Here is a 144,179-nt window from a genome sequence, read left to right on the forward strand (position 1 = left end):
TTCGGAATAGGGACCACAAAGCTAGCGCGATTGTATTTACGTACTTGTGAAGATGGCCAGACTGTTCAGTGGCAACAGTACATGAGATAAGTACGCCACTGCGCTAGGGTGTGAACAGGCTGTTCGCGAAATTAGGCCACTTAAGTATGTTCGGCTGTTTTCATTATTTGTTTGCAACGACAACGACCTTTTGTTTCGCAACAACAATAGCACTCTGGTCTTGTCGGCATTCGGGGAGATTTAAATGGACAGCGATTTGGAAAGGTGGTTGAACTGCTTTGTCAAAATTGGGGAAATAAAAGATCAGGGTTCATTTTGACTCAGTAATAGCCTGGCGAGTCAGGGGTGAAGAGCCTGCAATTACACGTGGTGCAGCGCTGTGTTGTTTTGTTTGTTTGACGTGCGGTCTCCGGGGCCCAGGATCCCGAAGTTCGTCAAACGAGGGTCGACACCAGTACCCTGCAGGTTCTTTCAGCGTTCCTCATGGCCAGCGAATTGAGTTCACCGGCCATTCCGAACTTCCGGGGCGAGGACGAGCTGTTAGATACGGGACCGTTTCCTGAGCCTACTTCGAGTTCACCAGACCACATCGAATCGCACCACAGCTAATTAAGGAGCGCAGAAGCACGGATACCACATTCCTGAGGCGCGGCACGTGCAAACAAGTTGGCGGCCCCCACTTCGTTTGCCGCATGTGGAGCTATTCACTGCTTGACTCTTCCCGAAAGTGAAGCGAGAGCCTGGCACTGTTGCGGGTAAAGTGGGTCCCGAAGCAAGACGGCTGTAATGCACCGTGAAAACAGGGCAGCATCGCCCCCCTCCACCTATTGTGACGGCGCATTGCGAGTCAGCAAGGCAAGACCGCAGGGAGAAATAAGCCCTCGGACAATTGAGGACCAAACAAAGACCCTCTCCGCCGGGTGTGACACCATCGCACGGGCTCCTACCATTGGCCGAAAATGACGACATACGAGCGGGCTCGCCGATTGGCCGAAAATGGCGTCACCTGAGCATGCTCTCCCATTGGCCGAACGTGACGTGTCTTCGAGACACCTAAGGGCTTAAAAGACGCAGACCGGGAGCAGCAGTAGAGCATTCCTAGAGCATTCCTTGATTCTTCTCTTTCGAGCTTCTTGCCGCGGGCCGCAGCGTCCGAGTTGCTGCCGGCCCGTAATGACTTTAAGACTATTAATTGACGCTCACTGTAAATAATGTAAATAAACCTCCCAAGCTTTTCATCCCGACGTCCTCCTCAACTCTTACAGCGGGGATCAGGATATTGATGGGTACGTGGAAGTGGGATGCTTCCTGCGAAGCCCCTTCGCTTAGAGGAAGAACATGAGTTTTAGCCCGAAACAAGCAGTGGTTGAGCTATATCTTCGACTGAGAGAAATGCGTAACGAGCTGCGTCAGGAGATAACGTTGAAACGCCAGTCGTTGCGAATATCTTCTGCTTGGAAATGAGAAGATGAGGACCGCTCTGCAGTAGGCGCTCTCACAAAAGGAAGGAATGCTCATACTTATTTCGACGTATTGCAGAGACAGACGTAAAAGCTTGCGCAATTCCGATTAATTCACCGGCCTAATTCGTGGGACATCCGCCGAAGAAGAAGAAGCTCCTTGGTGGCTGCGCGAGGACAGCGAGGTTCCTGCCGTGTCAGCCATGGACAACGCTCCTCAGGCGATCAGCCTGCTGGGCTGCCACATCTTCCGTAACCTGTTCACCCAGTGCCCCAACGACAACGTGCTAGTGTCGCCGCACGCCGCCATGATCGTGGTGTCGCTGCTCATGGCGGGAGCCCAGCGCACGACCGAGCGCGAGATGGCCGAGGCACTCAAGGTGAAGCTGCCGCAGTTCCACACGTCCATGCGGCGCATCCTGGTGTTCGCGCCGTTTGGCAACTCGCCGGCGCCGGAGGACGAGGACACCGCTTTCAGGATGGCCAACCGCATCCTCGTCAACAGCAACCTTCCGCTGAGCGACTCGTTCCGCAAGATCGGCCAGCGCGTCTATCGCACGCTGGTGTCGCCGGCCAACCTGGCGCGCCGCAGCGCCGAAGAACGCCGGCTAGTCAACACCTGGGCCGAGGCCATCACAGGCATCAAGCAGGTGAACGGGCTCTCTCGTTTCATTCTTCGTGGCGGCTACGAAGCGCGTGCGAGCGAGCCATTCGATCTACTTAGGCAACCAGGTTGTGTGGAAGCCGCGTGCCCTGTTGTGGGCAGCTGCTGGCAGCGTCAAGGAAATCAGCCGAGACCATAACAAAGCAGATATGATGGGTGCTGCAAGACAGTATACGTACTGTGCAAAAATGTCTGGGCTCATATTCAGAAAAACTTCCGAGGATAGAGTGGTTGGTTAGAAAAACTTGCTGCCTTAAATGGAATTCTGGAGTTTTGCATTCCAAAACAATCATTTGATTATGAGGCAGGCCGTAGTGGCGGCCTCCGGATAAATTTTGACTACCAGGAGATCTTTGACGTGTCCCCAACGGACAAGAGACGAGCGTTTTTTCGCTAATCGTACACATCGAAATTCGGCCGCCGCGGCCGGGATTAGATCTTTCGCTTAGCAGCGCAACACCATAGCCGCTAAGCCACCGCGGCGGGTAAACTTGCTCCGTATGCTGATGCTGGAGATACAGTGCAGGTGGCCTACCAATAGCATAAGAGTATTTACGAACGAAAAATTATTGCGAATAAAACCCCTTTTTCGCATGAGGCTGGTAACACAGAAGGATCACCTTGGAAGTGTTTTAAATATAGTAGGCCCCATAACTACCAGAGCGTCCGTATCGCGGGAGCGATGTGGACGCGATGATGGACGCGGTGGACGCAGTGCGGCGGCGAGCGAATCATGTGCGAGCCGATGACGAAGGGCGAAAAAAGAAGGAAAATTGATATAGTCGGCAAGTAAAGGTGTCCCTAAGAACCAGTTCACGGTTTTGTCGCGCTCGCTACTTAAAAGTACTGGCAGTGCGTTCCTGTTGCGTGCATTGTGCGAGCTCCTGGTAGCAGACGACATAGCGTTGCAAGCGTAATGTATTTACGCTTGCTATACCGCCTGTCGGCTCAGAGTGAAAAAGAATGACATTAATAAATTACTTCTGCATTGCGTAAACGCCAGGCACCACACGTTTGTACTTCAGAACTTGGCATATAATATTTAATTTATATTTTACATTTATTTAGCAAGCAGAAACATTCTGCAATTCCTCGATTAGAGCATCATATAATGACGTACACTTCATAGGTGGCACCCTCTCATCTATTGGTCGCGTCCTCCCCTTCCACCACCACCGGCTTGGGAGTGGCACATTTAGTGACGTAAGCGGCGAAGCGAACGGTTCGTATTCCGAACCGTTATAAGATTCGGCCCCTGAAATTTCAAACCGAACGGCATTTTTCCTTCTCGTCGCGGCCGCCGCGCTCCAAGCCGGACGGTGACGTGGTCGTGCCCTTGGGCCTACGTAATCATGTCCGCAGTGTGACGTCGCTCGTGGTGACACGTGACTTCGAGAATTATTCCAGACAACATCTGTTATTTGTGCGATCTGTTGCTTGAATTGACGAATTGAAGTTTAGAGAAATAATAAAACACCCAAACGGAATGTCTGCGCGTTTTTTGTTTTACTTCGCACCGAAGCAAGGGAGATGCACTTCCGCTTCGTATGCTTGTTCCCGCGGTCGTGCGGTGACGAGCGTAGTCATTGAAACTAAGCAATTTTTTACCGTGCTCCAGCGTGGGATCATGCTCTGCGATCCGCTTGTTCGGCCTCAGTATTAGTGCAGCACTTAATTATACCTGTAGTCATGTTTCCTTTTGCGCAGCGCGCAATATCGTGCGCTGCGCGAGAGAACAGCTCGCGCGCGACGCCGTCAGTTGAAATGCCTAGCGCCGGAAAAAAAAAAAACAAGAAGCGAGGAGAAAAAGAAATGAAGGCGGGGCCTGTGACGTATGCGTCACGCAATACTCGAGGTCTGGTATTGGAGAACGCAGGAAGGGAATTTCGCTTGCGAAGGCTAGACTGGGTAAGAGGAGAGACCACCTTGCTTGGCAGTGGAGCCCACCTGCTAAAATTATTGGTTCACGGCACTGAAATATTTCTATCTCATCTATTACTGAGCCGATCTGAAGAAGCTTTGCGGCAGAACGCTTCGTAGAGGAAACGTAACCACTTTAATTGTATAACCAAAATTTGCTATGGGGCCTGGTGTGGGGCCCTTTAAGTGTTCTCCAAATTTTTTTACTGCATCTAGAGTTATTTTCTGCCAGCCATACATTTATGCATTCGGGCTCATTACAGCCTAGTATTATAGCTCGGACAGTGCAATGGCTGACATCCTCTTCTCGCTGTGTGGCACAGGTGATCCCTCCAGACTGCCCCCTGGACGGCGACAGCCGCATCGTGCTCCTGAGCTCGGCCACGCTGGACACGCTGTGGAAGTTGCCCTTCCCCAAGATGCCGACGATGCGGCGTCCATTCGGCAGCTGGACGGCCGTGCCGACGATGGGACAGACGGCCGTGGTTGGCTACGCCTGCATCCAGGAGCTGGGCCTGCGCGCCGTCGAGCTGCCTTTCTCGAGCGACGCCTACTCGGCCACCATCATTCTGCCAACGGGAAAGTTCGACGAGCTCTGCGTCAATCTTACGCCCGAGGTCAGTGTGCTCAGAGTGTTTCACTGGCGATTACGATACTCCCTAATGAAAAATGTGAGCGGAACTCTATGCGTGTTTTCATTTCGCGATACATTGGCTGGCGCGGACAATGTGTCTCCTACGGCACGTTGCAAACGGAACTAGGTGTAGCGCGACTGCGTCGCTAATTGGGGGATCGCTAGACGCAGCGCGTAGGTGGCGCGTGGGCGCGATTCACAGCAGCTGCTACAACACACTTCGCATCACGCAGTGCTTTGTTTCCATATATGGTATCGGCGGACGCGCTCGCTGCATGCCTTATCGATAGCGCCATCGGTAAACAGACGACGCGCGCAACTCGGGCTTCATCTAGTAGAGATCGTAGCCCCAGAGCACGTCCTGCGCGGCGCTGTGCTTTTTTAAGCTTTTGCCAATCCCTCCTACTCCACTTTCTTCCTCATGGTTACGCTGCACCGTCCTCATCGCGCTCTCTTCGCTATCAGCGGTGAGAACATGGAGTGGCGCCCTCTCGCGAGTGACACTTCTTGCTAGAATCACGTGCTCTGCATTATTATACTATTATTATAGTATTATAGTATTCGCATTCAAAAAGCCGCGCAATACATGCCAAGAAAGTCGGGAAAGCGTCCAGTGTTCGTTGGGTCCCTCAAGGCAGATAAGGGACGGATGAGAATGTAGAGGGGATCGAGTCAAATGGCACACACTGTGATGTCGATGCTAGCCTGAAGAAAACGGAGGCTTTCCAGGGCGAGCTTGTCAAACAGGCCGAAGGGCTCAAAAATGAGCTAAATATGGAGCGTGATGGAGAGAAGGTAGTGGAAAAAAGACTTGAAGCAACCGAGGAAAAGCTGAACAGGGCCGCCACTGTGAACGAAAATGGTCGTTACAATGGAACGCAGTCTCCCGACGTGTCAGGAGAGGGAGTCTCAGCAAAGCACCCGGAATGCGTGCAACTTGAACAGGAGGTAGCTGGAAAGAGCGGCACCTACCTTGACGCCGCCACGCGCAAAAAGCAGGAGAGCAGGGGTGAATGCCCCCTGTCAAGTCCGAATCACGCGGAAAAGAACAAAGGGAAGCAGAGAAAGGAACGAGAGAGTGAAATGGTGATTATCGCCGGCGGCACAAACCTGGCTAGGTCCTCAGAAGCAATTCTGGAGAGGGTGAAAAGCGATATAAGGGTGGCGGTAGGGACATTTCCTAGTCGGACGCTGGGTTGTGTCATGGAGCGAGCAAAAGCAAAGCTCGTGAATATGCCCACGTGCGCAACCTTGTCATAGTAGCAGGCGGGCTAGATGACTAGCGCGACCAGTCCCCTCAGGTGCAGATAGTGGTGTGCACGGTGCCAGAGGTGCCCGTACGTGAAAGTCACGTACAAAGAGGCGTAGTGGCTGCTAATGAGGCGATATGGAAAATGAGCCCAGAGAAAGGTTTCGAGGTTGTTGAAGTAAACGGAAGTGAGAAGGTGCGGTGATTTTGAACGAGACGGGATACACTTTAATTAGAGGCTTGGACGAGAAGTTGGCTGGTGACTTGCTGGTCAAGCTGTTGCTTTTTTAGGGGGCCCACGGGCACCTAGGAGGCCAGAGTAGGTAGTAATGAAGAGGTCCCATAGGGGAACCTCAGAATAGCGTCGCCGTCAATAACAGAAGAAAGAGGTAAACAAGAAATGAGAAATGGAGCTCAACATGCAGTAGGCTACATAAACATGCAGGGCGGCAGAAGAAAGAAAAAGTGGGCAGAGATTGAGGAACAGTTGAATAGAAAACAAATAGGAGCGCTCGCAGTTACAGAAACACACCTTAGAGATTCGGAAGATCAGCCATGGTTTGAGAATTATCTTTGGGAAGGGTGCAACAGAACTAAGTCGGAAAGGAATGGAGGGGGGTCGGAATACTCATCCATCAGGGAGCCAAATGAAAGAGAGTAAATTCAAAATGTCAAGAGCATCTTTGGTTATCAGGTACAGTGGGAAAAAAACTTGGCTGGGAGTAACGCATTTGTGGACCGGAAATAATTGCACAGAGAAGGATCGAGAGTGAGTGGAATGAATAAGTGTCGGTAATCATGCCGAAATTATCCTATTATGTGACATGAATGCTCACATACAGGATCTAGATGGTTATACCGACAACTGCGGGAAGTCAATGTTAGATCTTTGTGGGCAACGTAACCTCGTTATCGTGAATACGCCCTTAGAAAAATTTCTAGCAACTTTGAATAAAATTTTTAGACAGTATTACTGGAACCTACCAACGGTTTATTGAATGTTTTCAAACCGTTTTTAAACTTCCTACAAACTTCGCACCAACTTCGTGTCGACTATTGGCCACCGATATTGAAAAAGAATTTATTTCCGAACTTTCTTTAAACCATGAATGAACATGCTTGAACCAATAAAAACAGGATTTACTAACCGTCTTCATACTTTTTAGAAACTATAGTAACATTCTATCAGAATTTTATTTCTCCACCTAGAAACTTCCTATTAACATTTTCCAACTTTCTGTTGCTCATCTAAGAAACATCCTTGCAAGTTACTTGTCCATTTCAGAAACACTCTCGTGACATTTCCCGCTTTCTCCAGAATTTTGTGAAGTATTCTGGTGTTGTTCTGATGTAACTTTGCACATGAGTGAGATATAAATGCATCTGTTAGCAAAACACAATCTTTCCAAACAGTGATATTTCTCTAGCAACCCTTTCATACATGTCCTTCGAAGCCACAAGCAAGCAGCGACGATAATGCACTCTTCATATCCGCCTCATGATAAGTTGCCTTGCTGTGAGCTAAGGAAGGAAAAATGCAAAAATTTTTAAAATAGCCTGATGTATTGTATCAGTATATGTGGGCGGGACAGCATCTAGCAGTCATGCACAAGAACTTTAAATGACCTACAATAAAAGCGCCGGTTTTAACTGACTGCCTTGCCACACATGCTTAGAATGGCATTCACACATCTGGGGCACAAAACTTTTTTTTCATTGGCGTCATTGTGGGCATTTGAACACCACCCAAAAAGCGAATGAAGCGGTACTGGTGCAAAGAATGTGCAGCTGCTACATGTAGGAATCATACAATTGTGTAAAGCAGTGATAAACCAGTTGCAGCAAGGATATTGAAACTTCTTAGAGCAGCTTCAGCCAGACATGCCTAAGTGTCAATAAATGCGATGACATCACTTAGGAAGTAATAACTTTACAAACTTGAAAGTCCTTCACACATTCCCTGTTACTAGACTTTTCTTGCATTTAGCAACAGTGAACTGATCATTAATAAACGCAGCTGCCTGGAATGCTCAGCTATAGAATGCACATAACCATAATGTCTTACAAATAGTATTCTACATTCTATATGACAGATTAATGCTGAACAAGTATTTAGAACAAACGCATACTGAATATAGTTATGAACAAACTTCAAACACTGTAATTGCCAAATTCTATATATTCTTGCTTGTAGAATGAAAAAATTAAATGCACAAAATACACCATGAAAGAAATCTATATGTAATTCTACAGCAAGGCTCCACAATTACATGCCCTATACTCAAAATTAAAATGTGCATGTAAATTTGTATTTCGCTCAGCTAGCTTGAACAATGGGAGACAAGCAGCTGAAAAGCACTTTGCTTGAAGCAAATGGCAACTCGTGGCGTCAGATGCTTTGGAAGAGCACGCAGCAATGATTAAGTACAACAGTGACTGGATGAACTCTAGTATAGCTGGCCAGGAAAAAATTTGAAATCCACGCATTTACCTTTGGGGTCACTAGAGATACAATCAACAGGACAGCGCTTATGGAAACGAAGGAACTCTCCCTGCCTTATGCGCCGTGCCTGCGTCACATGCTAAAACCTAGTTAAATAGGGTCTTCTAGCTTTTGCCCAATTGCGAATAGGGCTTTCGCATGGAAGCCAAAATGTCTAGCTTTAAAAGTTTTATTTTGTCAGTTTGTCTTTCTTTGTCATGTTTCACTCCGACCAGACAAGCTTAATTCCAACAAACTGTCGATGATAGAACTTTTGCGCGGAAGTATTAAGGTATTTTTTGCCCAAACCGTGTATTTAGGTGGTAGGCCTGGTAGGTGGTAGGCATGTATCTAGGCCCTCTAGAGTGCATTATTCACAGTACGAAACCTCAATTCGCTAAGAGTGCAAGAAATAATTACACTACAATAAAAAGTAAAGATTTCAAAAATTAAATCCAGGGCAGCTTGAGCTTGAAGCAAGGCTCCTTGTGACATCTTGGTAAATCCAAGGGAAAGTAAAATGAGTTCTTCGCATTACAGATAAAAAACTGCAAAGAACAAGCTTTATCCCACCCCAACTGAAAAAGAGCAATAATATTGAGCAAAAATATGGCGATGTAACAGTGAATTGTCAGTATTCAGCTGCGCTGTGATGGTATGGCTTACAACTACTGCACTGAGCTGGTTGTTATGATTCTGCAGTTTCCTATACCACGCTGCCAACTCAAAATTTTGTAATGTATAAAGGAGACCAGCTTCCAGCCTGAAGCGAACCTGCACTTGGGACTCGTAGTGAGAATCTAACATTAAAAGGTTAATGATTTGGTTTAAGCTTGAGGAATTGAACTCTCATAGTGTGACTAGGAATTCAGCATTTACCTAATAAAGCAATAAAATATATTGTTTTATGCAAATGCTTTAGGAGCTGAAGTATGGTATGCAACACATAAGTGTGACCAATTGGAGGGAAGAATATAGGCACACAGGCGATAGTGTGAGAATTTAAATGCACAAGACTTCGTAATGAAAAGACAACAACGATACACGTCTGAGCACCTTATGCATCTCAATGAGGTTCTTAGAAAGGCAATTTAGCTTGATAATTTTAAGCCTGTATGGAGTATATCTTGCATAATTACTCAAGCCCCCAATTATATGTAACTCAGAGGAGGCTACTTTGGTAACTTAATTAAACTGAGGGAACTCCAGATCACCAAAAGATAAAATTCAAGTGATCTGGTACCAGAAATCCTGACAATTTCACATACAGTAAGATGATTGCATATTACACAAACGTATCCTACTACTAACAAGCATGTGACAGTTTTGTACGCACCTTTGTGAAAGGAAGCAGATAAGGTGCTTTGTCGTTGTGCTGTCCAGCTTCCAGCAGTGCAGCAGGTTCCTGCGGGGTGTAGGGATGCATCCGAAAAACGCATAGCTTTCAACAGTAAGAAATGTTTATTTATTGCACTGTAAAGGTGGAAATTTGGGATTTAACAGGGTCATGTGTAATTGCAAAGAGTGCATTACACAACCAGTTGCATCAATCTGCGTCTGGTTGTACAAATGTCTCTTCGCTATATCTCACGAGGTTACACTGCTATTTTGTGACAAGTGAAATTTCAGGAAGGAACGACATCAGGAGCAACAACAGACTACCAGGACGATCATCCACAAAATTCAATATATAGTGCAACATAGAGCATTGGATTGAGAAAAAATTATTGAGCACATGAAAAGCATGCTGAAAGCTAGGCCGCGATCTTGTAGCGATGTTAGTCCTTTTCCGTATTCGTTAGTGGTCTGACTCACGCCTCGGCCCATGTTACATACTGGAATAGCCAGCCGTTAGCGGTGGGCCAAAAGAGTGGCATAGAAATCGAGCGGTAAGTATCGCTACCTACAAAATAGAAGTCCTTACTCTATTACGCACTGTCCTAACCGACGATTACAAGAGCTGACATCCTGTTCCTCATATATATATGTGTGTGTGTGTGGGTGCGTGTGTGTGTTCTTGAGTGTCTTCGCGTATTTGTCTATGCTCTAGAGCAGAAATGCGCCGATACTGCGAGGTATATTATTAAACCTCGTTATTGTAATATTGGGCTATTTCAATCAGACGCTGGCCTTTATATATATATATATATACATATATATATATATATATATATATATATATATATATATATATATATATATATATATATATATAGATATATATATATATAGTAAAGACCAGCGTCTGATTGACATGTCTCGACTAAAAAGAAACCTCGTTATTGTAACATCGGCCTGTATCTACTCTGCAACATAGAAGACAAATACGCGAAGACACTCAAGAACATAAACAATGCACACAGGTTCTCGCGACGCGGACCTTCACACCGAACTGCATACTTACAAAGAACTTCATAAAAGGCTATATCTGCTCAAGCGTCAAACTTAGCAATCGTGTGCCATGACACATCGACGTATACATTACACATGTACTGTACTTGCGGGAATGCCTATATAACGCAGCATTTCTTGCCAGGAAACTACCGAGCAAACAGCAACTTTCAGTGTTTTCATTATTGTGTGCCCATCCAGTCATAGAAATCAAGGCGGGTAGCATATACTTCACAGAATAATACTTGTACGCTGTAACATCAGATGAAGCTTTCGAGAAATTGCCTGCTAAATGAGCACAGCAACATGTGCAACCTACGTTCAGAAAGAGCTCTGCTCTAGCTAGCTACACGACGCTCATTACATGAACCATAAGCTTCAAGAATGCGCGCAAGCGCCAAACTTGCTTACATTTCAAGACGTAGTCAGCAAACGCTCCTTCGTCTCACAGGCACCGAGGCACCGACATTTTTTCTGGCGCAACCACTGTAGAACATCCGATGAACTCCAGCTACACAAAAGCTCAACCTTCAACAAACTCTTCCATGCACTATGATTAGAAGCCACAGTACCAGGCTTTTCACGAGAGTGCGTGCAGGCAGCTCGGCAGAACAAAGGAAGCTCGGACGGGCGCTGTAGTAGGACACTCACTCAGTGTACACTGGTGGATCGCACGAAACACACGGCAAACTAATGGCGTTACACGAGTCCGGAAGGTTTTGCGATGATTAATGCACACGACAAGGAACACATTTTGTATAGGCACTTCTAAAATGTAATTCAACTATACCGCCTTACTGCAGCAAGCACTTATTGCAACCAACGTAGTCTGAGGACCAAACAAATACTGCAGTAGCGCAACGCTGCGGTTTTTAGAAAAACGTATCTTGAATTAGAAAATTTCGTGTTTTTTTCCTAATAACAATCCGTAGGGACCCCTTAACGAATTCGGTGGGTCCAAGAAGTGTGTACTTTGACTTTGTGATACGATGCTTAAGGAAATGTATATAAGAAAAAAAACGCAGAGCATATTGCCTCTAAGATTCTCATCGCTTCAGGCGCATGCAGTTTGCAAACGCACGGCCTTCCAGATCAGATATTGTTAATCAAAGGAAGCCGTAGGTGGGAGGAGGGCAGGAATTTAGGCCCCAATTGTTCGGCTTAGAGTATCTGTGCAGGCTTCCTTATTTAGAAAGCATATACAGGGACTTAAACCAAACCATGAGCTAACATTAGTTGGCGAACACGAGCCAATCAATGCACTGTCCGTGCAGCTCCGTCTGCTTGCAATGGTGGACGGACTGCGAGCTTCCTTGATACGTACCGAGCAAAAATTCATGATTACCACCCATGTACAGGCTTCCTACGGCGTTAGGTGTCGTGTTTTTGAAAACATGTTCCCTCATCTTGAATTCGTGAGACCATATTTCCTCTTAGCGTCAGGGATAACGACGCCAAAACGTGGCGATGGCTGGCGTGCTACAGCAGCTGGAGCTTCGACCGAAGTGCAACAAGCGTACTGTTTGCACGCACGCATAAACAAATAGATACAGCCGTGCTAGCTGCACAAGTTTCACTACTCAGCCAACTGATCATCTTAAATTATTCAGTTGGGTGCCAAGCAAACAATTACGGGATTCGTGCTGCCGTACTTCTCTTCGACCGCCACTCTCAACACAGCGATCACCCGCAGTTATGAAAAGAAAGGCACTTCTAACATAGCAGTGTTCTAACATAACAGGGTTGGTACGACTGCCATAGCAGTCGTACCAACCCTCAAAACTCGACGTCCGTATCTGACAGTGGCGCCATACGCGCCCTTCTAGAGGATCTCAGAACCCGCTCAACAAACATTGAACAAGGGCAGGTCGAAATATTGAACTCGGTTTAGTCAAGAGGAACTAGACGTGAAGGTTACTGATATTTCAAACCGGCTTATATATGTTGAGGCCAAACTTGCGGGTCTTGAATCCGTCCGTCAGGACCTTAATGCTCTCAAGCCAACTGCTGAACGACTAGCCAAAGAAAATTGTTCATTAAGGGTCCGAATGAATGACCTGGAAGATAGATCCCGTCGAGATAACCTCTTATTATTCGGTATACATGAAAGCACCGAAAGCACCGAAACATGGTTGCAGTCAGAGGAAAAAAAAAATTGTGAACATAATACAGCAAAATATGTCAATTACCCTTTCTAGTACCGATATCGCCCGGGCCCACCGAATCGGCATTGCAGAGTCTGCGAAAACGCGGCCAATAATGGTGAAATTTTCTAACTACAAAACAAAGGAAATGCTAATAAATGCTCAGTCTAAACTCAAAGTTTCAGATGTTTCTATGTCTGAAGATTTTAGTCCATCTGCAAGACATGCTAGAAAAAAACTGGTGGATTTTGCGAAGGCAACGGCGCCTAACACGCGCTTCAAACTGAGGCACGTAAGGTTATTCTTAAACAAGAAATGCTATTCCTATTGTGATGCGGGATCGAATCCCGGCCACGGCGGCCGCATTTCGATGGGGGCGAAATGCGAAAACACCCGTGTGCTTAGATTTAGGTGCACGTTAAAGAACCCCAGGTGGTCAAAATTTCCGGAGTCCTCCACTACGGCGTGCCTCATAATCAGAAGGTGGTTTTGGCACGTAAAACCCCAAATATTATTATTCCTATTGTGATGAAAGTGATAGCGTTTGTGAACAAACTAGCGTGTATGCTACTACTTCACGTGTTGATCCCAGTGCCGCAGGTGGTTCTGATGATTCGAGATAGCTGGCTGGGCGCCTCCGTCAGCGTGCGCAGCCGATCCCTGGTATTTCAGTGCTGTTCACAAATATACGCAGTGTTGTTCGCAATCGCGATGACCTTTGTTGTGCCGCCGATACCACATCGGCCGACATTATTGTCCTAACGGAAACATGGCTGAATGATTCTGTTAGAAGCACGGAAATCCTCGCTACCCAAAAGTGGTATTTCATATTTCGCTGTGATCACGCAGTCGCACGTGGCGGCGGTGTTCTGGTCACTGTGTCTTATCATTTCGATAGCTTTTACATTGATATTCCTACGACTCTAGAGTTTTTATGTGTGCAGATCACGACTGAACATCAAAACCCCGCAGGGGCGTCTGCGCAAGCAGGCGTTTGGTGTGTTGCGACACCACGGACCCGAGCACACGAGGATTGGACCCTCCCGCGTGTAGCCGTGCGCGGCTTAGCCGTGTCTGGGGAAAGGGGGATCCTGGGGGTTGAGCCGATGCCGGGTGTTTGGACCTTTAAGGCCCCCCGGCGGAGGCAACACACCCCTTTGGCCTCTGCTTCACAAAGACGACACCCCCGGACTGACCCACCCGGGGTAAATCGGTAGTTGCCTTTTCCTGTCTCTCTCTCCCTACAACCTTCGTCTTTTTCTTACTTTCCACCTTTCCTGTCTCCTTCTCATTTCTTTATTACTTCCGACCTTCCTGGCAGCAAGGGTTAACCTTGTGTGAGTAGCCAAACTTGGTTATATCATATTGGGTTATAGCGGCAACGTACAGCTGGCGTTTGCAGGCCCTGTTTTTCAGGCCCTGCAGCGTCCCCTTGTTGGACTCCATGGTGGGTGGCTGGCGTTGCTTCCGAAAACTACACGTCCACACACGGCTACTTCCTTCCCTCCACTACCTGATCGCCCTCAGAAAAGAGGGCGCACCGATGAAGTCTTTCAATTTTTTTGCCGCCAAAAAGAATCGTTCCCGCGTTTCCATGCCATCCATTCTGCAAAAACAGATAAGCCAGTACGAACAATCTCACCCTTCCTTGTTTCCAAGTCATTGACTGAAGCCTTTGGTCCTGGATATAAGGCGTCGCGGATGGCAAGCGGTGATCTCCTCCTGGAGCTCCGCGATCAAAAACAATACGAAAAATTGTCAACACTAGTGTCATTTGGGGAAACCCAAATAATTATAACCCCGCACCGCACGATGAACACCACCCGTGGTGTTGTCTCTGATGATGACTTGATGGAGCTCACTGAGGCTGAACTCTTGGAGGGCTTCAGTGACCAGAATGTTATAAATGTTAGACGAATTAAGATGAGGCGAGATGGAAAAGAGATCAAGACGAAACACCTGATACTCACGTTCGGCTCAAGTGTCCTTCCCGAGTCCATCGACGCCGGTTATATCAAACTTCCTGTTCGACCATACGTTCCCAATCCTCTCAGATGCTTTAAGTGCCAACGTTTCGGCCACAGTTCACAGAACTGTCGAGGCCGGCTGACTTGTGCCAAGTGCGGTGACAAAGAACATTCCTCAGAAACGTGCCAGAACACTCCACATTGTGTTAACTGTGATGGCGAGCATGCCGCATACTCGCGCGCCTGCCCGTCCTGGAAAAAAGAAAAAGAAATTGTGACCATAAAAGTAAAAGAAAATATCACTTTCAAAGAGGCACGGAGGCGGGTGTCATACCTGTCCAAGAGCAGCTTTGCCGATGTGGCGCGTAAGGGGGCAGCGTCACAACGGCCTCCGGCGGCTGTCCGACCCAGAAGCAGTGAGTCGGCAGTTACGCCATCTGCCCCCGCGGCGGTTTCAACTAGCGCTGCTCCGTCAACACAGCAGGGGGGGACCATCGACCCCGAAGGTGGGCGCAGCTGAGGCTGCCCAAACCTCCTCGGCCCCTCCCAGAGCTGGCAACAGCCGGCGCAGCCAAATCCCGCAGGGTGCCCCATCGACCTCCGGGCTGGTGGGCGCAAGGGTCTTGCCTTCCGAGGCAGGACTCACTCGGAAATCTTCTCGCTCTCAAGAGCATGTGTCCGGCGCCTCGCTAGAGGCAATGGACACTACACCTGTCCTCAAGGCGCACCAAACGCCTAAGGAGCGGCGAGGCTCCCTCGAACGCTCCAGAAAGGGCAGAAGCCCCGTTACAGGGCCTCAAAAGAGCTCTGTAACCTAAGACATCACTTCCGTTTCCGTAAACACAGCACCAATTTTCTTGAAATATGGATACGCAAATCATACAAAGGAATGTCAGAGGTCTTCTAAAGAATCTTGATGACGTGCAAGAACTCATCCATAAACACAATCCAAAAGTGCTGTGTTTACAGGAAACACACTTAAAACCAAAACAAACAAATTTTCTTCGACAACACGTTACTATTCGCAAAGATCGCGACTCTCGCATCATCGGGCGGTGTTGCAATTATAATTCAAAACAGCATAGCCTGTCAACGTTTGCAGCTACGAACGGCCCTTGAGGCAGTGGCGCTTCGAGTCATTCTGCTAAACAAGCTTATCACTATTTGCTCACTTTATATACCCCCACATTATAAACTAAGCAAACATGAATTTCAGTCCTTTATTGATGAATTGCCAGAACCCTACGTTGTTCTTGGCGATTTCAATGCACATAACTACCTGTGGGGCGACCCTCGTATAGATGCGCGAGGACGTCTTCTCGAACAGTTCCTCTTTTCTTCTGGTGCTTGTCTGTTGAATAAAAAGGAACACACATATTGCTCTCTTGCAAATAGAACCTATTCTTCCATAGACCTTAGCATAGTCTCCCCGTCTGTACTGCCTGAACTTGAATGGGAAGTTACCGACAACCCTTACGGCAGCGACCACTTCCCTATACTGCTAAGATCACCGAAAGAAAATGAATATCCACCACACGCTCCTAGATGGAAGGTTGAGACAGCTGATTGGGAGAAATTTCGATCTCTGTCTAGTATCTCATGGGCTGACTTGTCTTCGTTAGGAATTGATGCTGCAGTCGAGTTCTTTACAGCATTCATAATAGATGTCACATCTAAATGCATATCCGAAGTGAGTGGTCTGGCATGCAGACGACGTGTGCCGTGGTGGAACAGCGAATGTAGGATCGCCCGTATGAATCAGAACAAGGCGTGGGGGTTGCTACGCGCTTCTCCCACTGCAGAGAATCTTATGAACTTTAAAAAAAATAAAGTCCCAAGGCAGGCGAACCCGCCGACAGGCCAGAAGAGAAAGCTGGCACAAGTTTTTATCAAGTATTAACTCGTTTAGAGATGAGGCCAAAGCCTGGAACAGAGTAAATAGGAGTAGAGGGCGGCAAACACATTCACTCCCCCTGGTAAACACACAGGGAGATACACTGCAAGACCAGGCCGACTCACTTGGGGAATATTTTGAGAGCGTGTCAAGTCCAACAAATTATACACAATCCTTTCTCAAACACAAAGAAACAGAAGAACGTAAGCCATTACCAAGAAAAGGTCGAGAGAATGAGCCTTACAACCGTCCCTTTAACATTGCCGAGCTAAGAGCTGCCTTGATCACGTGCAAGAGCTCTGCACCAGGACCTGACAAAATTATGTACGACATAATTAAGAACGTACACACTGATACACAATTGACTTTACTTGCACTTTTTAACACTATTTGGGCTGCTAGATATCTTCCACTTGCATGGTAAGAAGTGATTGTGATTCCCATTCTGAAGCAAGGCAAAGATCCTTCGTTGGCGTCAAGTTACCGCCCGATAGCCCTCACAAGTTGCATTTGTAAGCTGTTTGAGAGAATGATTAATCGGCGACTCATACCTTTCCTGGAATTAAACCAAATGCTTGATCCCTTTCAGTGTGGCTTCAGGGAAGGGCGGTCCACAATTGATCACCTTGTGCGCATTGAGGGAAACATTCGCGACGCCTTTCTACATAAGCAATATTTCCTATCCGTGTTCCTCGATATGGAGAAGGCGTACGACACAACGTGGCGCTACGGAATCTTGAGAGACTTGTCGGGAATGGGCATCCGTTTCAATATGCTCGCCCTAATAGAAAGCTATTTGTCCAACCGTACCTTCCGAGTAAAAGTCGGTAATGCACTGTCACGTCCTTTTACGCAGGAAACTGGTGTACCCCAGGGAGGTGTGCTCAGTTGCACTCTTTTTATTGTTAAGATGAACACACTACATGCTTCACTGCCACCAGCCATTTTTTATTCCGTGTACGTCGACGATATACAAATAGGCTTTAAATCGTGCAACCTCGCAGTATGCGAGAGACAGGTACAGCAGGGCCTGAACAAGGTTTCCAAGTGGGCTGACGAAAACGGATTTAAGATCAACCCCCACAAAAGCTCTTGTGTTCTTTTTACTAGAAAGAGAGGCCTGGCTCCAGATCCTTGTGTTCAACTGAATGGACATCAAATACCTATCAACAAAGAACACAAATATTTAGGTATTATACTTGACTCCAAGCTCACTTTTATACAGCACATTAAATATCTTAAAGAAAAATGTCTAAGGACAATGAACTTGCTTAAAGTTCTATCCCACTCAACATGGGGTAGCGACAGGAAGTGTCTGATGAATGTTTATAAGAGCCTAATACGATCACGATTGGACTATGGTGCCGTCGTATATAACTCTGCCGCTCCGAGCGCACTAAAGATCCTAGATCCTATCCACCATCTAGGTATCCGCTTAGCCACCGGTGCTTTCAGAACAAGCCCGATTGAAAGCTTATACGCGGAATCAAATGAATGGTCGCTCCATCTACAGAGAACTTACATCAGCCTTACATATTTCCTAAAAATACACTCCAATCATCAACATCCATGTTTTAACACTGTTAACGATATGACCTGCACTACACTATTCCATAATCGTCCTTCTGTAAGAAAGCCTTTCTCGCTTCGAGTGAGGGAGCTTAGTGATGAGATACATGTCCCACTCCCCGAGCTTCGCCTAATGCATCCAGCCAAGCTGCTACCTCCTTGGGAGTGGCAGCTCATACAATGCGACACATCTTTCATTCAAGTTACAAAGCACGCTCCTGAGGCCGAAATCAGAATGCATTTCCTAGAACTCCAGCACAAGCATTCCTGTGCAGAGTTCTACACAGACGCTTCGAAGTCAAATGCCGGGGTATCCTATGCAGCCGTCGGCCCATCCTTCTCGGAATCCGACGTACTGCATCCGGAAACAAGCATATTTACGGCTGAGGCCTACGCATTACTCTCTGCTGTGAAGCATATAAGAAAATCAAAACTTCCAAAAGCAGCGATGTATACAGACTCCCTAAGCGTCGTGAAGGCCTTGATGTCAGTCTATACACACAAATATCCTGTACTTAGTGAACTCTACACCGTCTTGTGTAAAGCGTACATATCTAACCAGCGTATCATTATATGTTGGGTGCCTGGCCACAGGAGCATTGAGGGTAACGTTCTGGCGGACGAGATGGCCACGTCAATCGCATCGCAAACTGTTAACCCTACCGCTGCGGTGCCTGTCACAGATCTGAGGCCTTTCTTGCGAAGGAGATTGCGGGACCACTGGCAACGCATGTGGGACGCGGAAACGAATAATAAGCTCCACCTGATAAAACCACAGTTAGGATTCTGGCCCTCTACTACAAAATCGCGCCGAACAGATGTCCTATTCTGTCGTCTCAGAATAGGACACACGTTTGGCACCCATAATTTTCTACTAACCGGAAGTGAGCCTCCAACTTGTGGTAGATGCGGGGAGAGGCTGACCGTACTCCATGTCCTCCTGGAGTGTCAGGAAGCCGAAACTGAGAGAAAGAGACATTTTTCATTAGCATACCGACAGCACATTCCTCTTCATCCTGCAATGCTTCTTGGTCCAGAACCGCTTTTTAATGCAGACACAGTCCTAGGTTTCATCAGAGATGTGGTCTTACACGTTATTAGTCCCATGCATTCGTAGCGCCTCCTCTCTCCAGAGGATGCCACTGCGATAATTGTTTTGCATAGCACAAGCCTCCAGGCCCTTGTGTTTCAAGGGCCCTAAGGAGGCAGTAGTTCTCTAGCATTTCTTATAATCTGCTATATTTTACCTATCGTATCACTCTTTTTAAATGCATCTAAATGTTCATAGTACAAGTCATACGTCATCGCCATAATTTTATTCTACAGATTTTACGCACTTCAGTGCGTATATTTTAAGGCCCCTTTACAGCCACATTGCACCAACTTCATAGTAATCATAAGTACACTGCAAGCTCATTAGCACAGACATGGCGCTCTTTGGCCATACCTGGCCCTTGCGCCAAAAAACCCCATACATCATCATGAACATCAAAAGCTTCTATTATGTGCATGCTACCGTTAGCCCTCTACTGAGATTGGTTTTTGCAGCGACCTTCATGACGCGCTGAGCGCTGTGTGTGCCAAATTTCCGAATATTCCTGTTTTTTTATTTGGTGATTGTAATTTCCCTAATATTAAATGGTCTAGCACTACGTATACCACTATCAACTCTTCGACAGAATCGTCTAATTTTGTAGATCTCTGTTCCGACTTTTGTATAGCTCAAGTAATAACGCAGCCTACGAGTGTCATATCTTCAACATCCAATGTATTAGACTTGTTGCTAACAACGGCCCCTGATGCTGTTTCCAATATTTTCTATTTATCAGGTATAAGCGATAATTCTTTATTACATGTCACGTTGAACTTCCCTGCTCGAGCGTCGCATAGCAACATAAAAGTAATATATGATTATGGTAAAGGAAATTACACTGCAATTAATAAAACACTTGAAAACTTCCTTGACGAATTTCTGGCTAACTTCAACGAAAGATCCGTAAATACCAATTGGTAACTTTTCAGAAACAAGCTTTGTGAGTTGGTCGACTTGTATATTCCTCAAAAAAAGCTTTTACCTAACTGCCACTATCCATGGTACAACCGCTCATTAAAACGTCTGGCAAAAAAAAAAGAGGCTTTTCCGCAAAGCTAAGTCTTCTGGAAAGTGTGAGCACTGGTCAGCACTGAAAAAAACTGTTACCAGCTACAAGAAGTCTTTGAAGGAATCGAAGCACTACTACTTCAATGTGACGTTGCCAACGTTTTTAACAAGCAATCCAAAAAAATTTTGGAGTAGTGTCAATAAACGAGAGCAGTCACTTATATCTCTCGTTGACCCTCAGTCAAACCCTATTTCAAGCACTGATGTCGCCGAGATCCTTAACGAGACCTTTAGTGCAGCTTTTTCAAGTACCGTAACTGACATTACTAATGTTAGAGACTATGCATGTAACATCAGCTTTCCAATGGACCCTGTCAGGTTTAGTTATGACGGAATTATCAACATAATTAACAATTTGAAAATCTCCTCTTCTTGCGGGCCTGATAACATTAACACCAAAGTCCTGAAAAATACTAAAGTGTACTCCGCAATTTTTTTACTAAAGATATGTGAGCAATCGCTTGAAACAGGAGATATACCGCACGAATGGAAAGTGGCTAAAGTGATTCCACTCCATAAATCTGGCGACAGGCATTCACCCTTCAATTACCGTCCCATATCATTAACTTCCATTTCATGTAAAATTATGGAGCATATAATCTTTTCTCAATTATCTGGTTTTCTTGAATCATTTTCGTTTTTTACGCCTACTCAACATGGTTTCAGGAGGCAGTTTTCCTGTGAAACACAGTTATTATCTTTCAGCAACGAGATTTATTCCATTCTTGATGAAGGTTCAGAGGTCGACGTCATCTTCTTAGATTTTTGCAGGGCTTTCGGTAAAGTATCCCATAGTCTGCTGTTGTATAAGCTTGCTCATCTTCGCATCGACCCGAATGTTCCAGCATGGATTCGTTGTTTTTTATTTAACCGCTCGCAGTTTGTCCACGTTAATGGTCTTCAATCATCTTCAATGCCGGTTAGGTGTGGGGTACCACAAGGATCGGTACTCGGACCCTTGTTGTTCCTTGTGTACATTAATGATCTGCCTAACAATATAAAATCTTCCATCAAATTCTTTGCAGATGATTGTATACTATATCGTGAAATTAAAAACACTAATGATGTACACTTATTGCAAGCAGATCTTAACTACGTTACTGACTGGTGTACGAAATGGAAAATGGTTTTTAAACACATGAAAATGCAAATCCATGCGCTTTTCACGTCAAGACGTCTCGCCACCAGCCTCTTACAGCATCAACAATACTTCGTTAGCCCCGGTTCTGAGCACGAGGTCGCGGGATTGAATCCCGGCCACGGCGGCCGCATTTCGATGGGGGCGAAATGCGAAAACACCCGTGTGCTTAGATTTAGGTGCACGTTAAAGAACCCCAGGTGGTCAAAATTTCCGGAGTCCTCCACTACGGCGTGCCTCAATCAGAAAGTGGTTTTGGCACGTAAAACCCCAAATATTATTATTATCGTTAGCCCCGGTTACCTCGTATAAATACCTCGGTGTACATCTGACATCAAATTTATCCTGGAATCAGCATATCACCTACATTGCTGGAAACGCGAACCGCATGCTCGTTTACATAAAAAGAAACTTTTCTAAAGCGCCCATTTCCGTCAAACTCCTTCTTTATAAAACACTGGTTCGTTCAAAGCTTGAATACGCCGCGTCGATATGGGACCCTCAAGTTAAGTCACTTATATCTGTGTTAGAAGCTGTTCAGAACCGTGCCGCTCGTTTTATCCTTCACAACTATGACCGCACATGAAGTGTCACACTAATGAAAAACACTTTGTCACTACCATTACTTTCATTGCGCAGGAAAGTTTCACGACTCTGTCTTTTTTTTAAGATCTACAATCTGAATCCCATTTTGAAAAACGCTTTGCTCCTTTCACCCGCCTATGTTTCATCGCGCATTGACCATCCACGCAAAGAGGGCGTTCCACTTTGTCACAGTACAGCTCGCTTAACTTCTTTCATTCGAACTACGTCATCCGAGTGGAACCACTTGCCAGCAGATGTGGCACTCGCCGACGATCTCGAGCATTTTAAGAATAAGTGTCTACATTTCTTCTTCATGACATGCGTGGCTTTCGTTTCGTGGTCCCTCTCCGAACTCCGTGTTGCTGATTTTCTAGTTTGCGTTGTTAGTTGTTTTCTTTTCTCGTTTTTTTAGCCTTCCATGAATGTGCACAATTGCTGAAATCTGTGAAATCTGTAAAACTCAGTGCAGTGAGCTATGTAATGTTATGTATGCAATGCTATGCTATAATGCAATGATATGTAATGCTGTGACCCTTGAATGTATTTACATTTCTTGTTATCTGTATTATTGTATGTCTTGTTCCATTCCCCTCAATAATGCCCGCAGGGCCATGAGGGTACTTGAAATAAATAAATAAAATAAATAAAAAGAAAGGCACTTCTAACAGCGGCCGCAGGTACTGCATTTGTGAGACAGGCATGTTCTGTGTATAATTTCTATAGAACAGTAGAGAAAGGGTTTGTTAACAAGCCGAGGTCAAAAAAGAAAAAAAAGGAGAAAAGAGTCGCGAACAGAAGTAAACAGCCTTACAATGCGTCACGAAGTCCAATAGTACCACTATTTTCGGGGGTGCAGAGGTAGCGTCCCTGCCTCACATGGAGACGTAAAGGTACTCTAAATGTACGAAAAAAATTTTGGAGCAGAAGGGACGTCATAAACAGACAATTTCACCGGGTAAGGCAAATATATATTATCCCTGCTTCTGCTGATTATGCGTCCATACGCAGTAACAAATTATTCGCTCTCCTATCATAGCTTCCTTTTAAAATGCAGGAAGGAATTATCACTATGTCACTCTGGTATTCGTACTGATCAATGTGTAACAATTTTGCATATTGTGCTTCTTTATCATGAATGAATGAATGAAGCACAGACAATTGGTAAAATATTCTTTAAACGAAAGTAAAAACAGAGCTTGCCAGCCTTTCTAAATCTTTCTTGTAACAAACTTTATTCAAATGAAAGTAAAAACACAGCCTACCAACTTTTCTACAACTTTCTTGTAATAAGCTTTCTTCAAGCAAAGGTAAAAATAGAGCCTACCATCTTTTTAAAACTTTCTTTTAACAAACTTTCTTCAAACGAAAGTAGGAACAGAGCCTACAAGCCTTAAACTTTCTTCTAACAAATTTTCTTCAAACTTAACTAAATATAAACCTACCAACTTTCTTGTATAATACGTTAATAGGAAGTAAAAGTACATAGGATGTTAATAAAGTTCATAGAAAGTTGGAAAGAAGTCTAAAGAAAGTAGGGATGCATTTTCATATGGACAGGGCCTAAGGGTGAAGGGCAGACCACGTGGGAAGTGGGAAACCGGCGCTAACCCATTGATTACTGTCTGATGACAGAAAGAATTGATGATAAGTTGAGAGAAATGGTCATTGATGAGGAAGGGTATAGCAGCACAGGGAGTGACCATAAACTCAATATTTTTGATAATGGGATATGTAGTTTGGAAAGAAGCAAGGAGCGCCAAATGGCCAGTCCAAGTTCGAACCCTGAACAAATAACAAATATAGTCGCAAGAGTCGAGGAAGAACTTTGCAAATGGCCAAGTAATGAGAGGGAGATATAGTGAGCCTCTAAGTGTAATAACGACAGCAACACAGAAAGAGAAACAACATGTTCGTTGGAAAGGAAAAAAAAGAAACCGCAAAGCTGCTGGAACAAGGAGATACGAGAAGCGATCGCCGAACGACAAAACGCATCCCGCGAGCACAGGCAGGCAAAGAAGGCGCAGTTGCCGCAGGATGAAGTAGCCAGTACATGGGAAATGTACCGGGAGAGAAAGTCTACGGTTCAATATAGGTGCAAGCAAAAATAAAAGGTGAAAGTCAGCGTTGGTTGTGAGAAATACGTGAGAAAAAGGCCGCACCTAGAATATATTGGAACTACATCAAATTATTAGACAGGAAGTCAACAATGCAACATTATGTCCTAGACCAAGATGGAAATAGACCGGATAGAGAAGCGGCATTAAATTACACCCCAAAAATACCAGCCGAATCTTTCCAAGGCAAAGACGAGGTTGTATTTGAAGAAAAAAAGAGCATGAAAGAGACCCCAGTGGACAAAGAGCTGGTGCCTGGCAGAAAGCCGAAGAGAAAATTCCTAAGCGCACAGCCACAGGGCTAGACAAGGTTCCCGTTAGGCTGATTAATGAACTAGGACCAAAAAGTAAGGAAGCTCTGGGGAAAGCAGTGGAAAAAACTTTAAGAGATAGACAAATACCGGACAGATGGCGACAAAGTAGAGTGAATTTAATTTATAAAGGTGAAGGGGAGAAAGATATAATTCACTCTTAAAGACCGTTGACCATTACATCGGTAATATACAGGTTAGAAATGCAGGCAATCAAAACAAAGGTGCAAGCATGGCCAGAGAATGTCATTTTGATAGAACTTCAGAATGGCTTCTGAATAAGTAGGCGTTTTGATAACTTATTTGTTCTTACTCATTGTATTGAAATATCAAGAGTAACAAGCAGACCGTTATGTGTGGCCTTTTTAGACATTACAAGAGCGTATGACAACGTAGACCGCATTATTTTGTGGGGTATTCTGGAAGTGGAAGGCGTAAGCGGCGATTGTCTACAGCTTATGAAAGAGATTTACCTAGAAAATACCGTTTGCGTTGCATTGGAAGCGATGAGGAGTTAGGGGAAAGTCGATATCAACAAGGGACTGAGGCAGGGGTGCCCTTTATTCCCGCTGCTGTTTATGACGTACAAGGTGAGGATCGAGAGGGCGTTAGAAGGAAGTAATATTGGGTTTAATCTCTCATACAAACAGGTACACTCTAAAAACTAGGGAGGGTATCGCACGAGTGAAAGGGCCGATTTACTCTTCAAAGCATTGTTTTACTCTCGCAAAATGTCGAGTGCAGCGAAATGCATTGTTCACTCCGCCAGCAAAGAGAGAGTGAAATGTGATTTTCACTCTGTCCTTCTGAAGGAGAGTAGAATGCCCGTTCTACTCTTGCAGCAATAAAGAATAAAACATAGCGTAACTTTCTGCTTCAACTGTAGAAAGCTGGCCCCGAACATGGCGATGTATCCCTCACGCACGCTGAGCAAAGAACACACTGTATTGCTTCTAAGAGAGCGGGCAGCAACAGTTCAAGGGAACGCGGGGCCAGCGTTCTGCTTTTTCACTCGGTGTTGCCCCACCACACGTGCGCACAACATCGCGGAGCAGTACAGCGTCGGAGAAAGGTGATCCGTCCGGGAGCAGCAACGAAGGCCATCCAAGGGAGATCATGCATCAGCCATCTCGCGTCGCCGCGAAAACACGACAGTCGTTCGTCTTCATTCGTTGGATACAACAACAAATCCTCGACGGTAAGTGAATTCTAACTTAGGTGCACATTCTACGTATGTGACATGCTATCGCCGAGAAGTCGTCGCGGCGCTCAGCCGACTGACAACGAACTAGGCAAGCGCGCTGAGTCTTTCGATGTAAATCGAAAACGCCAGTCGTCACGATAACTGCATGTGATTTTATCACTTGCCGCTATCCGTAAGAGCTTTTAAAATCGCAAACGCTGCCAGAACCATGGTATCTTCAATAAGACGTAAGGCGAGAGGACGCTTAAAAATTGGCAGTGGCTTAGCTCGGCTATGCCAAGATATACGTAGCGAAAGCTAAGGCATAGCATGGTTAGCCTTGGTTAATCTTGTTTGCAAGTCCAGGTTAGTCTGGTTGTCTAGCTATGTTGCGGCGTTTAGCCAGTCATTCGGCGCGGTGTTCGTCTGTTTCCTGGGCGTTTTGTTTCCTCTTCATCTCATTCCGATGTCGATTCCAGGCCTCCTCCTGCTTATCGTAATTGTCGCCGTCCATACTGCCGCCTCAACTGCGGTTGCGGCGCACGCAAGCTCTCCTTTTCAATCCTCCGACGTGTTATCAGGCATGCGATGCAGCTGGCGAAGCGAGCGGAGGCAAGCTCAACGACGAGGAGCGCGGTGTGACGTCATACCAAACGGCGGCAGCGGAAAGGCGCGGCGCTGCGCAGCGGCGGAACACCTGTGGATCCGTGTCACTAGTGGCGCATGCGCAGTAGTGACTAGGGAGAGAGAGAGAGAGAGAGAAAAATATCCACGGAGAGGCGCGCGTTGTGACGTCATGTGCCTCCTTGGAGCACCGCCATGGTGAAATCGTAAGTTCGCGGCCAGTAGAGCTTTCGCTTTAAAAAATAGTTTGTTCCCAGCCCATGATTCCGAGCCTATGCGGAGCGTGCTTAGCGCGCATTTTGTGTTTCATTTTATTCAGTCTGGCAGTCTACTGCGTACGGAACGCTGTTGAAATGAGGAGTCACGTAACAGAAGACGTCATTTTGCTGGCGGCATGCTTTCGTTATATATAAACTGAGCACTTGACCGTGTTTTTCGTCCATGCGTAATCTGCGACCACTGAAATCATGTGGTGGTGGTGGTGGTGAAAAAGTTTTATTGCTCTCAGAAGAGAAGCACATGGAGGTACGCATATGGGCCGGTCTTTAAGGGCCCGGCCCTTAAAATACTAGGTGAAATCCCTAGTACGGCACCCCAGTGCCGTCGGCCGCTGCCCGGGTGCGCTCGACCAAGGCCCTTTGGGCCTGCAGGTCATAGCAGCCGAGCAGGGTTGCCTCCCAATCCTCCCTAGTGGGGTTGGGGTGAGGGGCAATAGCTGGGTTAGATGGGCAGGCCCACGCCATGTGGTAGATGTCCGAAGCACTTCTCCGCACAGTGCGGACAACTGCCCGTGAAAGAACGATCAAAATCTTTGAGCGCTGCCGGCACAGCAGTGTGTTCGTATAGAGACAGAGTAGAAGCAGCTCCTCTGTCTTAGATAGTCCTTTACTCGGGCGAGGGTAAAGGCTATGGCCCGATTGATAATGCAGGACAATGTCTTTAATAGAATACGCGGGATTGAATTCAAGATCCTGATCTAGGGGGTCGAGAAAGGAAGCCCGGAGAGAGAGCGAGCGGGCGGCGGCATCGGCTGCCTCATTCCCCTCGAGACCCATATGAGCAGGAGCCCATACTATGTTCCAGTGAGTGGGGTCCCCGGTGTAGGTGCAACTTTGAAGTAGTCGGTAGGCTAAGTATGGAACCCAGCCTTGCTCGACGTTCCGACAGGCCTCTCGCGAGTCGGAGATAATTGTTTTGGAATCAGAGTGGCTAACAGCCAGTGAAATCGCGACCTCCTCCGCATGAGTTATGTCGCGGGCGCTAAATGTAAGCCCGTTAACTGTTTTGGACTGGTGGACGACTGCGGCCGTGTACCATCCCCCATGGTGGGGGCCGGAGGCGTCCACGTAATAAGTGTCGGGTTTCGACCCATAATGGCGGCCCAGGGCTTCCGCCTGCGCCAGGCGCCGATGGTTATGGTCCTCACGTGTCATGTTGTTAGGAAGAGGGCGTACGTGGAGGGTGCATCCCCACTCGAAAGGGAGTCGTACTCGCTCTTCCATAAGGGTGGTGTGTTGGATGTGTAGTCCGGCAAGGAGCTGGCGACCCGACAGTGTCTTAGAGAGGCGTGTGTATTGATTAGTTAAGTGAGCCTCTCGGAGCTCCCGGAACGTGTTCATCATGCCTAGACCCAGGAGAGGCTGGGTGGAGGTGTTCACGGGGAGATCGAGGGCTCTCTTAATAATTTTGCGGAGGATGACTTCGAGTGCATCCTCGTCTTGTTTCCGAAGGTGGAGGTAAGGAGGCGAATATAAGATTCGACTGGTCACGGATGCACGCGCCAGCCGCAAAGCGTCTTTTCACCGCAACCCCCCGCGTTTGTTGGAAACCCGGCGGACCATGCGGCCCCCCTGGTCCCCCACCTTACGGAGCTTGGCCAGGGTAGCGTTCGATCGCCTATGTTGATTATTGAAAAGCCGTAGTACCCGGACTTCTGTGTGTTCAGGAATTGGTCCTATCGCTAGAAAGAGCTCAATTTTGGCTGTACGCTTTGGTGAGGGGCGTATGTGTACAAATTCAGACTTTTGAGGGGAGCATTGCAGGCCACAGTGGCGAGCATAACGGTCCACTATGGTCGCCGCTTGTTGCAGGTTGGTCTCAATGTCTGCGGGTGATCCCTGCGTGGCCCACAGGGTGATGTCGTCGGCATACAGTGCATGCTGCACACCCGCGACCGCACCTAATTGGGCCGGCAGGTGCATCATAGCCAGATTGAATAGGAGAGGAGACAGCACTGCACCCTGTTGTGTTCCCCTGGTTCCATGTCGGAAGGGGCCGTGTTCGGTGTCCTGGATTTTAATGTAGGAGTCACGATCTGTCAAAAATTGCCGAATGTATCTGAAAGTGTTGCGTCCGCAGCCGGTTTGCGAAAGGTGGGGGAGTATTACCTAGTGAGTTACGTTGTCGAAAGCCCCCTTCAAGTCTAAGGCTTATCGTTGTGGGGGGATTGGACCAGGTCAAGAATGCCAAGATTGAGTTGTAGCAGAACATCCTGTGCGGACCTGTGCGGGCGAAATCCGAACATGGAGTCTGCGAAGATGTGTTGATTTTCTTTGAACTAGGACAACCTGTCACGCACCATCGTCTCCAATACTTTTGCCACACACGAGGTGAGAGAGATGGGGCGAAGGTTGTCCGTGTTGATGGCCTTGCCAGCTTTGGGAATGAAAGTGACCAGAGCGGTTTTCCAATCGTTGGGGAGTGGCGCGTCCCCGAGCCAGATTGAATTGATGTAATCCAATAAGGACTGGTAGGCCGGGTCGGGTAAGTTAGCGAGTAATTTGACTGTAATTTTGTCCCGACCCGGGGCTGTGCCAAGTTTCATTTACGCCAGGGCTGCCCGCAGATCGTGGAGCTGGAACGGCTGATCCAGCTCAGCGTTCTCCGAACCTGCATAAGTGTACGCCGGTCCGCAGGGGTCCTGGGTAGTGCAAAAGTATTGGTCCTGTAACTTGTGCGCTAGCTGAGTTTTGTTGCCATGAAAACTGTGTATGGCACGTTCTAGATGTTTATGAGTTTCTGCGCGTGTCTGCGTTGGGTCGATAAGGGTGCGGAAGAGCCGCCAGGTATTCCTGCTGGACATCTGCCGCCCCGCCTTGTTGCAACGATCCACCCAGTTGGCGTCTGCGAGCTGGGCCACATACTCGGCCGCCTGCTGGGTGAGCTCGGCCATTCGAGCGTTAAGGTTGCGGTTATGCTTTTGTCGGCGCCACCGGCGAACGAGGCAATGCCGCGCTTCCCAGAGGTGGAGGGGGTGGTTATCCACGTCCGATGCCACCTTGTAAAGCTGAATTTCGGCTTCGGTAGAGCGAAGGCTAGAAACCAATTGTTGGGACCATGACTGGTAGCCTTGCACTAGTATAGTTGTCGCTGTGTTGTAATTTTGCCTAAACTTGGACCAATCTGGGAGTCGGGCCTGTGTTGTGGGTTTTTCTAGTGGCTTGGTCCGAATTGTAGTGTTTAGGATGCAGTGGTCGCTACCGAGGCTTTCCTCGGTGTTGACCCAGTCTGCATACTGAATGTTTCGGATAAAGGTCAAACCCGGACACGTATCCCGTGTCACGGAATTGCCTGTACGGGTTGGGTGGATGGGGTACGTGCGAAGAGTGAGGCCCAACGTTGACGCAAGCTCCGCCAACTTGCGTCCCCGTTTATCTTCACGCCGGTACCCCCAGATTCGACTGCGGGCGTTCAAATCACCAACGATCAAGAGGGGGTCCCGACCCGCAACTCTTCGCGCGCGGCTAAAAAGGTCGGAGAATGATACATTCGGCAATTTGGGTGCGCGGTAGGCATTTAGAACGTGCAATGATGAGTGCTGTTTGCGGAGGGGGAGGAGAGTCACCATTACATGGGAAAAGTCAAGGTGGAGGTCTAAGTCGACCATATTTGCAGTGTAACTTTTATGAACGCATAGACAAGACGAGGGGTCCTGCTGAAACGTCGTATAGTTTGTTAAGGTGGCGCCCCTTCCTGGCTCTTGAAGGGCCACCACGGCGGGCATATGCTCAAAAGTTGAAAGGAAAAGCCGAAGGTCGGCCCGCTTAGTACGAGACCGTAGTCCTCGGCAGTTCCATTGAGTTACAGTGACAGGATAGGCCAATTTAGATAAGGGGGAAGGCCTACACCGAGGTTGTCCCGCCATGTTCAGACTTAGAGGTTAGAGGACGGAAGGTAGGTGTCCCGGAGCCAGCAACAAGGGGCTGAAATTCAGCTCCTGATAGGGGGCAGCTGTCATCATCTTCCAGATCAATTGTACGACGCGAAGATTTGGGGGGCCGGCCGGATACTTCTTTAAGAGGACCGGCCCGGCGAGACGTGCGGGGGAGATTCGCGACATGTTGGACAATCATGGTAGGAAGGGCCTCCATGAACTTGGCAATGATGCGTTTCATTGCCGTCCCGATAAGGGTCTAGAATTTCGCGTTAAGACGGGTTTCAAGATTGGCCAAAAAGGCGTCCGATGTCACCGGCGCCGCCGCGTCGCTCTCCATGGCTTCTGTTAGGAGTGCAGATTGGGGGGGGGGGGAGCAGCGGTTTTAGCTTCTAAGGCATCAATTTTGGCAAGTAGCATCTCGTTTTGGATCCGGAGAGATGCTACCAAGTCGCCGAGCTAGGGAAAGAACATGGTTGGGAGGAGGAGGCAACCCTACCCGAGCCGCTCACCTGTTTTCCCTTTTTGACCGCACTTGCCCAGGCACCGGTCTCGCCTTGGTAGTGGGCTTGCTTCCCCGATCCGCCGTGTGGGGGCGGTGGTGGCGCTTGGTCGCCCTTAACGTCACGCCCGCTCCGGACCGCTTGCTTCGGAGTTTGTGACGTCACCACGGGGAGCTGAGTCACCGCCGGTGGCGCGATGCTGCTGACGCGGCTTCTTCCTCGTCGCGCCAGGTTTTCCGCCCTTTTGGGCGGCCATCTTGGTGTTGAGGCGGTACTCGGCGGTACAGTCTCTGGAGTTCGTGGCATGGCCGCCACCACAAACAGCACATTTCGGATTGCACTCATGAGGGGCCCGCAACACTTCCACGAAAGGAGCCTGCAGTCCACACAGGCTGTACTTTTCTTGCATTGGATTTGGGCATGAGTCAGCTCTATGGCCCACGGTGCTACTCACACCACAGGCAGAGATAGTGCGTAGGTAGGGCTGCACTTGGACAATCTCCGAGTTGTAGTTAACTGCCCGCGTCCTCACTTTTACGGCAAAAGCCAGGCGAGCCTTATTGGAGGTGTGACAAAGAAGATCGGCAAGCTGAAAAGCCCCGTTGCCATCGCGTGGCACGTACGCAGTTCGTTCGATGGCTGCGCCCTACATGCTGGTGCTGAGTTTGTCGCTACTGCTCTACGAGCCGAATAAACCCCCTTTACAATTGGTGGAACTGCTGGGTACAACCAGAATACTGTAGGACACTGCAGCCCGTCTTCATAATGCCGGAAGAAGGACCACCACAACCACAGCCCGCTGCCCCGGTGACTACCGTGGTCTGCCCCGGCCCGTTGCGGCAACGCGACCCATCCATCTTCAGTGGTACCGAAGACCATGACGTCGAAGACTGGCTCGCTGACTACGACCGGGTGAGCATCCACAACCACTGGAACGACACCAAAAACCTTAATTACTTGTCGTTTTATTTGAGCGGTGTCGCCAGCGTTGTGGCACCGCAACCACGAACGTGATCTGACGACGTGGACGGCCTTCAAGACTAACGTGACAAAGGTATTCAAGCGCCCCGCGGTTCGCAAGCTTCGCGCCGAGCAACGTTTGCGTGGCCGTGCGGAACAGTGCGGGGAGACATTTACCAGCTATATAGAATATGTTGTCGACCTCTGCAATCGCGTAGATGTCGCAATGCCTGATGCCGAGAAGATCCGCCATATCTTAAAAGGCATTGAAGACGACGCCTTCCAGACGCTGTTGGCGAAAAATCCCTCGACAGCCTCTGAATTCGTCAGTCTGTGTCAAAGCTTTGACGAACTGTGCAAATAACGCGTAGCCACCCGCCAATCTACACCTCAGGCCACTTCAATGTCGAGCTTGGCTGCTGCCCCGGATAACACTTCGGTGCTGCTACAGATCAAAGAGTTCGTCCGTGAAGAGGTGGCTCGTCAGCTTTCCTTGATTCCACTTGCAGACGGCCAGCAGAGTACTCCATTGGCGCCCGCTCTCCAATCTGTCATCAAGGAGCAGGTAGCCGACCACATTTCGCCTCCTCTTCAACAGGCTCCGACGGCCGCTCCCCTAACGTACGCCGAAGTCGCGATGAGGCCTGCGCCACAGACCTACGGCCCCCTTCGCCCACCTTTGCGCCCACCCGTATCCCCTCCACTCCGTCCACTGGTGAACTATGCACGACTTCAAGACCATTGGCGCACGAAAGACAACCGTCCGATTTGTTTTTATTGTGGCCGTGCTGGACACGTCGCACGTCACTGTCGCCTGCTTACACCGAACGTCCCAAACAATGTGCGTCCGTATGCGCCACATTTCCAACAACGCCGCAACTATTCGGACGCCTTTGCATCTCCTTCTGCCGTCGACACCGCATTCTCCGCCGCTCGCCGTTCACCTTCTCCTCGCCGTCGCTCGCTTTCCCCCGTGCACCGGCGGCGGAGCCCTTTGCGCCAGGAAAACTAAATATCGCAGTTCAGGAGGCGAGAACTGCGGTGTCAGCGAAATGTATAAGGCCTCACAATTCTCCGAAGAATATTAGTGAAGTCGCAATCGAAGGAACATTGACGCCAGCACCTGTCGACAACGGCGCTGCACTTTCAGCGATAGATGCCGTATTTGCCGCTAGATCGGAAAAGTGACGACGCCGCTTTGTGGAATGTCTCTTCGAACTGCCAACGCGCAGCCCCTCGAGCCATCCGGCGCCTGCACTGCTCGTGTCGTAATTCAGGAGGTCCTCTATATTATAGAATTCATCGCGTTGCCATCATGTTCACACGGCGTCCCCCCCCCCATATTAGGTTCTCCACACATCATGCGATCATGGACTGCACCCGGACCGAAATCGAGCTCTTTCAGTTTTCCACCAATATTATCACTCACCACAAGGACCTTTGTGTCGCAAAATCGCAGTCTCAGAATACACCGTTATACCTGCCTGGTCTTCCACTCTTGTCAGTATCTCTTGCGAATCTGTAGATGACGGCACAGTACTCTTCGCTCCGTCTGAACTCTTAGCACGCCGCCGTTCACTACCACGGCTGTTCGCCGTCCTCGAGTTCAAAGCTGGCACCTCTCTCATGTGTGTCTCCAACCCATCGGCTGAACCAATTACTTTACGCCGCCGTGAAAGCCATGGCAGAGCAGAGCCACTGACCTCATCTTCAATATTTGACACGATGGACGACTCCACTTTCTTGCTGCTCTCGAGGCATCGCCTCCTCAGTCACTGCCGCGTTCTTTTACGCCAGCTATTGCCAGTGACCTTACGACGATGCAGCGCGACGAACTTCTTCGCTTGCTCCAAGGCTTCTCTTCGTCTTTTGACTGCCAAGCAACATCACTCGGCCGCACAACGACTGTTTCGCACACTATCGACACTGGGAACCATGCACCAATTCGACAGCGTCGCTACCGAGTATCGGCGACTGAAATACGCGTTATCAATGACCAGGTGAACGATATGCTCAATCGCGGTGTCATCCAACCTTCTAGTAGTCCTTGGGCATCACCAATCGTCCTAGTTTAAAATAAAGACGGCACCATACGATTTTGCGTCGATTATCGAAGGCTTAACAAGGTTACCCGAAAGGATGTATACCCGTTGCCACGTATTGACGACGCACTTGACTGTTTGCAAGGAGCGGAGTTTTTTTCCTCCTTAGATCTCCGTTCTGGCTACTGGCAGGTGCCCATGGCTGACGCTGACTGTTCGAAAACCGCGTTTGTAACACCAGACGGCTCGTATGAATTTACTGTAATGCCGTTCGGTCTGTGCAATGTGCCCGCCACCTTTGAACGCATGATGGACGGCATCCTACGCGGCCTGAAGTGGCATACTTGCCTCCGCTACCTCGACGACGTTGTCCTCTTTTCTCCTGATTTTCCGACCCATCTTCGGCATTTACATCAAATTTTGATCTGTCACCGGAATGCTGGTCTCCAGCTTAACTTAAAAAGTGCCGATTTGCAGCTCGAAAACTGACTATATTAGGCCACGTTGTCTCCAAAGAAGGCATTCTTCCTGATCCTGGTAAACTTCGCGCGTATCCGAATTTCCAAAGCCCACTAACTTGAAAGCACTACGCAGCTTCATTGGTTTATGCTCTTATTTTCGACGTTTCGTTCGCAATTTCGCTACTGCGATCGCACCACTAAACCAACTTCTCCAAGGCGACAATGAACTTTCTGCTTGGTCGGAAGCCTCTGATGATGCCTTTACCACTCTTCCTCACCTACTCACGTCTCCGCCAATCTTGCGTCATTTTGATCCCAGCGCACCTACAGAGCTTCACACTGACGCCAGTGGTGTCGGCCTTGGTGCCGTGCTCGCACAACGCAAGAACACTAATGCCGAATACGTAGTCGCCTATGCCAGTCGTGCCCTCACGAAACCTGAGGCCAATTACTCAGCAACAGAAAAAGAGTGCCTGGGTATCGTACGGGCTCTTCAAAAATTTCGTCATATCTCTACGGTCGACGCTTTGACGTGGTGACGGATCATCACGCTCTTTGCGGGTTGTCCTACCTAAAAGACCCGTCGGGCCGCCTCGCTCGGTGGGCCCCCGAATCCAGGAATGTGATATCCGTGTCGTCTATCGCTCTGGACGCAAACACGCCGACGCTGAGGCGCTCTCGCGCTCCCCAGTTACTTTAGACAGCAGCACTTCTACCGACAGACATGACATCTCACCACTTGACATCCTGGACATGGCATCGGAGCAACGAAAAGACCCATGGATCATCATGATGTTCGACTTTTTGTCAAATCCTCCGGCAACTTCGGCACCTCGAGCGCTACGTCAACAGGCGCAGCATTTCACAATCCGGGTCGGAGTTTTATACCGCCGCAACTACCACAATGACGGCCGCAAATAGCTCTTAGTAATGCCTCGCCACCTACGACAAGAGTTCTGCTCCGCTTTTCATTCTGACCCGCAGTGTGTTCACGGCGGAGTGTCAAAAACTTACACACGGCTTCGCCTACAATATTATTGGCGAGGGATGTACACCTTCGTCCACAAATACGTACGCTCCTGCATTGCCTGCCAGCCACGCAAATGTGTCCATCTCTCCACCGCACCTCTCGAACCACTTCCCTGCCCAGCTCAGCCATTTGACCGTGTCGGCATTGATATATATGGGCCTCTTCCATCTAGAGGCGCTGGCAACCGATGTATTGTTGTCGCCGTAGATGATTTGACACGGTATGCTGAAACCGCCGCCTTGCCTGCCGCATCAGCAAAAGACATCGCCTCGTTCATTCTAAACAACTTCGTTCTCCGCCATGGCGCACCGCGTGAACTGTTGAGCGATCGGGGCCGCGTATTACTCTCAGATGTCCTGCAGTCACTCTTATCTGAATGCCAAATTATTCACCGCACTACTACTGCTTATCATCCACAGACCAATGGCTTAACAGAACGATTCAACAGAACTCTTGGTGACATGCTATCAATGTATGTTGCATCTGACCACTCCAACTGGGACCTTGTACTTCCGTTCGTCACTTACGCATATAACACTGCCTCTCAAGCCACTACCGGATTCTCACCATTTTTTCTGCTTTACCCTCCAGCACCATTGATACGGTTCTCCCGTACCGGCCAGACCCTGCTGAATGCTCACCTGTTTCTACGGTTGCTCAGCAAGCCGATAAATGCCGCCAACTGGCCCGTTCTTTGACGTCTGCTCAACAGTGCCGCCAAAAAGAACGCCATGACCTCAATCCTCCCCCTCACCCCTTCCCCGTCGACTCACTCGTGTGGCTTTGGGTCCCGCCTGTTGCTGCTCCTGGCCTTTCGTCCAAGCTCCTCCCGAAGTACCACCAGCCCTACCGCGTGGTTGCACAAACATCACCAGTGAACTACGTGGTCGAACCCGTATCACCATCTTCCCATCTGCGTCGTCGGGGGCGAGACTGTGCACATTGACCAGCTGAAGCAGTATTACGACCCGCCCACCTCTTCCTAGGTCACCAGGATGGCTACTCTTCAATTCCGGGGGTGATTGTGGCGAAGAAGATCGGCAGGCTGAAAAGCCCCGTTGCCATCGCGTGGCACGTACCCAGTTCATTCGCTGGCTGCGCCCTACCTGCTGGTGCTGAGTTTGTCGCTGCTGCTCTACGAGCCGAATAAACCCCGTTTACAGCGGTTCCAAATTTACGAATTTCTAAGATGGTACCATGCCTCCACTAGATACCGTCTTTCAGAGTTTCCACTGTTTCTTGATTTGCCACAGTGATGACGCCGTAGCAAATTTCTTCGCCATTTCGCTTGAGATGGCCCAACAGTGGCACGTCTCCCTGAGCCGATTTGATCACGAAGTCACCAGGCAGGCGGGCGGCCACATAGGCGTTCTTGGTGGTCGCATTGAGTAGATTGTGCTCGCGGGAAGATACAAAGCTGAGTTCGACCGCCATTGGCGCGCCGAGGTATGCACGCAAGGCTAGGCCCAGCTCACCATGTTGGAAGGCACTCCCGATGATCACAGTGGCTCGGGGCTTGATGGTCAGGACGAAATCGTCGGGTTGGAACTTGGGGAGAGGTTTGGGCCTGCATGTTGATTTAAGTTGGCGGTCCTCGGCCACGCGCGAGACGGGGCCGTGCTGAGGTGAGGTCTACTTGCCGGTTGTCGATGTGGCTTCTGCCGTCATTTTGGCGTTCCGACGCTGAGAGCGGCTCTCAACGAGACGCTGGAGGTTTTCGTTCCGGAGCTGGTCCGATGTTGCTGAATTGGGTTCCTTGGCTTGAGGAATCGTCGACCAGGCCATGGCGTCCGGGTCGTAGCCACGTTGAGGTGGGGAGTTCGCCATGTTGGTGCTGTGAGCGGCTTCTTCGTCGCCGGGTGCCGGCGCAGCCGTTAGGCTTAGTGGTGGCGCCGCCAAGCACGAGTGAAAATCCACTCTAAATTGGCAAAAAATTTGGCCCACCTGGATGAAAGTGATGTCCCTGTGTGCCGTACAACTTGCTACGCCCGATGGATGCAAAATTGGCGGGGTTCTACGAATTGGTCCGTGGCTCCTGTCGAAAAATGACGGAGCCGAGGTGACATGCGTCCGATCGCTTCACTCGCCGGACGCGTCCCCCCCAAAATTATGAGCAGCGTCAGTGCTAATTAGAAACTTTGTAGCAGGCATTCAGCTGCATGCTGCAACAGGTAAGTTGGGCGCGTTATCTAGAACTTACTGAAAACGCATGAGGAATTCATGCTTTATGCTGAATAAAGTATAAACCCCATCTAAGCGACCTTGAGTATGACAGCGACAAGCGATGCGATGGAGAAGGCTGTCGCGTTCGCTCGTCGCCTGCAAGTCGTACTCCGTGCGAGCGACGATTTTCGGCGACGTCTCCCTTTCCGCTATGAGGGCATAAAATACAGGTCAAAACTAGCGTGACGCGTGCTTTATTAATTTAAGTGCGTGTATTTTACCGTGAAAAAGCAGCATAAAATATTTCTGAAGGTCTTGCAGTAGGTTCTTGTCCTTGCACGTATAAAAATTCAATCGTTTGCTCGTTCTGTGCGACAATCGGTAGTGTCTGACGTCCAGTTCAGGCTTCGCGCTATTGGTTAATTCGCTATTGACTTCCGGGCGATGAGCGACGAATTCTAGACTTTCAGAACCGAGCGAATTGTTCAAGCGACAACCCGTTTCGTCGATCGTCGCTGTCGCGCACAAAATCGCTGTCATGGAGTTAGCCCTAAGACTGAACTGTTTTTGCTCGTGTATTAAAATGGTGTGATTATACACCTGATTTTATGTCTCGTGTTGGTGTTTTCGAGCACGGTTTATGTGTTTTCTGAAAGGGTGCTTATGTGTACGAACTCGGTGAATTGTCAAGCAGCGAGTTATGCATCGTCATCGAAGATAACAGCTGCTGCGTGAAATTACCATGACAGGGGTGCTTTTCATACGCTTACAGTTTTGTACATGTCTGTGCATTTGCTAATATGAGTTGGCGCTTCAGAGTTATGTCATATGAACAGCTAAATTACCCTTCCTCTGGGGGTTACAAGCGTAACCCCCAGATTTTGCTACCGCATGACATGTCAAAATGTGTTGTTTCTGTTAATATTTTTAGTGGCGAAATAAAGTATCAAAACAAAAAGTTGCTTTGATTCCGATATCAGTCATCTGACGTACACAAAACAAAAAGTTGGTCTAATAAACGAGTAACTGCGGTTTAACTGCAACTTTTACGTGCCTTCAAGAATGTAAAATGCTAAATTTCAAACTGCAGCTGCAGTCGAGTCTGGCAAAAATGAACTCCATTGTGCACTTCATAAATGAAAATAAGTTCATGCCTTTTAGTAAGCTTACATGCAGGCCGCAGTCAACTGTTTCTTGTTAGTATTGAAATGTGGGTAAACTTGCTATAACAAGCCTTGTGGTTGCCCATTCTTATAGGCACATCCAGTGATATCCATAGAACTGGAGGACCATATTTTCGTCGCTATTGAGCATCATGTTTGCAGATATGATCTTCGAATTATGACTTGAGCAGGGGCACAACCAGAGATGGTACGGGGGGCACACTGGGCACGTGCTTAGGATGTGTCACAAGTGGTGTTTGGGACACACCAGACTAATGACTTACTTATGACATCTGACAATGATCAATTTTCCATTAATAATAGGAGTATTCTAACATTGATACTGAAGGACGATGATCTGTTGTTTATTCCTTTTGTGTCTAAATATAAAAATTGACGTTAGTTTAGCAATTGACTGTTGCAGTCATTTCATTTTTCGCATGCATTTCAGTAGGAAGACTGAGAGCCAAGATTTTCTTTAGTGCCGTGACCTTATTGCTTGACTGTCTTGATTTTGTTTTACACCATGTCCTCGTGTTGACTTTTGCACACGATTTTTTTCAGACACCCGCTTCATATAACGCAGGAAGGCAGCTACAAGCACACAACGATGTCAAACAGCCGGCCCAGCGCGACTCCACGTACTGCAGAGGAGTGCATGCCAAAGAATTGAAATACATTGCTATACAATTTTGACGAGAAAACTAGAATGTGGGTATAGTGGTTGTACCATTTGACTAAAGGTTAACAAAACTTTCAAAATACAGTATGTCACACCAAGATGAAAATTCTCACGTGCACTAGGCAGTCATCTTAACATGATGATGGGAAAGTCTCTGATGGGAAAGCCAAGATCAAGTATGTTTTCTGGAGGCAAACACATAGAAGCAAGTGTCATTGAAAAGTTAGAAATGTGTTTAAAAAAAGCTGATTAGTTTTGTGAGAAGTGACTGCTTTTTGTCTAGCCTCTCAACAGAATTATCCATGTGACGAAAAGAATACTGGCACAGTGAAAGTGCATATTTGCTCAGTGATATAATACATACTTGCAATGAGCAGGGTGCCTGTGTTCCATATAAAAAGTAAGAACTCATGCTTGGTTAGGTGCTTACATAATTTAGCAGCACGTGAATCCAAGGGTGCGAATACAAACCACTCTCATTCTGTATTTTAAATGCTGACATGAAGCAGACAAATTTCCATGTCTTCCCTTTTATAAAAATTTACACCTAAATTTGTAAGTATGGCTTCCTCTTAGGTTCCAGAAAGGGGAAGCATTGGGGGCAGAGTATCCCATGTTTAAGAAGTCATTATCGTTTACTTGCTGGCTCACAAAACCAGTTCATTACAACCGCTCGTGCCTCCAAAAGCGAAAGCAAGGAGCAATTAAGGCCTTTAACTGTGTACATCGTGGTGCGCACCTTACGTCTTAGAAGCCATAGAGTCACTTGGTAATGAAAATTATTTTTTAAATTTAAAATTGTGGTTCCTGCTTTGAAATAGTCATATGATAGCTTCTGGCAGGTATTTTATATTTTGATTAGGGTGACTCAATCTACTTGCCAACCAAGTATGCTATTGGAGGCAGAAATGTGTTCAATGCAATGAACTGAGAACATCTGAGTGGAAGACTTGTTCATCAATTGGCGAATGTGAACATATAGTGTTAACCAAGCAAAAGGGCCTTAGGTTGATGGCTTCTGCAGACAAAATTAAAGCATTTTACACTGAATTTCTGGACTTAAGATAGAGTGCACAGTGAGGCAATGTATTAATCTTCCTAACACATATGTACTTGTTTTGAGACGAGGATAAGATTTTGTGAAGCGCGATAATTTTTCTTCGGCGCATCCTAACCGCTTCATGATGGTAGTAAAAAAGCTTTGGTTTTAGGCAGTTGGTCTATTGTGCAAGTATGCATTGCCGCATGCAAAATCCACATGCATGAAAGGGATATGTGAAACAAAATGGTGCCTTTCTAATTGATGATTTGCTTCTTTGTTTGTCTTTTTTGTGCAGTTCCCTGCCTGTACTTATGCTTATGTCGCTTTTGATGCAACATATTCATCACATCTGATTTTGGTTCACCTCTGAAGCCATGCTATGCTTTAGTTAGATTCAATTTTCAACTAGTCACAGTAATTGATCATGTAGTTATGCAAGCTTCTCCTCATAAATATAGCATCCTTACCATAATTCGAATGAAAAGCTACCATATATAAAAAGAAAGTTGATGCGCAAGACTTTAATGTGAATGCTCCTTGCAGTTTTATACTCATTTGCTACACACTAGATAATATTGTAAATTTAATTTCTTTTGTGAGAAAGTGTAAAGGAACAATCCTAACAGCACCAGAAACTACTTTCGTGATCAGGCCAATTGAATGAATAGGAAATATGATACGCCTCTGTACTGCTTTGAGACAGGCAAAATATTGCTGCAGAACCACGGCAAGACACTCTTAGAAACAAAGGGGTGCAGGCTATACATGAATAACTATGCGAAATTTAAGCAGAGCCAGCAAGACCTGCGGCCTTACATGAGAATTAACAACATATTTCCAAGCTCACTGTACTCTCAGTCAGGAACATCCGCCAGGAACATACGCTGTACAGGACGTTATTAAATTAGCAGCTGTATTAGAATATGGCACAAAAATATTTCTTGCACAATTTGTCTACGTTACCAGCTACATGCTTTGCAGTTCATCTGGTAACATCTGCCATATAAGTGCATGCGTTTTGTGCCAGAAATGCGTTTGTTGGCCAGTAATGTGGCGCATGTTTCCCTTCGACCGTAGCGTCAGCACCTTGTGAGTTTGCACAAGTTTGCTCGATGTTTAACTTTCCGCTGTATACTTTATTTTCAAGAAGGTGGAATCAATTACAAATAAAGGATATTTCTACACTGTAATGCTGATCAAACTTTAGAGAATGTACTTATGTTTTATTACAAAATATGTTGTAAAGTTCATGGGCATAGAACGACAGAAAGCTGAGCTAGTTGGTAAGGATTCATTATGCAAAAAGAAGTGAGGCGTGCAGACAGGACACAAGAGTAGAGAAGTGGACAACACGAACGCCGACTATCAACTGAAGGGAGCACTGAGGCGAAAAAAGAACGCACATAACTCACCTGCGCATGCTCAGGAATGGTAACACCACGTGTCAGTGGGGTACACGTGCCGGTCTACGTGAGAGATAACTGTTAAGACACTTAATCTCTTCCTTATGTAAAGTAATCGAAGGCTGACTCACGCACGCACTTCCACCATTAAAGATATGCCATGCCTCTACCATAAGACGCGTATCTTCATTCTTATGCCTGTACAATATCGCGCATTCATCTAACTCTGGCGTGCAGTTACAATCTCGGCAATGTAGCGAAAGATTAGAAGGCGACCCACCGGTTAACGACCTTTTATGTTCCATTAGCCTCTGATTTATACATCGTCCCGTTTGCCCTATGTAGAACTGGCCACAGCTAAGGGGAATATTATACACCACACCCATACTACAGTCAATATAACTGTTGTTCTTATTGTGCTTCACTGGACAAATATCTGTTCGTTCTTTGCCTTTTATCCGCTCCTTTTTATTCTGCACGGCAGCACATATCTTACCTAGCTTATTGGGAGCAGTGAAAGCAACATTAACATCATATCTACTTGCAACTTCTTTAAGCCTGTGCGACACTGAATGAATATACGAAATAGCCACTACTCTTTTTTTGCTACTACTGCTTTCTGTAATCACGTCCGTCCCTCTCGAACCGACTTCTTTAGGCGCTCAGCCACAGTGGCCACCGCTACACTAGGATAACCTGCTTCTAATAGGCGCCGGACCTGCGCATTAAAACTGGCGCCCAGGGGCAACCTTTGAGCCAAAAAGGTTGCCCTATTCTTAGCAACATTTATTTGAGTAAGGTTGACAACTGCTTAGAGAAAGCCTTAGGTGATAGCGTTATCAAGATATTTCGGTACGTTGATTACCTGATTTTCTGCAATAGTGAAGAATTCGATTCCGCTGTTACCTCAGTAAGTGATCAATTTAAACTTGATGGGAGAGGATTAAAGTTTACCAAGGAATTTCTTCAGCGACGCGTAATTCAGTTTCTTGACGTTTCCTTGATCTTCGAACAAAACCATGTTCGTTGGCAGTACTCCCCAAGATCTTCGAAGCCGTTGCTAAACTTTCAATCCAAGCATTCTAAATTAGTAAAAAACGGAATTGCCATGTCGTGCCTTAAGTCTTCCCTCACCAGATCCTGCATGCACTAAATGAGCGCCAGTTTTAATGCGCAGGTCCGGCGCCTATTAGAAGCAGGTTATCCTAGTGTAGCGGTGGCCACTGTGGCTGAGCGCCTAAAGAAGTCGGTTTCGAGAGGGACGGACGTGATTACAGAAAGCAGTAGTAGCAAAAGGAGAGTAGTGGCTATTCCGTATATTCATTCAGTGTCGCACAGGCTTAAAAAAGTTGCAAGTAGATATGATGTTAATGTTGCTTTCACTGCTCCCAATAAGCTAGGTAAGATATGTGCTGCCGTACAGAATAAAAAGGAGCGGGTAAAAGGCGAAAAACGAACAGATATTTGTCCAGTGAAGCACAATAAGAACAATAGTTTTACTGACTGTCGTATTGGTGTGGTTTATAAAATTCCCCTTAGCTGTGGCCAGTTCTACGTAGGGCAAACGGGACGGCGTATAAATCAGAGGCTAATGGAACATAAAAGGTCGTTAACTGGTGGGTCGCCTTCTAATCTTTCGCTACATTGCCGAGATTGTAACTGCACGCCAGAGTTAGATGAATGCGCGATATTGTACAGGCATAAGAATGAAGATACGCGTCTTATGGTAGAGGCATGGCATATCTTTAATGGTGGAAGTGCGTGCGTGAGTCAGCCTTCGATTACTTTACATAAGGAAGAGATTAAGTGTCTTAACACTTATCTCTCACGTAGACCGGCACGTGTACCCGACTGACACGTGGTGTTACCATTCCTGAGCATGCGCAGATGAGTTTGTGTCTTCTTCTTTTTTCGCCTCAGTGCTCCCTTCAGTTGATAGTCGGCGTTCGTCTTGTCCACTTCTCTACTCTTGTGTCCTGTCTGCACGCCTCACTTGTTTTTTGCATTCATGGGCATCAATTGTAATCTAATTTTATGTATTTGTCAGTATGTTTCTCAAATTATTACTTTGTCTTGGGACTGATCAATAAAGATTTTGACTTTTAACAGAGAAAATGTCTCATCTGAGTAACTAGGCGACTACAGATTACATCCAATTCACCAAGAATAAGTGCAGGAGCCGCTTATGAAGGAATAAAATATTCCCCACATGTAAGTGTTGCGGATCCCTTCCAACGTGACCATGGCTCTACATCGTGCTTTCACACTATTGGGAAGAGTACTAGCACTCTCTTCTGAAGGAGTACAAGCACTCTGTTTGGGGGAGTAGAAATACTCGGCTTGGAGGAGTAGAAGTACTCGGTTTGGAGGACTGGAAGCACCCGATCTTGAGGAGCACTGTTATCCTTGTGGGGAGAGTATTAGCACTCTGCGGAATAGTACTAACACTCCCTTGCGGTAGAGTAATAAAACTCTGTCAGGAGGAGTGAATCTACTCTCTCAAAGGTGGTGGATGTCGATGATGTGTCGAGGGTACTCTCGAAAAGAGAGTGAAATATGGGACAAGCAGATACTCCCTCAAAGACAATGCCCGGAACTGTTTTTATAGTGTACGTACAGTAGTAGAGCAGCAGCTTCCAGGCTTTTTTTATGCGGATGACATTGTGTTGCTAGCTAACAAGCAAAGTGATTTGCAACGTCTGGCTAATATCTGGGGACAGGATGGCGAGAATTTAGGTTTGAAATGTAGCATTAGAAAATCAGGTGTTATAGCATTGAATGACAACAGTGAACAGACAGTAACAATACAGGGCCAGGAAATACCTAGGTTAAAGAATATAAATGTCTTGGTATATGTATAAATGACGGCAATAGATATTGGAAACACAGTAGCCATAACTGCCAGGCCTAGTTCACCGTGCGGCTAAATATGGACTCCGAACACAGAAGGAAAAAACAATAACACTAAAGGGGAAGATTAATGCAGCCATAGTGAAGCACAGAGCACTATGGGTATACAATAGGTACGAGGTGCTCAGGGGTATGTGTAAAGGTGTAACGGTTCCAGGACTTTTGAAAATACGGTTGTTTGCTTGAAGTCGAGGGTACAATCAGGACTCGATGGGAATCAAAGGTCAGTGGGACGCCTCGCATTGGGCGCTCATGGGAAGACTACAAATGAAGCTGTGCAGGGTGATTATGAGCTGGACAAATTTTGTAGCGAGAGAAGCTCACAGTAAAATTGATTACGAAGAACGACTGAGGAGTATGGAAGAAAGTTAATGAACTGGGAGAGTGTTCAGGTGTTTGTACAGAAAAAAAAACATTAATTCACAATGGAGGAAAAGAACTAGGAATTACCAGCAAATATGTGGCCTGTAGGGTGAGAAACAAAGCAAGAAAGAACGTAAAGCGGAAAGTCAGAGAGGCTGTAATAATGTCATGGGGGGCGGCAATGGAAAAGAAACCTGCAATGGTTAACTACTTAAGGGGAAAAAACGAAATCAGGAAAGAAACAATTTATAACTCAAAGGGAAAGTCTTTACTTTTCGAAGCGAGGTCAGGATGCCTTAGAACACGCACCTATAAAGCGAGATATAAGAAGGAAGAAGAAGCATGTGCTTGCTGTGGTAAAGCTAGGGAAATGATAGAGCATGTTTATTAGGATGTGAATATATCTGCCCCACGGTCAATTTAGGCACCACTGGCCTCCCTTGAATCCTATGGGTCCAGCGAGAGCAGGGGAAAGTAAACATGTCCGCAATAGAGATTAGTAAGAGGCGAGTAGAAGATTAGTGGAAGTAGGCAAACTACAAAAAACGGAGACGTACAAACACAAAGTTCACAATAGGGGTCAGGAAATTTGGTTATGGGAATTAATTATGCGCTTTTCTTCTTTTCTGTATGTTTTCTTTCTTTTTTACTTAGGCGGAATATGAGGCAGTATAACAGCAAGAGCTCGGTGGCGCAACCCACCGCCCCGTTCCGAAGGGGACGCTCATAGCATCCATCCATCCGTCCGTTATGGCCAGGACTTCTCTCTCTCCGGGTCGCTTGGCTTCCGCGTGTGCTCGTCCCTTTCGTGTATGTTTGGGGTATTGGTGGCTCGAGCCGTACATGTCGCAGGATATGTCGGCTTCTTTCTGTGCCATACCTTAACCACAGCACCGTCTTCAAAAGCGCGTGAGTCAAGAATATTTGATGCTTGGATATCGCGAGCTATGTAGAATTGAAAGGGTCTACTGGTTTTGCAATGCATATATGCGCCACATCCACAAATTTTGCGTAAAAAGAATATTTACAAATTCAACATGCGAAGTTCTGTATGGTGCTTTGCTAAACAACTAACATTCCCTTAGTACTTAGCCATGAGAGACATTGTATTTTACATGGACGAGAAATCTTGGTAGTCGGTGTTAACAGGTTATCCGTGTTAGAAAGACATTGCCCAGTGAAGCTGTCATTATGATTATTATTACTCTGGTGAGTTCTAGTCAAATCGGGCCACGTTTTTTATTCGTAAAGAAAGAGGCGTGCATTTCGTATTGACAAGGCTGTTGCTACTTTTCTGCTACTTTGCTGCTAACACGACGGGCCCTCATATGTAGAGTAATTACATAGTTAATTCAGAAATATCATAGTTGCAATCGCCTGAAAGAAAAGTTTCGTGGTTAAGATCGAGAGCCAATCAGTTGCAACTGATGAAATGTTTCATGGTGGCCCTCAGTAGCCTTCATCTAAAATATGGCAAGGCCCTGACGTAACGATAGCAACCTACTGTCGTTATGGCGAGGCACGCATTGTTCGCGAAACCCATGAGTACACTAAAACTTCGGATTGAAACCATGAAGCAGGTTTTACATTGCCGATTGCAAAGCCTAAAGTATACTCGAGGTGCTAGAGCGCAGCGTAGCGTGCCTAGAAAGGGAAAATTCGAGCAACTTCTGCCTCGCCATGTGTCGATCCAGCGTTGTTATACAAACGCATAACTATTCGCTTCGTCAGTACATAAAAGAGAACGTAGCAAACTTTCATAAGGAATTCACCACAAACCTTACGTATTTAACTTGGTTTTGGCACTCCACCCGGGAAATATGATATTTTCAATATGTCGCATACTACGAATGAAGTACGCTTCGGGTTCTTTCTGGCTGCTGCCATACCATACAAGAAGCATATTTCACTAAACATGTGGGCCGTGCAGTCTGTGTTAGTCCGTCAAACAGATTCGTCATGTCTCTTCCTCAATCGAAAATAACGTATAAATTGGTCGATTGAGTTGAACGCGTAGCACGGTAAAGCAAATAAATATTCTTACATTCTTCTTCGTATTCTGCAAACAGCTGTAAGCCTCAATTAGTTTTACTTAAAATTACCGCCAATTAAAATAAACACGTGAATTAACACCTATTCTTGAGAAGCAGTCATATCAGCAAGTGGTGCTGGTAGAATGTAAGCTACAGTGTTAGATGAGTCATCGTGTTACGGCCGACCGTTTCTGTGCTAAAGAATTGATATTATACCATGAACTACTCGCCGTGAGCAAACATGTTTTGGCAGATTAGAATAGAGGCAACTATTGTAGAGGTCATATATTGCCAGCGCTTGTGACATACTTGTTGCACCGCGGCACGTATGGTACCGTAACTGGATTCTTATATGCTGTGTTTTGGCGGTTGTCGACGCACGCATGAAAAACCTGCAATGGGCTGGTCTGTGCTCCTCGGCTGGCACTGTAGCGTTGCCTTTGAGAAATTTATTGTCGTTTAAGAAATATTGCGAACGAATACGTCGCAAAAATATATTTGAGGTGACGGCCATAAGTATACAAGCAGAGGGAACGAGAGCGAACAAACTAAAACACAGCAAAAGGCGCCCGGAAACCGCCCGAACTGCAGCAGACGACAGGCACGAGTCCGTGCCGTGACGTCACGCGAGCTGCGCTCGCAGCGCCCCTATAGTTCGTTCTCGGGACCAATCACCGTCTTTCATTCCCCGCTGCGTTTCGCGTTCGCTCTTTCATCCTCCGCTGTGCTCGTTCGCTCGGTTACGCCGAGGAACACCGACTCTCAACGCAAGAACGCGCGCCTAAAGTTCCAACCACTGGCATGCGTCGGCAAGCTTCGGCACGCGCCAATGCGTCAGTCAGGAACAGAGCGAAGCGTGACGACGAGCAGTGATTTTGTCGATTGCCGATGCTAGAAGTTCGCCGACGCGTGGCGACGCTTCGCCGGTGTGCACCAATCAGAGACTGCGATGCGTCGCCGGCGTCAACCAATCGGAGGCTGTGAGGCTTCCGGCTGCTATGCCTCTGATGGCGCCAATGCGAAGATGCCGGTCCCAACGAGCACTGGAGTTCTTGAAAGCACGGCGCGCGCCACAGTGTTCCTGAAAGACAGTGTTGTGATAGTAGGCCGACAACGACACGACCGTGCGTTAGGGCAGTGTGGCGTGAATCCGAGTCGACTTCGAACGAAGCCGACAAATCCAACTTGCCCATTGCGTTACACATGTCTCAGTGAGATCGTCCGCTGAAACGTCCAACCGAATCACGATTATGCCAAAGTCTGTGCATGGTGTATGTGAATTTTGTTGTGCTCGAAACGAAAAAAAAAAAACATGCTTCCGAACTCCGTAGTCTGGATAATCAGCACTCGCCTACCGCCGATGTTGTTTACGTTAGCGTAGGCCTAGCGCGTCCATCGAGTTCGTAACTGACGAGTGAACGAGCCAAGCTGAAAAGCTCTGTCGAAGGAAATGAATCTTCAGTTTCGTTTGGCGCTGCAGCGATTTGAAATATGGCACTCCTGACTTCGTGCGGTGTGTGATGTGGTGAATGAACAGTGTGGAACTTCGGTTGGTGAAGCGCGGCGTGTTTCGTGTGGTCTCAGGTGACTCAAGTTTAACGGGCGAACTCTACACGGTTTCCAGTGGCAAAGATAATTTTCGAAAGCGAAAGACACTAGCAGCAAAACAATGGGAAGTATGTATATCATCAGCGATGCCGTCCGTTTCAGCTGACAGTGCGCTATTCTATTCCGCATGTGAATCCAGTTCAATACAAGTTCACAGCACTCCTCCACTCACTTTTTTAAAGTGCAAGGGCTAGTTGGGGATAAATCGCTTGTGCAGCACTCAAGAACGCTGACGCACTCAAGGAAACAGGACACAGCGCAGTGATGTTTGACTCAGTGTGTCCTTGTACTTGAGCACTGCAAAAAGAAATGTTTGCAATACGTACACCGTGTGCAATGCATAGGAGGACCTGCATCATCCAAGATCTATGCGTATAGCCGCGTATACCAGAATTGCTTCGATGCCTCCTTGAGAAGCAGCACATACTGAGTCAATGAAACTGTAACTGGCTTTTCATGTCTTCTTTTGTTTATTGAGAGAGCAGATGGCGCGAGTGAGTTGCGGGGAAGGTGATAAGGTGTCCTCAGGGCTTTGTGAAGTCGGTATGCTTAAACTGCCGAAATCTCTTCAGCGTTCACTAAAATATTTCTCACTGAGATACTATAAACTGTGGTCAGCAAAAAGGATAAACTCAAAACCAAGTTCCTAATGCATTTTCCCAGAATGCGTTCGATTAAAAAGATAACATTTCCACTGCCACATTATGCCAGTGTACAGCATACGCGCTTGAAGTAAATAGACTCCGTAAAGGTGAACGACTGGGTCTACAATAACAAACATTTTAGTAGCATTGCAAAAAAGTGCTGCCATGAGTATCAGTCACAAAGAAGCTGATGCATGTCGAAGCTACTTCGTCGGAGGCAGCCCTATAGAGACTGTTCGGGCCCTTGCCATTCTGGGTCTAAAATTCAGCCGTTCTCTCGACTTTGCTGCGTATGTCACCAGGACTGTACCTAAGGATAATCGCATTCTTGGGTTTGTATCCCGTGTCTCCCTTCCCTGTACGCTTTACGTCTTCCGAACACTCTACACTTCTATCATTCTGCAACGCCTTGAGTATTGCTCATCAGTATAGCCACTGTACCAAACTCACATCACTCACAAACTTGATTTTATTCAGTGCCGAGCCACACGCACCCTCTACTCCCAACATTTCGGTCATCGCAAACTCACGCCAGCCTACGACGATTGTTTCAAAGCACTCAAATGGCACACCCTTCAATACCAGCGCAACATTGCACTAGTCTGTCTATTCTGCAGGGTGCTTGACGGCTCTCTGGACAGCACTCATCTTTCCTCTTCAATTCGTCTGGACAAGCGGTCAGCACAGCCTGAGCCCCATCATGCCGGTGCGGCCCGACACCACAACTCCTTGCTTATAACTGGCATACAGAGCTTTCTCTACACACAACCCCCTCCCCCCTTCCGAACCGGCCATTTGGACTCCCCTTCCTTGCGACCGGACTGAATTGGAGTGTGCACCCGTCGACTGTGTGCGTGTGTGCAGCGCTCTGCGATTGAGCAAGTCTGTGTGTTTGTGTGTGTGCACGTAGGGGGTGGGGGGTGTCTTCTGCACCCTGCAAATTCCTGCTCTAGATGGCTGTCTTCCAGACGCTCTAGCGTACAGACATCAACCTTCTTTTTTAGTCTTGCGAGCTGTCTAGAGTGCCATGTTCCCATTGAGATTATTATTATTATTATTATCATTATCATTATCATTATTATTATTATTATTATTATTATTATTATTATTATTATTATTATTATTATTATTATTATTATTATTATTATTATTATTATTATTATTAGAATAATCACTACGACAACATAAAACATGTTGAAGCCAGCAGGACACGTAATTCCAAATATCTTGGGAGCTTCGCGCGCTCTCACTGTTCTAAAGAGAGCGCCACTAATGTATGCCTTTTTGATGAAAACGGTGATGTTTCTAACACTGCTGATGGCTTTGCAGAACATTTGTGTTCTGTATATGGTGTAAAACATGCTTCAAGTAACCTCCCTTCTCAGTCTGGCACGGTGTGTACGGTGTCAGTCAATGAAGACCCTGTTTCAAGTGTATGAAGCGCCTGAAACCTTCCTTTTCTTGTGGTGCTGATGTTATTCCTTCCGCAGTCAATCAATCAAACAATCAATCAATTTTTATTATTACATAAAAATAGTATACATATAGAAGTATACAGAAGGAGGTCCCATAGTTAAAACTGAATTGGCACCTCCTGTTCATGGTTAACATAAAGGTTCATTTGGCAAGCAACAAAAGCTCAATTGGTACAATTCCAGTAATAATAAATAACGAGATACAAATCTAAGTAGATGAAGTCATTAATACACAATATAACGGCAGTAAGCAATATTTCGAAACTAGATAAAACTGAAGTAAAAGACGAAGAACGAGAAAAAAAATTAATTACATGTTGGAGTACATAACAATGGCTGGTCTAAAACCAAAATGGGATTATACAGTGCATAGTGTCACTTACATATCACATATCAGAAAATTTTAAGTTCATCACAAAATCGATGGGGTTTCAGGAGTTTTATGATAAATGGTAATGTATTATTCCTTGATGATATGGCTGCCAAGTGAACTGTCTGTTTCCCATAGTTAGTGCGCACTTTGGGCAGAATGAAGCTATTATGCAGCGGAAAACGAGTTGAGTTAGTGTTTGTTAGAGATGATATAGGAATTAGCGATAATTATATTTTGTCATTTATTAGTTTGAAAAGAAAAGTGGCAAGGTTGTACTTGACAAGGGCTGCAACGTCTAGATGTTATTTGCTTGCAGTAACTGTTTAGCACTGGCGTTTGTGGATTCGACGTGATTATTCTAATTGCCTGGTTTGAGATGGTTTGTATCGGCTTTAAGTGAGTAGTGTACGAGTTACCCCAGGAGGTTGTGCAGTAGTTAATGTGATAGTGTACAAACGCGAAATAGAGCGCGCTTAACACTTTCAGACGCTGTCTACATAATTTTGTACAGCAAGATAGTGCATCAACAGCAAAATCACTGACGAAAGTGGTGATATTTAAAGTGCGTTGCATAAATCTTGAAACACTTATTATTAGAACTGCGCTGCGATAATGAATAACGTGCACAATGTCTTAGCAAAATGAGAGAGAATGTACATGGTTCGGTGTTCTTACGCTGCGTCAGTATGTTGTAAGTAACGGGTTCACTTCTTTCAATGGTTTTCACAATGTCATGCACCAGGTATAATTTTCTAGTGGCTGGATAAGTGCTTTTCAATGTTTTGAAAACACGAAATAATTGATGTTCTCATATTTGGTGTTATGGTGGCGAGTTTTCACATGGAGTCGAAATTCTGTAAACTTAACAAAACTCACTAAACAATTCAAAATTCTTAGTAGTTTCTGCCCTTGTACACTTTCTACGATTCTGAAGATGCAAGAGATGTGGTTAAAGCAAGTTTTCAATCAACGGGATAAAGTGCCGTTTGAACTGGTTAAGACGTATGGAAGCATACTTGTTCCCTGTGCTCACAAGCACCTTCAAGAGTTCGCTAAAGTCTCGTGCGTGTTCTAGCATTCGGAAGGTATAATGGGCATTGTTCACGCACAAATCGGGTGCTAGACATGCAGTTACTAACTGCTGGCCTATATCTATCCTCTGCAGTGCGTCAAAGGTATTTAAATCGGTATTGAATTCCTTTCTTTCCGTTAGTGCTAAGAACACTTTAAAAAATGAACAGCATGGCGTTGTGTGCCGACGACTTAAAGCTATTCGAGTCTGTCAACAGTGTTCACCACTGCATCAACTTTGAAAAATAATTTTTTTCAATATAAAACTCGTGCACAAGCAATAAGGTACTCTTAAATGCTTCCAATACTATGGCATTACGTTATAAGCGGAAAACGCACTATGTGCAATTTTCATACACTCTTCGGGATGCTCCACTCTCCAGGGTCGATAATCTTGGTGTGTACTTCGAAAAAACGCTAAGCTTCTTTTCACACAGATACTCACACAACGTGCCCTTCACGCTCTTGGAATTTTATGTCGTATATTGCATGATTTCCACTAACCCTGTTGCGTTTCGGAAATTGTATTCTGCTTTGTGCCTTCCACTACTATAGTATGGCTCTGTATAAGGGGGTGCAACGTGAAAACCTAATTCTGCCCTCACTCAAAGCGCCCAGAATAAATTGACATCTATCTTCAAGCGCCACTTTTGGCACCCTGGCGAACATAGTTCAACCTTCTCAACTATACCTCAACTTTCACCTCTAGACTCAAGCATTAATTAATCAGACATTTTGTTCCTGTATAAGGTGGTCCACGGAATTATGCATTCCCGAAAGCTTCTTGATCATACGCAATTGTTTGTGCCAGAACAGTATACCTGGTAGCATTCCACATTCTTTTCCTGGCCTTGGTGCATTAAAGACTGTGCTGTATATGAGTCGACACCAAAAAACATGTAATAAGAATTGTGCCTGTATTGACATACTTCAGAGTTCATTCCGTGTTTTGTGTATCCCCAGAAAATCATTTATGATTAACTCCCTTTTACCCATCCTCGTTTTCGTTTCCCTATTTGTCTCTCTGTCTCGAATGGTTTTGTCTACCACATTCACGTTTCTTGGTGCATTTTGTCTCATATATTGCTTTTTAAGTGTACCAGTACGAAGGCTCTCTAGCTGTTCCTGGGCACTGTCATGAACATCTGATTGATTGATTGATTGATTGATTATTATTGTAGTATAAAACCGTGCTTTTTAAGTATGTTCTAGTATAATATTTCAGTGGGGCAGATTTTGTGCAATTAAAGAAAGGCATGAACGAAGGAAGTCAAGAAAATGGTATGTGCCTGTTCATATGCATTGTGCTAATAATTTGTTCTGAGTGTCAATAACGCGTAGTTACTGTGTCCAGTGTTTTGCAATAAAATAATATGCCACAGCAAGTATTGCCTGCCTCACAGAACAAATTGAATGTATATATATATATATATATATATATATATGTGTGTGTGTTATGCAAATGAGTCGCCCCCATACATTCGAATAAGAGCTCCTACAGTGCAATTTCGCAAAACGCAACCAAAGACACCTATTAAATCTCTCTGATTCTCAAGCCTCTGTTATCTGACGGAATGTCATTTCACTAATGTCGAGAAAGACAGGCTTGACAGGTTGAAACCAGTTACAAGAGGACACGGCCTTTACAAGTGACATTTTTATTAGCAATACACTCATTGTGAAGGCCTCCCGATGTAGTGTTGATGCTTCAAAACAACCTAGACTAATAAATGAGGTGCTCCACGGGAAAGATTTAACAGAATCAAGAATCGGGAGGAGGCAAGCTGCGAATTACATAGATTTTAGCTATTCTAGATGTTTTTCGTGAGTGCTACAAGTGTTGCAATTCTTTTTGCAGATTTTCTCTCAACCCGCTTTCTCATGTTTTTGTTTTCATGCACTAACAATCACAAATATATAGACGCGGATACTTTTTTTTTATCGGTATCCGGTGACCGTATTACACCAGCAAACAAATGCTAAACGTTATCGCTCAGCGCAGGATGCGCTACACGCATCGGAAGTATCGCGAACTTCATCGATTTTTCTGTCCGTTGTCGACGAACCTTGTATAATCTGACTGCATACGCAACACGAATTGTGTCGTGTCGCCGCGGAGTTGATCAGAACCGTTCCGGACTCGGATGACAGGCACAACCATGTACCAATCAAGTGAATACAATATTTCCTACTTTTTGTCATCTTCCCGATGCGCGGCTTCGTCGTCGCTTCCTGATTCCTGCGATGAAGACCCACTTCACCCGGTCGAGATCATGTCACAAGTCTATGAAGACAATTAAGACACATACGTTGGTTCACTCAATGAATATTTTGTTGAGCACTTGATACGACGAGGGAAGCTACATGTGCTTATACGTTTGGCGCCTTCTGGTATCGAAGGCAAAATGAGAGGGACAAACACACAGCGCTAAGTTTAAAAAAAATTTATGGGGTTTAACGTGCCAAAACCACTTTCTCATTATGAGGCACACCTTAGTGGAGGAATCCGGGAATTTCGACCACCTATGGTTCTTTAACATGCACCTAAATTTAAGTATACGGGTGGTTTCGCCCCCATCGAAATACGGCCGCCGCCGCCGGTATTCGATCCCGCGACCTCGTGCTCAGAAGCCCAACACCATAGCCACTGAACAACCACGGCGGGTGGCTTTAACTTTCAACAACAGATTTATTTTCAGTTCCCACAGGCATACGTTACATTTCAAAACGTCCTGAGACACGTGTACACTGCTCGACAAATATTGAAAAGAATGCGGGAAAATCACATTTTGGTAATTTTGTGGCCCCGCTGATTACTTAGAACGGCGTCATTTTAATGCGAGCAGAGGTAATCAAGTACTTGTACTGATAAAGAAACTGATGGCTTACTGGCGCATGCCCTTGAATTTTGCTGACATAACGCAGGACGGTCGTCGGATTTTTCGACCTATAAGCCATCTAAAGCTTTCGCCTTAAGATATACATCTGTCTTTTGACTCTCTATAAGGGAGCCCTAAATGTTCACAATGACGACCAACGACAGAAAAACAGCGTGTTTAAATGCGCTTATTTGGTAATGCAGGCCGTGACTATGCAACGTCGGAACTGACGGTGAATCAACCTTTTTTTTTCTTCACCAATCAGTACGAGTTCAGGAAAGGTTTGTCATGTGAGACACAGCTTTTAGAACTCACAAATGACCCGCACTTTGACATTGATGGCGTCTTCCTCGGCTTTTCTAAGGCGTTTGATCGCGTAGCCCATTGGCGCCTGATTTCAAAGTTAAGCGGGCTAAGATTAGGTTCACTGATGTTAACTTGGCTCCGGAACTTTCTTTCTAATCGCCGACAGTTCATGATCGTTAACAATCTTTCTTCGCCCCTTTCCTATGCCTCTTCCGGCGTACCACAATGTAGAGTTCTTGGGCCACTGCTATTTTTAATATACAATGACGATCTTCCCAGTAGTTCAGCGCAAGGACTGGTAATTTTCGCAGACGAGAGCATTATTTACTGCCCTTAAACTTGCCCCCGATGACAACCTCCTCCTTGAAAACGGCCTTCAGCTTCTTTTGGATTGGTGTAATACTTGGTTAATCACTCTAAATTCACCTAAATACAATGTAATGTCTTTCACTCGAAAGCACTCAATCTCTAAGTTACCATATCACATAGATATTAACCAGATTTTTCCCGCTACATCATACAAGTATTTAAGCATTAATCTCGCACCAAGCTTATCCTGGACCCTTCACGTTACTAATTTGTGTGCTAATGGTTCAAAATCACTGATGTACTTACGGCGAAACCCACGTATTCACCCTCCAACATCCGCAATCTATCTTGTCAGAGTTTCGTTCGCCCCCAGCTCGAATTTGCCTCTCCAATCTGGTCACCCTATCATACGAACCTAATCAGCTTATTATAATCAGTTCAAAACAGGGCCGCTAGGTTTGTTCCACGTAACTATACCTATAATTCAAGCATCTCACAAATACAACGTGATATAACACTTCTGCCCTTAAGTACTCGACATGATTTTTAACTCTTATCATTAGTTCACAAATGCTTTTATGCGTCGAGAAAATATTATTTGCGGCTTGAAGTCGCACCTTACATATCACGCAGATTACATAATCTGCTCAGCTTCAAGCACTTCTGCGAGAACACTTACGCATTCAATTGGTCAGCGCTTCCTCGTGCCTTTCGGTTATGGAACGCTCTCCTTGATTTCATAGCCTCCGAAACAAATTCTGATAAATTCTGCCAGCTCATAAGTTAATATTCCGCTGCCTGACTTGAACAAAATGCGTGATGTCTTTTTTTTTCTCCGTACTCCGCTCCATAGATAGCAGTCAACGCTGTGGAAGCTACGCAAGAAGTTTGTTCAAGAAACGTCATCACTCCGCGCGTTCCGTTCATGCGTCCCTGCGCGCCAACAGCGGTCGTTCGCGCGACCATGCGCGCGAGGCAGACGGCTTGCAAACAAAGAACCCGCAAAGGACGACGGAGATGCAAATGATCTGAAACAAAGCAACCGTATACCGCAGTGTCCTTATTTCTAATGATTAAAACTTTCTTTTCTTTCAACACCGAGTCTATACAAACAACAGTTGTGCACAAGTGTGAGCTAATCCACTGCAAGGAGTCTTTCTAGCCTCCACAGTGTTAACGGCTATGTATGGAACGGAGTAGTTATATGTGTTCTCTGTGCTCCTTTGTTTATGAGTTCATTCTTTTGTTTATTACTCTTGTGTTTTTATCATGTGGCATTGAAGTGGCCGCCCTTCTACATTGTTTGCTGAAAGAACTGTATTTTTTGTCTTTCTTCTAATATGTACGTTACCGTTTCCTGTTATTTCTGTGCAATTCTCTAATGTTTGGATTAATTGTGTATACATTTTATACAGTCCATTATTCGTGTTAAGTATAATATGTTTTGTTATATACCCCTTAAATAAACTCTTTTATTCCTTCCATGACGCCCCCTTTCCTGATTGCCTCATAGGAGGCCTGTAAGAAAATTTTAAATAAATAAAATAAATAAATAAATAAATAATGTCTCCCGTCATTTATACTCAGTGTCTGTGCCATGGTCCGATATGTAGGGATTCTAGATGCAGACGTGATGCGAGCTTCTTATCCATCTCTAAAACACATGAGCGGTCATTATTGTGGCCTCCGCATGTTCACCAAGGGCACTCGAGGCTACGTGTCGTTTCCAGACGTCGTACTCGTGCATTCTTGGTCGTTTTTTCTTTTTTTTTTTTGAAATCACCTATCTCGCCGATATAGTTGTAATTACCGTACATTCACCGCTGCATATGATCTAGGCTGTTCTGGGGAAGTTCTCACGTACCAGCTTAGCTTTTACTTTAGCTACAAGTACAACGCTCTTAGCTTTCGTGTTCGCGGATGCGCAATTTTGATGTCATACGTGCGCATGATACGAGCGATGGTCTGCCTCACTTGTGTCTAGGGAATTTGGAATCGGAGACGATGCAGGACGCCGTCGTGCTCCGTCCGACAGTTTCTGCCGCACTGAGGAGAGATGAAGGATTGCCACAGGTTTTTAATCAACAACGTCCGCCGCATCACGTGTATAATTTTCCTCTCTTGTGCAAACGGTTCTTGTTCGACACAACAGCGTAGCAGCGGTAGACCTCCGCATTCGCACAAGGTAAAACGCGAGGGTACCGACCAGTGTGTGCCGACTTTCTGTAGGCGCTGAATGACAGGCTATTTTTACAACGCTTGGCAAGAACGCCGACAAGCGGTGCACGACAGTTGGCTTCTTGAACGACGGTGAACTGAATTGGCTCTTCACTATTAGCATAGCCCGTGAAAGCAGAGAGACCACTTTTCTGGATTATGCAGAAGCCAGTATCTACATACCTTAGACATACCTCTGCAGCTGGTGTCGGAGATGTGAACCCCCGAATTTCTACGTCCTCCGTGGCAAGACTGGCAGCAGAAACAGAAATGAAGACGGCCATAGCCGTACACCATGCCTCATCAGGTAAAATATAGGTTCTGTTGGGAGACAAAATATGGGCTCAACAAACAGAACCTAAGGATTCAGAGAAGCTTGAAGGTCAATTGGAGACCAGTCGGGCCATGATCCATCAGTTTCGTGAGCAGCAGTGCAAACCTTTGCATTCAGTTTTACTAGAACGCTTGTGAATAGCGACACATTCAGGTTGGTACACTGCAAATTAGCTCCGTACATCCGCGTTCGCACACAAGGTATGCTGGGAACGCCACTAAAGAAAATTCAACAATGAACTCGGATACGACATTCCACGAGCTTATTCGCATGGCAGCAACTCCAGAAATTATCGATAATATAATCTTTTAATACGACATATTCAAAACGCGAGCCAAAGCCAGAGTAGGTTCGTGGCTGATGCTCTGCGTCTCTCGTTACATCGCTGAAATCGAAGGTAAGAGAGAATAAGCTACTGACACACTTTTCAGTCATCGTGGTGCAGTGAAAGCAAGCACAGAAATGTGTCCTTCGACAGAGGGAAAGCTTGCTTCTCTGAAACGTTTGACCGAATGCGACGCAGCTTCACTTCGGTGAACCTGTTATCTTTCTGCAAGACAATCACGGTGAGATTGCGACCACTGCACCAACCCGAGTCTCACCGATTTCGCACGATTGCAAGCAGCAATGTTGGTAATGTGCATAGGATTTGATTGGTAGCCCGAAGGCGCGCTACACTTAGCGTGAGTTTGGAAAGAATGAACGAATTCTAGTTTTTTAAGCGCCAAATCCACGACTTGATTGAGGCATACCGCAGGGGGGTACTCCGGATTAATTTTGACCACCTGTGAATCGTATGTGTTCAGAGTCTGCCGCAAGGAGAGCTTGTATAATTCTTGATTTCTTGCATGTTGTATAAAGTAAGGCCTCATGCCACCGCTACAGAGTAAGACGATGAGCAAAACGAGAACAAGGTTAATGCAGGAGCCAACGTTTCGACAAGTGGACTTGTCTTCTTCAAGGCCTCGTCTGCTTCAAGGCCTTGAACAAGACAAGTCCACTTGTCGAAACGTTGGCTCCTGCATTCACCTTGTTCACGTTTTGCTCATCGTCTTGAATTTCCATCGCCCGCATTCCCCGTCTTTTCTCTGGATCGCTACAGAGTAAGTAGCTCTATAACAAATGAAGAAAGAAATCAAAAGAAAGAAAGAAAGAAAGAAAGAAAGAAAGAAAGAAAGAAAGAAAGAAAGAAAGATAGATAGATAGATAGAGATAGATAGATAGATAGATAGATAGATAGATAGATAGATAGATAGATAGATAGATAGATAGAAAGAAAGAAAGAACGAAAGAACAGGATTCGTAAATTTGGAGTCTGTTAAAGAAACAAAATGTTTTCGAAACCGAAAACTTTGATGTTCCTTAGAAGTTATTGTCCAATTTCGGAACAGTGAACCCTGCAAGTTTCTTTATTTCCACTAAGCAGTTTCATTGTGGCGCCAAATAAAATAACCGATAAAATGTCTATGGGCAGATATCCGCGGAAACCAGCGCATATACGTCAATGATGGATACGTGCGCACGCTGGACAGAAACATTTGCGTGCGCGTACCAAAAACCATTCCACACTCACTGATTTTTCTTTCACAGCCGAATTATTGGCGTCCACTGCGGTCGGAAACCCGGTCAGCACGCGTCGTCAGACGGCGGGCGCGCAAGCGGCCGAGTGAGAGACGGCTGGCGCGCGTGCGAGGAAAGTACGTAGCCACACCAAAGTAAATGGTGACCTGACAAAACAATGTAAGAAATACCACCGCAAAGTGTTCTTTTGTGGCTGCCGAACAGATTGGTATATGGGGTGCCCTGGGAAATATGAATTATGGCAGCCTTCTCATGTGCCGGTGTTCGATTCTTTCAGATGCGAAAAAAGAGGTGTTTCTTTCTACTTGTGTGCGCTGTATCTCTTAGCTATTGCGTGTGCGATGCCAACGATTTGATTTACGATTTACCATTTAGATTTTGCGATATCTCTCATCACCGCTGCAGTCACTGATTGCCTTTGACTTTCTGATTCTGCGACATTCCTTCTTCGGTTCGAGACACTGTATAGCGGTGTCCCCAGGGGGGTGAAATACAGAACGTTCGTTTTCCGAGGCTTTGCCGCTCGTTGTACAAGGTCAGGTGGGTGCTGATAAAGCGGAGTCCATCATCACGACATGTCACTGCTTTTTTTATTTATACTTTAAAGTTAATCAGTTAGTCGATTCATAACTTTTGTTCCTAGAAGCATCCATAGAAGGGCGATGGTGCGGCTTCAGTACTGTGCCAGCATGACCACATATGAAAGCCCCTGGCTGCCGGTGTAGTAGCTGCCTAAAAACTATTGTCTGCTTCTTCACCTGAATGAACGGGAAACATATTGCCGCGCCTAAGGACGAAAGGGAAAGTAACTTACTGGAACTTTTGTTTCTCTTCAAACGTTTGCTATAGACACCGATAGCACTGGGCATCTGCATCACGTGCAGGTGCTGAACCGCGTGTTCGAGGCGGTCAAGGAGCGCCAAAAGGTGAAGATTGAGTTGCCGCGTTTCTCAGCCACCTTCGAGGCCGAGCTCACTGACGTCTTGCAGAAGCTCGGCATCCGCGAGGCCTTTACGGACGAGGCCAACTTCAGGTACGGGTCACCAATGAAAAGCAAAAAGAACCAGATAGCGTTTCGGTTTTTCACCCTGCTTCGCTAGAGAAATGACACGGTAGTAAAAAATCAATTTAAATGAACCTGCAAGATAGGTTTGTGGCTCGAAAAGCTCCAAGTTGGTGTCCAAGTATGAAAACAACTATTTGCTAAGAGCGGCTGTAACACATTCAGCTCTACATACATATACTGACAGTGACTGCAACATATACAGCTCTTAAAACGCGCCATTTAATCACCAGTTTAATGCGTGACCACCCTTACCGTTCATCGCGTACTTACCGGGCTGATCTATGTTTGCATCTATGCATGTTTACCTCTAACATTTCTTCCCGCCTATCTGAGTCATTGGGTAGAGCGTGGTCGAATGTACAGCGCACATGGCTGCTGTGCTGAGGGACAGAAACCAACCGTCAGACCAACTTGGGTCACTGAACATGTGGTAATGCGTCACCAATACTTGCGCAGGCGCGTTGAGAACCCATGGCGCGTCGCCTGCTAGCCTGCCGGCGTGCCCGAAGGCTCGCCTGATGGCGGCACCGTAGATTTTGCTCGTATCGCAGTGCCCGAGCGCCCGTCTATGCTATAATCCTTCGTAAAGCGCCAAGTGCTTACGGCTGCCGCGTAGCAAACTTCTTTAAGTGGTTAACAAGTAGTCCGAGAATTCAGTAGCGCTATGTGCTGAATTGAGAAAAGCGATGCAGTCGAAGGATATTTTTCTGAGGCTAGTTGAATTGTGGGCTTTTACGTGCCAAAACCACGATTTCACTGTGTGGCACGCCTTATTAGGGGGCTTAGGAGTGCTTTTGTCTACCAGGGAACCTTTAACATGCGCCCACAATGCTCGGGACCACGGGCGTTTCTGCATTTCGCCCCCATCGAAATGCGGCCGCCGCGGCCGGATTTGATCCCGCGACGTCGCGCTTAGCAGCAAAATCGGCGGGTAGAGGCCCCTGAAGGAAGCGCCAGGCAGCGTGGTTATCTCTCGAGGCGACGCAAAACCCACGCCGCGGAATTCGCGGGCCGCTGGCGTTCAGCGCTGAGCGGCAACAGATCACAAGTGTATAGTGTTCTGTATATGCCTTTTCAACGTCGCTATTGGAAATCACAAATAAAACTTCAGCGTACTAGAAGTTACAGCTTGAGCGATATTGTGAACAAACATTATGAAGATCTCGGAAGCAATATATTTTGTAACTTGTTTGGGCAGTAACTAGCCTTTGTAACGCGGTCCTGTACGAAGACTTGGGGGCCCGAGAACGCATTTTATTAAGTAATGACTGGTTATCCGGATAATCTCCTTGTGTTCTCACAAATTTGCCCTAATGTTCTTGTTTGAGTGTCCAGATAAGAGCTCTGGCTTTTGGCTCAAGGTCACTTGAAGGTCGCTGACAAAGGGAGCTGAAAGCATGTCATGCTTAAAAACGCAAATGCTTGACAGCGCAATAGATGACCAACATCTGCATTCAGAAGGTGCTGTAGCGCGCTTCTGCAGGTTCGAGGCACATTGAGAAGCCTCCGGTCTGTGCCATCGTGCCGCTGCAGTACTGCAGCCACCGCCGTGGTCGACGCGTCTACCGTAAGGCGAGTTGCAACGTCGTTCAACGGATGAGTCAGCAACACTGCAATCGCCAGCCACGTTTTGGCTTTCTGGAAGGAGTGTTCGTGCTGCGAGGACCAGTGGAAGCTAGACATCTTTTTTTGTAGTCGCGACGCAGCAGGCCGGTAAGCGGCTGAGTAACTTGCGAATAAGATGGTATGATGTGACTGTAAAAGTTTATGAGCTTCAGAAACTGACGCAACTTTCCTAGGAGGTTGGAGAGGGGAAGTCCTCGATTGCCCGCACCTCTGATTTCAGTGTCTTGACGTCTCGGGGTGAAATACCATGGCCAAGAAAATCCGCGCTTCAAATCCGAAAGCGCAGTTTCGGGGCTTGAGGACCAGGCCGTGTACATCCAATCGCTCAAATAGAAGGCGAAGGTGCTCTTTGTGCTCTTCGTCTGTGCGACTTGCAACGGGAATGTCGTCAAGGTAGACGAAAATGAACGAGAGTCCGCGCTTTACCTCATCCATGAACCTTTCAGAAGTTTGCGCCGCATTGAAATCGTAAGTCGTACGAACAAACTGAAATAGGCCAAATGGAGTGGTGATTGCTGTCTTCTGAGTGTCGCTGGGTTCGATAGGAATTTGGTTGTACGCCCTCATCAAATTGATCTTGCTGTATGTTTTGCTTCCTGCGAGACGGGCACCGAAGTCATATATGTGAGGAAGCGGATATTGACACGGAGTAGTGACGGCATTCAAAGCTCGGCAATTACCATATAGTCGCCACCCTCCTGCTTTAGCACCCGATGAAGTGGTCAACACCAGTTGCTGGGGGAAGGACGAATAACGCCGAGCTGAAGCATATGCTCGAACGCACGGTGGGTGACCTCCAACCTCCGTCCAGTGAGCCTCCGTGGGCGCGCGGCGACAGGTGGACCAGCGGTGGGATAGGATGCGTCACGTTGTGTTTCACAGGCAGCGGATCGTTTTGGGGCTTCGTGAGTTGCGGGTACTCAGCAAGTATCTTGTCGTACGTTGAGACCGGCCGAAATGTACGGATGCCAGATGTGGTGAGGATGGACTGCAGGCCAAGTGCATCGAGGGATCGGACGTTATCCTTTAGGCGCCGATCTCGAAAACTCACATCTAGGTGGAAATGGCTGAGGAAGTCCACGTCCAGTATGGCAAAGCTGACGTCGGCGATCCCAAACACCTATCTGTGCAAGCGCCGGAGTCCGATATCTATCGTTATTGGCCGGAACCCGTACGACGCGTTAGCAGTATGGGCTCCGGCGAGTTGGAGCGTCGTTGAACAGATGAATCAGCAACACCGCAATCGCCAACCGTGTTTTAGCTTTCTGGAAGGATTGTTCATGCTCCAAGGATCAGTGGAAGGTAGACGTTATTTTTTTTTTGTAGTCGCGACGCAGCAGGTCGGTAAGCGGCTGAATAACTTGCGAATAAGACGGTATGAAGCGACTGTGAAAGTTTGTGAGCTTCAGAAACTGGCGCAACTTTCGGAGGAGGTTGGAGAGGGGAAATCCTCGACAGCCCGCACCTGTGATTCCAGTGTCTTGATGTCTCGGGGTGAAATGCGATGGCCGATAAAATCCGCCCTTCAAATCTGAAAGCGCATTCCTGGGGCTTGAGGACCAGGCCGTGTTCAGCCAATCGCTCAACTAGAAGGCGAAGGCGCTCTTTGTGCTCTTCGTCTGTGCGGCTTGCAAAGGGAATGTCGTCAAGGCAGACGAAAATGAACGGGAGTCCGCGCTTTACCTCATCCATGAACCTTTGAGAAGTTAGCGCCGCGTGGAGTTGTTCACCGCGTGGAGCGAGGGTGTGGACTTGCCGCGTTGGCGATCTCCTACCGTGACGGGAACCATAGGCGTAGAGCTTGTATTCTTCTTATGTGGGGGGGGGGGGGGCACCACCCTTCCGAACCCCTTATATATATATATATATATATATATATATATATATATATATATATATTATTTCGTGCACTTGAACAAACTTCGTGTGACTTCGAATGAGTGAGCGCTGAAGTGACGGCATTTAATTAGTATATACAAGACCTCATAGCAGGAGGCAGTGCAATTTCACAGCCTGACTCCTCCTGGTGGTGTATTCTTCCTTTGTGTAATTTCGCATACTTGGCTATCACTAATACTGCTTCGCCTTTCCAGCGAAACTGCAGCCTCCCCCCTCTCTCTTTTTTTGTGAGTCCGAGTATAAGTACTGCTGCGCATGACCTCTGTTGATTTTGATTTCGAGTGAATCCCGTTTGGTCTCTCTTTGGTTACTGAGATAATTATACAGTGTTGTCCATTTATTATGCACCAAGACTTAAAAAATGAGCAGTTGCGTTACCCGAAGAACACCCAATTCATATTGTTTCCAGTACAATGGAATAGCCACTAGCAATTATTTCGTTACTGATATTTAAATAAGTAATTGCAATTAACTATCTAACTCGAGCAGAGCTGTCCTAATATTCAAAGTGTCAGTGATGCATTTGTAGTCACCCGAAAATGACATCTAAATGCGGTGTCTCTCAAAGCCGACTGATCACATTGATAACAAAAGCACCTTGATAACGCAGCCGAAGCGCCACTCTGACCACGGACGGAATGTGAAAAGCAGTGTAATAGGCAGAGAATGTTTCAAAATCCCGGCATTGCTCCCGCTGCATCGAAAATGTGCGCGCGAAGCTATATTTCGCGCCAGAAACTTGCTGCGGACCAAAGCCAAATTAAATTGACCCTTTTATTTTTCATGAAAGTGCATACTTGCTGAAAAAATAGATTAGTTTCAAAAAATATAAGCTGAATAAGCAGACCCGGAAGCGACCAACGTGTAGAGACAAGGCAAAACCGATGCGTTCAAGAACGTAAATATACCTTCAAATATACTTCTAAATGGGCCGAATTGGCAATCATGATGACTGCACAAAAAAAAGAAAACATCAGATTTCAGTGTGCTCTTATTATATATGAATTCGTAAGCTCCGTTGAATATCAGCCTAGAGGACGTGTTCGAATAGCTCTCCTTTTGTTGCTGCGCAGTCCTACGTCCGTTTTATCACATCTTCTGCGGCTTTTTTGGTGACCGACGCTGGAATTTGACGGCAGACATCCGCTATCTTTACCTTGAACTAATCTGACGTCCGTCTCGATCATGTAAGCACGATCTTTCACAAAACCTTGAAGAAAGGAATCGAGTGGAGACAGGTCAGGTGACCTAGCCGGCCAATTTACAGGCCCGTGCATTCCATTCTATTGCGCATGAAAAGTCGCAGCCAGCCAGTTGCGTGCTCGGCTGCTGCTGTGTCCTGGCGCCCCATCTTTCTGATACCACATAAGTGGAGGACGTGACAGCGGGACTTCGCTGAGAAACTCATCCACCACTCCTTCAATGATTTCGTTCACGTAACGTTGTCCAGTTCAGTGTGTGATCGAAAAAGATGGGACCGATCATAGCACCGGCGTAAATTCCGAACCGTACATTGAGCGACCACTGGTACTGGCGCCTATTGCCCTTTACCCAGTGTATATTGGAGTCGCTCCAATGGCGTGCATTATGTAAATTTACCTATTCGTTTCTGCAAAAATTGGCTTCATCTTTGCACATGATCTTGCTCAAGAAGTCAGAAGACTCATCGGCTTTTGTGACAACCCAATTAGAGAATACTTGACGACTTTGCAGGACCATATTTTCTAAGCATTGGTGCTGGTTAAGGTGGTATGGGTGAAAGGGCGCCATTTGAAATCCCCCACCGATGACCTGGAAATTGGTACCTCGGCGGCCACGTCCCCCACGCTAGCATGAGGGTTGAGACCATAAATGCTAGAACATCCCTGCGTACTAGGACTCAAATATGGAGCCCTCATCCGCTCTTTCTTGAAGCCGCCGGTTTGTTAAGATTTTCATAATTTCTGATGATAGTCGATGCGTTTGGTCTATCTCCATGACTGATATACATATATACTTGCGGCCTTCCTCTTGTTGCCATTTGCAGATCCCAAGGCAAGCTCATTAGAGAAACGCATGGCGACGGGGACGAAACATAATGCACCTCCGAATCTTTGCACTGATGTTGGTAATTCGCTTTTGTGGTGGTAGGCTTCGTGAAAACAAAAAACTGCATTTTATCTAGGCCAGGGCAACAGCTATCACAGCTTGTTTCCAACTAACGTCAAACGCGATGTGTTACTGCGGCCGGCCGCGGCAGATAAGGGATTAGCTCGATCATGATATTTTCCTTTATTTCCTTGATTTCTTTCTGAAGAACTCAGGGGGGGGCCTGTTCGAGGGCGCTGCTTTATGATCCGGGGAGGGGGGGTGAGCGGAGTGACGCGGTATTCTCCATATTTCACGTGGTTTATTCATCAGTGAGAAAAAAATTGAGTACGCAATTAGTACGTCGCTGAAAATACTGCATTTAGATGTTCCTTGGCTGTCCTTTAAATGCCTTATTAAGACTTTCATAATTAGGTTTGTACGTATCGAGTTAGATAGTTAGTACAATTACCTAATCAAACCTTAGTAAGGAAAAAAACAATATGTACTATATGAACAATATGAATATGAACAATATGTACTAGTTTTTCTTCCAGTAACGCATTGCTTTCTTTTTAAATCTTGCTGCATATTAGTTAATTCGGACACCCTGTATATATTTATGGCCTCTGCATGCAACTGACGATGTTTCCATCCCTAATAAATGATGTACATTATTAGAAATAATTTTTTTCATGAGTCTTTAGCTTTGGTTACTGGAAAGAGAAGCAATACTGGGACACACAACATCCACGTGCATTTCATACTCCATTGATAAAGAAACTGCTGAAGGGGCCACTGAAGTTTATAGTTTTTTTTTTCATGGTCAAAAAAGCGCGCAAAACAATTAAAAGCAGGTTGAACATACAGCAACATATTCATTCTCTATGCATAGGCTATCTATACCGTTACAAATAATCTTTTATTGTCTACCTTCATCTCTTGCAAAAATATAATGAACTTTGTTCTGTGTGCATATTTAAATACATTGTGTGTGCGCATGCTGTTTATAGCGGAAATTTAAAACAATGTTGAAGTGAGAAAATATGGGTGATGCAGCCGCCGCTAGTGCTTCTAATGTGCCTGTCCTCCTATTGTCATTATTTGCAGAAATAAAGCGAAAGTATGACTCAAGAGGAAGCTTTAGCTCGGGTGCTGCTATCTAAATACATGTAAAAGGATAATTCCTTTTTCTCGGCAACCAGTGCACAAAATTTAACGACGTTTCTTGCATTTAAAAGAAAGACTATAATTGTGGGCACTGTTGGTTTCGAATTTTTGATTTATTTTGTCAATTTTTTATTAAAAATGGGCAAAAATCAAAAATTTTCAAAATACGATACCATCAAATTTACAACTCTAACTCCACAGCGAAAAATGTTTATACAATTCTGGGAATTGCATCTAATAGTACTTCTAAAGCGGACAAAATTGATATGTTACACATTAATATTGGAAAATTTAGTAATATGGAAATTGTGGTTGTCTCACACCCGTGCTCTTGGGACAAAGGAACAACACAGTAGTGCAAACAATCACAAGGGCATTTATTGCACCTTTCATAGATCAATGCCTGCTAGCCGAGTTGTTATCCCCAAAACATGCCGATGGGCGCGCGACAAATCTAGAAGTCTGACTCACCGCGGCCGGATAGCGAGCGAATATGTTCGCCCCATGCTGGATCCTAAAGCCTGGTCGTTCGCGCGTACGGTCACGCGAACGGTGGCGCGTTCGAGGGCAGGCCACGCGAGGCGGTCTCGCAGAAGCATGGATCGGCGCGCGCGTGGGAGGTCCGCGGCACTCCGCGCCTCCTAAAAGAGACCCCTATCTTTCCCGCACCCCCCAAGTAACCCTGCCGTGAGGTGGCGCTAGCAGCGCAACACTCGCGCCATCTCTCGCACTGTTGTCGTTCCTTTGTCCCACGAGCGCGGGTGTGAGAACTCCACAAAATACAGCTTTTGCAGAACCCCCGTAAACGACGTAAGAAATTAAATCTAAAGTGAGAAATCGAATTTGTCTGCTTTGAATGATCTAATGGATGCCGTTTACAGAACCGCAATATCGGTTCTTGATGCAGAGCTATGAATTTGTAAGCTTTGTGCTACTATTTTCTTTTTCAAACTGTCCAATGTTTGAATTTTGAAATCAAAATTCAAGCCTTCATTCGAAATTCTGCTTGCAACAGTCATTAGAATTTTACTTCCTCTCTCTAATGCAACAAATTTCATTCAAATCGGTCCAGGGGTTATATCAAAAAAGCGTTTTTTTTTCGTTTTACATGTCGTTGAATAAGCCACGTCGGAGTTGGGCCCGAGCTAAAGCTTCCTCTCAAAAGCCGTGCCCGTCCGCGTCAACCATAATGCAGTAAGCTATTAGCCCCAGTAAAATTTCAAGTGAGAAGGTCGAGGTAAGTCATAAGAAACTTCAAATTGTGTGTGTCTGCCTGCTTTGCTATTGTTGCCCTGTAGAGGGGGAGGGGGCTGTGGGCCTTTGTCATAAGGCCCCTTAAACTTCGTAAAGTAGTAACACTCTCCTCCTCCACCTTCACTCCTCCTCGTTTCTCCTCTCTTTCACGCTCCCTCCTCGACCGTGGCGCCGCCTACACTGCTCGAGCGTAGGAACGGCGCCAACATGCGCTCCTCGCCACTCCGTAGGCGCTTCTAGAGCAAAAATGGTTCTGATGCACGGCTTGAGGGCCCGCGTGATGCTATTAGGTCAATAGCGTCGCGGCGTCGGCCTCGGCCAGAGCGCGCGAGGAGGAGGCGGCATTCTTCAAAGCGTGGCACTACTTTACGAAGTTTAAGGGGCTTTATTTAAGCTGACGTTTGCGAGTAGCTTTTACCTACAACCTCCTCCATCATCCGATGGAAATATATTATTATTATTATTATTATTATTATTATTATTATGGGGTTGACAAAGCTATGGTAATGATACTTTAGGTGTGTGTGTGGGGAGGGGGGGAGCGCGCTTCGGCATCGCCCGCACCGGGGTTGAGGCTCGGGCCCCGGAGTCTCCGCACCCCTCCCCCCCCTAGTCGGCGCCTATGGCGGGAACGATGGGCAGCTCGGCTTCGGTGTGGAAAAGAAGGTGGGTGCCGGTGACGCTGTCGACTATACGAACAGGCGGCTTGCGCGAGGGCTGATGTCGCATGCCGCAGTTAGCGACTGGCCGATGCGTTTCCCGTCCACGAACAGGATTTAGTGGAGCAACTTGCTTGTTCGCGAAAGTGACGATGGCACCAGCACAAGTACACCGCGGCTAGTCTCTAGGTGCACTGCGAGACTGTGAAGCCGAAGGGTTGCGCCGAAGTTGGTCGCCAGTGTTGCCACCCGTCGAGAGCTATTTCAGTGCACTGATATGTTGATTGTTTCCGCCAGGCGCGTGAGTCGGTCTCCTGGCTCTGAGGCTCTCGCAGCGGTGATAGGTAACTGTGCCGCAAGCCAGCCTTCGCATATGCGGTCAGTGAGTGCAGCTAGTCGATCGAGACACTTCTCGTCGGAACACGCCAGTACCATGCGTGCGGACTGTGGGACGCATTGCAAGAACAGCTCGCGCAAAATTGGAAGCTGGCTTTCGTTTGTGAAGTACTCACCCAGTAACTGACGCAACCGGCGCAGCGTTGTGACGGTCGTTGGTTGCCGAGTTCCTCTGAATAGAGCAGTTGAAACCTACTGAAACATTCGGTCATTATAGCAAAAAGGAGCTTTTCTATTCCTCTTGAAAAAAAAAAAGCTGGTAGTACCAATATCGGTCGATAGGTAGGCACAGTGTTTAGACGATTACCACCATTTTCAATAACCCAAATTTTCGCGTATTCATTGCATCAGAAAAAAAAATTTAAGACTGTAAAATTAAGTTGTAAATGTGTACAAGTGGAAGAGAAATAAATAGTAATACATGCTTTATAGGTTTCATCTGCAAATTATTTATATCAACAGCTTTACTGTTTTTAGCCACATATACTGTATACATCATATTCACCAACAGGCACAAAGAATGCACTTTCGCGAGCAGCATCGCTATGACAAGCCACCGCTACGCAATAATTGCCTTCAGTAATATCTCTTTGTGCAGTTACGATGTGATGGTTAAAGTAATCGGAAAGTAACGTGCCTATTATCTCACGTGGACCCACCTTTAGCGATGTCAAGAGTGTATCGTCCTTCTGGCGAACTAGAACAAAATTAATCGTGTGCCACGCAATCTCTGGGCGTTGTCCAGAAACATTTTCGAATAAGTCGTTATAGTACGGCGCCTTTACCCTTCTGACTTGAGCATTCAGCCTGTTTCTAAATTTTTTAATGCTTGTAATGCTAAGTCACACCGTCTGCTCAGGAAGGAATGATAGAGATTATTTTTTGGTTAGATAATTTTTGCAAGCTCATGAAATCTTATTAAATTCTGATTGATCATTGGGATTTCTAACTTTTGGGAATGTTTAGATGTTTTCCTTGGAAAATGTCTCGCGTACATATGGGAAAATGTCCTAATAAATTCGTTATGTGCCTTATTAAGCTGTTCAACATGGGTGACCAGTTGGGATTCATAAAGTCATTCTAGAATTACTCTAAATTTGCTTGTGTTATACGCTAACAAGTGAACTTCTGACAGGCATCAACTGTTTTCTTAAGGTCGTCGGTGTACATTAAAAAACGAGGCAGTGGTCGCTTATATCACCCAAATGTACCTGTGTGGCACACAGTAGTAGAAATATCAACAATTAGTAAGTAAAAAAGGATGTATGACTTGCAATGCGTGTTGGTGTGACGATTTTATTGCCAAACATGGAAAGTGGAGGCACGTGTTCAATTCGACAGTTTACCCTGCAACATAAAACATTTTGTGCATATAATTTATTTGGGGTGTTTTATTCCCTCGTAAACAGAACTTTTAAAGATTGCCTGTGCCGTTCAGCCTTCTTATTGAGCTGTTATAAGAGAAGAAGTATACATAACGTGCCCTAGAAATACATACGCAAAATTTAGTGAACGAGAATTTCACTAATTATTTTTCAAACAAAAACTTCAGCGCACATATTGTATTACACGAATAGAAGTCATTGATATTACAAGATGCATCCACTTGGAATGCATATTGAAAATATATTGCTACGTTCTACTGGAAGAAGATGTCTACCTTTGCCTTTAGTGTGACGTTATTAGAGAGACAAAGAGAGTACCTTGCTGAATTTGTAAAATTATCAATTATGTCTAATATTTCATTTCTTTATGTTTACTTGTTTGATCGAAATTCTAACATATTTATGAAACTTCTAAATCACGTTTCTGTAGTCCCACGTTCTACTATCCAAATTTAGTTTTGTTTTAATTCTAAATACACTGGAAACCGCCTGCTTCTTGTCAATTTACGATAGTGGGTGTGCGCCAGTGTTTGGGAGGCAAGAGAAGGCGTACCCACAAGGGACCACTGGCTGATCTGAAGACGAAGACGCACCTTGCATGATGTTAACTGGCCTCCATGCTTGCCAATGCCTGTTACTTCTTGTAAGTACGCCTTGTAAATAGTTTCCCGACTGGGCTTCCACGTAAAACTTATTTCGTGGAGGAGCGGGGTACTACTACTGACGACGGAGCTGCGCAGTGGACGGCACCTCGAATATACCGCCACACCACCAAGTGACGAGAGGTCACCGCGAGCTATTCCTGCGACCGCTAGCGAGCTTGTCGAGATCTCGGAGCCCCTTGATCCCTGGACTTTTTCCAGGGCAAACAGCGTTGACGTGGACGAGTGGCTCAGCATGCACTAGCGTTTTAGAAAAGGGAACGGCTGGGATCCAAGTGTAATGCTGACCAGGACCCCTCGCGTCTGGTTTCGCAATCCCACTAGGGGGATCTCACCAGCTGGGACACACCGCAGATCCGCGACCTTTTCGGCCGCTCGTTCGGCCGATAGCTTGCTGCCAAGAAAGAACTGGCGGCACAGGACGTGCTGACCTTGGGTCAACAAGCTGACCAGATGATGTCCGAGGCTGACAAGATGCCCACATTTTGAATGGTATCGCAGGCGACACGATCAATCTGCTTGCCTTCGCCGCCGTGGACGCTGTGATCAAACAGTGCCTTCGTCTGGAGGAAGCATCTCGCCTCAATTCGAGCGTCTGGCCTCGAACGCCGCCCTGCGAGGCTTGCGAACCATTTATTTATTAATTTAAAGCTACATCACAGGCTCCGGTAACAAAAGTAACAGTAAGCACAACAAAAGAAATGCATCATTATACATTCTCAGTTTGTGAAATGTGTTTAGCGCTCACGGAAATGTTCGCGGTTAGTGATTGAAACAATGGCATCTAGAAGATCGTTCCAAAGTGCGATGGCTTGTGGCAAAGCTGAGGAATTGAAAGCTTTAGTGTTACCAAATATCTGTTTGATGCTGAGGTGATTATGAAGGCGCCTGGATGTACGTAATGGTTTTTCAAGTGGCAGTGGCGATGGAGTTACGCTGTGAATATATTTGTGTATTAAGCATAAAAGAGCAACAGAACGACGAATACTTAACGTCTGGAGTGAAATGCCTAGCTTCATTTTTGTTATACTGGAATGGCGGCTATAGTTACATGAAATGAATCGAGCGGCTCTATTTTGTACGGCTTCCAGCATAGAGATTCAATACTTTTGATGAGGCGACCAGATGGATGAAGCAAATTCAAGCTGTGGGCGGACGAAGGGTAAATATGTCAATTTGCGTGTATGAGCTGAGACTAAGACTGATGAACTGATGAACGTGTATAAACTGAGACATCAGACTACGCGACGCGCATCGTCCGCCGAAAACTCGAGGCCGCCTATCCGGCTTGTTCTAAATACACGGTATCCGAGACCTCGACATCTCGTTCATCTCGTTCACCGACTTGCCACCACTCCCCTTCGCCGTACTTTAGCCGTCGCTGTTTGCCGCAAAACTAGACTGCGCAGCTTCTGGAGGTGAAGCTGCACTGTCGACCTTGACCCAAAACCCTATGTTACCATTACGTTCCTACTGGAACATTCTTCAAGTTCACGTTGACGGCGTCCCTGGTTGATACAGGGGCTCATGTCTGTCATGAGTGCCAGTTTTCGTCGTCGCATGGAGAAGATCCTTACACCTCCCACGACCCGAGTCGTACGTGTCGCTGACTGCGCGACGGCCTCTGTTAGAATGCTCACAGCACGGGTTGCTGGTCACCAGGTGGTCGTCATTTTAACGGTCCTTGCGCAGTGACCTCACGACCTCATACTTGGACTTTCTTTTCATTCTACTCTGATTGATTGCACCACCGGTGTCCTTCGCCTTGAACTGCCTCGCCTCTGTGAACCCAGTGACCAAGCTCCTCCGTCTCGCTTACAGTGCAGCGACTTTGTCCGCCTGCCGCATAAAACCGCGACGTGTGTCCAATTTTCATGTTCGCCAGTTGTTCCAGATGGCAACTACTACGTAACGCCTCTGACTGACGCCCACGCGCGGGGTCGCTGCACCCTACACTGTCCTGATCTATATGACAAACAGAACTTGCAGTCCACTTGTGAATTTCGGCTTTATCAAGCAAGTACTTCCACGGGGACTTTCCGTAAGCCACGTTTGCCCCCCGCAAGGCTTTCAGCTAAAAGCGTTGGCACTATATGCTACAGGTCTTCAGAAGAGCAATCCGACGCCGTCAACTTGCGGGAGGCGCGAAATTCGAAGCATGTTTACCAATAACCTTCCACCGGAGCATACGGAAGCCCTTACGTGTCCTCTCGAGTCGCACCGAGACATTTTCGAACTTGTTAATTGGCCTGGCGATGTTCACCTTGTACATAGTTTCCCTACTGGGCTTCCACGTCACAATATCTAGCACTAGTTTTGAGATAAGTGTAGTCAAACATGCCGTCAAAATTTGCTGTTGTCCCACTTACTTTCTTCCAGAGCGCCTTTTTATGCATGCAGTATGAAATGCTAATAGAAGACCAATGCATTTATTCGCAAACTATTGGAACGCATATCTTGAAACTAGTGTTTGCGCTCAGAATTTATCGGAAGAGTCGTCCCGACCCGCCTTTGATGGTTTATGGGTGATTGGGGTAGCAAGAGGACGCTTATAATTTGCTCTCTGCAAGCCTCCCACAGCCTCGTTTACATATTGTTTCTTGATTAATTCCTCAGCGATGAGTGACTTTATGTCTGAGATGAAATTCGTTAAAAGATTGTGAGATTCGCAATGCTACTCCTATTTTCTTGAACTTGGTTGTGGATCTGTTTTATAAGGTTGTGCGTGTGCGTGGGGAAGCCAAGAAGTTAGTCACCTCTTCCCTCGCCTACTTAAATTTCCCTTTCTTGGGTAGGATGTATTTGTGTCTCGTGCCCGTTAGGGTTGACCGCCGAGCCAGAGGCCTGCAGTGTTTTAACGGTGTTTTCTAACTTCTTTTGCAATGAGGAGATTGCAAATTGGAATTCTTGGCGCTCTGCCTCCATTTGGATCTTAAGCTGTTTCATTTCTTGCATTAGTTTTTTGTTTTCATCTATGATTTTTCTGTATTGTTGATTGTCTGTTATTGGAGCAGTGGGAGACACGACCTCCGCCAAACTCACCTGATTGTTTGGTCGGTTGGCAGCTGCTCATTCTGCTCCGGTTCCCGTCTGGGGGGGGGGGGGGAGGGGGGAGGGGTGATTTCATGTAATTTTTATTGGCCGATATGTTCTTGAGGTTTGGTTTCCAAGGGGGGTCCTCGATTTTGTTGGAGTTTGTTGGCTTTGGTTTGGCATGCCCTCGATGGTGGTCTTGATCCTGATCGCGATCTTGATCGGGACTTCCTTCGACTCATCGATTTCTCCCGTTCCCAGCTGAACCATCGCGGTGTGTGTCTCTGTTGCTTGATTTCGGGGAAGTCCTTTTTCGAATTAATACACTCCGATTTCCGTCGAGGTTGCTCGATTCGAGAAGTTGGGGGGGGGGGAGGATGTTCTTTAGCTTCTTTCTGCATGAAGTGTCACCCGTCTCGTGTTCGTCGCGACAGATGGCACACTTTGGCGAGCACTCGTGCCCCTGATTTGCCCCACATTTGGAACACACGCTGATATTGGGTGTTGGGCACACATCGGTACGATGACCCATTGAACGGCACATTTGGGAAACGTGGATTGTGGGTTTGTATGGGTAGCAGACCGCTTCCGCCCCCATAAAGTACACACACCTTGGAAGCACCTTTCCGGTGAAAGTCACTATCGCCGATTTGGACGAGCCCAGCATGCGGGCTCTTTCAATCTTCACACCTTGAGTGCAGATTCGCAGGTTTTCCCTTAGTTCCGCCTGAGGTGTTCCGGGTGGGAAGCCTTGAACAATGCCTCGCAGAACATCTTCTTGGTCTGCCACATATGCATTAAAGGGGTGAAGCTGACCCCTGATCTTTAGTTGTCTGATTTATCGCAGCCTTTGGGCCACTTGTTCGTGTGGTGAGGATAATATGACAATATTGGATCTGGGATGAATCCGCAGGAAAAAGCTGCTGCCTCCAAAATTATTCAGGCAGACCTCTATCACTGCCACAGCGAGCTCCGATCCAAGCAGATCTTTAACCATGAGGCCCTTGTGTGTCCTCAAAATGACCTTGATGTCATCCTTCGGGAGAGGCGGCGGTCCACGGCGTTTCCTACGTCGGAAGTCGCTGTTAGCCTGGCTCTCTCTATTTTTTGTGGAGTCGCCCTCGGATTTCTTGATATTTCTTTCGGTTCTCTCTTCGGGTTCCTTTTCGCTTTTCTGACTGTTCTTTTTCTTGCGACGTGATATAATGGTCTTGCCACCCGGCCTCCGTCCATGTTTGAGACGCTGAGATATCCGTGGCGTTCTCGAGAGACGCGTCGTTATTTCCCCGCGCCTCATTATTTGATGTTACATGTTGCAGGATGTCCCCCGCTTCATTTGGTTGAAGGTCTGACGCCCTAGAGGGGCCCTGAATTGGCTCATCCACGTCCATATAGCCTTGAGTAATTGATAAGCCCCGTCCGGCATGCTCGATGGCCAAAGGAAAAGTATCGACCGTGGCCGTCCGCAGCGCTAAACCTAATTCTAGGCTTGGGCTTTTCCGTCAAAACGTGAGTCTTTTCTCACTCAAAAGTCTGAAAAGAGGCGGGAAGAGCTCACCTTCGGCTTTCTTCGCGTTAGGAAAAGTCCCTAGAGTACGTAAAAAGTTGACTGGACTCCTGTGAGCACACACGAGCACCGCATCCCGCACGTGCGAGGGTTTTCCCACGCCGCGTCACCGGCTTAAGTCGACGTTAGCGTGAGCCCTTCCACATGTGCTTCGAATCTTCTGGTGACGATAGTTCGTCGTGAAGTCGCCATAGGTCGAAGAATTCGGTATCTTCGGAAACCTTGTGACTTTACGAATACGACGACATAATGTTTTCGTAGTGTTCGGCAAGATTTCCGCACGATAACATTTTAAAAACGGAGCGTGAGGCGATCTGGTCCTCACTGCTGTCAGACGCTTGGAGCGTTTCCGGGCGTATGTGAGATTTCAATATGCTGTGACACGCTGGCTGTTACAGTGCTTTAGCTTGTAGAGCAGTCAGTCGGCGATAGAGCAGTTAGTCGGTGATAATCGGCGTTCGTGTTGTCCACTTCTCTACTCTTGTGTCCTGTCTGCACGCCTCACTTCTTCTTTTTTGCAGAGTTGATATGCGGCGTTCGTGTTGTCCACTTCTCTACTCTTGTGTCCTGTCTGCACGCCTCACTTCTTCTTTTTTGCATAATGAATCCTTACCAACTAGCTCAGCTTTCTGTCGTTCTGAGCAGTTCTCTTTGTTTTCCTTCATTTTCCTTATGTGATAGTTTCCTATCCTTAGTGAACTGTTTCAAGCTGGGGATACCAGCTCTTAATTCTTCTTGTCTCTCATTCCTTCCCTCTCAAACTTACTGAGCTGATTACCGCAGCTGCAAATTTGTCAATTCTTAGAGTTGGCATTTTCGTATCTAACTTTTCAACACGGATTTCTTCATCACAGGAAGAGACGGAAGACAACACGAAACGAGCGCTGTGCTTATGTTAAAGGAGGGGTTAAAGGGCCCCTCACCAGGCCACACACCTAATTTCGTTTATGCGCTGGAGTCGCTACGTGCCCTCTAGAAAACGTTCTGCTACGAATATTTTTGAAATTAGTTTATTACTAGCCGAGGTATAAATATTTGTGTTCCACGAACCCATGACTTCGGGAGGTGAGTTTCAGCGCAAACATAGACGCTCTCTCTAATTGCCCAGTCTAGCTTCCGCAAGCAAAATTTCTTCCCTGCGTTCTCCCATACCGGCGCTACATCACGGGTCCCGCCTTCATTTTTTGTTCTTCCTCCATTTCATGTTTCGCAGCGCACTTCCGCTGACGACGTCACGCACGAGCTGCTGCGTTTGTGCCATTTTGCGCAGCGCACGATTTTGCGTGCTGTGCACGAGGACACCTGACTAGCGCTATAAGTCAGTGCTACACGAATACTGAGGCAGACAAAAGCGTATCACAGTGCATCATCCCGCGCTGGAACACGGTAGAAAATGACATAGTTTGGGTGTCTCCGGGCGCGAGTGCACGACGTGGTAACGAGCAGACGAAACGGAAGTACCACTCTCTTGCTGCGCAGGGAAGTGAAACAAAAACGCACTCAGACATATTGTTTGTGTTTTATTACATCTCTAAGCTTTAATTCGTCGATTGAAGGAGCGCATTCCATAAAGAACAAATATTGCATCGAATTGTTTTTTAAATCACGAGCCACTGTGAGCCACGTCATAGCACTGCCATGTACACAGGCGCACTATTACAATATGCGTCGACTGTCCGGCTGGGAACTCGGCTTTCGCGAGGAGAAGGGCAAACCGCAATTCACTTCAAATTGCAGCTCTTTCTGCAGTGAGTAGTGATGTAACACTTCACATGATCGTTAGCGCGCATTGTATGCACAGTGCTTGCCAGCTCAAAATGTCCAGACCTGGTGATCAGGGTTAAAGAAAAGAACAATATCTCTGAACGTGCAAATGGGTTGCGCACTAGTTCTTTCAGAGGGACGGGATCGGTGACCCAGCCCTCACTATTAGTGCGTGACAAAGATGTATCCTTTCTAAATGACAAAACATCGCAGACGTATTTACTGTTTCTGAAAATACTGTGTATTGTATTTCTATGCCTTTGTTACGCAAGCTATGTCCTCCCTCTCAAGTACCTTGTGCGCAATACAGTCGCGCATCCAGCGTTCCGGTTGCCCTGTTTAACGCTTCCTTCGAGTTAAAACGTCCATTTAAAAGTAAGCGTTCGTTTCCTGTGGTTTCTCTTCTGTCCTTGCGTATTTTTTGTGCTCAAAAGTTGAACGGGAACATGCTCCAAAACCATCTGAGTGTACTGAATTGCTAGAATTTTTTATAGCGCCTCGCCGAGCTTGTCGGGGGAACTGTCGCTCAGCGTGTCGAGATGCGGTATACCTGGCGCAGAACGGTGACGACGACGACGCCGGTGAGCCTGACATGGGTGCTGCACAAGGTGCAGGTGGGCGTGCACGAGGGCGTCACGCCCACGCTGCCGCAGGAGTGCGAGGAGTCGGCCACCGCTCCGGACGTCGAGTTCCTCGTCAACAAGCCGTTCGTGCTGTGCGTTCGCAAAGGGGACATCCTCGTGCTGCTCGCCAGCATACAGAGGGTGCACGTGCCCTGACATCGAGGGTGAGCGACGTTGAGTGAGCAGAGTTAATTAGTGTGAAAATAGCGAGTGGCTTTGTTAGCCTATGCTATCCAGATCGCAGTTTGCGGCTGCAACAGTGTGCACCTGTTGTGGCACCGCATGCGAACGCACCATGAATGATCAGCTTCTGGTAGACTCGTTTAAAGGGATCAAAAGCGCCACCCTTCATGCAGTAGGCTAAGCTTCCCTGCACATGCTTTGTAACTGAGGTTTTATGTTCTAAGCAAGTTTTCCACGCACGATTATGATATGCCTAGGTGTAACTGAAACAGAGGCCTAGAAGAATGAAACCGGCCACGCATTGCGTGGCTGTTGACCGGCGCCACCATTAAAATGCACTGTGTCATGTACATATTCTCGCGACCTATATATATATATATATATATAGGTCACGCTTTCAACGTTGATAAAATAACCGTGGCTCATAGGTATGAATGACCGGGTGGACTACCGTAAAGTATACCGCAGGCATGTATGTCACAGAGGGTGCAGTGCAGATATGCAGTGTACCCAATGCGAGGAAGGCCAAGCTTACCTCCTCTGTAGTCACATATGCAGTTCTCGTTTCCTATGGAGTATTTTTAGCGTGTCTGCCGTAAGATTTGTCATTCGTGCTACGTTAAGCTGCTGTGCATGCTAAATCCTACGTTATTTTCAAGTTGCATCTATTGCGAGTGGAATTACACATATTCGTGTATTACACAAATTCTGCAGCACTGTGAACGCTTCTCTATCGCAAACATTGCGAGAACTGCTATCAACATTGCCTGCTTGTCTTTTTCGTTGCTTTGGTGTGTTCGCTTCAGTGGCTGTTCGTATGAGCTACAAATAATACTTTCCACCGTTACATTGCAGCTCCTGCAACCGGGTATGACGGCCCCGCATAACAACACCCGACCCTCCTTGGAAATCTTGTGCCTAGCGTCAACGCCTGCTGGTGCGGTGTGCTCAGACTTAGCGAAAATGCTGACGACGTGACAACGTGCGTCAGCAGGTGAGCTTGCCCAGCGGACGTTGACAGAAGAGCTCCACATCACTGGCTTCATTCACACGCAGCGGAAGGTTCTTTTCCCGCACATATTGCTGGATCGCGTTGGCACGTGAACTCCGTGGGTTTGTATACTGAGTCACTGTATATAAAAGAGAACGTTTAATTGTCGCGTATTACGCGCACACGTGTTGCTTTTTTCAGAAAAAAAATTTCGTAACCATTAGTGTTCTTGTCTCCTTATTACAAGAAAATGTTCCTATAGACTATCAAAATTCTATTAAAATTTGGCGTGGTTTCCTGTTATTGCGAGTTCTCTGAACAGAAAATGGCTGATCTGTTTTTAAATATCTTTCATATAAAACTGAGACGTGGCTTAGGAGCTATGAGTGGATGGCTTAATTTTATGACTATCTTAATTTACTTACGTTGTAGTCGACATGGTTACCTTTGCGATCGTCCAGCTACCAAAACACATTTTGTTACGAGCGGCAGAGTTGGCTAGCTTTGCATAGCACTACGTAAGAATTTACCTATTGCGGTAGGAGTAAGTTACCTATTAGGAAGGAAGGTTGCTAGCATGTTGTGAAGGTGCATATAGCCAGGCACTTTCATTTTCTTGCGGAAGTAATACACTTCTCTCTTATATTGTAGAGGAAATATTTGAAGTTATTCATAAATTTAAATTCATAATGATATATTTTACACACGGAGCACACTCTTGAGCTGACAAGCAACATGGTACCCTTGCGCATACGTTGAGGATACGCAGTGTGTTTTGTAATCGTACCGTCACGCTGGGGGTTCATTTCCCTACACCCCCTTCCTTTTTCTTTCTTGATTTCTTGTTTGAGAGCGGGCCTAAGAAGGGGCAGAGGCTAAGGGCTCAAACATGGTCAATCCGCCCGTCCGTTACGCCCTCGTCCGCCCGCATGCGGACTCCCAAAAGGTGAATTGTGTCGCAAAACTCGGTGCATGCTCAATCCGCACGAGCGGATCGCACGGGCACTCCTATTGGGCGGCGTGACCCGTTGAAAGCTGGCAACCGTTCGGCGGAGCAAAGGTGTTCAAGATTGGCAAGTACTTTTGACAGCAGACATCGCCTCCTTTACGTAAAGGAGGTGATCCAGCAGACGACGCTGGCATATGTTTGGAGATGTGATTCGAGTTTCCGCGTCACGGCGAAAATGCGACTCTAGGCTGCCACATTCTGTTCTGCAGCCGCATTTGTTGCATTGGCGCCGTCATTCTTCTTCAAAACACTGGACAGTCATCTTAGCTGCACCACCTTTTACAGAGCTATTGCAATGGCATCATGTCGCAACATGCGTTTCATTCTCGGACGATTAGTTTAGGCACGCGCTGCCTTGGCTGGTTGACCAAAACCTCTCGAATTATCCGACGTGCTGCGTTCTACGTCACGCGAAAGTGATAGTGTCGCCGGAAGCGATACGTCCGACATCGCCATGTTCGGTGCGATGGCGCAATTTCTGTTGTGCTAGCGATACCTTGTAAGAATGGGGAACACAAGCACATCTGTCGTGGAATGCAGCTGCTTAGGTGGACAAGACACACCTCTTCACCACTGAGCACGCGTGCCAGGCTCCGAGTACAGCTTGCTGATAGGCGTGCATTTGCTTGCTCATGCTTTTTTTCACTCTGCCAATTTTGAGAAAGTGCTTAAAGCACTTGGAGGCATGAAATTACTTTTCCTTTTTTTACATATATAAAGCCACCAAAGATGAAGCATCAAACAAGCATATTATAAATTTAATACTTGCTGCTTGTAAACTTTCCAAACAAAATATAACTTGAAAAGAGGTGCTCAGCGATGAATGAAGTTCTCACTGTGTACAAAAAGTTTGTGCATAACTGGTTGACTTCATACAACAAGGAAGTGAAGGTCGAGCACTGAGTGTACAATTCATTATTACTGGCGTAAAAGCAATGTGTATGTATAGCGGTGACCTTATGCAGATATACACTCATGAGACGTTTCCAAGGGGAGTAGATATTTGACAGCAAATAATTTACATTGCTGATAAGAGAACTTATTTTTAGTAAAATTAAACAATGACATTCTTTCTTGCCGACTGGGGGGGGGGGGCAATCTGTTGCCACCTTACTACTTAGACATACCAAATTTAACATTTCAACAATGTACAAAATATTACGAAAGTGCACAAAATTAAGCAGTACCATGACAGGCTCTCTCACCCATGGCAGCAAACAAGGATGATCGACTTGAGGCTGTTTGATACTGTCAGCATCACACATGCGTGTACTATTTGATTGCTCGACATATAAAACATAACATCACACAGGATGCACATGATACATGAACTATTGTAAGCTCTACTCAGGTTATTTGAGTTAATTGGGCATGGGCTGCATGTTGTTTATGTATTTATGCAGTAACAACCCAGCTAGTTGATGTACCCTTATGAAAATGAACCATGAGTTTCTGTAGAGGACGTGATGTGTTCCTAAGGTGACATCAGACATTCATAAGAAATGCATCGTCTAATGTTTTTTGGCATCACAAGTACATCAGAGACTCAAATGACAATGCACCTTAGGATTTCTGATGAGAGGAGTGTACAGCTTTTTTGTGTTATTGCTAATGTCAAAGTACATCATATATGAATGTGTACGATGCCAAGTCGTGGAAAATTCTTTGTAATGCGATAGCATTAAATGGCTCATGAGCCGCAAAATCCGGCATTGTCGGCGTGAGCACTCGATGTACAAAGAGGTTACAAACTCTCAACCTTTCATGGGAGTCGAACACACTACCTTTGGCGGCAATTAAGGCTACGAACCCACTACCTTTGGTGTTGATTAAGGCACCGTTAATTAAGACAGTTATTGAAGATATGGTTAATTAATGCACTCGAACGCACGTACGACTCTTAGTGGAAGTCGAAGCCTGTTATTTATATGTTAATTAAGGCGCAGCTAATTATTATGTTGTTAATTAAGACACTCCTACCCACGACCCTTGGTGCTTATGAAGGCGCTGTTAATTAATGCGCAGTTAAGATTCAGTTATTTGAGGCACTCGAACCCACGACCTTTGTTAATGATGACGATGCTAATTAAGGTACAGTTAATTACGATCTAGGAATTAAGTCACTCGAACACATTACCTTGTGTGGGAATCGAACCCACGACCATTGTTGTTAATGAATGCGATATTATTTGAGGTAATGTTAATTAAGATATAGGCAATTAACACCCTCGAACCCCCGATCTTATGTGTTAATGAAGGCGGTGTTAATTAAGGCACAGTTATGATACAGTTATTTGAGGCACTCGAACCCACGGCCTTTGTTAATGAAGATGGTGCTAATTATGGCACAGTTAATTAAGATCTAGCCATTAAGTCACTCGCACCCAGTACCTTGGGTGCGAATCCAACCCACGACCTTTGTTGGTAATGAAGGCGATGTTAATTAAGGTACTGTTAATTAATATAGTCAGTTAAGGCACTCGATCCCACGGCGTTTGTTGTTAAAGGTTATGTTAATTAGGCATATTCAATTAATATATAGTTACTGAAAGCACTCGAACCCATGATCTTGTGTAGGAGTTGTGCCCACGAACTTTGTCGCTAATGAAGGCGATGCTAATTAATGTACAGTTAATTAGGATATAGTTGATGAAAGCACTCGGACACATGACTATTGGTGGGAGTCCAATCCGTGACCATTGGTGTTAATGATGACGATGTTAAGTAATGAACCGTGTATTACGATACAGTTAATTAAGACACTCGGACCCTTGGCCTTTGGTGAAAGTGGTTCCGATTCATCGTTAGGGACAGTCTAAGAGACAAAAATGATGAAAACGATATAACACAGCGTGAGCGCCGAGTACTCAGGAAACGCTTCCGATATATCAGGGCTAGGCACAAAACAACGACGTCATTTTCTTTCCTTTTTAAAGAGCGCTGTAAGATGGTGTTACCCCGTTATCACATTTGGTAAACAATGCAATCCTATAGCGTATGCCTTGTTCTGAGCAGTTTGATTTCTCGGATGTGTTACTAGTCTTTAAGTGGCAAACTGACAATTGTGCAGATTGACATGATCATGACATGGAAAACTGTGCGTAAAAAATTATGGGGTTTTACGTGCGAAAATCACTTTCTGATTATGAGGCACGCCGTAGTGGAGGACTCTGGAAATTTCGACCACCTGGGGTTCTTTAACGTGCACCTAAATCTAAGTACACGGGTGTTTTCGCATGTCGGCCCCATGGAAATGCGGCCGCCGAGGCCGGAATTCGATCCCGCGACCTCGTGCTCAGCAGCCAAACACCATAGCCACTGACCAACCACGACGGGTAAAAAGAAAAGAGAAAGAAAAAAAAAACTGCGCGTAAGCGTCAGCGTTTATTTGCTGGAACGCACTGTAGTACTTGGTTGAAAGCACATCGTACGCCAGCGCACATTTCTGGCACATACCACATAGGATAAATGCAAGCTACCGAGACATGTGGGTTTTTCGAGGAATCTTCGTGGATAGCACGATCAACACAGAAGGCACGAGCGACAGGAGGGCAACCAGCGCACATTAAACGCACTAACACGAAAGCAAGATACGGACGACAGGGGCGTAAGCTAAGTCACACGAGCAGATTTGATGCTTTCCGACTGACGCTGTTGCAACTGGCACTAAAACATCGCACACTGCACATGTGTCCCTCGGAGATCACGTCAACGATGTCTGAGGCCATATAGTTGATGTTAACGACAGCAGGAAGTTATTTAAATTGAAGTGATGGCGCAGGTAGCACGGGGAGCAGCGAAATGCGTAATTCACGGGTTTTATGAGAGGTAACCGAAGCGAAAATCGTTCGAATAACGTCACCGCAACGGCTTCCTATAGGGTTAAGATTTTCAGATCTCGAAGGCCATGCTTTTGCTGGCTGCAGATAGCAGAAGCGATTCAAATTGAAAATGCGTTATAGAATTTCTTTCTATGCCAAACTATAGCTTACAATATAGCCTTATATGCGGTTCTGTTTGTCTTGCAACAGCTATGCGCAATTAGGCAGCCGCACAAATCCTCAGATGACGCTAGCCGAGGCATTGGCCGGCCCCAACCGACCTGTTGGTGGCGCCACCTACCATCCCGCTTCCAATCCAATCCAATCCAATCAGCCTGTCGGTCTGTTTACGAGTCGGTCGGGTGTGCGAGCTGCAACGATGTGCTTGTTTGATCGTGTGTTTTTGTGTTTGCTGTAACGAAATATGACTTAGTTCACGTGCGCATAAGTGCCACAGACAGCTTGTGTCTCGCTGCAAACTCGCCGTGTGCGTGGCGCGCCAGCCAAATGTGGACCAACGATGTTCATGCCGTGGAGTGCGTTCCCTTTGTCTCTGGTTGTCGTGGAAAGTTGGGTGGACGTCGCGAAGAAATAATGCGTATTGTTAGCGTGCCACTGCTGCTCCACTATGCACCGGTATGTCTGCTGGGAGTAACATCGAAGCATCGGCAACTTGGAGGGCGCTTTTCGACCGCGTCGTGCCATTCAAAAGGTGAGTAACCGTGCTTGCTAACTACACACGTGTTGTGCGTGCTTCTCGGTGTGGGCATAGGGTGCCTTGCAAACGTAGGAAAGAGAACTCCCACGACAACAGTGAAACCTATGCCGATGCTTGCTGGGTGTCAGAGTTTAGTTGCGCGAATTTATTGCCATAATGCGGAATTGAAAATCTTGATAAGCGTTTTCTTCTGATGAGAAAGATTAAGTTCGGAAATAATCGTGTTCATCATGCGCGCTTGTGCGTGAGCTCCCGCATTTCTGCTGAAGTCGCATAATAACGACTCATCGACCTCTTGACCGATTCTCACTGCAATGACGTTTCCTCGCTTATAAATGATTCGACGTTGTAGATAATCTCTGCTTACAAATTTTTCGATTTAGGAGTAGTATTAGGAGAAAAAAAATGTAAGCAATCACAGCGTGCTACTGGTACAGGTTTGTTTTGAAGGGGTGTTGCCATAACTTTGACGTAACTAAACATTACAAGGGATAGTTACATAAAGACATTAAAGAAACTCTAGAATCGTTATGTAAACAAACATTCATGTAATGCGCTGCTGCTGCGTGTGAAATTTTGCCTTGTTGAAGGGGTCCCCGTTATCGTGACATTCATCAGTGACTTCGACTTTGTGCTCTGTTGCCACCCTGCACCAGTGCAGGCATTGTTTTCGTGACTGTTTTTACATGCTCCTTGCATGTGTTCACGATGTGATGGTCTTATTCTGCCACAGCTATAAGTTAACACAGAATTCTCTTTGTAGTGGTGAAGCCGTGACCCACAGCAGTGTCCACATAACCCGTGGCCATGGCTGCAGCAGCACGGCATGTAATCTGGATGGACATATCAGGTATGCTTTAAGTGTACGTGTTCACAAAAGTGGGCTTCGGCATCATTAGTGGATAAGTGTATCGACATATTACTTAATGAATCTTGCTAAATAGGCTAAATATTTATGCAACTTTATTCCACTTGCTGCTTATTTGTGTTTGTAGACATTATGCACACGTAATCTTGTTCTGTTAAAACTACACCTCGCATGTCCTGACGTTTAGTATTTTTCTCGCATCAATTGCTTGGCTGCAAGTCCATTTTATTTTTGCCTATTACGCACTATGTTTCTTTTTTATTTTGGTTTTATTTGTTTGGAACTGTTTCTTATGCTGTAGCATATATTTCCCTGTTTTCCTTTCTGCTTATGATACACACATGTGCTGTTTTTGGCCATGTAAGAATTCGAAGTGTAGTGTGCTATATATGTCACAGGTCTAAGCACGCAGTGGGCATACCACTGTTTAACATTGATATTTACAATTATGTCTGTTTTGTTCTCAGAATAACTGTCACTGGCAAATACACATTTGATGAACTCGAATTTCTTGAAATGAAATAGGAAGGCCAGTATTCATTGTGCTGCAGTTACTTAAGTAGCGAGGTCTTTTCTGGTAAGCTTTCTATTTTTTCTCTCACTTTCTTCGTATTCTTTTCTTTGCAAGCTGCCCCTATTTATGCTGGTAGGCATTGTAGCAGTTGTGAGTGTGTCTACTGCAGCAATGTCACAGCTAGTTTGCACACACTACAGGATACCAACAGATACCCATCACTGTTTTTGTGCATTTCTGAGAACCAGCTGTGTCCACTCGGCAAAACTTGTAGTGTCTATTTGAATTTGCCAATCAGTTCATGTAACTTTTCAGGACAAAATTTACGCAGCGAGGGAAGGGAGACCACGCAGCATGACCTTGGCTAACAACTGACTGTTTAAGTTGTTGGAAGGACTAACAAAAATAGCACTCGTGCACTTGTGTTGTGCACCAGTTAATTTGAGGGATGGCAGAAGTTGTAATACAAAGGCATAAAATCATGATAAATGGTGTTTGCATAAAAAGAAGTAAGTGAATAGGCACTCACTAATTTCTGTCCCTTGTAATCTACAAAGGATGCCTTTCTTCATGCATTGATAATGGGGACTGGCTCACACTTATTGCTATTTATGTGGTGTGCCTGACTGATTTCTCTTGCCAATTTTCATCCATGGGTGAAAACAGATAAACAATCCTAATCCGGCCTGAAGCCCCATTGCGGATATGTGTGGCCGAGTCGGACGAGCATACTGGTCTTTTGAATGAAATATGGTGATCTCATAGGTACATATTTAGGCACCAGCCAGTCTGCGCTATGTACATTTGACCACATGTGAAAGGAATACAGTACAGTGCCTCTGACACGTACTGGACAAATTTGGTGCCACCTTTAACCAAGCAACCCTCGCTTGCCTCCTTGCCTTTCTCGATTCAATTTTCAATTCAATCAGTTCATGTAACTTTTCAGGACAAAATTTGCGCAGCGAGGGACGGGAGACCACACAACATGACTGTTGTGCATATGCTGCCTAATTTATTTTTGCTGGAAATATATGTGCATTGCAGTCCACAAGTGAATTGACAAAGGCACCCAGGCATTGGAGGCTTGCTTAGTTAAAGATACCCAAAATTTGTTTCGTATCTCTGAGGGGCAATGTAGGCTATTCTTTTGATCACATGCATATTTGGTCCAAGGTACATTGGGCGCGCTGACTAGCCGGTGCCTCAGCATGCGCCTAGGAGAGCACCATAATTCACTCAAAGGACCAGTGTGCTCGTCCCATTTGACCATGCATTGACACGACAAGCTGTGCACTAGATTTAGATTGTTTATCTGTTTCGTTCGCCTATGGCAACCGATTGATACAACAAAATCAGTGAGGAATACCACATACAAAAATGGGACGTGTGTCAGTCAACGCTCATTATGATTGCATGACAAAGAGGAATACTCAATAATGACGTGGGATAGCAACCACCATGCTTATTTATTAAATTATTTTTATGCAAGCTTGTTTATCATGCTTCTACGCATTTGTTTTTCAACTTGTGCCCTCCCTCTGAAAGCAGCGCTCGGGTTTAAATGATAGAAAACACCAGACATGGTGGGGTGTATTTCTTGAATGGGATGTATGCCATCATTCAGGAGGCCAACACATGCATGACATAGTAGGCTTGGAATGTGTGAGAACTGTGCCCGTAGCTGATGCAAATATTCTGTAACGACTGGCACTTGGATGTCTCTGGGATGCATTGGGTTGCCCGTGCACAAACACTCCTACGCTTATTTCCAAGCCAAGTAATTAGTGAGATTTTCTCATTCACGCTAGCAATCCACAGACACTGCTGTCCTTTGTCAAGTGGAAACCGATATAGCTGAAGCAGTTCACGAAATGTACACACGCCACAGCTGATCCACGTTGCACGTTTTTACAGCCAAGAGCAATTTCTGCTGACTGTAGTTACTGCTCCACCCAAAGTCCACACAGTGGTTCCTCAACTTTGTGTGAACCGACCCCACATAAATTTTTCGCAGAACTAACTATAACATCTCCAGATCGTTCTGCAGCAAGTGATGCAGCGTGTATTTCTGTGGTTGATTGCCAAGTTTTGTTAATTTTCTGTCCTTTCTACCATGCAGGGTACACGTGCACTTACTTCAAGATGACGACACTCCACCTCAAGAACAGCCTCTCCTCAGTGATAAGTAGAGAGATTAAATGAAAGGAAAATATCACATCCGTAACCAGACTGATACTGTGTTTTCCTTCCATTTAACCTCCTTCTGCATTTAAGGAAGCATTGATATGCCCAATAAATGTTTTTGTTAAATATCTTTCTTTGAGTAATGTCTCACATGCAGCATATGTTGGGCCCATGTACATGTTGTCAAAAGTGCTGCATCTTCGCTGGACATACATACATGCATACAGGCTGCATATATCAAGCACCAAAGACAGTCACGCACAGGTAACATATTTAAATAAGGTCTGACTGCCATTGGGACACATGAGAAAATGTTACCACACGTGGTGGCCAATTTTGTTATAGGAGTAATATGAGCACCAGCAGTCTAATGTATAAGCTCATTAGAGATTCATTAGGAAGACGTGAGAAAGTCACAAGAAAGCTGCTTTGGAGCGCACATTAGGAACACATTTCATGCTCACAAGAAAAACACTCGTCAAGAATTCTACAGAAAGACGGTGGCCAATATGTTTTAGAATGACATTAGGAATACATCAGAAAATTCCAAAGAAACTCATCAGAAAGTCTAATGGCTGTGATGTCAAAACTCGTCAGACTTTCTTGTGAAACTCATCTCATATTTTCATAAGGGTACAGCCATATTTTAGGAAAATAAAAATGCATAGCTTAGCATAAACAGCTGGCCAGCACCGGTAATGTATTTGAAAGCGAACCGAGATTATCCTGTGACTTAGCTTAGCAGTGAGTTCAGTGACCTCTCGTGGTGTGAAAACGTTCATGTAGTTAGTGGTATAGTGTTTGTCATTCTTAATTAGTAGCTCCTTTAACATGCGCATGACAATGAAATGAAGGCTCATATGGCTGAAGACAGGGCTGCACAAAAAGTGAAGAAACAGTGATTGCCATTCTTTTATTTGCATGACAAATCAACGAATTGTTCCTTCGGTTCAGTTTTGTGAATAATGCACATTATTCATGCATTCTGCGTAAAACTGAAAGATTGCTGTGCTCCATTATCTATTCGCTATTCGGGTAGCCAAATGAATTATACCTCCATTAGCACTGTGAGTGCACAGAAATTTGCAATCAAGAGGCTACAGTGGCTCAGCCTCTGAGATAAATGTAAAATTGTTCAAGAAGAAAACACGCATACTAGTAAATTCGGTATGCATTTACATTACTATTCAAATCCACACATCACAAGTAATATTTCATTCCGTGGTGCATTGCTCACCATTCTACAGACTTTGTTTCAGCGCTGTGTGTGTGCAGTAATATAATTTGGCAAATCAAAGCTGTGGTTATTCAGTACACTGAAAGCATCTTTGCGTGTGGGTTAGACGAGATAATGGTGCTACATATGGGTCAATTTAGTATTATCAGCCGCTTTGTTTACTAGTTGTTCACTGTTACGCTTAGAATATGCGGGGCCACTGGACAATGCTATATTCCAGCAGGCGCACTAGAACAGCTTGGCTATGCATAAACATCCCTTTACATCGCACTTAAATTAAGGTGGTGTAGATATGCTGTCACAACCTGCTTAAGTAATAAAAAAATAAACATAACTGCCGAGGATTCAGAAAAGCGTTTGAAATTTAAGGGTGGATGCTCAGCTTTGCAGGTGTGATATTTTACATTTATTGTGCAAGGCCATTTCGATGGACAGGAAGGATACCACACAAATGCTCGTGTTGTGACCTCGCAGTCAAAATGCAAGTAGTTTTCTATGGTTTTAGATATAAGCATGTCAAGCAATCTCCAAATTCAAAACTGTATTAAGTAAACTAAGACACCATAAAAAACAACATAACACTAAGATGTACACATTTTTTGCCACATCAGCTCTTTGTGGGGCAGGTCAAATGTATATATATGCTACTTGCAACTAAAAACAGCGTGCACTTCACATTTAGAGCTGAAAATGTTCAAGGGAAAATATTTTCAATGTGTCAGACATACATATGGTATCTTGTCGATAGCTTTGCACACAGATAGCTGTTTGGCACAACTTTAATTGTGCATACATAATGGACTACTACATACAAACATCTGTTTTACACCTATCCTTTGATATTCTACCTTCCGACACGGAAGTACACACTGTAATTTTTCTTTACGTCAATTATTCATAATGCAAACAGGTTTCCTGCATGACACCTGTCAATCGATATATATATATATATATATATATATATATATATATATATATATATATATATATATATATATATATATATATATATATACCAACACATAATACATTCTAACACACTGCAATGTGAAATACAAGCAGACACAGGACGATTTAGCTTCTGTTAAAGAACAATTATTACTGCATGTAGCTTCACGGCAATATTGGCAGATATGATTTTAAAGGAGAGCTCATGAAGTAATGCTAGCGTAGGCTTCACTATACCTTTGTATTTATTGAGGATTAACGGAAGATTATATTGCAAAGACTGCAGTTTCTAAAAAGTGCAGAAACGTGGTATTATCCAAAAGTCAAGACAACGTGTACGAACATTAGTATATTGCTGAAGTAGCGCTATTGTGTTAATAAGGTTTATAAAAGTGAGTCAACACACATAGAATAAACGCAAAACACGAAATTCATAGACATTGTGACACGCTGACGAAGATGTTTTCAGCTTGATCGGAAGAACACGACGCTCTGGGCTTTGCGCGCTGTCTACCATCTTGTCAGTTGCTACAATCATTGTAAATATCCTCTAAATATACGTCTGACTGTTTCTAACCACGTAACATTTTTGGTGGAGGTGGCCGGATCATTATCAAAACGGATTTACGCAGCGGGCGCTCCTTGGCTGCATCTACAATGCCAGCTCAAGGCGACGATGCTTCGCGCCCGTCGGCACCCACGCCCACCGTCATTCTAGCACAACACCGCCACCCAGGAAGCTTTTCTGGCACCGACGACACTAATGTTGAAGACTGGCTTCAACTATACGAGTGGGTGGGCTCCAGCAACCACCGGGATCAGGCCATCATGATCCCTAATTTAATATTTTACCTCGCGGAACGGCATGCGTCTGGTTTCAAACCCACGAGAAGGAACTTGCCAACGGGGATATTTGTAAACAGAAGATCAACGATTTGTTTGGCAAGCCTGTTGGACGTCAGCGCGCCACCCAAAAAGACCTGGCTTCACGTGTCCAGACGTGCACTGAATCCTACCTCACGTACATCCAGGACGTGCTCGCACTGTGCCGCAAAGTGGATCCGAAGATGTCCGAACCAGATAAGGTCGCACATGTCATTAAGGGCATAGCAGATGATGCTTTCCACCTCCTTGTCTTCAAGAATTCTTCCACTGTGAAAGCAATTATTACCGAATGCCGGTGGTTTGAAGAAGCCAAGCGTCACCGCATTGTCCAGCCATTTCCCCGCCTTCCCAACATGGTTGCTCCGTCCAGCTGCGAAGGCCTCCACAGTCCGCCCACGCCCCATCACTCTGATGACATCCTACATATGATCCGACGTGAAATAGAAGCCGCATCTCCTGTCACAACCCCAACCCATGGCCCCGACGCTTGCCAGGCGACCGTCTCATTGATCCAGTCCGTCGTGCGCCAAGAATTGGCCAACGTTGGCTTGACCAACGTCTGCTCAGTTAATCGGCCTGACTACACTCCGTCCAGCACTGTCATACGCACCCGCAGCATGAATGTCCCAACACGGTATCGCAACCCGGCCGAAGGGCGCACTCCAGAGGACAAGCCTATATGCTTCACTTGTGGCTGTATCGGCCATATTTCACGTCACTGCCTGTCTTCGTGGAATTCGACCCCCTGGCCCTACCTCCCATCGCACGGCTCTCGTGCTGCTCCTCAGATCCCCCGCAGACGTTCTCGATACGTCCAGGGTTCCATCGCCCCGCTGGCGGCTAGTCTCCTTCGGGCCGCCTCCTGGCGCTTCAACCCTCACTCCACAGAATAGTCTGGACCCCAGGCCACACAGGTATTCCCGGCAACGAGGCGGCTAATGCCACTGCCCGCGTTTCTTTCCTCCGGACCGCTGCCCCTTCATGTCCTGTGCCGGATCCTGGCAACTCGAGCCTCACACGCTACAGCGATATGCTGGATTACTATCGCACTTCGCGCCGACTCTACCCTAACCCTGCAGGCGGTTTGGCGAAAGGGGACGAACGACTACTACGCCGCCTTCAGACCCATACTTTCCTTAGTCCGGCGGTCGCCCGGCACTTCATGCCGGAAATCTCAGGAACGTGCCCGACTTCTCAGGTCCTCGTCGATACCTTTCACGTTGTGGCTTCGTGCCCCGCCACTTCACTTTCCTTCTCATCCCCTTTCCCCATCCCCACTAGAGGGGCTTGGGAGGAGTACCTGCTCGGCTGCTCTACCTTGAAAGCTCAACGTTCCTTGGTGGCGCGCGCCCTGGCAGCGGCCATCTCCAATGGCGTCCCGGAATAGGGGCTGCCACTCAGGCGCACAGCAAGCAACTCTCTTAAGTTCTTGAATAAAATGTTTCTACCACCACCACCCCGCAAACGCAGCCAGTAAATTCTGGTGACACTTGTCTAGCCGCTCTCCTTCGCCACGTCGCTGCTTCTCCCGATCGCCCCCATCTCGCCGATCACCGTGCCCTAGCTCCTTCCGGCGCACCCTTCCGGAAAACTAACGGGTGCAGCACCTGGAGAAGATGCTGCCAAACCGACCCGACGTAAAAGTCCGCCCTCTTCTGACCTTGCCCACACACCGGAACCTCATTAAAGTGAACGTGGATGGTGTACCTGTTACGGCTCCGATTGACACTGGCGCGCACGTATCTGTGATAAAAATGCTCAGCTTCGGGATCGTCTCAAGAAAGTCCTCACACCTGCCCCGTCGCCTGTGGTCCGAGTTGCCGAAAGTTGAACACCAGCTGTTATTGGCATGTGTCCGGCTCGCGTGAGTAACGCCGGACGTCATACTTCTGTTTTATTTTATGCTCTAGGGCACTGGCCCTCACGACCTCATCCTGGGCCTTGACTTTCTGTCTACGCATTCCGCTTTGATAGACTGTTCTGCTGGTGTGCAGCTCGCTCTACCTGCTGCTATTGCTCTGATACGGCTATGTCTAGTGCTCCGATAGTGCTCAGATACGGCTATGTCTCCCATAGTGCTCCGATACGGCTATGTCCCACAGAGCATATTCGCCTCCCTCACCGTACCGTTACCTACATAGGTGTCTCCCCCGTTCCACCTATATCAGACGGTGACTACATCGTATGCCCTAATCCGGATGTCCTGCTCTCGCATGGCGTCGCTTTTCCTGACACCGTCATTACCATCTCGGGCAACACGTCCTGCCTTCCGCTTGTGAACTTCGGACTTTGTACACAAGTACTACCGCGCGGAATATCCCTAGCGCAATGAACGCCTGCCACAGATTGCCACATTACGGCTTTAACTTGTAACAGCTCCTCATGTTGAACTCTTGCTCCGCCCCGTGTCCCTTCAGACTTAACTAACAAAACTAATTGCTCCCGATCTTCCGCCCCAGCGTGCTCAAGAACTACGTTGCCTTCTTGCTTCATACTGGGACATATTTGACCTTGGAGAGCGCCCTATCTGCCGTAAAACATCCAATAAACACCGGTGATGCGAGCCTGATCTATCGGCGACCCTAACGCGTCTCGCCTACTGAGCGACACATCATCCAGCATGAAGTTGACAAGATGCTTTCTCGAGACATCATCTAACCTTCTTGCGGCCCATGGACATCCCATGTTGTACTAGTTAAAAAGAAGGACAACAGTTGGCGATTTTGCATGGATTATCGACACCTCAATAGGATAACAAAGAGGGACGTCTATTAGCTACCACGCATTGACGATGCTCTGGATTGCCTCCATGGAGCACAATATTTTTCGTCCACCGACCTTCGCTCCGGTTACTGGCAAATTGCCGTCGATGACATGGGCCGCGAGAAGACATTTTTATTACTCCCGATGGCCTGTATCAGTTGCCTTTCGGTTTATGCGATGCCCCGGCCACATTTGAACGAATGATGGACGCCCTCCTACACGGTTTCAAGTGGTTCATCTGCCTCTGTTACCTGGACAACGTAATCGTTTTTCCTGCACTTTGGCGACACCCCTCTAGCGCCTATCAACGATCCTATCTGTTTTCCGTCAGGCGGGGCTACAATTAAATTCGTCCAAGTGCCACTTCCGTCGCCACCATGCCACTTCGAGGAGGAAAGAGAAAAGCAGATTGCAACTAGGTTAACCAGAATAGCGTCCGGTTGACTACTCTACACCGGGGGAATGTGAAAGGGGAAAATAAAGATCACAGGGGGAGAGAGGAGGGCACGAAAGAGTCAGCGAACTCACAGCAATTTTCTTCTTTCCTTCCCTCCTCTCTCTCCGTGTGAAAAAGTCCATAATGTGCCCAAAATTCCCATTTGGAGGGCGATAAACGACAGTAATGACGTCAGCGTTTTGTTTCAGTGTTAGTACCTTGTAATCGTTTGTAATGCGTGTATAATCTGATGTTACCTCATATTCTTTAGAAGCTTTAACATAAATAGCGACGCCACCGCCGCCCCTATGACTACTGTGATTGATAAAAGTTTTTGTATCCATTAAGATGGAGCATTGCACACCCGTCGTAATATCTTGTTTGAGTAAAGATTAAAATACTATACTGAAAAGAGAATTCGTCTAGGAAATAGGCAATCTGGTCAGGCTTAGCGAGAGCAGAGCGCGTGTTAATATTGAAAACAGAACCGCACGAAGAACCTGGAAGAATTTCATGGGGCAACGCAAAATATTGGTAGCGCATTTTGAAAGCTTAAATTGCATGCAGAAAGAGCAGGGCTAATTACACCGATCTAATATAGGTCCTCTTCACAAGTCATGGATATGGCGCTAGAAGTGCCTGACTGCCTCGCAAAAATCCTTCCATTATGGGTCCACACGGATTTCCACTCGCAGTCCTTCTGAGAAGTCTCTTTAGTGTAGGACGAAGCTGCTTATTTGCATAGGACTTGAGCTGCCAAGTCCGAGGCTGTGATTAGTAGGCCGGGCTTTTCTCGCTTTGGTTAATGTCATGTCGCGCTTCGACCGGGACATGAATTGCACAATAATGCTAGTTTTATCCGGATTACGCATGGGGACGCGACGGTAAGTCTCGATATCACACTCACTGATTGGCTTTTCAATAGCATCTCCGATTGTGGACAATATGGCAACAACACTTTCATTTTCTGTCTTAACGACTTCCTGGATTTCAAGATTGGCATTCCTAGAATACTGTTCAAGATGAAATATCTAGTTCTCAAGTTCGCTGTTCTTTCTGTCCAAGGAAACGTACTTTGCATTGATTGCCTGGTTATCTTTCAAAAGCCGAGTCTTTTTCATACTTCAGCTTCAAATCTCTCCTTTAAGTCGTGTATTTCTCTATGCATGAATTCGATGCACTGTGTCATGTTTCGCTGCTCATTCTTCAGATCACGAATTTCATTGCGCAGGTCTCGTACACTTCGCGTGACGATATCAATTCTATCTTGAGTTCAACTTTTAGTTTCTGAAGGATTTCGTCTTTCGCTTTCGCAAACTCTTTTGACATTCTCTCACAAGCAAGGCGAGACACACACTTGGCAGCAGCGACGAAAAAAAATAAAAAACCTAACTAACCTGCACCAAAGGAAACAGCAGGCGGAAGGCGACGGACACCGGGGCCGTCGCCACTGCCAAGTGAATGCAGTAAGCGCAAGAAGGCTCCTTTCGTAGCTCTGGAATGGGTGGCGTAGTGGTTTTGTTGCAGATATCGGCGCTGTCGAAAAGTGCCGCGCCTCCCGTTGTCGATTCGTGCTGAGTAGCGTGTCAGGTCACGTTGACTCGGCCGATGCTCCGATTCTGACGTATAGCACAGCAGCGGCTGCGTAGAGAGAGTCTGCACCAAAGGAAATAGCAGGCGTAAGGCGGTGGACACCGCGGTCGTCGCCACTGCCAAGTGAATGCAGTAAGCGGAAGAAGGCTCCTTTTGATGCTCTGTAATGGGCGACATCAGGCCTTTGCAGCAGATATCGGCGAGGCCGAAGTGTGCCGCGGCTCCTGTTGTCGATGCGTGCCGAGTAGTGTGTCAAGTCACGGGGACTCGGCCGATGCTCCGATGCGGACGTGCAGCACAATTGCGGTTGCGCAGAGAATCTGCACTAAAGTCAACACCAGGCGGAAGGCGACGCACACCAGGGTCGTCGCCATTTCCAAGTAAATGCAACAAGCTCAAGAAGGCTCTTTTTGAAGCCCCGGAATGAGTGGCGTCAGGGCTTTGTTGCAGTTATCGGCGCTGCCGAAGAGTGCCGCGCCTCCTTTTGACGATTCGTCCCGAGTAGCGTGTCTGGCCACTTGGTCTCGGCTGATGCTCCGATGCTGATGTGGCGCACTATTGCAGCTGCGCAGAGACAATCTGCACCAAAGGAAATAGCAGGCGTAAGGCGAAGGACACCGCGGTCGTAGCCACTGCCAAGTGAATGCAGTAAGCGCAAGAAGGCTCCTTTTGTAGCTCTGGAATGGGTGGCGTAGTGTCTTTGTTGCAGATATCGGCGCTGCCGAAAAGTGTGGCGCCTCCTGTTGTCGATTCATGCCGAGCAGCGTGTCAGGTGACGTGGACTTGGCCGATGATCAGGTGCTGACGTGGCGCATAATTGAGGCTGCGCAGACAGAATCTGCACCAAAGGAAATGACAGGCGTGAGGCGATAGACCACGGGGTCGTCGCCACTGCCAAGTGAAGGCAGTAAGTGCAAGAAGGCTCCTTTCGTAGCTCTGGATTGGGCGACGTAAGGCCTGTGTTGCAGATATCGGCACTGCCGAAAAGTGCAGCGTCTCCTGTTGTCGATTCGTGCCGAGTAGCGTGTCAGGTCACGCGGACTTGGCCGATGCTCCGATGCTAAAGTGGCGCACAATTGCGGCTGTGCAGCGATAATCTGCACCAAAGGAAACAGCAGGCGTAAGGCGACGCACACCAGGGTCGTAGCCACTGCCAAGTAAATGCAGTCAGCTCAGGAAGGCTCCTTTCGTAGCTCTGGAATGGGTGGCGTCAGGCGTTTGTTGCAGTTATCGGCGCTGCCGAAGAGTGCCGCGCCTCCTGTTGTCGATTCGTCCCGAGTAGCGTGCCACGTCGCGTGGACTCGGCCGATGCTCCGATTGTGACGTGAAGCACAATTGCAGCTGCGCAGAGACAATCTGCACCAAAGGAAATAGCAGGCGTAAGGCGTTGGACACCGCGGTGGTCGCCACTGCCAAGTGAATGCAGTAAGCGCAAGAAAGCTCGTTTTGTATCTCTGGAATGGGCGACGTCAGGTCCTTGTTGCAGATATCAGCGCTGCCGAAAAGTGCCGCGCCTCCTGTTGTCGAATCGTAACGAGTAGCGTTTCAGGTCCCCTCGACTCGGAAGATGCTCCGATTCTGACGTGGCGCAAAATTGCTGCTGCGCAGAGAGAATCTGCACAAAAGCAAATAACACGCGTAAGGCGATGGACACCGGGGTCGTCGCCACTGCCAAGTAAACGCAGTAAGCGCAAGAAGGCTCCATTTGTCGGTCTGGAATGGGCGACGTGAGGTCTTTGTTGCAGATATTGGCGCTGCCGAAAACCGCCGCGCCTTCTGTTGTCGATTCGTAACGATTAGCGTATCCGGTCACGTGGACTTGGCCAAATGCTCCGAATCTGACGTGGCGCACAATTGCGGCTGCGCAGAGAGAATCTGCACAAAAGCAAATAACAGGCGTAAGGCGATGGACACCGGGACCGTCGCAACTGCCAAGTGAATGAAGTAAGGGCAAGAAGGCTCCTTTGCAGCTCTGGAATGGGTGGCGTCAGGCCTTTGTTGCAAATATCGGCGCCGCCGAAGAGTGGCGTGCCTCCTGTAGTAGATGCGTGCCCAGTAGTGTGTCAGGTCACGTGTTCTCGGCCGATGCTCCGATGCTGACGTGGCGCACAATTGTGGCTGCGCAGAAAGAATCTGCACCAAAGGAAATAACAGGCGTGAGAAGATGGACACCGGGGTCGTCGCGACTGCCAAGTAAATGCAGTAAGCGCAAGAAGGCTCCTTTTATAGATCTGGAATGGGTGGCCCCAGGCCTTTGTTTCAGATATCGGCGCTGCCGATGAGTGCCGCGCCTCCTTTTGTGAATGCGTGCCCAGTAATGTCTCAGGTCACGTGTTCTTGGCCGAAGTTCCGATGCTGACGTGGCGCATAATTGCGGCTGCACAGAGACAATCTGCACCAAAGGAAATAGCAAGCGTAAGGCGACGCACACCAGGGTCGCCGCCAGTGCCAAGTAAATGCAGGAAGCTCAAGAAGACTCCTTTTGTAGCACTGGAATGGGCGAGGTCAGGACTTGGTTGCCAATATCGGCGCCGCGGATGAGTACCCCGCCTCTTGTTGTCGATGCGTGCACAGTAGCGTGTGAGGTCACGTGGACTTGGCCGATGATCCGATGCGGACGTGGCGCACAAAAGAGGCTGCGCAGAGAGAATCTGCTCAAAAAGGAAATAACAGGCATGAGGCGATAGACACCGGGGTTGTCGCTACTGCCAAGTAAATGCAGTAAGCTCAAGGAGGCTCCTTCTGTAGCTCGGCAATGGGCGACGTCAGGGCTTTGTTGCAGATATCGCCGCTGTCGAAAAGTGCCGCGCCTCCTCTTGTCGATTCGTGAGGAGTTGCTTATGAGGTCTCGTGGACTCGTCCGATGCTCCGATGCTGATGTGTCGCACGACTGCGGCTGCGCAGAGACAATCTGCACCAAAGGAAATAGCAGGAGTAAGGCGATGGACACCTGGGCCGTCGCTAGCGCCAAGTGAATGCAGTGAGCGCAAGAAGGCACCTTTTGTAGCTCGGTAATAGACGACATCAGGGCTTTGTTGCAGATGTCGGCGCCGCTGAAGAGTGCCGCGCCTCTTGTTGTTGATCCGTGCCGAGTAGCGTGTCACGTGGACTCGGCCGATGCTCTGATGCTGACGTGGCGCACAATTGCGCCTACGCAGAGACAATCTGTAGCGACGCACACCGGGGTCATCGCCACTGCCTAAGTAAATGCAGTAAACGTAACAAAGCTCCTTTTGCAGCTCTGAAATGGGCGACGTCAAGTCTTTGTTGCAGATATTAGCGCTGCCGAAAAGTGCCGCGCCTCCTCTTGTCGATTCGTGAGGAGTAGCGTGTCAGGTCACGTGGACTCGGCCGGTGCTCCGATGCTGACGTGTCGCACAATTGCGACTGCGCAGAAACAATCTGCACCAAAGGAAATAGCAGGCGTAATGCGATGGACACCGGGGTCGTCGCTAATGCCAAGTGAATGCACAAAGCGCAAGGAGGCTCCTTTTGGAGCTCTGGATTGGGCGACGTCAGGTCTTTGTTGCAGATATCGGCGCTGCGGGAAAGTGCGGCGTCTCCTGTTGTTCATTCGTGCCGAGGAGCGAGTCAGGTCACGTGGACTCGGCCGATGCTCTGATGCTGACGTGGCGCACAATTGCGGCTGCGGAGAGACAACCTGCACCAAAGGAAATAGCAAGCGTAAGGCGATGGACACCGGGGTCTTCCCTAGCGCCAAGTGAATGTAGTAAGCGCAAGAAGGCTCCTTTTGTAGCTCGGTAATGGGCGACGTCAGGGCTTTGTTGCGGATATCGGCGCCGCCGAAGAGTGCCGCGCCTCCTGTTGTGGATGCGTGCCCACTACACTATAAACACAAATGAGCCCATATGGGCGTTTTAACAGTTGATATGCCATTCCTCCCCCCCCCCCCCCACCCCTTGGTTAACATGAGTACTCCCACGAGAAGTAAAATAAGCGAGAACCATTATTGTACCCCCGACCCCATTTGAAGGCGCATTGCGGTTGTAAAATGAGGGTTTCAAGGAATAACGGTGGCGTACGGGCAATTAGGAGTGTTGAAATACACCCATATCTGAGACGAGCCAAACAGAGAAAAGAATAACTCAGCCATGACCAACAAGGCCGTCAGCCGCAGCGACGATTTCAGTAGGATTTCTGCAGTCAGATTCGAAATATCCCGCGCAATGTGTGTCGGCGCTGTTTTTCTGTTCGGAGTAGCCGCGCCTTGGTGCTGCAGAGGAGGCCGAAGTCGGAAATACGCGCAGAGGAACACAAACCTTCGGAGCGCGCGCGCGCGTGATGAAAGCTGCGATCGAGCAGCCATTTGCCAGCGACGGCAAATTCTTTTACAGTGGTTGATGTTTCTCACTGCTTTGAACCCCCAAGACTCCACGGTAAGTGACTTTGAACGATTATTACGCGTTCTATGAGTGTGCATGTTTTCTAAGTGAGGAGACGCGCTGATATGACTTATTCAAGTTCTCAGTACAACATGGCGCGACAGTTGGCCGTCCAGAACCATTCCGCACGATCACTGTGTTTCTTCGAGCTTTGTCGTAATCGAGGCGACTTGAGTGCTCAGAGTCAAGCGAGTGTACTTAAAAGTTAGGATTTTACATAATGAGGGACTTTGCCGCGTCTTTAATAGCGTGGATGTGAGCATTCGACATGTTGCCCGAAGCGCAAGCCACTACCAGAATAGTTACGTGCAGTGCGAGGTGAGCTAAGCTTCGCCGCCTAACCGCGGCCTGAAAATGTGGCGGCTCGTTAAGGGTTTACTGCGGTGCGCATGTGTGAGTGCTTGTAAAGCGATCATTTGAGCGAGAACCAGCGGCGCTTCTTTGTGCGCAGTATCTGCTAGCTGGCGCGTACGTGGTGCCAATCCCCTAGCTCGTGTGATTGTGTGCAGTAGGCCGCCCACTTAGCGCGCATTGTGCGGATTTGCCAGTACGCTCCTTGCTATCGCCTGTGTCTCTTCGCGCCCACGTCGCTGATTGTGCAGGCAGTGCGCGACTGCGGCACGTAGCATGCAGAGCCTGGGCCCGTCGACTTTGATCTACGGGCGTGAAATGTCGGTGGCGCGTTTGTGGTATTAAAAGCGTGTGGTGAGCTTCCAACGGCACTACGGGTCAACACCGCATGAGCTGCCGGTCAGAGTATAAGAAATGCTTTATAGTTAGCGTACTGCTTGGCGGTAACAGGTGTACTGCTTGGGTGCAGATTACTGGATACACCGTCACTTGAACCTCGGCGGCCGGAGCAGGTGAGTACCAGTGGCGCCGGCACCTCGGCGGTCAGAAAACGGTGCCCGTGCCGTGACGAGATATATCAATTTACGCGATAGCATTGCCGGCGATAGGTCATACGGGCGCGTCGCTCCATGCCTGTGTTCTTTGCTGAGGCCGCCACTACGCCTGCGCTGCACATACTACGCTAAATCTATATAGTCGATGCTTGTGCAATGTTCTTATTCAACAGCTGGCGCTGTGCACTAGATACCTGTACTTGTTTAATGTTTAATTACTTTGCCGATGTGCCATTGCGTATTGGGCACAGATATTCAGTTTTGAATTCTAGGTGCCAAATTCACACAAAAAGTTGCGCTTTTCAACTCAGGATCATATCACACATCACAGCGTCATCCTATATTGCACCAGTATTTATAACAAAATTTCTGTTGCTGGTGAAAAAAAAAGGCAGACCGATCAGCCTGTATCTGCGAGAAAAATGTGCTTGAAGTCCGCCATTGTCTACTATAAAGAGGTACTACCTTGGTATTCAATGTCAGTAACACTCATAAGTTATGCATCCTTTTGTGTGAAATAATTTGTCTTAGCAGCCATTCATTGTAAAGGATCAGTAAACATCTAGTGCATAAGTGCATGAGTTGGGCAAAGGTTTGGGTTTGTAAAGAGCAAAGCCATTAAGATATAAAATATTGGCAAGCTTAGTTTAACAATAAGCTGACGAATATACAAAACCTAATGTAGCAGCAGATGTTCTCCAAGATAAGCTTGAGGCCAGCTTTTTCGTGTTCTGTGTGATCATTGTAATGTCAAATTTTTATTTTTATTTCAGGACTGCGGCTGCGGTCGTTTCATTGCCAACTGTGAGGATGAAGCAGCTTCATGGCCGGAGATCGGACGCCTCCCATCAGTTTCCCTTTTCAGCAATAGAGGCCTTGGTATGCTCTTACCTAGAGTTTGCCTTTTTTACCCTGTATGTTTTGAGCGCAATGGCTAGTTTAGCGGCATCACTTAGAGTGATTGGTGTGACACCTGTTCCATAGGAGGTATGCAGGTTATCCCACGTAACTTTAGCAAACTTTAAAAATATGAATATGCCACCTAGCTGCACAGAACCTAGGTAATGTTGTTTCCTGTCTCTTGGAAATACTTGGATTTTCTGCATTTTGCCTAATTACCTAATTAGTCTTAATCAATTAATCAACTTCTCAAATGTAATTAGATAAAAAGTCTCAATTATAACATTGTAGAGCAACGTGAAAATTTCCCAGCACAGCTATGTGTGGTTCAATATGTGCTAGATAATGTGTTTTTAGAGCATGAAAGAAGCCTGAAAATCTCGCAAAGTGCCTTGAGTGTGTTTGTGACAGCGCCTGTTTTGTGTTCTACCTTCAGTCCTCGTCTTTTGCGCTGTACAAACATGTCGACCTCGAGTGGCCAGTCCCGTGGCAGTCTTGCATGTATTTGAGTGCGTGCACTGTATAGGCATGTGTGTTCCAGTAAGAAAAAAAAATACTGAAGGAGCCCAACGTAATGTATTTGAGGACAAGGGTATGGTGTAAATTACTATGTGACAATAAAATAAGAAACTGAAACAAGACTTCACAGTAGAGGCATGCAGGTGTGTGCATCAGCATAATGACGAAAACCTCGTGCAAGTTTAGAAAAATATTCATTAGGTTTGTTTCCGTCATTCTTCTCTATCACATTATTATTGCCAAAATGTGCTCTCTAGTATTGCACGATTAAAAACACAGTTCAAATACATCATTAGCTGGCACCTTCACATTCATAGCAACATAGAGAGGAATGGTTAAAAATTTGCTTTGCTTCTCTGACCTTCATTTTAGGTCCTTCTCATGTTTGCTGAGCTTCTTAAACTATCATAGACCCCTTCCAGGGTTTACAGGCAGCTTGAGCACATTATGCCAGATTGTGGAGAAGCTGCAGATGTCGCAGTGTCTATAGTGGTGTCCGGTAAATGCAAGTTTCTTGCATGATGCATTATGCTCAGTACCAATTATATTAAGTTATCATTTTAGCAAAAATCTGTTTTCTAGATATATATCATTGTGTCTCCAAAGAACTGCACTTTTTAAAAGAGTTGCTCATTCTCTGTCTACTGTTCGGTGTTGTTAAATGCATGTATGTTGGACAGCATAGTGTTTGGCCTTGAGCTGAAGGTAGTAGTGTAGGTAGTATGTAGTAGTGTAGAAGGTAGTAGCAGTAGCAGCTTTATGCATGTGCATAAAGCTTCAGTAAGCCAAATGTGAAAAGATAAGGGCTAATACGATACAGCCATGTAGCAAAATTTACACATAAGTAAACTGTTTGATGCAATCCCTAGGAAAGTAAGCAAAAATATAAGAATGTGCTTATATGATAAACAGTACCTATGTTACAGGCGCATGGCCTTCTACCGCCATATTCCATAACAGTTCATTATTTAACACTTCAAAACTATTTGCACTGTTTGTCTAACTGCTCTAAATTCGAAAATTTTCATTGATTGCGCTATGAAGGTTTTGGCCGTGGCTTAAGTTACTGCCGGAATTAAATTTATAGTTGTGGCTGTCCTATGTGTGATAACAAAAATCATTTTGGAACCAGGTGACTGTTATGCAGTATGCTAAGTGTGCGTATTAGAAGTCACTTATATTTTCATTGTAACCATGAATAAAGTATGTATGTACACATCTCGAAGCCATAGACTGTAATCCTAATTGGAGGTGTTATTGAGTGGAGTAGATTTTTTTGTAAGCATTGTCTAGAATTTGCACTACATTAAGGGGTAGTGAAGCCAAGCGAAAAATATTGTTAAGACAAAATGGCTAAAGTACATCCTTAACAGTATTAAGCGCACTTAGATGACTTTCCAGCATGTAGTAAAACAAGAATGGGAACTGAAGTGCATAATTTTTATTCATTATTACCATATGGCACCAACATGCAATGAAGACAAAAGAGGAAGAGAAGTAAAGTGCACTAAAGGGCAACTCGCTCCTGATGGGAGCTGCATTCACATCTACGTGATGCATGCAATCTTTGAGTTATAGCAGCAGCTATCCACCTGTTCACTTTGTTGCACATTTGTATTGTTTATGTACTAAGTCTGGCCCTGGAAGTGTTAGGCAGTGCCACTCGTGGCATTGGTGCTGCATGCAAGACATCCTTCTAACCACAGGTGTTATCTATTATCTAAACCTAAGTTCTTTTGAATTCATGTGACCCACAAAAGTTCCATTTGAAAGGATGTGCCATATTCGCCACCATTGCCATGAGTAGCACTGGCTGACTGTCACAGGGCAAGACGTTAACCTTGCTCAGCTATTATGCAAAACTATTTTACGTACAAATGTGGTAATTAGTATACATGCCGAAAGCCTCACAGAATAAAATTTTTTATTCGCATCTTACAACGATTGTTATTTTGCTTTAACTCAGGAGGCCTTTCTACCTGCGTTGCATCCTGTGGCTGACCACTCCAACGATATCGGCAGAATCGTTACACAGGTGTGTTCTTTTGTGATTCTCAGTACTGATATTTTGTAGTTTACGTTCGATGTAAATGCACAGATCAAATGAAAAACAGGTTAAAAGATGCGCTCACAGGCACTGTATCCAAATGTTTGTTAGGAAGGAAAATCTTTTTTAGAAGTTGTCATTATAGCAACACAAAAGAGTGTGCACATCACACCACCAGTGCCTAGCAAGCAACAGCATTATAGTGTAGAAGAAGCCGAAACATCAGGCGAAAACCTGTACTGAACTAGTGACTGTATTAAGATATTTTGGAGGCTTAAATTATTTATTGGGTTACTCTGTTTAATTGCTTGAACTGAACTGACGTCTCCTGCAAAACAGTTTGCATTCGCATTTGATACAATCTGCAGCAAAATATGAACAAAGGGCTGCAATACTCTAAGGGCCTACTATTGAAGTTGCAACCAGTCTTCCCAGTGTACTGCAGACTCAGGAAAATGAAATGTGGTACTCTGCACCACATGCACACACAACAAATTTTAATCCATGGGCATCTGTACACTGTGCTTGTGCAGGACTGCGCAACTGGCTGTTTGTTCGTGACTGAAACAGCTACGTACATCAAGACTATTGGGAAGCCACCATCTTTTTCAGTCAGTGTATCAGTCCATAAACATATGGATTTCCATGAGCATTTTGTCTGCCACACTTTGTCGTTTTTTCTTGCACTCCAGCTTTGATGGCTGCAAGACACTTCAGGCTGGCTGAAGAGACAGTGGTAGCCTAGTAGGTGGCCTCGCAAAGTTGTTATTTTGATTTCTAAGATCCAACTTGCTTTGGACAATGCTGAATAACACATCAAAAGGCACGGGATTATCGGCAAGGTTAGAAAGACTTTGAAAGAAGTTTGAGGCTTCTTTTTAACTCTGATCTGTCTGCTGAGACCAAATCATGTCAGCCTTTAATGAAGCAGTGTTGAGCTTGGAAAACTGCAAGGCTGTGTGTGTTCTCAGACACCATCATTGCTTCATATAGCTGAAGTTGCCATGACATCAAGGCAGAAGCAAATGACATGGCAAAGGAAAGCTTGGTGGACAAAGGACTCTTGTTGGCAATTATGTAGGTTCAAGGGCTATTGCATTGAGTAAGAAAATGTGTTCCTGGTACAGCGTGAACAGTGTTAATGCTGAAGAACAAACTGGCACCACCTCCCCAGTCCTACACAAGCACATGCACAGAAAGGGATGCCTGTTGGCCTTGAGGGCCACCACTGGAGGGATCACCTGATCTCTATGACATAGAATATGACATCAGATGACTATAGTTCACACCTTTGCTGCAGCTCGATGGCTGGGCTATTGAAACCTTGATTGTAAGGTTGAAAAGTTTCAATCTCAAGGCGGCAATTTAGTTGCCAACTCTTACAGCATGGTTCATTACTCAGTGCTGCAGTGCTGGACGTATTTGACCAAGCCTGGTGCAAGTTCTCATGAGTACCCATGTTTAAGCTGCCGCTAGATACTTAGTTGATAAAGTCACTGGAAATGAAATTTGGTCATCGAAAGAGTCATGAAAACGATGCACACAAGGCTTGTAGCGTGCTCACTTGGTATGTCCTCAGTCAAAACACCCTGTGTAGAGATGCTGGCAAAAGTGCAGCAGAAGTGTGGATTGAGGGGACAAAAATATAAGCTGTTCAAGTTCCCCATATAACAGACCTATAATAAATCGTCGTTCAACAAGAACTCTGGCAAAAGGGGCAAGCTGCACTCCCCACAACGGATGCTATAAAAACAGTACTGTTATTGCAGCAAAATTGCCTATTGCTCTTTTGTGAAAGACCATGCCAACTGAATAACCAGTACAAAATCATCAAGTTGCTCCAATAAAAGCCTTGTTACGCTAAACACCTGACTGGGATGTAAGGTCTAGGCTGTTTTGTAGCCAAGATGCCCACAAGCAATGCCTAAAACATGTAAACACTTGGAAGTAACTGTGAATAAACTGCTGATTAAACTGATTAACACTTGATAGCTGGTATCACACAATGTTTTCTATGCCACGGAAATATTCCAGCACGTGGGTGCCACAATTCTCCTAGAGGCCAATACAGACACAGGGTGCCAGGAAGCATGGACTAAAGATTTTTCCGTGTGCATTGATGTAGTCTACCACATTTTGTTTTCTTGGGTGCACAGTCACACTGGGGTAACAATTTTCTGCCTGAATATTCATCGCAGGGAGCACTGCAGCCAGCTAACGCGAGTTTTTTGTTCACACCTTGCCACAGATGCGGCAAGATGTGGACTTGAGCCATTTTTCCGGGCACATTTGTTGGGTTCAAGAAAGAACACAGAGTAGCGTAAGAACTTTATTCCTTCTAGATTTAAGGCGTGGGGCCAGGTGTTAACCATTGTTTTAAGAATTGTACCAAACCGGGAAAGATTCTTTTTTGAAAGTCTTCTCATATCAGCTTGATACAGTCCCTGGCTTAGTATGGGTGCATGTGCTGTGGCTTCGTTTTAGTCTGTTTAAAAGGACGTTTTCCTTTTGAGTGTTCCAGTCACAAGGAAATCACAAATATATTTTGATTTCAGGAACCCTTGTGACATTACACAATTCCTTTACATGTTGCAACCAAGCTTATTTTTTAAACACATGCCTTTCTTTCAGCATGAAAAAAACATCTTGCATGAAACAAGGCATAAACGGCTGCTTATGCGTTTGCAAGATTTTCCAACTGAGAGGGGTGAAAAGTAATAAAATGTTCTACTTTCATAATTTTTCTACCATGTGTACAAAATTTCTTAATAGGGATAAAGCAAATTCACTTTTTGTACTAGTCTATTACAGAAAATGGCTGTGGCTTAGCTAAGGTTAAGTCCAGGATGCGAAGCATACTAGCCTTTATTTTAGTTGTTGAACCACTGTTTAGCCTGGTGAACTGCTGTTGCTTGGCTATATTTGGTTCGGTTAGACGAAGAAACAACTCATGCGTTACTCTGCTTCGCCTTCAAGAGTGGAACGCGACAGCGTTCCCGTCGACCCGCCAAGGGGTGTAAGACAATGGACTACGGCGCAGCGACTACGCGCCCCGCATTGGACGCGGTGAGCGTCGAGCAACGCAGCGTTCGGCGCGGCAACGAAATGTGCGCCTGAGCAAGCGACGCACGCCTGAGCCTTAGAAACAGCTCGTTTCTAAGGCAACACCGCATTCACTAGAGGCGCTTTTGTACCGCTTTGAAGCATCGTACTCGTGGCTCAGTGGTAGCGTCTCCGTCTCACACTCCGGAGACCCTGGTTCGATTCCCACCCAGCCCATCTTGCAAGAGTTGAGCCAAAGCCACCTAGAAACAAGCGCAGCTGGTTATATACCGCCGCGACGCCGCGAGCGACGGCGCGTGTTGGAGCCCCGTTTCTCCTCTGTCGTGACGTCACGGTGTCACGTGGTCAGCCTTGAAGGCGACACCGCCGCGCCTGAGGAGCTGGGTTGAGCTCTAGTAATATGCTTCGCATAAAACAAAAATGACTAACTGAGCTTTTAAGGGGGCCCTCAGAAAGGCCCCGTCCGTGCGTCTTCTTTTCTAGCGCCATGGCTGCGAGCGCAGCTGAGCACATCTGCAGCCTGCACACCCTGTTCTAGAGGTGATCTGCTACGTGTGGAAAGACTAGACGTGCTGATATGGCGTAGTATTATGTGTACAGTCTTCCCACGTGTTTAGTACAGGGGGTTGCATAATCTGCAGTTTCAGAGATGCATTGAAGTTTGAGACAGACAAAGCATTCGCCTACACTGCCAGCACTTTTCATGATAGTGTGGCTCCACTGCGTGTGGCAGTATCAAAGAGGACAGAGTGGATGCGAAAGCAAGGCTGGGTTTGCTTCATGCTACCTATGAGAAGGTATCGTTAACACACCGTGAAACCATATCTTTGGTCGCTGACTCAAATTCAAAATTTTTTTCTCATTCAGATTTGTGTTTTTTGACTGCGACCTTTTCCGTGGGAAAACAATCCATTTGCGAATGTACTTATTTGACTAAACTGTCGAATCTGAGTACAACAAACCAAATTGCTGATTTTAGTGGATTCGTTATGTTGGGGTTCCTTTATATATGACTCCAGAAAAAGCCGACCATTGTCTGCTCACACTCCGCCGCGCCCGCCCAAGTAGGAATAAACTTAATTTTGGTTGGCCACGATGCTTATCAGTGTATAGCTGTCGTGTGTCCACCCATACACATTTTGTCGGCTTCCCGAAAACCTCAAAGGACAGCTGTATTTTGCTTATGTGCATTCACTAATCAAATAAGTACGTGTTTGCTAGAATACCCATAATATTGAGCTAGCTGGTCTGCTTGAAAATGTTCAAAATATGGCAGCTAGATTTGTAATAGGAAGTCATACTAAAAGGCTTTGTATTACTGAGAGTAAGGGTAAGCTGCAATGGCAGGATTTAAAAGACTAGGAAATCTCTCTAGCTAAAATTATTTCACAGCATATAGTGTTCCAAACATGTAGAGATAGTGAAATTCCTATTAGGCTATCATCATACCTCACAAGAAAGAGATTACACTAAAGAGGTTTATTAATTTCCTTTTACTTATAGGTGATGCCTCACAGTGTTTTTTCCTTGGACCAAAGGGACTGCAAGGTTTTTCAGTCTGCAAATGTTTGCATAATTTTCAAAGATAATTCCCTCCCTGCTTTGTGTGCTTGATTTGAATGTAAGTTACATTACACAGAATGTATACCCCCCCTGCAATGCTAGTACAGGCGAAACAGGTCCTAATTAACTAAATGAATAACCACAAAAGGATTGTGGAGCGAGCAAAAATGGCTTGTGCAATAAAGATATGCGTAGATGTGCCGTTGGTGTTGCTGTCAAACAAGAAGTCGTGATATCGAGCGACTGAGCAAAATAACTACATGTGTGCTTGCCAAACTATAGCTGTCATTTGCGTCAAGATTGTTACTTAGCTACCAAAAGAAGTTTTTTGTCTTGTTATTTTTCTGTTAAAATGTACTTTCTTCTTTGTCTACTTTCGTTTGGGTTTTTGTAGCTATATCATGTGCACATGTGACCAATAATGCCGTGTAGAAGTTAGTGGTTGTTAGTATTTCTCACTGCCTGTCGTTTGTTCAATGTGTGTACTAAAGTCAATAGAGCATCAACCAGTATAAACCAGTGTGTTGAATTTGTTTTCTTGTTTTAGTACGAATGATCTGACTTGTTATTTGCCCAAATAAACAATTAGATTATGAAAACAAAGTTCATCACAACATGTCATGCATTTTACTTATAATTACCCTATTTCAACTGCAGAACCCAGATGTTCAGGCATGTAGATTTAAGTAGAACGAGTCTTTTTGCGATTCTTAGTTATGAACAGGTGAGAGCAGTGCTAAGGGCACAAAGTGAGGCCACATAGATAAATGGCATGGTGCACTGTACACTTACTAATAATTGATGTGTTTTTGTAACAGACCAGCAAATAAATATCCAGTAACGCCTTGTCAAAGGCACGAAAGCACATAAAGAGGCAGGGGTTGGCCGCATACAAATGTGCCGTGGATGCAGGTTTGTTAACAAGCATACCACTCTCCTGTAACTTCAGAGAACAGGTGCTGCGCTGACACACTCTTTCTTTTGTTGTTATTTTGTGGGATTTGATTAGTTTCTGGATTAATGGTTGCTGCTTTCGATAACATGTTGCACTTGTGAAATTCGGGCTGTCATCTGCACTGTTTACAGTGTATGTACTCTTATGGTCACACTATAGTGGTGCTTAATCGTGAAGGCTCTCATTCAAATATAAACTTGTCTGGTCTACATATGCTTTTCTTCATGGAAAAGGAATAAGATATCCTATGTTTGTGTCAGAAGGAAAGAAATTGAGACTGGTGTCTATAATTTCACATAAATCTATGCTGAGTTGCGTTAACATTTTTGCATAATTTCAGCAACTTATTTGGTGCATTTCTGCAACATTCGCACTCTGGCTTATCCACTTAGGTGTAAGGAATAAAGGCAAAAAAGGAAAGCATTGCAGTGGATTTGACTTAATGCTCTTGATTCCTGTTACCTTCTTGGTAGCTTTTCTATTTGGAAAAGCACATGTACAAAAGCATGTTTTGACCAAATAGGCTGCTGTTTGGGAGGCTTTGCAAGCAGCACTATAACGTGACAAAAGCAGTGTGTGGCCATTTGGTTATACAAATTCTGGTGTAATGAGACCACAAAAAGTAAACAAAGAAAGATATGTATGCACATGACACAAGCACCGGATCTCACTTCAAGCTTTAAAATAAGGAAACAGGCAATATTTAACAGGTGGAGACATGATGTGATATCTATTAAAAGAAATTCTTTATGCAGTGCAACTAATGGATCAGTGATGCATTCGTCATTCTTTTTAAATGTTGCAAGCCACAATTACCTTGCATGTTGACAGGCCGTAATACCTGGGTACAACGCAAGTTTTGTGGAACACAGGACCGCAGTCACATTCTTTGCAGTATTTAATATTGTGTGAGGGAAGATTGTTTCACACGGTTGACTCATACTCCCTCAATTTCCCTGATTTCGCATTAATAGAGCATCCCATCTGTCCCATGTAGGCACGGCCTTATGATGGCAGCATACTACACAACGCTTGCGGCCTGGCTCACTAAATGCATATTGTGCTTCAAGCCACAACCAACCTTTTCCTTTTTATGGCTTCTGCCTTTTATTACCGCACAAAACTCTCCTAACAAGGGCCTGAGAAAACAATGATTTGCGCAACTAAATTAGGCATGAATATGGAATATAATGAATGAGATGAAGTAAAAAAGTGGTTGCAGTTGTTTCGTATGCATTTGTGATTTTCATGGGTAATTGTGTAGCTGGTCTCTACAGGCAAAATTTTTTTTTCTGTATTAAACATGTGAAGAGAGATTTGCTCTGATGAGAAAAAAAGAATCCAGGAAAATAAATTGATTTGTTGCGTGCAGCACAATTTGCAGGTGGTGCACTGTGCAGCAGAGGTTATGTACAGTCAGCCATTCCCATAGAGTCATGCTTGCATTACATACACACATTGCATTAATTTGAGATTGTGGCTAATGAAGTTTGTGTGGAATAACTCTCATTCGCACATAGTGATGTACTGCAATATAGATTGGTTCGTTCCTGTGTTCTTCAATACTCGTAGGCAGAAATTTTGAGCAGACGTACATAAGATAATGAAGCTTAGGCAGATTAGCATGAAAAGGACAAATGCATCAGTCATTCTCAGTTACATTGCACTAAAAATTTGTTTTTGAATTAATGACGTCACTTCCTGTCACTATGTGTTGTATATGATGTCTGTTTTCTTATTAAAGCGAGAGTTGAGGTTAGGCGCTTGTGTCCTGCATGTCTTTGTCTTCGTTTGCTTCCGTGGTGCAATTACACCAGAATAAATCCATGACAGGCGCTTCCAGTCTATGCAGTTATACTACATTGGGCTCAGTATGCCTGGCGGCCTGAATGTGATAAGTGTGAAGTAGCAGTAAGAACTTCAGAAGGGTAGAATTTTGTGTCAGTTGGTGGTGCATATTACAGTATGGTGAAGCGCTATAGATGGAACAGTGTGAGGCGAGACAAATGGGAAAATGCTGCAGACAACTGTGAATGTTTACTGGAAAGTTTCGCTGCAGCAGGACAATGCATGCATTATCCTGGTGCAGCAAAATTTGCCAATGTTCATAGTTCTCAGTAGCACTTGCCCATCTACATTACACTTCACCGTACACTAGTAGCAGTAACAACAGCAACCAACTGACCCGAGCAATAATCAAAGCCCACAGAATTGCTTAATTGTAGGAGAAATGTTTCAGTGTAACACATGTTTTGTTAACTGACAAGTAAATGGCGTACATGTCTGCGAACCGATGATCAGATGCATTTTTCATGCACATACATTATTTTGTACAACTGCTTCCTGCTTTGGTTTTTTTATGGCGTTTAGGATGCATTCCAAAGCACTTAACTGTTTGTCTGTTCTCAAATTGAATCTGTTCTCAGCCAGCACTATGTGACATTACTGTATAAGCCCTTACTTCGTCAGTGTCCTTCGCACTGTTCCCAACTAAATATGAATAACCAAATAACCATTTTTAAAATTTTCAGATTATGAACAGAATACTTTTAATATGTATTTCATTAGAAAAATTTTCTCAATTTTAAGAAGAAGTCTGGCTGGCTCCAAGCCTGGTGCAAAATGAAGAAATGGCACTCCACATCAATTCATGTTTACTTGTCGTCATAGCCAGTCTGTTAGCTTAATTTTTGGTTCTTCCTATTGAATTCTCAAGAAAAGTGCCAACTCTGTCATTCATTGAAAACAAATTTTTGCACTTAGGGATGCAGCCATGCACAAAGCCTTTGAGCTCATTAATATCTTTATTTTTTAAAGAAAGTGCAGCTCCTGCGTGGAGCAATAGGTTGAATAAGACGAGGGTAAATGAAAAGATGGCGAAATTAGTCATCAACAGTTGTCCAACAAAGGAAGTCTCAAGCTGGAGCCAACATCTTTGCAAGGGAACCAAATGGCTCCAGCCCGAGACATTCGTTATTCAACCAGGCAAGTCTCCTCCTCGAAATATTTCCTCTAGCCTGAGACCTATATCCATTCCACTGCCATACACCTATACATTTGGCAACCCATGGTAGCAAATTCACATTCAAAGAAAGGGAATGTAGTGTGCACCCTGGAAGGTAGCATGAACAGTATTTTATTTACTTAATAAAATGCAGATTTGCTATCCAATTACTTCATTTTGATCCCCATTTTATAATTGGACAGCATGGTTCCTCAGAGAGAATAATAATTCGAAGCTCACACAATTTTGCTCCTTTATGTCCGTTAAATCTGTCCTGGTTGCTACACTATCAGCCCTGTCTGCAATTGCATAGCAGTGTTTTGAGTATGCATCCAAATTCAAAAGAATAGTTAGGCTTCTACCTCAGAATGTCTGCTACTGCGTTGCAGCTCGAATTTTATATCTAGGTTGTGACTGTGATGCTATGTGCTTTTTAAATAAGACCGATATGCTATTTGAAGGGCAATTAAATGCAATCTCAAATGACCTCAGCTCGGGGGATGGCAGAATTGGAGGCCAATGTGATAAGGAGGATTTGATTTCCGAAAACAAGGCACTTAAACGTGAGAAAGCATGACCAATTTCCTCTAAAGATTCTGCTATTGGATATGATCAGGGAAGGCACTTGGTCGTGGCTGCATTTGCAACATGTTACATTGCTGGCTTTATATATTGCACTGGGTACAGTGAAATGTTGCTTCTTGCACAATATTCAACTAAACATGGTAGCCATGCTAAAGTGTCCATGCAGAACACAACTCATCCACTATTATGGACTACAGTGGAATCTCGATAAACGAAAATCGCTGCGAAACCGCCGCTTAAATAGGACACCATCCTGATGGTTGTTTGGCTCTCTGCAGTGTCTCTCAGTAACTAGAACGCCTGGTAAATGGAACCAATTTCCCTGGCACCTTGAGGCTCCATTTAAAGAGCATCCACTGTAAAAATATTGGGGGGATCCTGTTTGGAACTTTCGCAAATCTAGCCTTAAACAAAACTGCCTTCAGTGGGAAAGAAATGCAAAAGCACCCTTGTACTTAGACAGGTGCATGTTAAAGAACCCCAGGTTGTCCAAAATAATTCGGGGTTACTCGCTACGGCATGTCTCATAATCAGAAGGTGGGTTCTGGTTCATAAAATACGATAATTTTTAATAGCTTGCTCAGAAATACAGCACTAAATTATGTAGCTTGTTTGTGTCGCGAGTCCCAATTTCTTAATTTAGTACTTTGACATTTATCATATTTGTGTGCTAGTCCATGCAAAATACCACTGATCGGTCTGATTATACAAGCCACTGTTAATTAGCAATGGCTTAGTCAAGCAACCTAAACTTACAGCACAAACACCTAAGACGAACCACAAAAGGAAGATACGCCACACACTGGTGCTAACAACTTCTTTATTTCTTCGTCCTCGTGCAATATAAACTCTAGGCCACGCAACCGCCTAGGCACTCCGATTACATTACAGAGAGCTGCCAAATTATCACATACGCAAACGTAGGAAGTCAAATTCAGAATGATGCAGGGACAAAGATATCTTACTGACGCAATTATCGCCCTGCCTTTTTTGTGGTAGGCCTCTAAGGCAAGCCGCGCATGCTCATTCTTGCTTTTGCCAAGAATCGACGTCCCATCAAGTTGTGCCTCACAATTGTTGCAAGAGTTTATATGCCCACCAAGGTGCGCTCCTCTATCTACATTTTTGTTTACTTGATGCGCATGTTCCCTGAGTCACTCATTGACGCAATGCCCTATCTAGCCAAGCTATGTCTTACCACATGAGAGTGGAATGGTATAAACCACGCCGACAGCGCACAACACGTATGAAGCGTCATGCCGAATTTGGCATCCTCCTCTGCCCTCTCTGCAGGTGCGAGAGCATAGCTTTAGAAGCTTGTTCGGTGCTGAAAACGCCAAAGGAACACTGTGCCTGCAAGCAACTTTCTTGAGTTGACAGATGACCTTATGTGTTTAAGGGACCACGCAGGGAACATGCAAAAAAAGTAAACAAAAATGTAGATAGAGGAGTGCACGTTGTTACGCCTATAAACTCTTGCAAAAATTGAGAGGCACGACTTGATGGGACGTCGAATTCTTGGCAAAAGCATGAATGAGCTTGCGCGGCTTGCCTTAGAGGTCTACCACATAAAAAGGCAAGGTGACAATTGCATCAGTGACATAGCTTTGTCCCTGCACTCATCAGAATTTGACTTCCTACGTTTGCATATGTGATAATTTGGGAGATCTCTGTAATGTAATGTGTGCGCCTATGCAGTTGTGTGGCCTAGGGCATATATATGCGTCGACGACGAAGAAATAAAGAAGTTGTCAGTTAGCGCCAGCGTGTGTCGTATCTGACTTTTGTGGTCCGCCTTAGGTGTTTGCGCTGTAAGTTTTAAGTTCAGAATTATGTACCAACTAGGCGAAATGAAGTTTTACTCTTAGTCAAGCGAGCTCAATATATAGTCTGTGTAAAAGTGTGGAGTGTCAGTACAAACTAACAGTTCAAACACATGGCTCTGTAGTTACAGTTCAGTATGAAACGAGATAAGATTTCTTAGCATTTCTTTGATTTACCAATTTCATTCTGTTAGGACATGTAGAATACTAGTAACTGGCATGCTTACAATGTACGGTGTTATTTTTAAAATCCAGACAATTGTTTTACTGGGGCAGAAATGTGCTTTCTTTTGGGCCCGGAAGTGAACATTTTATATTTCTTACATTTGGTGTATAATAAATTTTCTTCACTGTTAGTGTGTGTCTCGTGCATTTTTCCTTTCAGCAAGTAGCAACTGCTCTCGAAGGCGTTTGCTGGCCTCGGAGGCACTGCCGATAAGCTAGGACGACTGTATAAAACCTTTGCAAAGAGGGGCTCTGTGATCAGCGAAAGGGAAAAAAATGAAGACGTGCGGTGACGGGTTCATTCGCCATTGGACCACGTGTGGCGAGTCCGCGGCGAAATGCTTCGTGACGGTACGCCGCGCCTATGCAGCAGCAGCCGGAACACCTCAGGCCAAAGTGTCGGACGCCGGCGTTCGCTCCGAGCAGGTGCCACGGCCTGCTCGGGTGGCAGCTCACGGACGGCCAAGTTCCCTTGAGCCTTGATCGCCGGCGTTCGACATTTCGGCCTGCGGTGTTCCGTTTGGTGCTGCGTAAGCGCGTGACCCGCGCCACCATGCATTTCGCTACGAGCTTGCCGCACCTAAACTAATATGCCTTTAATTCCTTCACAATACTCCCATTGTACCTCCCAGTCAAATGGGAGTGAAGTGGGCGTATTACGGTACCCCCGTTGTTTGCCCAATTAATGCCCACGTCAATGGGAGTTTTATCGTACGCCCATTCAATGGGAGCCAAAAGATGTACAAAAGGGAATGCGCTAGAGGACAAGCAAAAAACGCCCATCTGGGTGTTTTTTTGTTTACAGTGTAGTGTGTCAGGTCACGTGGTCTAGGCCGATGCTCCGATGCAGACGTGGCGCACAATTGCAGCTGCGCAGAGACAATCTGCACCAAAAGAAATATCAGGCTCAAGGCGATGGACACCGGGATCGTCGCCACTGCCAAATGAATGCACTAAGCGCAAGAAGGCTCCTTTTGTAGCTCTGGAATGGGTGGCGCCTGGCCTTTGTTGCAGATACCGGCGCTGCCGAAAGGTGCCGCGCCTCCTGTTGTCGATTCGTGCCTTTTAGCGTGTCAGGTCACGTGGACTCGGCCGATGCTCCGATGCTCCGATGCTGACGTGGCGCACAATTGCGACTGCGCTGAGACAATCTGCACCAAAGGAAATAGCAGGCTTAAAGCGATCCACACCGGGGTCGTCGCCACTGCCAAGTAAATGCAGTAAGCGCAAGAAGGCTCCTTTTGGAGCTCTGGGATTGGCGACATCAGGTCTCTATTATAGATATCGGCGGCGCCGGAGAGTGCCGCGCTTCCTGTTGTGGATGCGTGCCCAGTAGTGTGTCAGGTCATGTGGTCTTCGCCGATGCTCCTATGTACACGTGGCGCGCAAGTGCGGCTGCGCAGAGACAATCTGCTCCAAAGGAAATAGCAGGTGTAAGGCGTTGCACACCAGGGTCGTCACCAGTGCCAAGTGGCGACGACCTGGGAAAGGTACCCGAGCTTGCTGCCTTCGATTACCATCTCCGTGGGTGCCAGATAACTCTAGTAAAACCACAAGAAGGAGAAAAAATTATTATTTCCAGCGGGGCTATTGCTTAGGCTTCGCGTCCCTGCTTTGCTTCGAGCAAGCGCCATGTTTACCGTGACGGAACCTGACGCCGTCCGCCTCGGACCAGCCGATGAGAGACGAGCAGGCGTGCGGTTGGGAAAGTTGCGACCGCTTCTCCGTCTCGATTGGAGAGCCATCCACGCGCAGTGGGACTAGGGCGGAACGGATGGGCGGATTGACAATGTTTGGGCCCTAAAGGCTATCCAAACGGCTGGCAGATCACTGGCCATCTATTCACATTCACACATATTAAGTCACAAAGAGGAGCAGTCTCTACTTGTCGGAGTTAGATAAAATGACAATGCATCGCGACGCAAATTCTAGGACGGAAAGTACGTTCTTGTTAATGCAAAGAACCCATAGTTTGTAATCGGGTCACGTTTGTCAACTGAAAAATAAAATTTGTTTAATATGGCAGACACGAAGTAGGTGCCGTATAACGTAAAACTATTGTATGTACAAAGTGCACGTAGCATCGGGCACTAAATTGCGGGCGTGAGCATGGAAGACGCAGCAGCAGAAATGGAATGGGCGTTCGCAGAGACGGCCACCTGTCTTTTTCTATTCGTGACACTATACCCCTATGACTTTACTGCAATCTCCTAACGTCAAATTTACGTATTAGTCGACGTAAGAATCGGGGAGTTGCCCCTAGCGTTGTTCGAACAGCCCATAAAACGCTCTCTTTGTTTATAGAAAGTCACACTTGCTTGCTTTGAAAGCGAACAGCATTGCCTACCGTGACTGTTCTTTTTGTCTATATGGGTGACAAGAGGCGAGGAACGCACCGAATGGAGAGGGTTGCGGTGGGTCCGAGCGAGCGCAGAGAAATTAGACAACCGTTTGAGGAGGCCGCTCTCGGCGTCTGCCATTTGCATTTTCCTTAATGTGGCTGGTCGAATATCAGGGCATCGTGCAACGGCAGGTTAAAAATGGCACTTAAACGGAAACTTAGCAATGAAGTGCCAAAGGAAGTTGCAGATTCGCACGAAAGGCCAAGCATCGATTGCGATAGCAAATTATTTGACAGGTATACGAATTAAGGATAGTAGCTTCATCGGCCGTATAAACTTATGAACACTCGCTTACTAAATTAACAAGCATTGTGCCAGATGTGCACAGCAAACGTGAACACATATCACTCAGTAACCGCGGACACTCGCTGTCAGCCGCCGTCGGTGTAGGACGCGCCCATTGCGCTCCCTTGCGCGCGATGGAAGACGGCGCGCTTACTCTCCACCTCCCTGCCTTGCGCGCGCGAGGTCAGGCCACCATCCTCGGCTCACCTTCGCACGCTTTCACTCGCATACACCGCATACGACGCGCTCCCATGGTGTTATCGCACTTGGATTCTTAATGGAACATCACGGCGACGCCCACGGCGGCGGTGGAAATGCGCCTGGAGTGTCCATATAATTGATGTCGCAGTAAAGATTACATTCTGGTGTTTTATGCTGCCGCAGTCAGGATGTGATTATGCAGGACGACGTATTGGAGAACTCCAGAATAATTTCTACCCCCTCTGATTCTGTAACGTGCACCCAATGAATGGCACAAGGGCGTTTTCACATTCCGGCGCCATCCGCCGCCGCGACTTGATCTCGAGCTTAGCAGCACAACCCCGAAGGCACTAGCAGAGCGATGTCGCACACGTGGCGGAAGGGCTCGACATCGTTATAGTGCCAGGAGAATTTTTTTATTATTATAGGCAGAAAATTTCATTCTCTCCGGCAGCTAGAGCTGCCGGGTATACGGTGCGCTTTTCGGCTATTCTGGAAAAAAGTTATTTGTTTGACATATTACTGCGTCTTTAGCGCCGACGCTTCACTTTGACGCGCCGCCGAGTTCTCGCGGTTTTGGGACGTCGCGCTATATACGGGCGGGTGGGCACAGCCCGAAAGAAATTTTGCAAAGAGCGGGCGTCTAATGCGAAAAAGGCACAGAAAAGGAAATAATTATTTTCCTTTCGTTTACCCTAATGTATAATAAGCTTGCACACATTATATAGATTCGAAGTTATCGAAGTGTGTGTGCGGTTAACTAACTTTGCGTGATAGGCAAACATAGGGGCGGAGAGCGAAGAATGGTCGACGAATCTTGAATGGCTAATGGCAAAAATGAAAGAAGAACATTGTTATAGCTTTACGCTATAGCGCCCCACAACATGTTGTTCTGATGAATCATAATTAAAACACAAGAAAGATTTGTACCTCCCCCCACCCCCCCCCGAGACGGGAAAATGTAAAAAATAAAACTGTAGGGACTAATACAGGACAGCTCAAACACTTGCGGATACAATCTAACATAAAGAAATGCAGCGAATGACCATATGTGTCACAATAACCCCTTCAGTAAGCTATGCGAGTGCGAAGCAAGTATGCACAGCGCACTTCACAGCGTGCATTATGATCTCCTCGAACCGAGCAGATAAGCCGCGCATGCCGAAATAGCAGCAGCCTACGACATGCTCGCAGCAGACCCTGAAACCTCGGAAAGGTTCAAGACCTACCTTGAGCAATTCAATCCACAAAAGTTTTTGTACAAAGCTGCCGACAAGCGCAGGTCGACAAAGGTGATTGCTCGAATGGGCACTTCGTACACATTCGCCTCTTTTTGATAAAGAGTGAGCAAGAAATTGTTCCTGATTAATTACCTGGATCTTGCATGCCTTCTTCGTGCAAAATAACCAGCACGAACTTTGTGTCGGATATATTTTGACGGCAAAGGTTTATTCGTGTGCTGTTTCATTTTCTTTACAATTTCGGACAATTACGCGCAATAGATAATGATATCCATTTGCGGCTTCCATATAAACTCCGCTATCTCCTGAAGTACCCTTCTCTATTGCAGCGAAGCTGTTAGCCTTTCGTTGGCAGGCATTTTTCATGGCGCCGTTCGCGTGGAAAAATGTCGACGGATCGCGGAGGTAGTGCAATATCGGGACCCGGCAGAGACTTCGAGCACTCTTCAAAATGAAGCGAGAAGTGTATACATTCATTGGAATCACGCATAAAACCCACAGAACAACATTCGTTACAATAAAAAACAAGCGCAAAACAAGCATCTGAGCCACTTAATCGATGATCGGGCAATCCTTATAACAATGCGAAGCACGTAGCGCACCCCGCATACGTTTCCCGTTAAAGATTACTGTTGCGCAAGCTGCCGCGGAGACGGCAGCTTGCGACGTGGGATGCGACGTCACTATCCTTTTGTGTATAAAAGAACGAGGCAAGCAATTGTTTTTGTTGTTGTTGCAGCACCTCTGTAAGTAGACAACGCAAACTTTAAATTAAATTACAGGGTTTCAGGTACCAACACCACGATATGGTTGAGGCACGCCGTAATGGGGGGACTCAAGAAATTTGGACCACCTGCGATTGCTTAACGTGCACCTAGGCACACGGGTGTTTTCGCATTAAGACTCCATCGAAATGCGGCCGCCATGGCCGGAATTCGATCCCGCGACCTCGTGCTTAGCAGCCTAATACCATAGCCACGAAGCAACCGCGGCGGGTACAACTGCAGGGAGGTACATACAGTGTGTCACTACCAAAACTACGTAGAAATATCACTGGCATATTCTTTATTGTTGACACAAAATAGTCCCACGCAGTAGACCCATTGCACTCTTGTTTTCAGAAAGCTTTCCTTTTTAGCAATTTATAGCCATCAACATCTTAGATATGGAATGAAAATTGCGTTAATTTTATTTGTTGGTGCATTACTTTGTTGGATGCTGGCAACGACACTGTGAAGAAGAGGGAGGATGAGAAACTGGACATGGCGCACTTCTATTTCCCTGTCTAATTTCCTGTTGTGATGCAGTTCACTTCTTACACCCAGGGCACTTGTGCTTGTTCCAGCATGCAAATCGCCATACAATGAACACTTATAACAGAATGCTGAATTTAGAAAACGTAATTTATAATTTATTGTTTTTTATATTCCTTGACTATTCTTGTCGCGAAAATCTTGTCCGCCAAGTTTTCATGAAATATCAGTTTAAGCAGCGCTTCCTTATTCAGCGTATCATGTTTGTTAAGATTACTCAGGGTTAAACTTTGCAGGCTCATTATTGCTGTGCGCCTCCGTTATTGAAATGGTGAGAAACCTTGTAGTTACTTGTTTATTAATACAACTATTCTCATGCAAGCGTGTGTGGCGTTGCTGGTACTTCAAGGAGAGGAAGCTTCGGTGAGAGTTGTAAAATCTAGACCTCCTGCTTGCTATGCTTGTGGAATAAAAGTTTATTGGGGATCGTTCATCCATATCGATCACCGGCTTATAAAAATTGAGAACGTTCCAGCTTGCACCGTCGCGGCCGCTCAGTTCTTATGGTTAGTGACTGCACTCACTCACCCCACGACAAAAATAAAGTAAATGTAAGGGAGCCGGAAATCACACAGAAGAGGGTGTATCTAACGTGACAAACGAGCCACCGCATTATCGAATGTAAACATGTCACCGGCCGCAGACCCGTTTAGCGACGGGGGAACAAGCGCGAGTCACGGTGGGTCGCACCAAGCGGGGCGGCTGAGGCTAAGCGCGGCCACGTGTCTCGTGTTGAACATCGTTTGTGGGCGAACCCCACTGCGCGTGTCAAAGGTTCGCTGTTTGAACGGTGACACGAGCGACTGCGGTTGAGCCCGATAGCGGAACACTGCGGTGCACGCTCCTTTCGTGGTTCGACCTGGTGGGTCGCATTTATCGCTGGCCAGCTTTTGCGTCTTTTTTTCCCTTTTTATGTTCTTGGAAATCCAGCCACACTTGCCACTTTATCCGCACTGTCATCCTTTGCAACGGAGCAATGGCAAACAACCACAGGCAAGTCCCGTATTGTAGCGTCTTGTCTGCAGAGGAGTCGCAAAACAGCTATAGGTGGGCAAGGCTGTTTGCACAATCTATTACTCACAGTTGTGGTGCCTCCCTTCGTTCCTCTTGGCAGCCTTTGCCCTCTCCCTTTTCACGCGTACGACGGAGAAGCGAAGCGGTCGAGTGAGTGTGCTCGTAATTTCAGATCATCGTTGTGCGGTTTGCTCGGCAAGGAAACAGATACGGTGCAGGTGCATCAGTACATTAGCGCCGATAATGTTTCGGCCCAGTTTGATGAACTCGCTATGAACGGATGCGACACAGTGCGTGAGGCACCCCTTTGTTTAAATAGAGGTGCCGTCAATCTTACAGCGAAGCTGTTTATGGCGGACCCTGTGCCGTCGTTGTCGCTAAAAAAGGGGACACGTGACCTAGCGGGAAAGGAAATGAACTATACAGGGGGAAAGAGGTTGCAGTGCCCTCGCCCTCCCTGGGAGAATGCTATCTCGTGCGCGAATCTTATACGGCTGTCACACGGTGCACTTTCGGCGATCTAGCCAGATCGGCATCGAATTTGTCGTCCATTGATTTCACCGTGCCACGAAAGAAACAAATGTTATGCTGCTGGTTTGCGGCCAACGAACAGTGCCCACACTAAAAAAGAAGTTTTCACCCTTTGGGGTGTATATCTGCCACACAACAAAAATAGTCATCTGTCTTGCTTGCGTTTTCTTTCTTGAAATCGCCGCGCCTGCTACTTTCCTGTCGGCAATGCTATGTCATGCTGTTAACGCGCATGCCGTTCGTTACTGGAAAGTACCGGGCTCGCCGCGTTAAAGAAAGGAAATGCGGACCAGACAGATAAAGATTATTTTTGTGTGGCAAATGTACACCCCAAGGGGTGAAACTGTTTTTAGAGTGTAGGAACGCGTGGCTGCCGGCACTTGTTGCTGGCGCAAGAAATGCGGGCAAACACGTTAATCGTCCAACCAATCCAGCCAATCGTCTAAACGATCGCAGCGCCCGCGTCTCCAGTAGTGCGCCTTGCGCCCAAATATACGGAGCTTTGGATTAGTGGTTCCGCACATTCCATCCCAGCTACAACTATGAGAAGACCACGAGTAGTGCGTACTCTTGAGGAAGAAGCCACCTATTGCAAAAGCGAAAATTAGGTGAAATAATGGTCACCCAAAATATTTAGAATGTCGACTGCTTGCGAAGTATGACTTGCATGGTGTAACACTCGGTGGAACTTACACAACTTCGCTGTTCAACCATCTTCACGGGCGGTGATTTTTTGTAAGCCGGCCCGGTATGCGTGCAGACGAATAGAAAGTAGCACTGCGCGCAAGGATTTTCACGCGCGGTCAATGAAGGGCCAGAATAAGGAGACCATCGTCTCGTTTGGCAGTGTCCAGAAAATCTAAATGCAGCAAAGCCCATGCACTTTAACAACTCGCCATATTATTTCCGTAGTGTACTACCACCTAAATGATTTGTCTTCTTTGTGTCGTAATATTTATTCCTATATCTAGGAACTGTCAGCGCACTCATGCGTTCATTATTTACCGTGCTCGAATGAGCCATCTCAGTTACCAGAAACGAGCTTTACTTCCGACGAAATTTGCAAGGACGGCCGTAAGACAGCCCGCTTTGCCTACGTGGGCAGTGCACGGACTGTCTGCTTGCATTTGTGTTAATATAAAAAATAAATTTAAACACTACGGCAAGGAACAAGAGAAATAACTTTATTTACGGATGAGCCTTAGAACAAGGCAGCAGTGCCAGTAATTTGGTCATTAAGGCAAAGAGAACTAGCTTAGTCGCATTTGCACCAGGGGATGCAGGGGATGCGCGTGTAATATTCATCATGCCGTCAGCGTCGAGAACTAAACACGTCACGGCGCAACAGATGCATTCAAGCTGGCGCATATAAACTGAAAACTTGTAGGCAATAGATATTATTAAGGAGCTCAAGATAACGCTAATTTTAACGAGACAAGAAAGAGGCGCTAGTTGATAATCTCGCATTGTGAAAAACAACGCTGCAAGAAGGGAGCGAGGAAACAGGAAAGACTGGAACCACAGTGAGCTAACTTACTGACACAGAATGCCGTAAGCCAGCAGGCCTAACGCTTTGCTGGCCACGACTTGCAGCGGTTGCCAACATTAGAAACTGTGTTATAGTCACCACTGAGCTTTTCGATTGGCGATTGTCAGTAATTTACACTCTCATTATGCCACCTTGGGCTTACTTAGCCATTCCCAAATGGAAGCCTGTCATATATCTAGGTACGCTTATATATATTCAGATTAGTTATACCACCATTTAAAATCATTGTCGTCGCCATAATCAGCTGTTTTTATATCCCACTGAGCTTGCCGGACTACATAGTTTGACTGACCAGAGGTGAGCGCCGGACGCTGGCGTAAATATAGAAGTTTTCTCTCTCTCTCAGCGTGCCTTGGGTCAACTGGCTCTGTCATATGTCGGAGCGCTAATCCGATGTCGTCGTTATACTTTACCTTGACACTTGTTCTGTTACACTAATAGGATGGTTTAATATCTACAAAGACCAAATTACCACGCAGTTTTCACTTGTGCATTCTAAATGAGGAGCTGCGTGACCGCCCCTTCTATTGTTTCTATTATTACCTGTTTATTTTTATTTTTTTCAAGAGAATTACTATTTCACTCAGAGGCAGCGCTGTCCGCAAGTGCCATGATTGGTGATTTTTCGTTCAATTTTCTTTTCTTTTCAACTGCTACTTCCTGTATACTGTTGTTGACAAATACTGCTTGTGTCCTATTAAGCCAGTCCAGCGCTTTTCCTGTCTTCGTGACGGGCCAGTTTATATCGCGATGCCGCTGATGCGGAGCCTCGCGACGGCCTCGCGACGTCGTGCCGTGCGCGCGTCGACGGCGCGACCCGCGCCCAGAGCGTCAGAAGGCCGCCCGAGGTGCGCCGTGGATGTGACGCCACGAACAGAGTGGGCGGGCGCACGGTCGGGCTCCGCTCAGTCGGCTCGCTTCCGGTTCTGGCTTCCGATGCGGGCACAAGATCTGTGCGCACACGCAATAGGATTCTTACGGAGCAGCTGTGCACATAGTATGCCCACCATGGCGCCTGAGCCTACTGGACGGTAAATGTAAAGGTAAATCCTTCTACTTTAACGCCGACGCTTTTTCGCCCGTCTCGGGCGCCAACGAGGTGCGGTGCCTGTAACGCCGCTACCGGCGTTCCTCATCGCGCTAACGTTTCGGCAGCTCCCCCCCCCCCCCTCGGTATATCTGTCGGGACGCTGTTCCAGCTGCAGTTGTCTCGCGTGCAGCGTCACGTCACGCCACTTGTGAGAGGAGCTGGAAGACGACGCTTGCTATCACGCACAATGATTCGTCTTCGTGCGAAACTGCCATTCTGTTTTTGTTAAGCTTTAACTATGACAGAATACTCCGAGTAGCCCAGCTTCCCCTTTGAAGAATTTTTGAAAGGTTTCTTCTAGATATATTAGGGGATACATATGGCGTTTGGATAGCTGTGAAGAGATGTAAGGTACACTTGTATGTAAGTAGGTATTTTATCTACAGTAAGCAATATTCAAAGCTCATTGCAGGGGCAAAGGCTAAAGGCAATCAAGCCTAACAAGGGTCCCTGTCCCTCCGCAGTTCGCGGCAGCTCACACGCTTCGAGTTCAACAGAGTCAAGAGTACATTGTACATCAGTAAATTCAACAATACATTGTACAACAGTACACCAGTTTCAGGAAAAGGGACAACTAGCAAATTGTAAGAGTACAGACAAATCATATAAACAAAAGGAAAAATTTACATAACATCTTTAAATAATCTTAAAGAAGAGGTCGCGCACGCCAAGATATAAAGCTACACAAAATAAATTCAAGATATTTGGAAACGTAGAATGCACAAGGAAGCAATGAAATTACATCATACACGGAAACACTCAGAATACTAATTGGTGAATGATTTAAGCATTGGTCGAGGCATAAAAATCCAAAAGTTTATGTTGATATTGTATAGATGTGGTAATTAATAAGTTGTTTGCTTGTTTTTTAAATGCAACACTACTAGCTTTAAAGTTCAAATCTATCTGCAAGGATATTCAAATCATGATGTGTCTGGTACGCAGCACTTTGTTTTCCATAATTAGCTCTCACTTTATGTGCTCGTATCCTTTGTTCTCGTAAACAATAGTATGGTTTTTCGATGCAGCTTTGTTCATATAATTTACTTTGTTGAATTACTTGGAGCAATTTAATATAGTACAACTGATCAGCCCTGAGCACTGAATGTTTTATGAAATGTGTAGCAGTTGGCAGGTCTTCCAATTTTCCCCTGTACTTTTCGAAACAGCGCAATATTTTCTTCTGCATAGTAATAAGCCTATCGTAATTTTTTTCGATATTGTACCCCAGACTAATATCCCATAAGTTACCTTAAAATGAAAGAGTCCATAGTACATATTTAGTTTTAACCTAAATTGTATTAAGTGCACTGTTTTGTGAAAACAACTAACTATTCGCGCTAATGCGGTAATCAGGTGATTCACATGTGTGTTCCAGTTTAATTGCTCCTGAAACCACACACACCAAGAAATTTTTGTTCCCTAACGTATGTAATACAATTTCCGTCAAATGTGACACTTACTTTACTTTGTGGGGTTCTCACACCCATACTCTTGGGACAAAGGAACGACAACACAGTAGTGCAAACAATCACAAGGGCATTTATTGAACCTTTCATAGAGCAATGCCTGCTAGCCGAGTTGTTATCCACAAAGCATGCCGATGGGCGCGCGACAAATGTAGAAGTCCGACTCACCGCGACCGGATAGCCAGCGAATATGTTCGCCCCATGCTGGATCCCGACGCCTGGTCGTTCGCACGTACGGTCACGCGAACAGTGACGCGTTCGAAGGCGGCCACGCGAGACGGTCTCGCAGAAGCATGAGTCGGCGCACGTGCGGCACGGCACGTCCGCACTGCTCGCTGACCCGAACCCAAGAGAGCAAGCGCCTTGTCTTTCGGCGCCCACGTAACCCCGCCTGTCGGCGGCGTTAGCAGCGGAACACTCGCGCCATCTCTCGTACTGCGCCTCAACCACTCCGACCGCCGCGGGCGCCAGGCCACGCGGCGAAGCCGGATTACAGGATACGCGCCATGCGGGAAAACAACATATCAGGGGACGCGCGACAGTCGCGCGTCCCCTGATATCCCCCCCAACATCCCCCCAACCTTAAATCACTACATATTCCGGCGAAACATGTCACACAGTCTAACATCAACGCGTGCTTCGCGAACAAGGTAGTACATGCAACAGTGGCCGCGCTGAGGTAAAGTCCACACGCTGTCCATAGCATGCGAGCCGACATTGTCCTTGGGTACACCGCTGGCGTCCGCCGGTCACAGCAGCAGCTTTGCAGACTCGACGGCACGATTCCAGGCCGGAACTCCGGAAACGGCGACGCAGTAGTCGGAACGAGCAAGCGTCGCTCGCGCCGACACGCCCTGCTCGCAAGAGCCGCCGTAGCTGTCGGTGACCGCCGGCTCTTTTGTCCGCCGCCGAGGGTTGCGAGCTGGATACAGGAGGCCGCCGAAGTCGCTGCGCCACACCGGCCACAGCATCACCATTGCCCGGGGTGGCTCGATCGTAGTCCGGGGCAGCAGCGCAGACGATGTGCAGGTGACGGCAGACCAGGGGTGACTCCGTTCACACTGCGTATACTCAACACACTCGGCAAACACTAAAGTAGTGCAAGGGAGAGGAATTCTGCATGCGCATCGCCCACGTGGTACGATGTTCAACTCTGCTAGCAAAAGATCGGGCAGCTACTCAGATGCGAAGTTCACGTGAACGAAGCTCGCTTCCTTGAGTCGAACGAGTAATTTCAATTCGTGCGAGGCTAACTAGAATGAGGGAAGCAAATTGCAACACCTCAACGCCACGGTCCACCAGGTTGTGTCCCTCCACATGCGACAGGCAGCTTCGTAAAGCCTTAGGCCTAAAGCGACGCTACCCTGACAACAACCGGCATCCAAAAAACAACACCCAAAATGGGCGCAAAACAGGCAGCCGCGAGGAGACGTCAGCTCTGTTAGGTGGTCCTACTCCGCTCGGTGCACACAGCATCCGAGTTGACGGCGCCCACCGTCCCAGACGGTGTCGGAGCGCCCGGTGCCAGGCCGCAATACCAGTCAGCCCGTAGCGGCACCCGTGGCCCGCGGCCACCCGGATCCCAGAGCCGCGACTTCATCCGAGTCAAAGAGATAGAAGAAGCTATTTACATAAGAAATTCGGATCACCCACGAGGCTTCCGTACTCACTCGCTTCAGGCTTGCCAATTCTCCGCGGGCGCTAAGTCTCGCTTTCTCCTGGGATGCAGACTACGTGGCTCTCGTACCGAAGAATGTCATTAAAAAACACTTGCGAAAAGGCTTAGCATGTTGACATGTTCAAATACACTACAGCCACCGTCGCCTCGCCCAAGAAAGCACGCCGCCAACGCTAGCGATCAAAATCCACGATAGCCCTACGCTTCGGTTCAAACAAACGTCTCGAACGAAGCAAAACTTAAATCTATCGTCCGATGCCCCAAGAGGCCCACGTTGGGCAGCCATATGTGGGGTTCTCACACCCATGCTCTTGGGACAAACGAGCAGCACAGTAGTACGAACAATCACAAGGGCATTTATTGCACCTTTCATAGATAATTGCCTGCTAGCCGAGTTGCTATCCACAAAACATGCCGATGGGCGCGCGACAAATCTAGGAAGTCCGACTCACCGCGACCGGATAACGAGCGATTATGTTCGCCCCATGCTGGATCCGAATGCCTGGTCGTTCGCGCGTACGGTCACGCGAACGGTGGCGCGATCGAAGGAGGCCACGCGAGACGGTCTTGCAGAAGCATGGATCGGCGCACGCGCGGCACGGCACGTCCGCACTGCTTGCTGTCCCGAACCCCAACAGAGCAAGTGCCTTGTCTTTCGGCGCCCAAGTAACCCCGCCTGTCGGCGGCGTTAGCAGCGCAACACTCGCGCCATCTCTCGTACTGCTCCTCAACCACTCGGACAGCCGCGGGCGCCAGGCCACGCGGCGAAGCTGGATTACAGGAGACGCGCTATGTGGCAAAAACATATCAGGGGACGTGCGAGAGTCGTGCATCCCCACAACTTATAGGCTTGTTGATAGGTCGGAATATCGTATTGGTTTCTTTTGGCATTTAAGCGTAACTTATTTTGCCTTAGCCATTCTGAAAGACGCCTTAAATAGTTATTTAGACTCACTTCAAGTGATATTAAATTGCCTGATGAAAAGAAGATGTTTGTATCATCAGCGTACATAATAAGTTCACGGGAATCAGGAATTTCTACAATTTCATTTATATAAGCAAGCAACAATAGTGGCCCCAATAAGGACCCTTGGGGAACTCTTTGGTTTAACTTTATCTTTTTAGAAATTGTGCTAATAATTTGCACGGATTGATAGCGATCTTCAAGGTAACTTTTGAACAGTTGAAGTGCGACTCCGCGCACTCCATACCTCGACAATTTATGAATGAATGGTTGGAATTGTATGGAGTCAAATGCTTCTTGCAGATCAAGAAACAGCCCAAAAGTCAATTTTTTCTTTTCCACATGGTCGATTATCTTATCTTTGATATACAATAGAGCTTGTTCTGTTGACTTTTTTTGAAACCCATACATACTCTTTGTTCTTGTTTTATGTTCATCGAAAAAGCATGCACGTCTGTCGTAAATTAATCCTTCAAATGTTTTTGATATTATTGGAAGCACAGATATTGGTCGATAGTTTGATAAATTATTGATGTCGCCACCTTTTTGTACTGCATTGACTTTCGCCACCTTCAACTGTTCCGGAAATGTACCAGTAGCGAGGGTAAGGATGATAATATAGGCCAATACATCACATATCACTGGTGATATCAATTTCAACTCAGCAGAGCCTCTTTCATCAATCCCTGATGCAACATTATTTTTAAACTTTCTGATTAAGTTTTCTACTTCGTCCGGATCTGTGGGTACCAGAAAAAAAAATTGAATCAGGTACAGTAGACTTATCAGCAGTTCGGGCATTTCCCCTATTTCCATCGGTTGCAACATAGGAGCCCGCGTTTATAAAGTGTTCGTTCATTACATTGGCCAACCTTTCGCCGCTGAGTGTTTCGCCAATGATCGTTAGGTCCTGTGTCCCATGACAGCCTTTATTCCTGTTCGTAAGCCCATTTATGACTTCCCATAATTTCCTGTGATTGTTGCAATTTTTTTCGAATAACTTTTCATAGCATTTAGTTTCGGCCTTCCTTATGTCTGAAGTTAAAACATTTCTATATGCCTTGTATTTAGTGAACGCATTTGTCTCTCTCGAGTGGAGTAAATCGCGGTACAACTTATTCTTTATTTGAATGCGCCTGCAAATATCAGAATTTATCCAAGGCTTCCTGCATTTTTTATTACTATCACGTGAGCCCTTCTGAAGTGGAAATACTGCGTAATAACTAGCACACAACAGCTTTAGGAAGGCGTTATAAGCTTCATCAGGGTTATTTTGCCTATAAACAGTGCTCAAATCAAGGTTCTGAACGAAGTGAAAAAAAATTTTCCCAGAGTTTTGCTGTTTTTAGTTCGATAAAGAAATGTCTGGGTTTTCCATATGCAGTGGTGAGAAGTAGATAATACAAGAAAGAAGATGAGCATAAGCTCACTTATATCATAAGAAAAAACCCCGGTTTCTATATTCTGCGAATTTAAATTTGAAGCACATATGTCAAGCAGCGTAGCGCTTGACGTTACCGTAGCATTACCTTGTAGCATTATCTAGTAGGTATAATGTTATAAAATTTGAACTTTCATATGTAAGCAAAAGCGTTTCAAATTCTTTCGCATAAGGAACATTGGAGCTGAGGTCAATATTTATATCACCCATAATTATGAAAGGAGTATTCCAGCGAATAGTTGATGATACCGCAACGTCAAGGAACTGAATCAATTTTTTGTTGCCACGTGGTGGCCTATATACACCAACTGCTAAAAATGGTCCAATACACATGGTCATGCATTTAATATCATGCATGACAGAATCTTTATCAAGCAGTGCACAAGAAAGCGCATCTTTAAAATAAATAGCGAGACCACCTTTTTTCTGTTCACGACAAAGGATTTCATTTTGATAACATGCAAAAGAACGGTGCATCTTCTGTACAAATGATCCATGTTTCTGAAAAAAGCAGCACATCAAACCAGATTGATAGAGACCGTAGAAAAACAGCAATGTCAACGACATTTCTTTCTATGCTTCTAAAATTTATATGTAATGTAGAAAAGAAGTTCTTGCTAGAGCGGAGTTCACCATTAAATTCTGCAACATTACAATACTTGCGGTTATTAACAAGATCAGACATAATCAACCGTTTTCAATTTCGTATTTGACATTCCATGTTCAATTCCCTATTTTAGTCAGGCTTGTCTCACCTCTGCAATGTGAATCACTCGTGAATCTTTTCCTGCTGGCACTTTGCCACCAGATGTCCAGACAAATTTCCAGCGAGTTTCTTTTTTTTCCGTATCGCCGCTGCAAGCAAAGCCTTGCCCCTATGAGTGAAATGCTGATCTACAAAAATAGACATTTTCTTATCCCCACACACAGAACTATCCAGCCTTTGCTTTCTACACTTCACCAGAATATAGTCACTTTTTGTTGTTTTGACAAAACGAAAAATTATTTTCTGCGCACCTAGTTTAGGAGTGTCAATCCAGTGGGATGTGTCGATGTCAGCCGGATGAATCGTCGTGCCGACAGCTTCCCCTATTTTTGTAACAACAGTCACTGGATCATTTCCCACTGGGCCACCTTTTATCTGAAAATTGTTTAGGCGCTGATACTGCTCCAGCTAATCGCATTTTTGTGACAGTTTCTTGTTATCTACTTTTAGTTACATCTTTTCCCTGATAAGCTTTTGCATTTCAGCTCGCATTTTCTTAATATCAGTGGCTGCATCTATCACCTCTCTGCAAGTATCAGAGCAAATTGTTATGCTGTCATTAATTTCCCTTATCTCAATTCTGAAATCCCGCTTGAAGTTTTCGAACGCTTTCAACAGCTCTGTAAGATCTTTTGCATCAGTTGCGTCCTTCTCTGCATTTTTGCAGGCATTTTTTGCGGAGTTTTCCCCGTTAGCAAAGCAAATACACTTCACGCAGAACAAATACGCTTCACGCTCTGTTCGGCAGCAGTGCACAAGAACAGAATCAAATTTAAGAGCAAGTAACACCAATTCTCACCTGCAAAAGCAGAAGGTGTGTTACGATTTGCACTGTCTGTGCACCGCCGCCGAACTGCGTGGCCCACTCGGTGAAGCCGTTCTTTTACGCGTCTTCCACGGCCAGCTGGTAAGTTGCGGCCAAGTGAGGATCCAAGCGCAGGCGCAGGACCACGGTAACCAAGCTTGCAGCGGAGCGTCCGTCCAGGAAGTTGATGAGGGCGGTCTTCCGTGAGCCGAGCTAAGGACAGCGAGCTTCAAAAGCAGAAGGTGTGTTACGATTTGCACTGTCTGTGCACCGCCGCCGAACTGCGTGGCCCACTCGGTGAAGCCGTCCTTTTACGCGTCTTCTACGGCCAGCTGGTAAGTTGCGGCCACGTGAAGATCCAAGGCGCAGGCGCAGGACCACGGTAACCAAGCTAGCAGCGGAGCGTCCGTCCAGGAAGTTGATGAGGGTGGTCTTCCGTGAGCCGAGCTAAGGACAGCGAGCTTCAAAAGCAGAAGGTGTGTTAAGATTTGCACTGTCTGTGCACCGCCGCCGAACTGCGTGGCCCACACGGTGAAGCCGTCCTTTTACGCGTCTTCCACGGCCAGCTGGTAAGTTGCGGCCACGTGAAGATCCAAGGCGCAGGCGCAGGACCACGGTAACCAAGCTTGCAGCGGAGCGTCCGTCCAGGAAGTTGATGAGGGCGGTCTTCCGTGAGCCGAGCTAAGGACAGCGAGCTTCAAAAGCAGAAGGTGTGTTACGATTTGCACTGTCTGTGCACCGCCGCCGAACTGCGTGGCCCACACGGTGAAGCCGTCCTTTTACGCGTCTTCCACGGCCAGCTGGTAAGTTGCGGCCACGTGAAGATCCAAGGCGCAGGCGCAGGACCACGGTAACCAAGCTTGCAGCGGAGCGTCCGTCCAGGAAGTTGATGAGGGCGGTCTTCCGTGAGCCGAGCTAAGGACAGCGAGCTTCAAAAGCAGAAGGTGTGTTACGATTTGCACTGTCTGTGCACCGCCGCCGAACTGCGTGGCCCACACGGTGAAGCCGTCCTTTTACGCGTCTTCCACGGCCAGCTGGTAAGTTGCGGCCACGTGAGGATCCAAGCGCATGCGCAGGACCACGGTAACCAAGCTTGCAGCGGAGCGTTCGTCCAGGAAGTTGATGAGGGCGGTCTTCCGTGAGCCGAGCTAAAGACAGCGAGCTTCAAAAGCAGAAGGTGTGTTACGATTTGCACTGTCTGTGCACCGCCGCCGAACTGCGTGGCCCACACGGTGATGCCGTCCTTCAATCAATCAATCAATCAATTTTATTTACCAGAAAAAAAGGAACTGGAGGGACACCTGGGCAAAAAGCTGTCGCAGCAGCTTGACGGAGGCCCAGGGTCCCTTACATGGCAGTAGCATTCACATGATATATACAATGAAGTCTTAATACACAACAAACATTACACATCGTACGTATGCATAAAAATGACATTTCACACTTGAATGCACTATAAAGAAAGAAAGTAGTCACGCAAACCATTTTTATTTAGCGTAGCTGTGTGCTTATATTTGTTTAGTACAGTCGGTATATTATGTGTTAAGGACTGTAGGCTGTAATTGTTTCAAAACCATGGTACCTTCCCCACCTCAGGGTTTCGTGTAGTATGATTCGTGTGAGTGCAGAGCTCTAGCTAAGCAAGGGATGTAAAATAATTCTTAACATATTCGGATGAGAAATAAATCGTTTCTAGTAATCCGTGTTCGTGTAGTTTATCAACGCGGTTTAGTCTGTATTTTGGAAATATATTATCTGTTGGTGAAAGCCGATTAACGTTCTTTATATACCGAACGATTTTCTTTTGAAATATTGCCACCTTTTGCAAGTTAGATTTAGATGTGGTAGCCCAGACAAGGTAAGAGTAATTTATATACGATAAGAAGAGACCATAGTATGTTTGAAGCATTGCTCTTCTATGTAGAAACGTGCGGCAACGTGCCATAGCACCGGTAACCGCAGAGAGTTTGCCGCAGAGATGTTTGATATGGGCATCCCAACGTAAATTAGAAGAAAAGTATACTCCAAGAATTTTAAATTCTTCAACCAGTTCAATGCGTTGGCTCTGAAAATAAATAGCATGATTAATGTTAAGTGGTTTATTTCTTGCGCGAAATATTAGAACTTTTGTTTTCTTTGAATTTACTTTAGGCTTATTTGTCTGTGTCCAATCGGACAAACTTGCCATAATTTTATTAAATTTTTTCACAAGTTCATTCGCATCAGGACCTGAGACACACAGTGCGCAATCATCCGCATACATAATGAATTGAACCTCACTGTTTATGGTCACGATATCATTTATAAAAACGTTAAACAAAAGTGGCCCAAGAATACTTCCTTGAGGCACACCACATACAATACTTAAGAGGGACGAGTTATGTTTATTAATGGAAACGTACTGGACGTCGATGTTTCAGATATGATTTGAGTAATTCTAGCGGTTTCCCACGAATTCCATACAAACGAACCTTCCGAATAAGAATCTCGTGATTGAGGCTGTCAAAACCTTTACTAAAGTCTATAAAAATGCCGACTGCGTAGTGGTTATTTTCAAAGCTCTGCAAAACGTATTCTTTCAGCGCACGAAGGGCCATTTCTGTGGATCTGTTTTTCCGAAATCCATATTGTGAATCAGTAAGCACACTGTTTTGATTGAAAAATTCTGTCATTCTAGCAAAAATAAGGTTTTCCACTCCTTTTGAGGAAATTGGGAGCACCGATATCGGTCGATAGTTAGAGGCAGTATTTAGATCACCACATTTATAAATAACCGAAACTTTCGCGTGTTTCATTGCATCTGGAAAAACGGCAGTCTCTAAAATTAAGTTGTAAATGTGCACAAGCGGAGGTACAATAAATTGCAAAACATGTTTTATAGGTTTAAGCTGCAAATTATGTACATCAAAGCTTTACTGGTTTTCAGCCCCATGTACACATTGTATACTTCATACTCATCAGTAGGCGCAAAAAATGCGCTTTCGCGAACAGCATCGCTATGACAAGCCACCCCTATGCTATCATTGCCTTCAACAATATCACTTTGTGCAGTTACGAAATGGTGGTTAAAGTAATCGGAAAGCGCTGTGCCTGTTATCTCACATGAGCCCAGCTTCATCGATGTCAGGTGCGTATCGTCCTTGCGGCGACCTAGAACAAGATTAATCGTTTGCCACGCAATCTCTGGGCGTTGTCTAGAAACATTTGCAAATAAGTCCTCATAGTACGCCGCCTTTGCTTTTCTTAGTTCAGCATGTAGCCTGTTTCTAATTTTTTTGAATGTTTGTAATGCTAATTCACACCGCGTGCGCAAGAAGGAATGAAAGATTATTTTTTGTTTTGATCATTTTTGCAAGCTCATGAGTAACCCAAGCCTTTCGAACTTTTTTTGGAATATTTAGCTGTCCTCATTGGAAAATTGCTGCCGTACATATGGGTAAAAGTTAGAATAAATTCGTTATATGCCTCATTTGCATCTGTTTTGTTCAAAACATGTACCCAATCGTGATTCATAACGTCATTCCTGAACTGCTCTAAAGCTGCTTGTGTTATACGCTGATAAGTGAATTGTTGACAGGCGTCAGCTGTTTTCTTAGAGTCATCGGTGTAGATTAAAAATATAGGGCAGTGGTCGCTTATGTCATACACCAATTTGCCTGTGTTGCATACAGTAGTAGAAATATCAACAATGAGTAAGTAAAGCAAAGACGATGTATGACTTGTAATGCGTGTTGGTGTGGTGATTGTATTTACAAAACGTGCAGACTGGAGGCACGTGTTCAGTTGGAAGGAAGAGCTACTCTGTTTAAGTACATCTATATTATGATCGCCGCCACACATAGGCTTCAAGTTGTTCATGCTTACATAATCTAGGAAAGGTGCAAAAAAATCTAGAAAAGTGACAACATTGCCGCACGGTGGGCGATACACCAGACATATTATCCTGTTTTTACTCTTTACAACGAGTATTTCGTAGTAATCTGTTACTGTCGTATAGCCTGGTACTAATTCATATGTTGCATAGCTTTCAACAAAATGTGCAACACCCCTGCCTTTCTTGCTGGGCCGATTAATACAGAAGCGGTGATATCCTCGTCAAGTCAGCATAGCACAGTTACTGTAGTACCATGTTTCCGATATCATGATCACATTAAACTTAAAGGTAAATTGCGCTAAAAGATGGATGATATCGTCACTCTTGTTGCATGCTGAGCGCGCATTAAGATGCAAAACAGCCGTGGCCGATGCATCCTGCTTAGCAATGAGATGCGGGAGAGCCAGCTCTTGATAAGCCATTTTGACGATGCAGCCAAAGTTGCGGGGTACACAAATTTGCGCTGCTCCCTCACTTTACACCTGCGCCTGCCCCGAAGTTATCTTTTCGACGTCACTCTCGTTTCTTATGTGGAGAACGGGCGTGTCTTCAGCTTGTCATGCAAAAATTTCGCCGTTGAACGACTACACCGACTTCCAGTGATGCGCGTGTTTTCTTTTCACGGCCATCGCGAGAAGCTTCTTCAGGGCAGGTCAAAGGTGTTCATTCACGTACACCGAAGAAGAGCCTTCCAACCCAAGATCTGTATGTGTGAGATGCATTTTTCTAGCTTTGTGGAAAATGCTATCCCGCTTCGCGCGACTCTTGAACTGGACTATTATATTTGTCCGATCACTACTGCATGTAGGTACACGATGGCACGTTTCAATGTCCGATACAGCGATTGGTTCATTGATCGTAGAGCCAAGTTTGGAAAGTGGGTCTCTTAAGCACTCATTCTCGGTCTTCACTACACCCTGAATCTCTAGGTTGGTCTTACGAGAGTATTGCTCAGTTTGCACGAGTCGGTTTTCTAAGCTTTGAACAGTGCTTTCTAAAAAGGAACACTTAGCGTGCAGAGCCGCGTGCTCACTCTCGAGTTTAGTATTCTTTGCAGTACATTCCATCAGTTTTGCTTTCAGTTCATCAATTGCGTGAAACGCAAATTCCAGGCTTTTTGCCATGTTATTCAGCTCATTTTTGAGCTCGCGGTTTTCTGTTCGCAGATCTCATTCTAGACCTACACGAAACAATTTCAGTTCATGCCGCATCTCGTCTCTTACTTTAGCAAAATCAGACTTTAGTTAATCCTTAATCTTGGCCAGTTCTTTCGACATAGTTTGGCAGTCATACTTAGGAATAACAGGCAAGAAAAATAGAAATTCAACAAGTAGCGCAATAAACGTCACGATACCTCGCAGCAGCAACGAAAAAAAGCACGAACATATGCAAACACAGCAGCTTAGCACTAACCTGAAGGATAAGCAGAACGATGCTTAGTGTCGTGCACTGTACTTTCGTCACCACTGCCAAGTGAAGGCTCCGGTGCTTGGGTGGCTTCTTTTATACGGAGAGACTAGTGACGTAGGCTCTGCCGTTCCAAGCCGCAGGCGCAGACGATGTCCGTTCCATGCGACGCCAAACTTTTCCTTTGCAGTACCCTGTGCGCATGCACTGTAGCACAGCGCTCTTCGGGCTCGATGCTCAACCGTCCAGAAGCACACCTGCAGGATAAGCAGAACCATGCTTAGTGTCGTGCACTGTACTTTCGTCGCTACTGCCAAGTCTGCGTCTTCCAAGTTATGCGTCTTCCGCGGCCAGCTGGTAAGTTGCGGCCACGTGAGGATCCAAGCGCAGGCGCAGGACCAAGGTCACCAAGCTTGCAGCGGAGCGTCCGTCCAGGAAGTTGATGAGGGCGGTCTTCTGTGAGCCGAGCTAAGGACAGCGAGCTGGAAAAGCAGAAGGTGTGTTACGATTTGCACTGTCTGTGCACTGCCCCCGAACTGCGTGGCCCACTCGGTGAAGCCGTCCTTTAATGCGTCTTCCGCGCCCAGCTCGTAAGTTGCGGCCACGCGAGGATCCAAGCGCAGGCGCAGGACCACGGTCACCAAGCTTGCAGCGGAGCGTCCGTCCAGGAAGTTGATGAGGGCGGTCTTCCATGAGCCGAGCTAAGGACAGCGAGCTGTAAAAGCAGAAGGTGTGTTACGATTTGCACTGTCTGTGCACCGCCGCCGAACTGCGCGGCCCACTCGGTGAAGCAGTCCTTTTATGAGTCTTGCGCGGCCAGCTGGGCTGGTAAGTGGCGGCCACGTGAGGATCTAAGTGCAGGCGCAGGACTACGGTCACCAAGCTTGCAGCGGAGCGTCCGTCCAGGAAGTTGATGAGGGCGATCTTCCGTGAGCCGAGCTAAGAACAGCGAGCTACAAAAGCAGAAGGTGTGTTACGATTTGCACTGTCTGTGCACCGTCCCCGAACTGCGTGACCCACTCGGTGAAGCCGTCCTTTTATGCGTCTTCCGCGCCCAGCTCGTAAGTTGCGGCCACGCGAGGGTCCAAGCGCAGGCGCAGAACCACGGTCACCAAGCTTGCAGCGGAGCGTCCGTCCAGGAAGTTGATGAGGGCGGTCTTCCATGAGCCGAGCTAAGGACAGCGAGCTGTAAAAGCAGAAGGTGTGTTACGATTTGCACTGTCTGTGCACCGCCGCCGAACTGCGCGGCCCACTCGGTGAAGCAGTCCTTTTATGCGTCTTGCGCGGCCAGCTGGGCTGGTAAGTGGCGGCCACGTGAGGATCTAAGTGCAGGCGCAGGACTACGGTCACCAAGCTTGCAGCGGAGCGTCCGTCCAGGAAGTTGATGAGGGCGATCTTCCGTGAGCCGAGCTAAGAACAGCGAGCTGCAAAAGCAGAAGGTGTGTTACAACTTGCACTGTCTGTGCACCGTCCCCGAACTGCGTGACCCACTCGGTGAAGCCGTCCTTTTATGCGTCTTCCGCGCCCAGCTCGTAAGTTGCGGCCACGCGAGGGTCCAAGCGCAGGCGCAGGACCACGGTCGCCAAGCTTGCAGCGGAGCGTCCGTCCAGGAAGTTGATGAGGGCGGTCTTCCATGAGCCGAGCTAAGGACAGCGAGCTGTAAAAGCAGAAGGTGTGTTACGATTTGCACTGTCTGTGCACCGCCGCCGAACTGCGCGGCCCACTCGGTGAAGCAGTCCTTTTATGCGTCTTGCGCGGCCAGCTGGGCTGGTAAGTGGCGGCCACGTGAGGATCTAAGTGCAGGCGCAGGACTACGGTCACCAAGCTTGCAGCGGAGCGTCCGTCCAGGAAGTTGATGAGGGCGATCTTCCGTGAGCCGAGCTAAGAACAGCGAGCTGCAAAAGCAGAAGGTGTGTTACAACTTGCACTGTCTGTGCACCGTCCCCGAACTGCGTGACCCACTCGGTGAAGCCGTCCTTTTATGCGTCTTCCGCGCCCAGCTCGTAAGTTGCGGCCACGCGAGGGTCCAAGCGCAGGCGCAGGACCACGGTCGCCAAGCTTGCAGCGGAGCGTCCGTCCAGGAAGTTGATGAGGGCGGTCTTCCATGAGCCGAGCTAAGGACAGCGAGCTGCAAAAGCAGAAGGTGTGTTACAACTTGCACTGTCTGTGCACTGCCCCCGAACTTCGTGGCCCACTCGGTGAAGCTGTCCTTTTATGCGTCTTCCGCGGCCAACTGGTAAGTTGCGGCCACGTGAGGATGCAAGCGCAGGCGCAGGACCACGGTCACCAAGCTTGCAGCGGAGCGTCCGTGCAGGATGTTGATGAGGGCGGTCTTCCCTGAGCCGAGCTAAGGACAGCGAGCTGCAAAAGCAGGAGGTTTGTTACGATTTCCACTGTCTCTGCACCGCCGCCGAACTGCCTAATGAAGAATGAAATATCTACCTGTACTAAAGCGTAGGTGCCATTACAGGTGCCAAACATAAAACAACACAAAAGAACATGGGGCAATTAATACGCACGCTTGCTGCAGCCGTCCAATGGTCATTATTAGAACGCAATTGTATAATTAGACAAGCGAGAGCTAGGGCGCAGGTATACAAGCAGATGAGTGGGAACGTGCAGGAACATTTGATAACAAAAATAATAACGAGTTTATTGATGCGTTATCAAGTGTTCCCTGGAATGCTGCAACTTCGTTCCTCAGCTACAGGGACCGGGAGGCCAACCTTCACGTAGTTTACCCTCACTCGACGGCCACTTCGCAAAGCAGTGCTGCGACATAACGATCAAAATGCAGGCGGAACGCGAGGTATGCGCGCCTCTTCTGGCTGTACCGCTGGCTCGTTCGCACTTATATTTCGCTCTGAACACGTTTCAACAACGTGGCCGAGTGTATTACTCGGCTGTACAACTGGTGCGGTGGTCGTTCCGTCGACATCAGTCTGCAAGACATTCAAGATCAGCCAGGTCAGAATATCGACAGCGCCCGAATTTTCCTTCCTCAGTAGAGCAGCGATACATGTGCAGCAACAGTCACCAAATCACTCAGCGATGTTCTGCGACTCGAAGGAAGCCTTCACTCACTCTTATCAGCTCTGCGCCGCAGACCCCATAAACAAGTGGCAGCAGATGCACGACTGTGCTACCATCAAATGGCCGACAAAGGCCACATTATATTTCAGCGGCTGCCTGGGCACTGCAACATTATTGGCAACGAAAGTGCCGAGAAATCTACCACTGAGGCACATGATGCATGTGAAAGCACATCGACACCATTGTCAAGAACGGATGCAGCAAGGCATCTCAGTGGTCTTGCAGATATTATTTACTCTTAGAAAATGGAACCCACCCGACTTCACCAACCGGCGCCTATTTATGCGAAGGTCCCGCATATGACATAGCAACTTTTACCTGGTTATAACCGACGGGAAGAAACGCTACTGTGCCGCTTGCGAGTAGGAAATTCTTTGACAAACGCCTACTCATTCCTAACCGGAACGACGGGCAGTCCCAATTGCAACACATGTGGTGTCGAAGAAACCACCAAACGTCTCTTGTGTGACTGCCCCCCATACGAATACCAGAGGAGTACCTTTCGGACAGCTTTGGAGCACTTAAACGACTGGCCTTTCACGGAGAAGATATTGGGCCTGTGGCCTCGTGCGTCTGCTATTGCTATCTGCTATCGTGCTATTGGGACAAAGGCACAGGTGCGTTTCTTGAAATGCACCAGCTTGTATGGCCACTGGTTACTGACTCAGCGATGAACGCTTGTGTGTGTAATAGTGCAAACTCTGAACTTCTTTCTCCCTTCTCCTCTTTCAATCAACTTTCCCCCATCTCAACCTGCAGGGTAGCCTACCGGGCTCAGCCTGGTTAACCTCCCTGCTTTTCCCTTATGACCTCTCTCTCTCTGTAGGCGATCGCTTACGGCAACGCCTAACAGAACGTGCAGAATTCTCTGTAACGGAACAGTGGCAGCGTCTGGCACTGGTAAGGTAAAACCATGCATATGCTATGGGTGTAACAAGGCATACGGGATTTCTTTTTTTTTTTGCCACTATAAAGGCAGACGGCACTTTGCTTCCATTCCCGAAATTTCTGCACGTTCCACTTGGCAATGAAGAGGCGGTGTTATTGTGACTCAATCAGAGCAATATTGCATCAAAATGTAAGAATAAAATGCCTACACCACGAAAGGCTTTTTTTTCTGTTAGAACGAGAAAACTTGGGGAAATTAAGGGGGATGTATACCAAGCACTCATTTAAGGAACACAGTGCTTGATCTTCGCTATGCAACCATCATTACACCACAAACGACAGACAGAAATGTGGTGCGTAAACGTTGTTATGTAGAGAGAATTATGTGCGGCATAATACGCGTAGGAAATTTTCTTACACGAGCATTACACACGTTAACGTAAAGTATGGGGTGGTCGGAAAGTATTCCACATTTCCGCCATTCAACACTTATGCAAGACACTACGCGGGTACACTTACGTGCGCCGTACTTACGTAAAAGTGATAGCTTTGGCAAGATGACTTTTCAAGACTGAGCGGCGACGCATCAATGCTCAGCACACCGCAATGTTCGGTAGTCAACCATTGGGGCAATGGTGGTGCTTATACGGGCAGAGT

The 144,179-nt window shown here is 46.4% G+C and overlaps 1 protein-coding gene across 1 annotated transcript; it reads left to right on the forward strand.

Annotated features, from left to right (window-relative positions):
* Positions 1-1,663: 1,663 nt before the first annotated feature.
* Positions 1,664-80,486, forward strand: LOC142570760 (serpin A3-7-like). Its single transcript, XM_075679099.1, has 5 exons — positions 1,664-2,110; positions 4,368-4,661; positions 61,080-61,228; positions 79,303-79,530; positions 80,405-80,486. Exons 1-4 carry the CDS (start codon positions 1,664-1,666, stop codon positions 79,520-79,522), a joined length of 1,110 nt encoding a protein of 369 aa, XP_075535214.1. The 3' UTR covers positions 79,523-79,530; positions 80,405-80,486.
* The last annotated feature ends 63,693 nt before the right edge of the window (positions 80,487-144,179 follow it).

Source organism: Dermacentor variabilis, chromosome 2, assembly GCF_050947875.1.
Source record: "Dermacentor variabilis isolate Ectoservices chromosome 2, ASM5094787v1, whole genome shotgun sequence".
NCBI classification, from domain to species: domain Eukaryota; kingdom Metazoa; phylum Arthropoda; class Arachnida; order Ixodida; family Ixodidae; genus Dermacentor; species Dermacentor variabilis.

Excerpts from the sequence above, each read along its gene's own strand:
- LOC142570760 (XM_075679099.1), top strand. The coding sequence starts at position 1,664 with ATGGACAACGCTCCTCAGGCGATCAGCCTGCTGGGCTGCCACATCTTC. Across the intron at positions 4,662-61,079 it reads GCGTCAATCTTACGCCCGAG|GTGCTGAACCGCGTGTTCGA; the intron begins GTCAGTGTGCTC and ends CATCACGTGCAG. Across the intron at positions 61,229-79,302 it reads ACGGACGAGGCCAACTTCAG|AACGGTGACGACGACGACGC; the intron begins GTACGGGTCACC and ends TACCTGGCGCAG.